Source organism: Protomyctophum parallelum, assembly GCF_964188405.1.
Source record: "Protomyctophum parallelum genome assembly, chromosome: 14".
NCBI lineage: Eukaryota > Metazoa > Chordata > Actinopteri > Myctophiformes > Myctophidae > Protomyctophum > Protomyctophum parallelum.
Window position 1 is genome coordinate 37472120 of NC_139709.1, and position 130228 is coordinate 37602347.

Sequence of the window (130228 nt, forward strand, 5' to 3'; positions counted from 1 at the left end):
GTTGGCCATGTTCCTTGTCCTTCTCCAAATATGGAGGGGTGGCAGCAACTTGAATCTGAGATGCTTCACAAAACGTGTGAATGAAATTCACACACAAAATTATACAAAAAAGAGAGAAACTTGAGGGATTTATACTTTCTTGGCCTACACTGAGAGCGTAGCCTACACAAGAAATCGGGCCCTGGTCTCATTTCAGAATATTTTTCATGATGGACAGAGGCCGTTGGATTCAACATCTGGGTTTTCCTCTCAAATATAGGAGCACTGATCAGAGTGCTATACGAGGCTATCAAATCCGGGTGTCAAACTATTAAGCCATGTTAATGTTTCCAAAAAGGAATCTTCGATGGGGTCCAGGTTTGTATTGGTGGTGATGAGGAGTATTTTGTTCACCACCCTCTGCACCAGGGTCTCGCTCCCAAATTCCCCCGGGAAGTGTTTGGTGACCAGCTCCGTGGCCACGTTGTACACGTTGCTGTTCAGCGACACATCCGTCTCATGCTGGAACCAGTACACATGGTCAATCACAGACCGCTCCGCCCACTCCAGGGTGATGGGGAACTTCTCGGGCGGGTTGTCGTACTCCTTCCCCTCCCAGTAGTATTTGAAACCGCACTTGCCCCCTTGCTTGCGTGTGTTGGTTTGATCCAAGTTGAAGTACGCCACCGAGCCGTTTGCATGGACTTTCCGGAGGAACGTACAACATTGGCACTTGACGCACTGGCGTAAGAACCGGGTGCTGTCGTCCAAGAGCAGGACATCTCTCTCCGGGTTATACTTACATACAAGTTCCTTTGTAACTACATATAGCATGCCTGGTTTCAGACAGCCAGATTGTGACTTGGCCATATTGTAGTACGTACCACCGGATGCAAGCTTCTCAGGTGAGACTGAGAATGTCTGTAACGCCAGGCATTTAATGCAGCGGTTGAGCCGGTGCTCTGAAACAATCCTCTGTACCTCCTCTATCACCTCCTCCGGTTTGACCTCGATCATACCAGTATATTTCTTCTGGTGGTGATATTCGGCCACCAGGGAAGGATGGATGCCGCCATGCTCATCCATGAACACCTCGTTCATGGCGTCGCCCAGGCGCATCAGGTAATTGTCCGGAAGGCTGCGGTCTCCACCGATTACACAGCTGCCGTCCTGCTCGAGCTGGATGTACTTCCCGATCAGCTCCTGGGGGACGCCCCAGGCTTTGGGCAGCAGGTCAGAAGGCAGTGTGGGCAGGACGGTGTTCTTGATACCCACCAGAGGGATGAAGTGGTTGCGACCCGAGCTGCTCCACGCAATGCTGATGGGCTTGTTGAATTTCCCGTCTTTCCCCTTGCAGCTGTCCTCGTCCAAAAGCCCCGGCAGGAATGTGGCAGAATAATCCCCAGAATTCTTCATCCCGCTGAGTGAGTCCAGCAGGATTATGGGCCGGTGGAGGACGTTGGCCAGGCCAAAGATGTGAATGTTTCTCAGTCCAAGAGGAATTCCGTCAGGGGGGGTGAAATTTGGGTCACACTCATTGATGATGTCTTCCCACTCGGCCACGTCGATGAAATCCTGGAACAGAGCCTTGTAGCGGTCCAGGTTCTGCTTGAAGTTGAGTTTGAGGTTCTCTCTGAGGGCGTGCCAGAACAGCTCTCTGCCCACCAGAGCCCGGGACACAGCGTGGACCAGACAGTGGCCGTCTCCGTCCACGTGGACCGGGATGAGACACTCCGTGTTGCGGTTGGCTTTCTTGATCTCCTCCAGGGTGTCATGGAGGTAGACGAGGGACCCAGAGCGGTCCTTGCCATAACCCACAGTGGACACATGGTCCGGTTCAATGAGAAAGGCCCTGTCTCCCAGCAGAGAACAGTCGAACATCTCACCTCGATTCATGTCCCTCAGCAGCTTTGCCTTGCCACCTTTGTCCATGCCGTAGCGGGTCAGGACCGGAGACAGGAGCTTACATTGGTAGTTGGAAAGACCCATCACCGTCACCAGCTCTTTCCTTTTCTTGGGGGGAGGCTGCAGGGGTAGGATGACTGCCGCCAGCCCCGCTCCCATTAAGTTGAATAAAGACATTCAAGCCAACCAGGACGTCCAATATGGCACAGAATAGATCATTTATCAGTTTATTTATTTCTATTCTTGAGGGGATATGTTATTATTGTATAATAATAATAACAAATTATTACATGGATATACTGGGAAAAAAAACTTCTTAAATCTAGTTAACTGGGAACTTAAGAGTCTGAAGTTACAAAGCAACCTTTGAAAATCTTCGTGTCCTTGCTGTTTTACATTAAACCCCCTCTCACTCCTCATGGCTTTTTAAACTGAAGCTGAGTCTCGAATCATGCATCATCAAAGGATGCCATCAGTATGATGTCATCAGTGTGATGTCAATCCTGACCAAACATGGAGTTCCTCCCATGACTCCATACCCCCTCAGATACTTGGATCAGAAATATATACTCTGTGGCTTTCGCACCACCAAATCCACCCTAGTGCATTCGAGAGAGGGAGAGGGAAGCCCATGCACTTACTCCTACGGGCCTAAAGTCAACCAAAATAGCTCCCACGCAGACCGAAAGTTGTGGCTTTTCTGGATTGAAACAGATTCATATTTAAAAATCACACCTGTGTGAAGCTATTGGGGCGCTCTAATCATCGTACATCATCATCAAGAATGGTGGTCCCTTATTGGGTTCCCACCGACATACATATGCCGATTTGCTCAGAAACATATGACGTGAATTCTTCATTCATTGTCAATGGCATTTAATGTTTGTGTTCAGACAACAAAAACATTAAACACTATAGCTGTTTATAGGAGGGGCTAGCACCCCTCAAAAATGGACAAAAGTGACATGGAGGAGGAAGGTAATGAAAATCACACTTGTGTGAAGAGGGGTGCTCTTATCATCAGCTGAGCACATTCCGTGCCGAACAGACAGACAGACAGACAGACAGACAGACAAAGCTGTGTATAGAGGCCCTGTTGCGAAGGCTTTTACTTAATGCTCCATATATGGGGATAACCTATAGTCCCATATACAGTATGGAGACAACGTTGATATCCAGCGCTGACATCAGATTAATGTAGAAACTCCAAAGATGGATATACACAGTGGTGATATCATCGTGACACTAGACTTCTACGCATCATAAGGCAGATCCCAGCCTCTAAACCTCAGATACCAAGCAACGCACGTGGTATCTCCAACGATCCCAAATCCTCAGAATCTACAGCACTTAAGCAAGATACAAGATCAAGAACATGTCAACACATACGAACCAAGGTGTCTGGCTTTACTACCCAGATACCCTGAATAGCTTCTATTACCTTTGGCACGAGTCGTCTAGATGAGACAGAATATCTGGCTAATGGCTAAGCAACTCGTAGAGGTTTCTACATCCCGTTTCTACAAGTTCATATCGAACGCCACTGTATACGCCATATATAGCCATCATCACAAATGTGATGAGGCTATGGCCGAATTTAGCCCAAGGAGTGTTTTTCATGCGAAACTAATGCTTGGAATGGATTCAGAATCATATAGGTCATGTGACCAAAAGGTTATTCGATTTCTTAGATTTCAGAAATTCATAAAAAATACATTTTGAAGAAAAATTCAAAATAAAGGGTGTGCATGATGTAGGAATTACTGACAAATAATTTAAACAATAATTTTGTTGAAGAGGTCATGTGACCAAAAAGTTATTACATTTCTTAGATTTCAGAAATTCATAAAAAATAAATTTTGAAGAAAAAATTCAAAATAAAGGGTGTGCATCATGTAGGCATGACTGACAGACAATATGAACAATGATTTTGTTGAAGAGGTCATGTGCAAAAAGTTATTCGATTTCTTAATTTCAGAAATTCATAAAAAATACATTTTGAAGAAAAAATCAAAATAAAGGGTGTGCATGATGTAGGAATTACTGACAAATAATTTAAACAATGATTTTGTTGAAGAGGTCATGTGACCAAAAAGTTATTCGATTTCTTAGATTTCAGAAATTCATAAAAAATACATTGATAGGAAGAAAATTCAAAATAAAGGGTGTGCATGATGTAGGCATGGCCAATGAACATTGTGATGTGTTTTGGTGTGTCCAGGTAGTTTTGTCTAGGAGATATTGAATTTTCTTTTAAATTGCAATCTGTAATTTATTGACGGTCCCTAACATTTTCGAATATCCAACTGGGTGGATATAAAACCTGAAACCAACTTCACCGCGGTAGACCACCGACATTTTACTTAGGCATATCTCGCTCATTTCTTATGCGATTTTTAATTTTTAAAAATCACCATAATCCTTGGGAACTCTACTTTCAATTGGTGTTGTCAGCCAAGACTGTATTGTCTAATTTGTCTTCCAATCTAACGATATAGTCACATTACGCACAGAGGCTGCATGCGTCTTCCTGTGCTGTCATTACGAGAGAGAGAGAGAGAGAGAGAGAGAGCGCATAGATAGGCTATATTAAAGGCCTGTAGATATAATTGCTTGCATGCGCTGAGAGAGAGAGAGATGCGCTCCAAATTTACCATACCGTACATACCATTCCGTGTACATCTGTACAACTTGTAGGCTACATCTGTTATTTTTGCGCATGTGAACCACGCTGCCATTACATTTGCGCTGCGCAATGCGCCTCGACATATGCGTCTACTATTAAAATCAGACTGTCAGCTGTCATATCAATAGTGATCCCCGTAAAAAATACATGCTTTTACAACTAATTATTAATGCAGCCTCACAACTGCCGACGGCTATTTTGGCTATCGTCCTGTAGCCTATTATTCCTCTATAAAGTCCGAATGCATTCGCACCAGTAACGAACCGCACCGTGGTTCGTTTGGAAGCGAACCGAGTCCGGCCTTTTTTAGAGGACCATGGTTCGTTTCTTTGATCCGCACCAGAGTTCGGATGCACGTTCACACCAACCGAACCAAAGGGGTAAAGGACCAACCAAACATGTCCGGTGTGAAAGTCCCTTTCTTTGTGTCGAATCTGTTGCACATGGTTTGTTGAGCTCCCTCTGGTGTTATGGGTGTGGTGTGGACTTTCGTTTTTCGTATTTAGACAGGTAGGCTACATGGGTGATATATATTGGTGCTGTATCGAATCTTGTGGCCATTCCAGTCTGTCAAAATGGGCAGGGGTGAGGTGGGTTCGAGAAGAGAGGCCAAGTAGTAACCATGACCAGCTTGTTTTAGAAAGTTTGGAGCCTTGTCTAAAGGGCCTTTGAGGTGTTGTGGTACCATGGTGCATGCAGTCATTTAAACCTTGTACTAGGGATCTCTCGGATCGGGCTACATCTGTGCAACATTTTGCGCTTTTAGACGAATTAGAGCGAAACTCAGTGAACTATGGTCTAGATTAGACTCTAGATTAGAATTTCGAATGCCTTGAAATATCATCCGGAGCAGCAGGTGTCGGTAGTGACTCGAGCCATAACGTTGGATGCCAACCATCCTGAATGAATATTGAATGCACGAAGAAGAAGCACAACCCAAACAACATCATCAGTTCAAACAGGGCGACAGCAACAGTTCTTAGCTAAACATGCTAAATTTAAGCAAAACAAATAAAAAAAATATATAAATATACTAAGCTAAATGTACCAATCGTAGTGTTCCATGTTTAATTTAATTGCGTCCAGAGCAACAGTAGTATATGTGCTGTTTGAAGCTATATAGCGGGCTAACGGTAAGTTGACAGAGTTGTCACTGTTAATGAATGGATGCTAACATGATGCTAACTTCACAGCAGAGCTAATGTCAAGTGAAATGAGCTTATACATTTAATTCGTGAATACATCTCATGAGTCATGAGGGTGAGGGTGGCCGGAAAAAAAACGAACAGATATTTTTAGACTTGCTCTTAAATTTAGTACAATACCAGGGAGTTTATAAGTGACCGTCAACCACAACTCCTTAAATAATGAAATCTAAGATTCTATTTTCAATATAAGTGATAGACAGATCTATAGCGGCCTAAGATTTAGACTCTCGTAGATGTATTTGTCTATTTAGAGTGACTCTTAGGCTAAGACAGATCACCTGTGAAGTGTAATAGTGTGCTATTAACCGTACAGATGATTTGGAATGTGTTTCTGTGTGCTCAGAGTGAGATGACAATAAAACATAAATACATTAGCCATAGAATGGCTGTGATATTACATAGGCCTACAGTTCATGTAATATAAACAATCCCATGCTCTCTTATTGAGCGGGCTCATCGCAGTGGTGGCATAAAAGGTGTATCTCTGTGTGTTTACACAATAATGCATTTGTGTGACTTGGGAGCAGTTGTCCGTATAGTTTCATATCCATTGGAAAGTTGTTTTGTAAAATGTCTCCACTTTTCCACTAGCTACTGATCAAAACTGCCCCCACCCTAGGGACTTTTAAATACATGCAAAGTTAAAGGGAATGTATTTTGTTAATTCTAAATCCCTACGTAAAGTGTCTGTCATTTGGATGACTTTACACGTATGGTCCCGTCCCATCTCTCCCACGCTAAATGGAATACAGACATACGTACATACGTTCGGGAACGGCCGTGCTGCGCTTTATTGATGGGGGTTAGATGTTTCAAAAGAAGCATATAGGAGCTATAGGAGACAACGGTTGTGTCACTTGTGTGTGTGGAGACCAGGGGAATCCAAGTGCTTAAAACAGAGCATTGTGATGGCTCTCGAGTCTCGACGGGTGTTGATCCGATGTGATTTCTGCCCAGTGCTCTGAATGTCAAAGTGAATAAATTCAATCAAGTGAAGGATCAACAGTGAAGAATTTCAATCAAGCGAAGGATTAATGTAAAATTGTGTCGCTATGAACGCTTGGCCGCCACAAGCCAGTTGTCCCTGTGGTAACTTTTGTGCTGTTGTGACTGACTGACAGTGTGACCGAGTTCTTGTTTTCCTAGTCTAGTCTTCTTATTGTCTTGTCTTATGTTTTTCTCTTTCTTCTCTTGTTCATCGGACTGTGCCCCGGGCCAGTGTAACAAGGAGGGGTGCACTACAAATCCCTAACCTAACCTAACATTGACTACATTGTATACACACACACACACACACACACACACACACACACACACACACACACACACACACACACACACACACACACACACACACACTTACCCACTTTCAATTTCAATCTTTTTCTTCTCTTCTGCCACAACTTTCACATGGATATGAAACTGTATGACGATAGATGACCCCAAATCACAGTAAATCATTCTTGGGTGAGTACACACACAGCAGCACTACAAGTTACAATGCCACGGCGATGACTCCCTAACTGGAGGGCACGAGTGTGTTAAAAAGATCATGTTGATCAGAAGTGTTTTGTGTTGGGGCACGGTGGCACAGTCGTTAGGGCTGTCGCCTCACAGCTAGAAAGTCCTGGGTTCGATTCCCACTGGGGACACTGTGGGCGCTGGGGGTGTGTTCTCTCCTCTGCATCATCAGTGCCCATACCCGTGGCGGGGTTGGCGAAAGAGCATTTCTGTGTGGAGTTTGCATGTTCTCCCCATGTCCTCTAGGGCAGGGTTTCTCAACCTGTGTGTCGCGACCCCTCGGGGGCTCGCCAAATTATTTTGGGGGGTCCCCAAATTTGACATAGTACACATAGTATATACTTTCTCTAATATTAAGGTTATTTTTGCAGTCAGTTTGTATTGGTGATTGGGAGGGGGGCGGGGGTCGTGAGACATGGCCAAAGCATTTCCGGGGGTCCCCGCCAAAAACGTTGAGACCCCCTGCTCTAGGGTAGGTACCCTCAAAAAAAACATGCAGTAATCCTGGTCTCTAAACTACCTCCCCCTGGCCAGCTGGGGTGCCTGATGGAGGGGAAAGGAACTGGTCGGTATAACGTGTTCCTTCCACGCGCTACATCCGGCCGGGGAAACTCCCCCCGTCAGGTGAAAAGAAGCAGCTTGGACTCCTCATGCATAGAAGGAAGCATGAGGTCAGTCCGCTGCCCCTCCAGGTTGGCAGAGGAAGTGTAGCGCCCAGGATTACATTAGATAATTGACACTGGGTGAAAAAATGGGTTGCAAAATCGTGGGATAAATTATAAAAGATTTGTGTTGTGTTCCAGATGGACGAGGATCTAGAGCATTTCATCAGAGATCAGAAGATGAAGTTGGCTCAGGAGAGAGTCAGCATGCAACAGCAAGACCCTCCGTACATGGAGATGAGGGTACTGACTTCACCTCCTTCTCAGTTCTCACCTTAAATAACTGACTCCCACTTTATTTATTATATTATATATTATATATTTATGTATTAGACCACTGTTTCCCAAACAGTGGGTCGGGACTCATTTGTGGGGTCCCCCCCCCCCATAAATAAAAACAAAATAAAAGAATTCACTGATTTCTTTTTCAGAAAATCCAAAAATGGAAGAAATTCCATAAATTATAAAATAAATGCTTGAGAAGTAGTGAAAATAGCCGATCTACAAGCTCACAAGGCGGTGCGAAGCGTAGCGTTGTGGATCAGCTATTTTCACTAGTTTGGGTCCCGGTCAAACAGCTAATTTCTGTTTTGATTCTTGAGCTAAAAAAAAATGGGAACCACTGCATTAGACCACAGATGCCCCGTTTGATACCTTTTTTGTTTGTTTTTCTCTATCTCAATACCATCCTAAAATGTTAATGTTCTCACTTTATTTTATTTAGACGGGACACCCCCCCCCCCTCACATTACATTAAAAAACAGAATAAATACAAAAACAGAGGTACAAAACGGGTACAAAAGGTGCAAAGTATATCTACTCTATTTATTCTAAGACTACTTGGCTCATATGTTAATAGCATGAAAATAGCAGCGTTTTGGAGGGCAATATATATTTGTAATGCATACTAAAGTGAGTTGTGTATAATGTGCAGTATAAGTATAGTTATACAAACTTGTTTTTGTGTGTGAGATAGAGAGGTCATGAACCCACCATGAAAGAGAACATTCCTCCTCCAGCACAGCAAAAAGGTAATAAACACGGTTTAATAGTGCATAGCAGTGGGCTTGGTTTCTTGGACTTACTGAAAAATCGGCCAAACATTTTTCCCATAGAGATTTACAAAAATATTGATATAAATTATTTTAAGCCTAGAATCAAGCCATCCAGGATCCTGGTAATTCATGACCATAACACCAGAAAAATGAAAACCGCTACACAAAGGGTATTTTTTAAATGTAGTGATTCACCAGGATGGCTTGATTCTAGGCTTAAAATAATTGATACTGATATTTTTGTAAATCTCTGGGAAAAATGAATGGTTGATTTTTCAGTGGGTCCAGAAAACCACGCCCACTGCTATGCTCTATATGTCAATGTTGTCAATATGCCAATATTTATATGAATGATGTCAGTTGTCACTATTGTGTTTGGCAAATTGTATTCATTTTAGCATTCTTTGTTTTATGTATTTGTAAAGTTTTAAATGTTGGCTCCATAGACATTGTGGCAGCATAGTAATAGTATAGTTAAAAAGGACATAATATTAATAAGAAAAAATAATCACTAATGTTCATTTCTGTCTACTCACCCTCTCTGTCTCAGAGAAGGGCTGTGAACAGTTCAGGAACCTGCCTATTAGTGACACCATCGGTAGGCAGGTTTGGTAACTTCAAACAAGATTTCAAAGTGTAATGTGACCCTGGTAGGATGTGTAAATTACGTCATACTTCGATGCTCTATACTGTAGCTTCTATTTCAGCATGCTAACTTTCCAGGAAGAAGAAATTTTGCTTGGAAATTGGAATCCCCATCGATTGATGTCACTGGCTGACTGGTAGGCATGTTTCTGAACTGTCCTCAGCCCACGATGAGACACTGGAGTGAGTAGACAGAAATGGTGCCTTCGTATAATGAACATTAGTGAGGAGGAGCAAGGTTGAAAATGAATGAGGCGCTCCTTAAGTATACGTACATCTATCTAACATCTAATTAGGCCTGTCACAAAAGCGTGTTGCGTGAACAGTCTAAAGAACTGTGTGTGTTGTCCAGATAACGGCAGCAACGTGAGTCTCCCTCTGGGAGTAGAGTATGACCAGAAGAAACAGAGATTGCAACATGAGCTCAGGATGGACTACAGACGGCACATGGCCCAGGTAATACATACATGTTTGTGAATCTGTTTCAGCATTGTTTAACCCAGCCGTTCTCAAACCTTCTCGCATGTCACATTGTGAGCTTGTAGAACAGCTATTTTTGGTGAATGTTTCCCCCACACAGAATAGGGATTCTATGGGTTGTATGACTAGGCTGCATTTATTATTTGTCACTTAACCATTATTTTATATTTTGGCTACCGGTATTACAAAATCATGCCGCGCTACGACCTTTTAGATCTGCTAATTTTTAGATATTTTAATTTGAACTCTTTTAATGTGTATTCTTTTAAAGCAAACAGTTTAACTCAAATATTTGCTTCCTGGGACAAAGTATTTTAAGATACAGAATCGGCCTCAGATCTTAAACCAAAACACTTGTTGAATTGCAGAGGATCAACATTGATCCTGCAGGGGGAGCCAGTCTCACACTGGGCCAGAGAGCAGAGGTCAAGGTAGGATAAATTAATAACTAAAGTACATTTACTTAAGTACTCTACTTAAGTATCATTTTGAGGTATTTGTACTTTACTTGAGTATTTCCAAATTCCAATACTTTTACTTCTACTCCACTACATCTCAGAGGGAAATATTACTACTTTTACTTTTACTCCACTACAATTATTTGTTCATTTGAAAACTTGTGAAACAGATCTTAGCTGTTCTTCATTAGGTAGGTAGGTAGGTACTTTAATCATTCCGGAGGTGAAATTAACGTGTTACAGCAACTCTCATGGAGACATGCGTATTGAACAAATTAATATACTGAACTCTTCAGACCCACAAGAGATCTTATTAGTAAACGATACGACATGATACGTTGCTGTGTAGATTGTTTTGGTCATAGCCCTAGTAGATGGTCACAGCCCTAGTCCACCCCAACCAGAAATGCCCAGCAGTAGCAGGCTAGCAGTACCCCAGGCCCAGACCATGTTTTATCGTGGCAAATTGGTTCAGATTCCATTACCTCGGGTCGTGAGTGCGTTTGTCATACCCGAGTGGATCTGTGAAGAGAAGACCCGTATTCGACGCTGCTAATTAGGAGAGAAACACATGAATGTTGTGTGACTTGTGTGATGATTTAGGCTGACCTAGGATCAGATTATAGCAGCGCAAAATAAAGTAAAAATGGTTGAGCTGTGCTTGCATACCAGGCTGACAGTTGGCTGAGTTCAGCGACTTGTAGTGTGACTGTGATCATGAGTATCTTCTTCATCCAGGTGAAAATGGAAAGTAATTTCCGGTTATTGTAGACTGCTGTGTAGCTGCTAGATTTCATTAACTTGTAACCTTGGCGAGTAATAGATCGAATACCAGTAATTTTGGGGGTGATATCGTCATATAACATCAACCAGCAATAGAATCGTGTAGAAAACATAATTGTATTTTATTTATTTATAAGGCCTTGTGTGGTAAGCTTCCTTTATACCTATCCTCGATTTTAGATCCAAAAGTCACTGGACATTCAATGATTCAACACGTTCACAGGCACAGAAATGCCATTCCACGTGTAACAGTGAACAGGGAAAGACTGCCTTCATTTACTATGCTAGTCCACACAAATGGAACAAACGTCAGGACTCTCTGAAACTGGTTCGATTGGTCTCCATAGAGACATTTAGGGTGCTTCTTGAGGACACACTGCATAGTGACTGCACCCGTTTCATGTAACACAACATTTATTTGCATCTGTGACGTTGCACTGTGGTTCAAATGTTTATTGTTTTTTCCATTATATGTATTGTGCTTTTATCTGATCAGGGCATCCTTGAAAAAGAGGGCTTTCTCTCAATCTCAACGGGCTTCCCTGAATAAATAAAGGGAAAAAGAAAGAAATAAAGAAACACAATAGAAACAAACACAATATAATTACGTGATAAACACTCCTCCAGGAGATGTCCCCTCGCCCCCCCTCCAGACGAGACGCCTCCACCCTGACGGAGAGACCAGAGGAAGATGAGGAGGAGGAGGAGCTGTGGAGAGACAGGAGAGCTCACAGACCTCAACGCTCCACAAGGTAGAGGATAAACATCCCTACGCTCCTATAGAGGATAGTTTATGGTTTGGGCAATTAATTGCATTTATTTTATAACTATAAATGCACCAAGTCTCTGTGTGTACGTCTGTAATCCACGTAATTCGAGAACCGTTCGCCCCACCGTCTTCAAATTCAACACACGTTCCACCCCACCACGGGGTGCAGTGCCCGGTATCGAATTGGTCGGAAACCCCGGTTGTCCAGAACCGCCCCAAAAGAACTCCATATATTGTATGGGCATAAAAGGGACACAGACATAATATCTTGATGGGGCATGCGTTTCCAACTTGCATCGTTCCAAGTAGGCCAGTGCCCAACGGGCATCGCTGTAGAGGCTCCAACGGGCACCGGGCACCGCTGTAGAGGCTCCAACGGGCACCGCTGTAGAGGCTCCAACGGGCACCGCTGTAGAGGCTCCAACGGGCACCGCTGTAGAGGCTCCAACGGGCACCGCTGTAGAGGCTCCACCGGGCACCGCTGTAGAGGCTCCAACGGGCACCGGGCACCGCTGTAGAGGCTCCAACGGGCACCGCTGTAGAGGCTCCAACGGGCACCGCTGTAGAGGCTCCAACGGGCACCGGGCACCGCTGTAGAGGCTCCAACGGGCACCGGGCACCGCTGTAGAGGCTCCAACGGGCACCGCTGTAGAGGCTCCAACGGGCACCGCTGTAGAGGCTCCAACGGGCACCGCTGTAGAGGCTCCAACGGGCACCGCTGTAGAGGCTCCAACGGGCACCGCTGTAGAGGCTCCAACGGGCACCGCTGTAGAGGCTCCAACGGGCACCGGGCACCGCTGTAGAGGCTCCAACGGGCACCGGGCACCGCTGTAGAGGCTCCAACGGGCACCGCTGTAGAGGCTCCAACGGGCACCGCTGTAGAGGCTCCAACGGGCACCGCTGTAGAGGCTCCAACGGGCATCGCTGTAGAGGCTCCAACGGGCACCGGGCACCGCTGTAGAGGCTCCAACGGGCACCGCTGTAGAGGCTCCAACGGGCACCGCTGTAGAGGCTCCAACGGGCACCGCTGTAGAGGCTCCACCGGGCACCGCTGTAGAGGCTCCAACGGGCACCGCTCTAGTAGACTAAATTGATTGGATTAACCCATTAACTCATATCCCGATAAGGATGTGTTTTAGGTGCTTTTCATGAAAGCCCAGAGCTCCAAGGATGTGTTTTATGTGTTTTAAATTTTCAATTAATTCAGAAAGAGTTTGCTCTATACTACTACCTGCGATCAGCATCTCTGTTGCTAGGAGATCAAACGGAAATGGTTGGTCCATCACTTATTGACTTCAATGGTAGCTGAAATCTTAAAACCCTTATATCTCGGATTATTTTCCCAGATTGCGTGTATGATCAAAACGTTGATGTTCACGGCTCATAAGAAAAGTGTCACTGGTCGCGATTACAAATCGCGGCCAGAGAATCCTTTAGCTATTCGCTAACTTCCGGTTGAAGACCAGGGCTATTTTTGCCCCTTGAATAAGGCACAGGTCTTGAAAGGACATTATGGCAGTTCACTTTGGCTATTCAAAAATGGCAGATCTTCAAGTTCATCGCATGGCACAAAGCAAGCTTGTGGTGAGCTTGTAGATCTGCTATTTTTGAAAAATCCTGAGTGTGTGTGTGTGTGTGCGTGTGCGCGTGAAGCGAATATATTTTTATTAAAATCTTTGCTTCTGGGGGTTGCCAGCCAAATATGGGGTGAAAAAGTATTAACAATGACATAGAAACATCCGTTTTTCAGAAAACTGTTAGGATATAGAAGAGTCGACCTCATGGGGTTATCCACTGCTTCTCTCATAAAACGCGTTCTATGGAAACAACTTCTAAATACACAACTATCTGCTTCATGGAGCTAGGCCAATTATTACATAATCGCCTAATCACAATCATTTTAGATAATCGCAATTATTTTTGCAAAATCGTTTCCATTTTTCAAAAATAACAGATCTACAAGCTTACAGACATGTAAGCAATGTAGATCAACAATTTCCTCTATTTTGTAATTTATTAAAAAAAAATGTTTCCTAAAGCCTAAAAGGCTTCATAATTTTTTGTTGACAATTAAACGTCAACTTAAATGTTTAATCGTGACAGACCTACCTGGACCTAGAACACAGATGGACTGCAACAACAACACACAATGAAAACCTATGATAAACACAACACACCTTCAATGATCACACAGCGTGTGCAGAGGAACATCTAATTGAGCAATATTACACAAGAGAGTGTGGGTTAACGTGATTATTGCCACGACAGGGATGCAGTCAGGAACGAGACGAAGTGGAGTTCCGCAAGCATCACTGAAGTGGCAATAATCACATTAAACCACACCCTCGAGTGTAATATTGCAATTATACAACAGTTACCCTTAAAACTAAGAAAATCGCTGAAAGAATATATTTTTTTAATGACAGATGTAGCCACTACGACCACAAATGTCCCAAGAAACTAGCTAGCCTAGCAACCGAGTTTGCTAGCGCTCTGGGAGAACAGAGCAGCTGAATTCTTTGTTTTGAAGGTGGTGAATGTTGCTGGTTTACCCCACGGCTAGAAGTCTGTTTCAACCAATCAGATTGCTTCCTCGAAACAACCAGTGGTATAATGAACTTTATCTCTTCTCTCTTCTCCCATCAGAGATCATCCTGAAGTGGGCGGGGCCAAAGCAGGAAGGAGATCCAGCGCGTTGACCAATAAGGACGAGGCAGAGTTCACCACTGGACTTTTGATTGGTTAGACATTAAATAAATCCTCAAATCCTATTATGCGTACTTATACTTGTACAATGATCAATATTATACAAACATACATAACCATGTAGAGGTGGTGTGCACACGTGTGTGTGTGTGTGTGTGTGTGCCCATGCGTGCCCTCTCCAACAGTGTTTGTGCAAAAGAGTGTGATCTTCCATATATGTGACCAGATTTGACTGAGAGCCTGCCATCGTGCAAACTTTTCCCCAGAGGAGATTTTTTTTATCCAAAATGAGTTAATAGCACAGGCAGACACTTCACATACTAGACAACTAGAGCATGTCTGAAATAAGTGTCAGAGCTGAAATCGACATGTAAATATGAAATAAAGGCTTAAACATGTAGCTAGGTGTAATGTTAGAGACCACAGAAGTGAACCTTTCAAGCCTGTTTTCTCAACTTGCTGTTTTCTGCAAGACATTACTCTATAAGCCATATATCCAAAACTGGTGGGCCAAACTGAACAACCAATATGTCAATTTGAAGCTATGATCACTGCATTTATGACGAAATAAAAACGAAATTGAAGTATGGTAATCGATTTACCATAATTGATTATCAAAATAAGTGTGTGTGTGTGTGTGTGTGTGTGTGTGTGTGTGTGTGTGTGCGCACACTATGCAGGCAGGAATGAGACAGACTCAGCGGTTCAAAGAAGGAAGGATCGATACAGAATGGAGCTACAGGAACAGATCGCTGAGCAACGCAGGAACAGAAAGAGGTGCACATTACGTAAATTTAAGCGACGTGTGTCGCATTGTCCAACAGATGCATCTCACATAACTCTGGGTCAATTACATGTTGATGGTATGTGTGTGTGTGTGTGTGTGTGTGTGTGTGTGTGACTGTGTGTAGGGAGAAGGATTTGGAGTTGAGAGTAGCAGCTACCGGAGCCACGGACCCTGAGAAATTGGTGAGACTATGACAACAGCCTTGTGTGTGTGTGTGTGTGTGTGTGTGTAAGGGCATATGTCGACCCCACCCGCTCACCTCCGCCCCTCCTGGTGCTGTGGCCATATTGGATCCTAAACACAATATAAGCAAAGGGAGAAGGGCGGGGCCGAGAAAGGCCCTTATTATTTGGGATCTTTAGTTACTACTAACTAACTAATCTACTTTGTAGATTTCTGTCAGGTGAAACCTGGCTAATGACAGCTCATGAAATGTAAGCGACCTAGTCATCAATGGAGCGAGCTAGTCATCAATGGGAGTCCCACCCCATGCTGCCTAAGCCAATGGGAGTCTGACCCCATACTCTGAAACGCAGCCTAAGCCAATGGGAGTCTGACCCCACTAGTCGCTACTACACCACCAGCCACCGGACGTATGCTACGTATATAGCGTAACGCAGTAGAACACACCACTGGCTGGAAGGAACCCCAACCCCTAAACCTAACCCCCCTAAATGTCTAATTTCCTCTCCAGCCGGACAGGATCAAACAGTTTGGTCTGAGCAGGTGGAGAATCCAGCGCTCTTTGGACCCTGCATCTCCACAACAGCGAGAACCCACCCCCCCTGACCAGCTCCGCCCACCTGGACAGCTCCGCCCACCTGAACAGCCACGCCCCGCCTTCCAGTCGCCATTGCTGGACTGTGTCTGCTGTGAACGCTGTCCTCACTCACACACACCCAGGTAACACACACACACACACACACACACACACACACACGTGCGCCCATGTGCGGCTGGATCTGGATTTTATATCATAGGGATGGGACGACATGACAATTTCACGTCACGATTATTGTGGCCAAAATAATTGCAATTGACGATGTTATCGTGATAATCAAAATATGCCCATTTTGACCTGAGATCAGATTCTAAAAATGTCTTCTACTTCTACGACAGTTTTCTGAAAAAGCTATTTTTCTATGTCAGTCTTTCTTCGATTTTTCTAAAATAGCAGACCTACAAGCTCGTAGCGCGCTACTCGGTGGCGCGCTATGAGCTTGTAGATCTGCTATTTTTCAATAGCTAAAGCATGACATAATTCCAACACCAAAAGGGGTTCCCACCCAAAATGGGTTAAAACTCCTGAAGTGCCACTTTTGTTAACCACTTGGCACTCTAGCCTTCATATTCTGGGGGGAATATTAGCCAAAAATAGCAGATTAGAGAAATAGCTCACAACTAAATTCTGTTCAGTGTCTGTACTCGTGATCTGTATCCTGAAGTATTTGTTGAGTTTTCCAAGTTTGTCCATCTACTAAGGTTTGTGTTCAAGAATTTATTGTTAAATGTGTGTTAAATGTGTGTGTGTGTGTGTGTGTGTGTGTGTGTGTGTGTGTGTGTGTGTGTGTGTGTGTGTGTGTGTGTGGCTGTGTGCGTGCATGCGTAGACTCCAGCCCTTGGTCCCCCATCCCCCCTCCAGTGTCCCAGACAGCTACAGGAGTGTGTATGAAGGTCCGTACCACCATCACCAACAGTATTACAACACCACCTACAGACCACCAGCCGACTACCACAGAATCCCACCGGACCACCACAGACCACCACCAGACCTCAGCCTTCTCTACTGTAAGAAGCATTTTAATGTTCTATATTGTAGTTGTTCTCAAATGTTTTAATTTGAGAGAATTCAAATGGAACTGACAGTATTCAAACCATATCCAAATGAATACTGTCAGTTATACTGTAGACCTGTAAAGGGTCCATTTTGGACCCCACTCAAGCAACCCTGAGGGTCCCTGTCCTGGAGTGGACCCCACTTTGAGGCCCTGACACAATTAGGGTCGGTTAAAATCCTTTTAACGATTCCAGTTCCTTAACGACTCCCTCTTAACGGTCTGATTCCTTAACGATTCCCTTCAGCGATTCTATGTAATTCCTATATAATATATACCTCACTGGTTTTTAAAGTGAGGTACAGGGACCCTCTGGGTTTCTTGAGGTAGTTCCAAATAGCCATTTAAGCCTGTAACTCTGAGAGCGTACACATGGAACCGTATGGGTTCTCTCTCTGATTGAATGAAATTGTTATCCTGACCTGAAAATGTATTTTCTGTTTACTAATGAGTTTTAGAGACTGTTACTGAACAAACACTCTATAGCAATTTAAAATTTAAAATATCCTTTCATTCTTTAAAATAAGAGTCCGGTTTGCAGCTTTAATATAAGTAGAATTGAATTGTGAATTGTGTGTGTACTTTTCATTATTACCTATGTATGTGTTGCTGTGTGTTGTAATGTAGATGGTCAGCTGCCCGTGTCATACCTGACGGTACCATCAGGGGGAGGTGTGTCCAGCCAGCTGGGTCACCACAGCCCTCTCAGCCATCATGAGCCCTCAGTACGGTAGGTATGAACCAGAAAAGAGCACTTATTATGCCAGGGTGGTCTGCCTAGCCAGGGCTGTGTACCGTAAGTTATTATCTCTGCCAGGGTGGGCTGCCTAGCCAGGGCTGTGTAAGTTGGACAATTACAATTTAGGAAGCTGGGAGTGGGATAGAATTTCTACACCATACGGGGGACCTTTAGCCTTTGTGACTCCCTTTATAGCATGAAAGCAGATTTGGAGGTGGAAAACCTGTAAGAGTAATAACAAAACGTGTGTTGGAGAGATATGGAGAGTTGCCTCATGATCCAAGGAATCACATGGAGTGGTTCCGGTAAGAGATACAAAGATTCTCCTTTGTCTCTCCTACCAGGACCACTGCTTCTCATCAACAAAAACAAAGAAATGTCCATGAATTCAAGTCTCCATTTAATGGGGTGAGTAGTCGATAAAAAATAAGTCATTTTGGGGTTGAACTAAAACGAAAGGAAGCAGCAAATAAAAAAAAATGAACACTCATCTTTACTTTCTCTAATAACAACCTAAAACATGAACCTTGCTTGAAAAAATAACTAAAGTTGTCCTTTAATTCAAATATCACTCCTTTTTTTGTTTTGTTGTGATAATCCTCCCTACTATATACAGTAGTGAGCTGACCATAAACAAACCTTAGGTTTCGTTTTTGGCTAGGTGGCCCAGCCTTCATCCAATCAGGATAGAGAGGGGCCTTCCACCAATCATGATCGAACGGAGTGATGTGTGTGCTGTTGGCCTGTCACTTGTCCCCCCACTGTAGTGCGTGCATGTGCACATCTTGTTACCGGGGCGGACTGGGGGGTTTTACAAATCACCCAAATCACTGAATGCTCCTTTAATATAATATAATGTTATATTTTGTGCATTTTTTTATAGTGTTGACAGTGTTACAGAACCAGTACTTCATGCATTTCCTTCAGAGAACAAATCGTCCATAACCTCTGCGATCTCTTATAAGGACGCTCTGAAACAACAGGTACAGTAGGATCACACACACACACACACACACACACACACACACACACACACACACACACACACACACGTGGCGTACTGTACTGGTCAGCTCCCAGTATAACAGCATTAGACTGTGGTTGTACTGGTCAGCTCCCAGTATAACAGCATTAGACTGTGCTTGTACTGGTCAGCTCCCAGTATAACAGCATTAGACTGTGCTTGTACTGGTCAGCTCCCAGTACAACAGCATTAGACTGTGCTTGTACTGGTCAGCTCCCAGTCCAACAGCATTAGACTGTGCTTGTACTGGTCAGCTCCCAGTACAACAGCATTAGACTGTGCTTGTACTGGTCAGCTCCCAGTACAACAGCATTAGACTGTGCTTGTACTGGTCAGCTCCCAGTACAACAGTAAATGCTTGAAGGTTTGGAGACTGAATGACTGCATCTTGGTATTTGTTGTATTGACAGGAAGCGTCCAACAGAGGCAGCAGTGAGCTTTGTACACAGGTAACATCAGTGTATGGATCCTGATACCCAATAAGAACCCAATAAGAACCCAATAATACAGTGAATAGAACCTTAGTTGGTAGGACCACAGTAGAGAGACCCCTGCTGGCAGTTTGTCACATCTTTTTTCTTTTTCCTTGTGTTACGTAGTGGTTTTAGTGAAGTTTGCATTCTTTTAAATCTACTTGTTCTCAAAGTGGGCTCCAGGCGGGGCCCTCAGGGTTCCTGGACGGCATTCCAAATGGACCCTTTACAGGTCTGTAACTTGTGTACAAATGGAACCAAATGGAGCCACAAGAGTCCATTTGGTTCCATTTGTACAATCTTTCTCTCTCTCTGTCTCTCTCTCTCTCTCAGGTTAAAGTTAAAGTCCTACTAGTTGTCATATAAAGTACATTGCTGTATGCGAGATTTGTTCTCCGCATTTGACCCATCTCTTGGAGCGGTGAACGGCAGCCGTGCCGTGCGCTCTGGAATCATTTTGTAGTTGATCTAACCCTTGATGCTGAGTGCCAAGCAGGGAGGCACTGGTGTTAAGAAGCTCAGCTTCTTAATAATAATGTGTCATACAGAACGTGCGTTGCTATTATTAATAATGATGTGGTTACTTACTCCAGATAGAGGAGCGTGCGGAGAGGAGGCGTAAGGAGAAGGAGCAGGCGGACCGCTACGACGCTCAGCTGGAGCTGGACATGAGGAGACATGAGCCGTGGGGACGAGGTGGAGGAGGGGCTCCACTACGAGACAGCACCGGAAACCTGATCAGTAAGGACACACTGTACTACTGTATATTAAACCTGATCAGTAAGGACACACTGTACTACTGTATATTAAACCTGATCAGTAAGGACACACTGTACTACTGTATATTAAACCTGATCAGTAAGGACACACTGTACTACTGTATATTAAACCTGATCAGTAAGGACACACTGACTGTACTACTGTATATTAAACCTGATCAGTAAGGACACACTGTACTACTGTATATTAAACCTGATCAGTAAGGACACACTGTACTACTGTATATTAAACCTGATCAGTAAGGACACACTGTACTACTGTATATTAAACCTGATCAGTAAGGACACACTGTACTACTGTATATTAAACCTGATCAGTAAGGACACACTGTACTACTGTATATTAAACCTGATCAGTAAGGACACACTGTACTACTGTATATTAAACCTGATCAGTAAGGACACACTGTACTACTGTATATTAAGTGTGTGTGTGTGTGTGTGTGTGTGTGTGTGTGTGTGTGTGTGTGTGTGTGTGTGTGTGTGTGTGTGTGTGTGTGTGTGTGTGTGTGTGTGTGTGTGTGTGTGTGTGTGTGTGTGTGTGTGATGTGCAGCTGATCTAAAAAAGATGCACAGGTTGAATGAGGAGGCCTACAGTAAACCAGAGCACTACAGTACCAGACCCAGCAGAACGGCAAGAGAAGAACCACGTATTGATCCCAATGACAGAGTGTCAGGTACTGTACCACACTACTATACTATATACACTATAGAGCAGGGGTCTTCAACCTCTTTCAGGGCAAGGACCCCATTAGCTGAGAGAGAGATATAGCAGGGACTGGGTAGCACGGGTCCACCCGGAACCGAATGCCCGAGAGCCGAACCGAGCCGTTTCAGGCCCAAAATATTGACTTGTCCCTCGGGGATGGCCGGATTAATTCCAAATTGCCACGGGTCTCGTTCGGGGCGTCTGAAATTCAGTTACCCGAAAGGACCCGTGAGGATCTGAGCTTTAAATATATATATATTACATCCTTCAACTTTAAAAATAGGTTTAAAAATACATATTGTCTGTTGAAGATGAGGGCTGGGTTAGTTAGTTCCCCTTCGGCACAAGATGAGATTTTTGCCTAATGCTCCCCATCACACAAAGATTTTGCGGACGCCCTGTAGTTACTCTGAGGAACACCTATTGAAGAACCCTGTTATAATGATACATATACACTCTGAGCCCATGTTATCTTACCGTTCATTTAGCTGTTAGCGCCACAGAAAGAATGACTCGTCTCTCCTAATCCAGGGCGCTCTCCGTGGTTCTGAACTGATCGATATACTGGCGCTTCATTTCTGCTCCTCATCCGTCTCTCCCGCAAAATATGAACGCTTTTTGGATATTATATCGTATAAATTAAAACGATAGCAATGTAAGCTAGCACTGTAAAGCACACTTATTTAGCGGATTGTTTCCGGGTCGTGGGTTTCAGAGTAAAAGCGGCCATATCTTTCCGGCACCCCAGAGCTCCTATTTTGAAGGACTTCCGGCACATAATGGTCTGTAGTTATTAGGCTATATATTTAGAACAGCGAGGACATAGGTACATACCAATAGTACCTCTATACTCCTCTATACTACCTCTATAGCAACGAGTATCACAATATAGAGCTATTTAACTTATTTTTCCCAATAATAATAATAATAATAATAATAAATCACGTATACAACCTTTAATTCCTCTTGTTTGCATTGCATCGGTGTGTACCGTATAGGTTTTTCTCATGTGTGTTAATCATTGTGTTTTGCGTGTACTTTTACTATTAGGTTTTACTCGTGTTTTATCGTATTGTGTGTATGTAGGTTTAACTCGTGTTTTATCGTATTGTGTGTATGTAGGTTTAACTCGTGTTTTATTGTATTGTGTGTATGTAGGTTTAACTCATGTTTTATTGTATTGTGTGTATGTAGGTTTAACTCGTGTTTTATTGTATTGTGTGTATGTAGGTTTAACTCGTGTTTTATTGTATTGTGTGTATGTAGGTTTAACTCGTGTTTTATCGTATTGTGTGTATGTAGGTTTAACTCGTGTTTTATCGTATTGTGTGTATGTAGGTTTAACTCGTGTTTTATTGTATTGTGTGTATGTAGGTTTAACTCGTGTTTTATTGTATTGTGTGTATGTAGGTTTAACTCGTGTTTTATTGTATTGTGTGTATGTAGGTTTAACTCGTGTTTTATTGTATTGTGTGTATGTAGGTTTAACTCGTGTTTTATTGTATTGTGTGTATGTAGGTTTAACTCGTGTTTTATTGTATTGTGTGTATGTAGGTTTAACTCGTGTTTTATTGTATTGTGTGTATGTAGGTTTAACTCGTGTTTTATTGTATTGTGTGTATGTAGGTTTAACTCGTGTTTTATTGTATTGTGTGTATGTAGGTTTAACTCGTGTTTTATTGTATTGTGTGTATGTAGGTTTAACTCGTGTTTTATCGTATTGTGTGTATGTAGGTTTAACTCGTGTTTTATCGTATTGTGTGTATGTAGGTTTAACTCGTGTTTTATCGTATTGTGTGTATGTAGGTTTAACTCGTGTTTTATTGTATTGTGTGTATGTAGGTTTAACTCGTGTTTTATTGTATTGTGTGTATGTAGGTTTAACTCGTGTTTTATTGTATTGTGTGTATGTAGGTTTAACTCGTGTTTTATTGTATTGTGTGTATGTAGGTTTAACTCGTGTTTTATTGTATTGTGTGTATGTAGGTTTAACTCGTGTTTTATTGTATTGTGTGTATGTAGGTTTAACTCGTGTTTTATTGTATTGTGTGTATGTAGGTTTAACTCGTGTTTTATTGTATTGTGTGTATGTAGGTTTAACTCGTGTTTTATTGTATTGTGTGTATGTAGGTTTAACTCGTGTTTTATTGTATTGTGTGTATGTAGGTTTAACTCGTGTTTTATTGTATTGTGTGTATGTAGGTTTAACTCGTGTTTTATTGTATTGTGTGTATGTAGGTTTAACTCGTGTTTTATTGTATTGTGTGTATGTAGGTTTAACTCGTGTTTTATTGTATTGTGTGTATGTAGGTTTAACTCGTGTTTTATCGTATTGTGTGTATGTAGGTTTAACTCGTGTTTTATCTTATTGTGTGTACTGTAGGTTTAACTCGTGTTTTATTGTATTGTGTGTATGTAGGTTTAACTCGTGTTTTATTGTATTGTGTGTATGTAGGTTTAACTCGTGTTTTATTGTATTGTGTGTATGTAGGTTTAACTCGTGTTTTATCGTATTGTGTGTATGTAGGTTTAACTCATGTTTTATTGTATTGTGTGTATGTAGGTTTAACTCGTGTTTTATTGTATTGTGTGTATGTAGGTTTAACTCGTGTTTTATTGTATTGTGTGTATGTAGGTTTTACTCGTGTTTTATCGTATTGTGTGTATGTAGGTTTAACTCGTGTTTTATTGTATTGTGTGTATGTAGGTTTAACTCGTGTTTTATTGTATTGTGTGTACTGTAGGTTTAACTCGTGTTTTATTGTATTGTGTGTATGTAGGTTTAACTCGTGTTTATTGTATTGTGTGTATGTAGGTTTAACTCGTGTTTTATCGTATTGTGTGTATGTAGGTTTAACTCGTGTTTTATCGTATTGTGTGTATGTAGGTTTAACTCGTGTTTTATCGTATTGTGTGTATGTAGGTTTAACTCGTGTTTTATTGTATTGTGTGTATGTAGGTTTAACTCGTGTTTTATTGTATTGTGTGTATGTAGGTTTAACTCGTGTTTTATTGTATTGTGTGTATGTAGGTTTAACTCATGTTTTATTGTATTGTGTGTATGTAGGTTTTGCCCATGTCCAGATGCCTCAGTATGGTCGTGGTAACGTGTTCCCCAGTGCGCCCACCGCGCAGCATGTACAAGAACAGGATAGCTACAAGACCTACCTCAAGCAGCAGGTACTGGCTCAAATTCCACCTCAAACTACAGTAGTGTTCATTTCATTGACTAAAACCACGGTGAAAAATGTTCGTCGACTACCTTTAAGGCAGCAAATGAAACCAGAACGAAAATGTAAGGGAGGGACTAGTGGAGTCTCCCCAGGAAACCCTGTTTGTATTTTGCTGTATGTATTAGGTCATGATGTGTTGGGGGTTGTTGTACAGATGGAGGAGAAGCGTCTGCAGGTGTCAGAGGAGCGAGAGCGAGCCCGGCTGGAGGAGGAGAAGGAGGAGCGGAGGTTGGAGGAGCAGAGGGCTCGCATCCAGGAGGAGTACCTGGAGGAGCAGGAGAAGAAGAGACGCAAGGAGATGGAGGTGTGTGTGTGTGTGTGTGTGTGTGTGTGTGTGTGGGTGTGTGCGACTGTGCGTGCGTGCGTGCGCACAGACATACTGTACATAATGTATGACTTGTGTTACAGGGACATGGTAGATTATGGTACATGTCCCAAGCAATGGTAGCAAACTATGTAAAACCTTAATATTTAGCATAGCTTTCAGCTGGCAAGTGCCCTCAGATTTATGTGGATCCTGTAACATTAAAAAAGATAGCGAGCAGATAAGCACACCTGTGCAAATCGGCCCCGTTAGACCGACACGACCCAGGTTTGTATTTCGTGTTACGTCAGTCCAGAGCCCATATAAGCTTATATTAAATCGTTAGACGCCAAGAGTCATCGATAGACAGCCATAGAGGCCGTGAAAGAAAGGCGATAATACAGAGCGACAACATTCTACAAGAGAGACAACATTCTACAGCGGTTACCACGCCCAACCTTTACCTCTGGGCCACTTTGTGGGTATTGTCGCTTAGAGAGGAATCATCTCTCTTTAAAAAGTAGACAAGAGGGAGATCAACAAGGAGAGTCGGCGTCATGTGTGACAGAAAGGCGGTCATCAAGAACGCCCACATGTCGGAGGACATGCAGCAGGACGCCGTGGAGTGTGCCACACAGGCGCTGGAGAAGTACAGCGTGGAGAAGGACATCGCCGAGCACATCAAGAAGGAGTTCGACAAGAAGTACAATCCCACCTGGCACTGCATCGTCGGGACCAACTTCGGCAGCTACGTGACACGTGAGATGATGATCTATTTTTACCTGGGCCAGGTCGCCATTCTGCTGTTCAAGATCGGATGAGAGGTTCTCAACCGGAGGTTCTCCGGTTTGATGTGTTTTAGGCCACAGACCCTCCATTTCATACAGCCTACGTCTCTGGGACCACAATATACACTGTACAATCCTCAGCGTTTAACCGAGACTGTGCAAATGGACCCATAGGGGTCCATCCATTTGTATACTGTCACTAGCCTCGGGGAACGCAGGCGTTTTGTTTTCAAAACAAAAAAGCCTGGGCGACGGAGCCAGGAATTGTGGTATAGGAGTGGGAGTGGAGTGGGAGTGAACCTTGTATTTTGCTAACCAATAACATTGCAGAGGGGCGTCGGTCCAATTATGGAGACGTCATTGTTCTCTGCTGTGTTCTACCGAGGAGGAGAGGGATCCACCGGAAATTTTGAATCTGCCCCCTCTAGACCAGAAGTCACACTGGTAGGCTACACTGTCACTATCAGAGTTACCAGACGGGTGCATTTGAACCTCTAGTGGTCCCAGGACCCGAATCAGTGGGCTAAGGCAGCGAGGTTCCCAAAAGGTGCACAGAATCCAAAGGTACACATGGAACAATTCCAGGTGTGACAATCGTAGTTTAACCCTGGGGCATAGTTGGGTACGCATGCCCCCTCATTCATGCTGTAATCCAGGACAGGTGCAGTACCCTATCACAGACCTTAGAGGCCAGTCTATGCCATCAGCACTATGGCCACATATTGATGACATCAGGGATCTCCATAAAGGGGACACATACAGACAGACGGAGAGATCCAGAGATCTCCATATATGGCCCTACAGTAAAAGGCACACAGACAGACAAACGGATACAGAGATTTGCGGATTTATAGTGTATTTCTAGACATGGGTTGATCCAGATATGCGGGGGCAAGACGCACAGAGATTCTGTATATTCAACCCTGTGTCTTGGGTAACTGAAGTGCCTCAGGGCTCAATACTAGTGTATTTCTGTTATTGTGAGGAAAGCTTTCACTGAGAATTGCCGATCGACAAGCTCACGTCGCAAGCTCACAACACATTGTAGGCTCACGTACTGTAGCAGCATGTTGGGAGCTTGTCAATCAGCTGTTTTCAGTGAAGGCTTTCCTCACAATTCCAATATTGTTATGACACCACGCCATCGGGACAAAGAGGTTCCTATTTGGGGGAAGAACTTTTTTGTTTAGTTTTTTGTTTTACATTTCAGCTTTATTTTGATTGGACATTGAGGGTAACATGCAGTGAAGTGCATCCACCATAATAGTAGTGACCATAGTTATGTGATATTATTCAATGTCCTTTTGTTTTTTGTTTTGTTCTTATGGCATGGCTCTGCAGGAGTGTCTGTCTGTCTGGAGATGAGATTCACATTTCTTGTGTACACTGTACTGCCAGTACACATAACAGTACCTCCACTCCGTTTGTTTAGAGCATTTATGACGTAAATCATTTGCCAGCCAAGTCTATGGACTTTAGTATTTGTTCAGTGCACTAAATGGATGGATAAAGGAAAAGAAACAGCACAACTGTAACCAATGTGAAAAAAAGCTTCACAAGAAACAGTAAATTGAAACAGGACTGGATAATTCAGAAGTGACAAAAAGGCACCCCTCACTTCACACACGTGTGATTTTTTTTCACATACTGTATATTTAAATTATTAAACTTTGTTTTATAATGGATAACTGATCAGGATGTTGCTCCGATTTGTACGTCATAGATGACTGACTACTGTATGATATTTATAGATATGTGCATTGTATATATAGGATAGGTGGATATATATGGGAGTAATACGTCATTGACTACACTGTACCTATATGTGAATGTAATATATTATCTAAGTGAGCAATGAGTATAATTGTATTATATAGGTGCATGTGCAAGTGAGTGCAGAGTATATTGATATTAGTTGAGAATGAGTAGGATTTCATCGTACTGCTTTTTGAACATGTAATATTTAATTTATCAAATTGTACTTTCTATTATTAACATTGCCTATTTTTTCAGTTTTTTGTTTTTGTTTTTTTGCACGTTGGAAAATAAAGCTAAACCTACATTTCTCTGACCTAATTCATTATAATTTGCTTGTTTAAAATAGTCTATCTACAAGCTCAATGTGTTGCATCCAGCAAACATTTTGAGCTTGTAGGCCTGCTATTTGAACCCATTTTGGGCCGGAACCCCTTTTGGTGTTAGCATTATGTTATGCTTTAGCTATTGAAAAATAGCAGATCTACAAGCTCATAGCGCGCCACTGAGTTAGCCTGGTTAATAAACCAGACTAATATCGCACGGATCCACGGGATATTAGTCTGGGGAGGCTCAGCTTGGATTTCATTTCCAGGGAAACATTTTCTCTTTGACGCAATTGGTCAGAGCTACTGTCAGTCAAAGGTCTCAAGCATTGAACGTCACTGTACCAAAGCCCGCCCATATTGCATACCGTGTCCCTATTGGGCGCACACGTTTTCGTGTGTAGAAAATGGGCGTACAATTGAGCCTCTCCAGACCGAAATCCGCCGGTAGGCAATTTATTTTTGCCAACGGCTGATTCGGTCTGGTTTATTAACCAGGCTACCACTGAGTGGCGCGCTACGAGCTTGTAGGTCTGCTATTTTTGAAAAATCAAAGAACGACTGACATAGAAACATAGCTTTTTCAGAAAACTGTCAGGATGTAGAAGACATTTTTAGAATCTGATCTCAGGTCAGAATGGGTTAAATCCACAATGGAGTGATGGAGTCACAATAACAATGTCTCCTCTTTTGTTCCTCCTTCAGCAAAAAGCCAAGAATGAGGAGCTGGTCCGGCTGGCGGAGGAGAGGAGGAGAGAGGATCAGAGGACGAGGAGGGAGGAGGAGGACAAGGAGAACACTGTTCTGAGGAGGCAGTATGAGAGAGAGAGACAGGCTCGATTAGAGGAGGTACGCACGGCGCACACAAACACACACACACACACACACACACACACACACACACACACAAACAGTGTGTAGATCTTTGCCCTTGTGTGATAAAGTATAAAATTACTAAGCAAAACATAAACAGCTCCAACTGTACGGAAGCATTTGAAAACAGTCTGGCAACGTGAGACTAGGGACCCCCAGAAGGAGACATTTAAGATTAAAACAGTCTGGCAACGTGAGACTAGGGACCCCCAGAAGGAGACATTTAAGATTAAAACAGTCTGGCAACGTGAGACTAGGGACCCCCAGAAGGAGACTTGGTTTTTTTTAAGAAAAGAAAGAAAAACATTTAACATATAAGATTAACCCATTTTGACCTGAGATCAGATTCTAAAAATGTCTACATCCCGACAGCTATATTTCTATGTCAATCGTTCTTCGATTTTTCAAGAATAGCAGACCTACAAGCTCGTAGCGCGCCACTCGGTGGCGCGCTATGAGCTTGTAGATCTGCTATTTTTCAACAGCTAAAGCATAACATAATGCTAACACCAAAAGGCGTTCCCGCCTAGAATGGGTTAAAAAATAAATCACACCCGTCTGAAGTGAGTGGTACTGTACTGGCCTTCCTCCCTGGCCTGTCTGTGTCTGTGTGTTAGGCTGTGCAGCAGTGACACTTGGTGGTGAACAAACGCTATAACACTTTTTTCGACACAGGGACAGACCCAGCCACACACATAGCTGTCTATAGGAGTGGTTGCACCACTCAAACATCGCTAACCAATAACAGCAGTAAACATATACATGGTTAAAATTATTGTGATTGTGTATTAACACGTGTGTGTGTGTGTGTGTGTGTGTGTGTGTGTGTCGTGCAGGTGCACAGGGAGCCTTCCCCTCCAATCCCCACCCTGCAGAGAAGGCACGGCGTCCGACACACGCCCAGACCACCTAGCACACACTCGCTCAGCGGACAACCCCCTAGTCCTAGCATACACTCACCCAGGCCTCCTAGCACACACCTACCCAGCACACACGCCTCTCCCAGGCCTCCACCCAGCAGCACACACAGCCAGCTGTCCTCTGCACCACTGTCTGTAAGTGAAGCACACATACACACACACACACACACACACACACACACACACACACGCACGCAAAATGCTTACATCTGTATTGTCAAACTGTTGATCAATGTAATTAGATTTACCGGTGCTATTATTGCCATATTAAACTCTTTAAACTGCAGTTTTACAACAGAGACATAATATGCATTGTATTTATGTTCTAAACTCTTCTGTTCTCGCATATCAAATGAACCACACTTAATGTTAACAGCTGATTGAAATTCAGCCAATCGCACGTGCAGTACAGTCTGTGAACACTGTGCAGGTTTTCTTTAGCGAAGTGAAATGCAAACTAACAAGAGAAGGTAGAGTGAGTTGAGTCTCAACCTGAAAGGTTTGAGAACCGCTGATCTAAACAATATAATTTATGACTATCTTTGTCGTTATACAGTTGTGGTGTGTGGACTTGATTTTAAAACATAATATTATGATTATCATTTTAGTTATCATCAGTTTTAGTGCTCGTTGTGAACTACTATGCTTAGATAGCAGGCTTCAGGCTGTGTTCTAGGTGGTTTGATCTTTGACACCTCTCTCAAGCCTGAGGTACACTTCGGCGTACCATAGTGTTACATGCCAATACGAGCCGATAACTCCACAATGCGCCGTTATGCTCCCATATTCAATTTTCTATTTCACTTGTTATCCTTCCTGTAAGAGGTATCCTGTCCTGAAAATGTATTTTCTGTTTATTTATCCATTAAAACCGGGAAAGAACGACACACCAAAAGTCTGACATGCGCAAATCACCAGTTGCTCCGACATGCGTTGCATCTCACATGCGGTTAGGGTTAGGTTAGTGTTTGTAGGGTGTCGGACTAATGACTGTCAGACTGTTAGTATGTCGGAACTTATGCTGTGTCATTGTAGATTTTAGCTATACAGTATAAAGCAACATAAGCTATTTTTGAACATTTCCACTAAACAAACTATATCACAATATAAAGCTGTTTAACTCTTATTGTATTGAAAATCACTTACTGCACCCTTAATGATCATCACCCAGGTGACATAAAGAGTGTGTACGTGATCATGTCATGTTTGTTTTTAAGGAGAGATGTCTGTCAGGACTGCAGTCACCCCCTGTCCCCGCTCGACGCAACCAGCTAAGAGCTGCAGGTATGCACGCACACACCCATTCTCTCACATAGAGAGAGATTCTGGAAAGATTGCTACTTTTACGCTATGCATAAATGTGTGCGTGTGTATTGTGTGTGTATGTGTGTGCTGTGTGTGTGTGCTGTGCCTGTGTGTGTGTATGTGTGTGCTGTGTGTGTGTATGTGTGTGGGGGTGCATAACGGGTGTCAGCGGTGTCGAGTCCGGGAGTGCTTGAGGGCGGAAGCACCCACTGACACAATGGGAGCATTCGGAAATAGCGCACTGAGCGCACTGTGCAATGCAAATTAACCCATTTTGGGGCGGGAACCCCTTTTGGTGTTTTAAACATTATGTTCTAATTTAGCTATTGAAAAATAGCAGATCTACAAGCTCATAGCGCGCCACTCGGTGGCCGTTATATAGAACTGCCGTTATATGAACTCTCTGCGCCTGACGGGTGTGTTAAGTGAACTCTCAGTGTTAAGGAGACAGCTCAACTGTGTGTGTGTGTGTGTGTGTGTGTGTGTGTGTGTGTGTGTGTGTGTGTTTGTGTTTGTGTTTGTGTTTGTTTGCACGTGCGCGGCTGCAGAGGATAACAGAGGTGTGTTCAGTGAACTCGCTGCGTTGAGGCGTCAGCTCTACAGTGAACAGAAGAGACTGGAGGAGTGGGAGGAGCATGACTCTCTGATTGACAGGTAAACTGACCAATGATCCGGTCGGGCACTGCGAAGGCCTTTCGTAGTCCTTTTGGACCACGGAGTGAACAACAGAAATGGGACTGAGCTGTTTTTGTCTTCACACTGTCAGTTAATTTGAAAGAGGATGACGTTCTCTTTCTGGTCAACTTCAGCTCAAATGAAGCCTCAAGCAGTGTTAATTTTTTCAGCAGATTTTGATTTAGTCTTTTGAATAACACACCATTTAGTCTTCGTCCTATTTAGTACAAATTCTTAGTTTAGTCTTAGTCAACTAAATATCTAATTTCTTGTCTTAATACAGTGTTAATTTTGACATAAAAGATTTTGTGTTAGTCTTATTGAACAAAATTAACACTGGCCTCAAAAGGCCATCACACGCAGAACGGGAACAAAATATGTACATTATTGCGACCGCAAATCACATTTACTATGGAATCGTGCATTTCCCGTCAGTGTGTTGTTTGGTTGGTTGGTCACCCCAGGCAAGCCCCCATATATGGTGCCCAGGTCTTGTGAAGTTGTGACATCACGTGACATAATCAGCGATGGAGATCCCTGATGTCATAGTAAATGCGACCTGCTGTCGCAGTTAAAGGGGAATACCACTCATTTTCAACATTTTACTATGTAATTAACCCTAACATTATGAAGTACATCTCAGTGACATCACAAAGACCCGTCCATTCAAACTCTAGACGGGCCCGGCCCTACCTGGGCCCTCATCAAACCCTGTATACTCAAGACATGCTCCTAATATGGCCAGTACAGAATTCATTCCATGTTGATCTGACCCCCCATGCCAAAGCGCCCGCTCGCCCAGCAGTCTGCTGCCAACGAGGCGGATGCGCGCGCAACCTCGCCCCTCAGGCGTCTTACTGGTATAATGTATAACTGTGTGTGTGTGTGTGTGTGTGTGTGTGTGTGTTTTTGTTTGTTTGTTTGTTTGTTTTCCAGGCGCAGAGATCCCCCCCTGGTGGATGTGTTTGCCCGGGCTCGTCTCAAACTGCAGGCTCCCGTCAGAAGACCTTCATCCAAACACACTGAGCCACCGAACCTGATGAATATTCACACATCACTGCAACTGAATGGTGCGTGCACACACACACACACACACACACACACACACACACACACACACACACACATACTGAACCTGATGAATATACACACATCACTGCAACTGAATGGTGCGTGCACACACACACACACACACACACACACACACATACTGAACCTGATGAATATACACACATCACTGCAACTGAATGGTGCGCGCACACACACACACATACTGAACCTGATGAATATACACACATCACTGCAACTGAATGGTGCGCGCACACACACACACATACTGAACCTGATGAATATTCACACATCACTGCAACTGAATGGTGCGTGCACACACACACACACACACACACACACATACTGAACCTGATGAATATACACACATCACTGCAACTGAATGGTGCGCGCACACACACACACACACATACTGAACCTGATGAATATACACACATCACTGCAACTGAATGGTACACACTACACACACTGAACCTGATGAAACCTGACCAAAGTATTTTTGGGGTTCGCCAGCCCAAAAGGTTGAGAACCTCTGATATGTAGTATATGTAGTATGATAACCCAGGTCCCATGGCACAGGGAAGGGTTTTTTCCTTGTAATATAAGAACGGTGTTCCCATTTAAAAATGAGGTGACTCTGTGTCGTTTATATTCTGTTTGATTCCATCAAGAAACTTGAATTAATTCTGCTGCAGTACCGGTAGAGTGAGCAGACAACATTGTGGTGTGTACTGTAGACAAAAGGGAGGAATGAGCGCATCTGTTTGGCTGGAGTAAAAATATCCAACAAGGTGCTTTTGTCTTCTGTACAACTGAGTGACAGAACTGATGCATTGCAAGATTAAAATGCACCTACGCACAACTGTCTTCATCAGACTAACAAGATTACCGTGTGTGTGTGTGTGTGTGTGTCAGACTGTGAACTTCCCAGCGGAGAGGAGGAAGTGAGTGTGACCAGGAGGAGGAGGCGGGGTGACTCTAGTCTAAGGACCGCCCACAGTGGTAAGAACATTCTCAGAAGTTGGTGGGAGTAAAGCTCTTCATAATGTCCAAAACTCTTTTTTTAAGGATTATTATGAATTATTATTATATATTATATATAATTATAATGAACAATGGGTTAATGTTCATTAATGAGTTATATTATTTAAATTATGTTTTTTAAATTGTTGTGTCAATATCTTTCAGACTATGTTGACCTGTCCCCTCTTCACTACCTGGTGAGTTCAACAGCACTTCCTCATTACATCACTTCCTGAACAACAACACTTCCTCATTACATCACTTCCTGCATATGTCACATTCTTGGTTGTTTCTATGCAAAGCCTGATCATCAGGGCTACTGATGCAGGAGGGCTTCAGTGCCTCGCTCAAGGATACTAACAAGGGCACTAATTGTATTAGTTAGTGGACAGTAACTAGCTATCTGAAGGGGGAATACCATTCATTTTCAACATTTAACTATGTAATTTCTATATCCTAAAGCTGTATTGTGGAAATTATAAAAAAAGGTCCCCCCCTTGGCCTTATGTGTTGCCTAGGAATTGGAGAATCAATTTTTGGGGTCAACGTTGGCCCAACCTCTAGGCCGCCTCATACATTAGAATCAAAGCAACTAAAATGAAGGAACGGAAGCCAAAGAGGGAAGTGTTCAACACATCGGAGGCAAATGGGAACCAGAAGTTTGATGTAATGCATTGGATTTGGAGTCGATGAGAGCCTGCTATTCCAGCTTGTGAACAAACACTATTTCTGAATGATTGCGTCCTTTGTCATATACCGGTAATCTGTTCAGGAAATAATACATATCACAGATTGTTTTCTAATCACTTTTGTTTCGATGTGCACACGCATCTAAACAGCGGCAGGTATCGTTTCTGTCCCACATGTTACAACATTTAGTTGTCAGGCTGGCAATGATGGACAGTCTCGCAAGTGGCAAAACAGCCCATACTTATACCCTAAACTGCAGCTTTGGTATTGAGGGGAAAGCTTTAGCTGAAAATAGCCGATAGACAAGCTTGCAGCGCAATGCTGTTGTGAGAATAACAGACCCCTGTGGGACTCCGGTTACCCATATGGGGTTTAAGTTGTTGCACAGTCAGACACATACATGCCCTTTAGATACCTCTATCAAATTATACAGCCTGCACATTGATCGATTGGTTGAATACTTTATTAGACAGAGGACCAGGCATTTGAGCTGAAAGCATAACGCAAATAAAAGTGCTGAGGACTTTCAATTGTGGTCCTATGTATTCAATTCATCAACATGGCATAAAAATATAGAACAACTTGATGACGTTCTGGTGCCATTCATTTAGAAACGTGTGTGCGTGTGTTTCAGAGGACTACAGACCTGTTGGAGTCAGAGAGTGCCTTTATAGGTGAGAATTTTGATTGATTCTTTGTGTTGCACTTGCACCTCATATCATTATTTATTTGGTCACAAGCTCTTAATACTTTTCATTGGCTCAACATTTATAAAACCTCCACAAACATGGCCATGGCTCCAATATTCTGTGAGCAAATGAGGAAGCGCTCGCATTACATGATAATCTGCCCGAATTATCGCTCCTGATCAAGATAGGACAGGGTACACATGTGTTAGCTCAGCTGGGCTTTACAGAACTACTCATACAGTGAGTGAAAATATTAAAAGCATTGTGTGTGCGTGCGCGTGTGTGTCTTAGAGCCACTAGGAACTGAACCCGCCCAGCTGTCAGCCAGAGAGCGAAGAAGGAACAGACAAACACAAAAGCAGCAGCCCATTGGACAAGCAGATATCTTCTCTGTCCAATCAGAGAGAAGAAACAGACAAACACAACAGCAGCCCATTGGTCAAGCAGATATCTTCTCAGTCCAATCGGAGAGGGAGGCCGGTGGAAAGGACAGAACCAGAAGGCTTCAGGCTCTGGGTCGTCATGGTAACTTGTGCTGTTAAAGTTACTATTATTAGGCAAAGAAGTTTGGGGATAAGGGGTAAGGCACTGACGAAAATAGGGCCCCAAGTGTCCGTATTTTACTTAAGTCATCTTCCAACTTTCAAAATAGAAAATGATAGTAATTTATATAAAATATCTCAATGCATTTAGGGCAGTGGTTCTCAAATGTAATGGCATTTCTATCTCTGGGACCCCAATTTATATGGTCAAATTAACTCTGAGAGTCTGTGTACAAAAAGTACCAAATGATTTACAGACCTACAGGTCCATTTAACCCACTTTGAGAACCACTGATTTAGGGGAAATACTGTTTGAGTAAATGTACTCTGTCACAGGTCCAGCTAGCCGTTCCGATGATGAGGATGAGGATGATGAAGGCGACTCTGCCTCTCTCCACATCTCCCCCCGGCGGGGCCATGCACCCAACCCTCACAGCTCCACAGAAACGCTCGTCACAGACACGTGGACGCGGATGGAGGGTCTCTTGCGGAGGGAGGAGGGGTCAAGAGCCAGGGACTCTGTCCCCCAAGACTGGGACAACTAGCCTCAACCAGTCACAGCCCTGCAGATACACGTGGTATTGTTTAGAGAGCAATGCTTTGTTTACAAACATTGAGGCTGCACACGCTTCTGTGATTACATCATGCAATCAATTCCCAACATATAACCAACCCTGTTTTTGTTTTTTTTCATTCATTTTGTCCTGCGTGTGTAGGCTGGTGAGTCACTCCCTAGCGAGACGCTGGGAGAGCCTGATTCATACTTGGGTTCATGCTTTGTGTCTAGAACAGCAGACGTAGAAGCTCACAACGAACTTCTGTGTCTGCTGTTTTCACTGTCACTGATTCCCAAACAAACCCATTTGTGGGTTGTGGACACATTTTTAGGGTCCCTTTATTTTGTGTTTCTAACATTTTGTTTTTAAATCATTCCCCCAAAAAGTTTGGAAACCACTGTAACTATTCAACACCATAGCGTGATGGAGCATAATTGAGACCTAATGGTCCGCGGGGTGATCACATCCACATAGGATCACATTCTATGCTGTATGAGTAAACATCTCATAGGATCACATCCTATGCTGTATGAGTAAACATCTCATAGGATCACATCCTATGCTGTATGAGTAAACATCTCATAGGATCACATCCTATGCTGTATGAGTAAACATCTCATAGGATCACATCCTATGCTGTATGAGTAAACATCTCAGCTGGGAGAACACTCAGCTGAAGCCCCCTCATCATGAGCAATACCGAGAATGGCTTTTTCATTTGCACTTGGGTCTAATGCTGCATTCACATGGGACAGCACGGCATCAATGTTAAAATATTTAATCTTTTTAGCGTTTCATGCCATCCAGCAGGTTTTACCATCTACTGCTTGCCTGATTCCATGTGGATGCAGCATAACTGCGTTCTCAAAACTAGTAAACGACAACGGGCTAAATTAATCAGATTAATAGTTTAGTCTATTAAAAAAACGATTTATTGGATAGTCCCACCTGAAAATGAATTAAAGAGATGAAGAGACAAGGAGACCCCTGTTACATAGAAACACAATGATTACTATCACAAAATATAGAGCTTTTTCTGTACACAAAGTTATGGATTGCAGCTTTAAAGTCCTTTGTTTAGATTGGTGACCCTTTTGATCTTTTCTATTTGTCTGATTTTCCTTTGGTCATGTTTTGTATGCTTTTGTAAGGTGATCTTGAATCACAAACCACATCAAAACCACAAATAAGATACTATTATTCAGTAGTATTATTAGTATTATTCGATCTGGAGTCAGTATCATGAACCAAAGAGTGGAAGTGTTTTAATTGTCATGATAATAAATTATATTTTTAACTTAAGGGAGAGTCTGTGTTGTGCAGTAGGCCTATCTGTTCAAACTAGCACTTCACAACACCCCCAAATGCTGTTATTTATTTTAGGCTTGATTGTCATAATGTTTTAAATAAAAGTCATACACTTACAGAGCCTTCACCTGTTTATTTTTAGTTCTGCTGCAGGACCACATTGGAAACAAGTGTTTCATTATACTTTTAATGTTTTACCCTGGGTTTAAGTTGTATCATGATTATACTTCAAATGGAATCAATAGTTCCCACATTCAGTTGTTTGAGCAGGGTCAGCCACACAATCCAAAACGAATGAAATAATGTGCAGACAGTGGTTGAGTGCTCAACCATTATTTCATTTATTTCTCATTTCATCACTTTTACTTGTTTATGCTGTAGGGCTATATACTGTCACGAGTTGTCTCCGCGATGAAATTGGTGACCTGAAAATGCATTTTATGTTTTGTATCTCACAAAAAAAGTAAGCATTAACCTGCCTTCCTCTTTGGCCCAAAAACACGGTTCAGCCGCGCATCCCACATTGGCTCTAATTCAGCCTATATGTGTTGAGGATTCGTCTCCCGATTCCGGCGACCTTTGCTGCACATCTCTCCCCATTTCTATCTCCCTGTTGATGTCTACCTACTGTACTATAGGCAGAAAAGGCCCAAAGCAGTAGCTGAGGAGTGAGGAGGTAGATTGGCCGCTTGGGAAACGGAAGGATCCTGGTTTGGTTCCCGGCTCTCGCCATAGTTACTGTTGAAGTGTCCTAGAGCAAGGCACTGAACCCTATAGCTGCTCCTGATGAGGTGCTTGCATGGTTTCCTCTGCTGGTGTGAATTTGTAATGCACATTGTAACTATAGAAGTACAGTAAATGCCCCTTTTATCAAAATGTAGAGCATTTACAAATGTATCTATGATGTTAGTGGCTATCAAAGTGTGGTACAGGGCCCCATAGAGGTCTTTCCAGGCTAGGGGCCTCCCAGACTAGGGCCCCATGCATGCAGCAATATGAGGAGCAATTTAATGTCAGTGTTATTCCACCACTTGAAGACTGCAGAATGAATATTCACAATTTCACATCATAGGGTTCACTCTCACCACTCGTATAATTTGTTGACTGGTGTGGCCAGGGGTATGTAATTGGCCCCTCCTTTTTCCCGCCCAAACTTAAATCCCTTGTAAACACTGTAACAACTAGATCAGTGACATGACTAAACCGTTGTTTTCCCTTCTTTTTTGTGTGAAATGTTCCTTTAATACGGCACAGTCAGATGTCAGAGCTGTCCAACAGGTTAGTGTGTGTGTGTGTGTGTGTGTGTGTGTGTGTGTGTGTGTGTGTGTGTGTGAATCTTGTAGCCTGAGGCTACTAACTTTCATTGTAGCCTGGAGGAGCAGTGATTATAGATCTACTATAAATAAAAAAATTACTATTACTAGTACATACTAATACTATAGAAGCCTACTGTAGCCTATTATTATTATTATACTATTACATAATTCTAGATAGCAATACACTGACTGAGCATTGTGGTGCCCACAATAATGTTTAGATCGACACATTAAAGTCATGGCTATATATTACTTACATTGTGGTCCTTTGAGTACTAAGTAGGTAGACAAGACAGACAGACGGACGGACAGAGCACATTTTAGTTCTATAGTTGTGTTGTCATCACTTCCTTCTTTAAGGATCAATTCCTGCTCTGCGTGGTTGTGGGTTGAACCAACCTGCAGCCTGGTCTGTCTGAATCTGTTCTCTAATGTTCTGCCTCTGTGTTCCGGGTTCTAAACATGCAAAGAACAACAACACACACCTAGAAGAAGACAACAAACAACAACACGCACCTTGATTCTATAACGGGAGGGACGCACTTTGATGTTTGTGCTGAAGGTAAGATTGCATTCACGCGTTCACGTCCATGCGATCATCGCCGCGGTGGAGTCAGTTGTGAAGAAACGGAGACAAAGTAACGATTTGACACCCAGGTGGGAACCGACCGGAGCTGCAGACAGAGTTTAAAAACTTGCACGAACCAGAATACCAGATGCATGAATGAATATTAAGTAGCATGTTTTTTGAAGGGGGAAAGATGATTCGACTAGGAATCCGCTTATTATACTGTATTTTATTTATATAAAAGTTTGTATGATTCTTGGAGACTTTCATCCAATAGAGAGTGAGACCCGAAACATTTTGCATATTTTACGTATTTTAAGTTCTGATAATTTATATAATACAGAGATCTGACCGCATGACAGGCAGCAGATAGGTCTACTTTGTTAAACTCAATCATATTTGTATGATTAGTTTTACTACATTTTCTCTTGGCTACTCCCACCACTGAATTTATTCGCCATCGCAAGGTGTCGCTGCGTGCCAAAAAAGAACAGATCTACAAGCTATCAACGCGCCGCAGGGTGACGCGTTGATAGCTTGTAGATCTGTTCTTTTTTTTGCACGCAGCGACACCGTTGTACTACGGAGTATACATAAAGAAGAGGCCCAACATTCAAAAGTAAATGTTACCCTACTTCCTCATCTGCCATCTTTAAAACATATGCCTCTTTAAAATCGTAGAGAAGTTAAAATTATGTAGGCTACGTATATGACACATAAATTATCTGTAGAGGTGTTTGTAGCCTGCTTCCTTCCCTTTCTACTCCACTGTTGCTTTTAACATTATTATTAGTATTCAATCTAGTATTTCTTTATAGAAGCACTGCCATTGACAAGTGCCAGTTGAACTTCATCTTCCCCTTTTTGGATTAAATTAATTCAGGTCTAGTGTTGCTTCTCAAAGTGGGGTGGTCCCCCCAGAAAGAGGTCCTTTCAAACCAGGTCCCCCCATGCAGAAAAATGAGGAACTGTTTAATTCACTGTTATTTCAACACTAGAAGACTATATTGGGGGCACAGTTGCAGTCAGTAGCGCTGTCGCCTCACAGCTATAATGTCCTGGGTTCAATTCCCGCTGGGGATGCTATGGGCGCTGGGTGTGCAGTTCTCTTCGTGTCATCAGTGCCCATACCCTAGGTGGGGTTGGAAAAAGGGCCTTTCTGTGTGGAATTTGCATGTTCTCCCTGTGTCCCCTGTGGTAGGTACCCTCATGGCTGGACATGTTTTTGCAGGTCCGGGTACTAACGTATAGAGCCATTCTGACTTTTATAGTGAATGAAGGACTATAACTTCAAACAGTGCTGCATGGATTTGATTAGGTCACACTGACAAGATTGAAGATTACTTGCATATCAACTTTCACAGGTCACGTTAGGTCATGTTAAAAATCGCTGTTTCACAGTTATAAACATGTCATTACCATTTGAGTAGGCTACATATAGTTGCTATATGTGTTTTTTTGGGGTTTTTTAGTACTTGGACTGGATTGAGAATTTGAGATGGTCCGGGGGCTGTAATTTGCCCATGTATGGTATAGACATGTAGAATTCTATAACAACAAAAGCAGTCTGTGTCATGTTGTTGTTCATGATTATCTTTTTTTATAGCAAATTGCAGGCAAAAATTATGGAATATAAATAACCCTCCTATGCCACATGACTTACAAGATAATTTGTAGTAGGCCTACCTAATTTGGTGAAAACAATTCTGTTTTGTGACATTTGCAGCAAGAGTGACATTTGCAGCATTTGTGAATTGAATTAATTGAATTTGTGAATCCCTTTTGTTTCTGGGTTGTTTAGAGTAGACAAAGACCCTCCTCAATGTGGGACCCACATTTAGGGTGTTTTGATTGATTGAAATATCTATTAACAGTTTGCAGAATTACAGTACATTTCAAGCACAACTCAATACAAAGACTGTGAACTGTAAGTGGAAGACCCAATAAAGCATTACACTTGTTTACAAGAGGGTCCACCTTGTTCAAATCATCAAAACATTTAGAGACGTACAAATACACTTCTATATAGCCAAAAACAAAAAGAGAACAGGAATTCATCATAAAGGAGGTAAAAAGGGAAAAGAACATATACTGTGAGAGGGGGAAAATGTCTTCATGACTGCAGGGCGTTCCACATTTTGGTGGCATAGGAGCGAAAATAATTTAGTCCCTTGTTTGTGCCGAATCTGGGTTGCACATGGTTTGTTGCACTCCCTCTGGTGTTGTGGGTGTGGACTTCGTTAACATTAAGGAAGTATTTAGTCAGGTACATGGGTATCTTGGTGGTGTATCGAATCTTGTGGACCAGACCCATTGCAAGATGCTGTACTCTGTCGTCGACCCTAAGCCATTCCAGCCTGTCAAAGTGGGCAGGGGTGAGGTGGGTTCGGGGGGTGAGGCCAAGTACGAGCCTGACCAGTTTGTTTTGGTAAGTCTGGAGCCTTTTTTAAGGGCCTTTGAGGTGCACGCATAGTCAAAGAAACCTTGTACGTGAGGACCAGTGAGGAGATCCTGTAAAGGAATCTTGTTCTTTGGTTTACTTTTTTTGATTATGTTGGTGGCCATTTTATCACCAGAAAGATTAGCCTCCAGGATGGAACCTAGGTAGGTAATTTCATCTTTTCGTGTGATAATATTGTCACCCACTCTAACCAAGAAGCCATCTGCCTGGCTGAGATTACTATTTGATCCAAAGAGAATGGATTCAGTTTTTTCCCAGGTGCAAAGATAGTTTGTTATCAGTGAGCCAGGTGCAGATTCTACAGAGTTGAGAGCTGAGGGTCTTTTCAACCTGCAGTTTGTTCCTGTCCGAGACTAGCAGTGCTGAGTCATCTGCAAACAGGAACAAGTTGCAGTCACAAGCTGATGTCATGTCCTTTACATATATTAGGAACAGTAAAGACCCTAGTATGTTTCCTTGTAGAATGCCACAGCTCACATCAGTGATAGCTCACTGATGTGCTATCAAAATCAATTACTTTTAGCTTGTTAACCAGTATGGAGTGGTTCACTGTGTCAAAAGCGGTGGTCCTGCTTGACCATGCCGCAGTATTTGAGGAGGCATGTGTCAGTGGAGTGGGATGTTCTGAAGCCAGATTGGAACTCGTACATTAATTTATTTGTGGCAAGATACTTTTCAACCTGTTCATAGACTATTTTTTCCAGGGAATATTGTCATGGCCAGTGGCCTTGTGGGGTTGGAGGGCACTCATTTCTTAAGTACCTCATCAGTTGTTACCATAACTAGTTTAAAATCGTCTTTACAAACATCTAGATTTCTGTAGAATGTTTGAATGTGCTCTACACCAAAGAGGCAAGAGCCCAGATTGGGAGGGCAGTTTGTAAAGAAGATGTTCAAGTAGTTGGCCACATCAAGCTTGTCAGTGATGAGAGTGTCGTTCGATTTGATGTTTATGTTTGAAAACCTGGTTTTCAGTTTTTGACCGCAGCCTATAGTTGGTTGTTGAGTAGCTTCCAGAGCTCCCGTGGATTGTTTTTGTTTTCCTCAGCTTTATCATTGATAAAATTTCTTTTAGCTGATTTGGTCATGGAAGTAACAATATTTCTTAGCTTATTTCGTTGGGTTTTTAGGTTGTCCAACTGAGCTTGGGTAGACTGGATGCTGCATTCATTCATGATTCTTGTATAATGTTTTGGTAAAACAGGCCCTCGGCCTTGAGCAAACTTTGGAAGTGGATGGAGCGTAGGGTGCCTGATAGCAATCAACCATAACTTGCAAAACTCTTTATTCTCGAACGGAAAATGATAAAGTTTTGTCTCCACAAAAACCATGATAATTAGAACGTGGACTACTGCACACATCCGTAGTAAAATAATAGAATCTACAAACTACTAAGGTTTTAGTAGGCTGCTTGCCGTGGGTGTGTCTGTATCTCGGGGAACAAACAGGCAAACCAAACCTTGCGATATTTCCGTGCGAGAGTTGGGAAAGCTAAATTGTACTTTTTATGTAAATCAATCGACTGCCACTTGGTAGGGTGGCATTCCCCTGGAGGCTTTTTAGGCATTCTCCTTCACATTTTTACTGATTACTGATCTTTTTTTTTATTCTGTTGTAATTGAAAATAATCAAACAAACAAACCAAGGTTGATGGTATTGCAGTTGAGTTCCCATCATAGCAGACAGTGATGCAACCAGCCCGGACGCTACAAATGAGTAGATTAAAAAAACCTGCAGATCTACAAGTCATCAGTCATGTGACGTGTACGTGCAGAGCTGTAAGAATCATTTCTGCTTTTCAGTCTGTTGCGTGTGGCTGTCTGCTTCAAACCACTTTCAATATGACAGCCATACTCTGCTCATGTCGGTAAACATACACAAATAGATGATTATTAATAGAATATGTTTATATCTACTAATGACTATGTATCATCGCTGTCCGGTCGGATGTGTGCATGTTTAAAGCGTGTTTAAAAGTTAAAAAGTGTTTCAAATGATTCAATGTATTTTATTTAGCCTCAATCTCTTGTTAATACTTTTCATTGGTTCAATATTTATAAAACCCCACAGAGACGGCTATTTTATATTATACTCATTATAGGCCAAAAATTTAAAACATTTTTAATTTAAAAAACAAACGATGACACTATCCTGCGGCAAAAATATAGGCAATTCATTTATGAAAAGATAATTTGAAATAAGGTTTCCAGCCCGACAGAAATGGCATTGTGCAAGATGTCAATGCAGTATAATATACTGTATACAGTATATTTAGTTTGTGTGTTTGTTTATTACCAGGAGTAGTCCCAAAACCTAACTTGCAAGAGACTGCTGACCAAGACGGTGGCACAAAATGTCTCATGTAAAACTAAACCAACAAAATCTTAAAACCCATATCAAAATATAACGGGATTAGTGGTGTTCAGTTACGTTTTATTCAGCCTGGTGGGAGTTGAGAATAATGTTGTTTACCGTCCCTGACAGTAGTAGCAGGTTGTTAAAATAAATGTGCTTTTCTTAATTCATCACATACTGAATGAACAGGAAGTTCGAACCTGGTTCACCGGAAATACACAACTAATATATGACTCAGAGGCTGTGTGTGTGTGTGTGTGTGTGTGTGTGTGTGTGTGTGTGTGTGTGTGTGTGTGTGTGTGTGTGTGTGTGTGTGTGTGTGTGTGTGTGTGTGTGTGTGTGTGTGTGTGTGTGTGTGGATTGATGATTGAATATATAGTATGTCCTCCAGCAGTATGAGTTTAATATGCCTTTTTTGAGACACAACAACAACAAGGTCCATTAAACATTCAACACAAAAAAAACTGGACAAAACAACAGTGCGACAAACAAGGTAAACAACAAATGCATATACTGTACTGAAAATATACAGTTTAAACACATTGTTCGTTTGTTTGTGTAGGACTACACAGGCAAATGGGACGTCAGCCAGGGAGTGGTATAATCATCCAGTTCAATGAGGCCGCCGTTGACTCCATGTGGTGATTTGATGGTTGTGCATTCATCCATGATGTGTTCAACACGGGGCGGGGGGGGCACGCGTTAGTCCGCCGTACCGTTGCTACGACACACGGTGACACGGATACGGAATGATTGCAAACACGTGGAGGATACCACTCACAAGAGGCATAGCAGACCTAACTGAATGAGTGAGCCGTTGCAACACTGTGTGTGTGTGTGTGTGTGTGTGTGTGTGTGTGTGTGTGTGTGCAATGTGCATGCAGAGGCCTGTTTCAACCAGCGAGTTCTAACAGGTCCTCAGTCACAGATCACACCGCTGAGATTTCATATCCTGGCCAATCAGTAGGCTGTGTACTTGTGTAGGCACGTGCATGTGTGTCTGTGTGTGCGTAGTCTGCGCTCTGTGCACGCACGTGTGTTTGTGTGTATTTATTGGTAAATAGTGTTTGTACGTGCAATGATAGTAGTTGCGTAAGGTGAGCCGAGCGTGAGTTTGCAAAAACACACCTTGATGCGGTCGATCCATCCATCCATCTATCCATCTATTTTAATTGCATTTGCCTTCTATTCTTAATCACATGATGTATGTTGTTAGGGTTAGCTTTATGTTAATTATTTGATAAACACCTTTTTTGTGGCTTTCGCCTTTATTTTATATTTTTTATGGAGGGACAGATAGTAGGCTGACAGGAAATGTGGAGAGAGATGGGGGGATGACATGCAGTAAAGGCTGTCGGGATCGGGAGTCGAACCCGCGGCACACTGCCAGACTGGATTACCAGCCAAGGTGCCTGGACCGCTGAGCCACGGCCCAGGCCACCTTGGGACAGTGTTGTTTTCTCTGGCTTCGTACACACATATCAGACGAACATGCTCTGTGCTGTCCGTGTTTCATGCCTGCCTCAATGCTTTTCCAATGGAGGTCACATGGTTTGACCAAACAGTTGTGTGTGATGGGGGAGGGGGGGGCAATCAAACACAAGTGTTTGGTCAAACCACGTGACTTCCATTGGAAAAGCATTGGGGCGGCCATAAAACACAGGCAGAGCACAGTACAGTTGTTCTTTATGTGTGTACGAAGCCTCTCTAGGACCGACAGACAGACAGACAGCATTTTATCTGCTTGTTGTTGTTTTTTCATCACTTCCAATTCCACTTGTTTATGAAATCTGTATCCCGACCTGAAAATGCATTGTTCATTCACTAAAGAACAAAGAACAATGATCCGAATATTTAACACTTATTGTGACCATAGGTCACAAATTACTATGAAAACCTGCAAAACCTGTCAGTCAGTCGATCCGTCTGTCACACCACCATACAGTATATGGGCTTCAGTCCATATACTCGTTATATGTCATGCCACCATATATGGTCGACACTCCATATATGGCCGTCTCCATATATAAAGATCACGACACTGACCTCATCAAACCCTGGATAGCCATACATGGAGAAGACAGTGGATCATCACCTAGATCTGCATAAATCTAGCCGTCCAACAACTCTACATCTGACCTCAAACCTCAAACCCTTAGATCTCTTTATATGGAGCTGACTTGTTCTGACATTCCATATGTTGATCCTTCCCCAGTCCCCACCCGTCCTTCCTCTTCGATGTCCCCCTTTTGATTGATACCTGTCCATTCAAACTCTAGACAGGCCTGCCCCAAAGTTATTAGTGCAGAAGCCGGCGAAAACTAGAGTTCTCAACAAGCCGAAAAATTAAGGCCCGGCCCTACCTGGGCCCTCATACACCCTGTACACTCAAGACACTGCCCTCGCTGTCACCCTTAGATCTCCATATATGGAGCTGCCCTTTTCTGACATTCCATATGTTGATCTGACCTCATCAAACCCTCTACACTCAAGAATATAGTAGTATAGAATGAATTCCATATGTTGATATGACCCCCCATGCCATGCTTTGGCAAGTGTCCTTTTCTTTTCTGTCAAACGAAAACACATAACGTGTGTGTGTGTGTGTGTGTGTGTGTGTGTGTGTGTGTGTGTGTGTGTGTGTGTGTGTGTGTGTGTGTGTGTGTGTGTGTTTGTTACAGTATGGGGAACCTGATCAAGGTGTTGACCAAGGACATTGACAACAACACTGCTGGAAAATTCTTCCTCGACTTTGAGAGTAAGACACACACACAACACACAGTGTACGGCGGGCTATGTTTTCATTACAAAATATCAAATTATTACTATTATATTGGTGTGGGGTCATAATGACAGAATGCATGGTTATACCCATGTGCACCCATGTATGTGCATAATACATATCTCTGCTGTCAGGAAGAAACCTAACTCCAAAATGGAGGAAATATAGAACCTTATATATTGTTTTTAAAACAAAGCAATACTGCTTAATCAAAGTTGGTATTGTGACTGTATATTGTCAATTACTTGCATGAGAGGTGGTGGAGTTAGCCGCTTTAGCAGACAGTTTGATGGTCCAATGGAGTTAAGAGGTTTAGCTCGAAGCACTTTTTACTACTTTTCATTGGTTCAATTTATTTTAACCAACACACAGACGTAAAGGGTTTTCAATAGCACTGATTTATGCAAAAAAATCTAAAACTTAAAAAATGGAGTTAGGTGGTTTCCTCCCGACAGCAACGATATGTGGTTCTCAAACTATGTGTGGAGACACATTTTGCCTCAAGGCCAGGTGTACATTAGGATTTTGTCACAACCACAATGATTATGATGCTTCACTGATTGGACGAATATAATTGGCAATCAGTGATTGGATTGGTTGTTTTTATTGAGCGCCGTTTTGGCAGATTTTTTCTTGACTCCTATTGTTTTGAAAATGTAACAGCCAGTCTACTCAAGAATTCGACTCTACAAATAGCCTAATTAGTGCGATACAAAGTCCAAAATGTGAATCAATTTCGCCCGAATTCTGCACGAACTACGTAGACAGGTTTTAAGTGGTTAATGTACACCTGAAAAGAACATAATGGATGTGATATGTTTTATAATTCTTCATCATAAATGCGTTCTCGTTCCCTCCTCAGATGCCCAGCCCACCGATGCAGAGCGGGAGGTGTGGGACATGGTGAGCAAGGTGCTAATGGAGGCCATGGTTATAATTGAAGAACTGCAGTCCTATACTGGTGCAGGAGATGAGATACGACAGGTAAGCAATACTGGTTCCAATGGTTATTCTGGTTATGAAGTGTGGGAGTGGTTATTTGGGATTTAATTTTTATTTTATCCCACAATTTTGAAACTCATTTTTTTTCACCCGGTGCCGATTGCCTAAACTCTAATTCTGGGTGCTACTCCTCCCTCTGCCAACCTGGGGAGAGCCCCCCAGCTAATGATTCTTAGTGTTTTAACTGTGTGTGTGACTGTGTGTGTGTGTGTGTGTGTGTGTGTGTGTGTGTGTATGTGTGTGTGTGTGTGTGTGTGTGTGTGTGTGTGTGTGTGTGTGTGTGTGTGTGTGTGTGTGTGTGTGTGTGTGTGTGTGTGTGTGTGTGTGTGTGTGTGTGTGTGTGTGTGTGTGTGTGTATGTGTGTGTGTGTGTGTGTGTGTGTGTGTGTATCAGGCTATTCAGAATCCCAGTCAGCAGGGTGTTCAGGACAGAGCATGGGCGGCTGTGGTTCCTCTGGTCGGGAAACTCAAAAGATTCTATGAGTTCAGTCAGAACCTCGGTAAGACAACACTGAAGCGCTTTAATAAGAGCAATAACACAACACAAATTATTATCAGCAATAATACCGTAAATCCTTAAATAGTGACCCGGGCCTGTATTTGTTTCAACTGTAGCGTGTGCCAGGCTTTCATTGGAAGGAGGCATATATAAGAAGGAGGCTTTTTACTCGAGTCGTGACCCATAACAATTGGTCTGTGACCCACAAATGGGTTCCGAGTCCCGACCCACTGTTTGGGAAACACTGGACTAGAGTTCATGACATTTATTCTGCTCTTATACTTTGTAGGCCATTCTGGATAAGAGTGTCTATGGTACATAATGGACTATATCATAATATAAATTCATGTCTAATATTGTTTCCAGAGTGTAGTCTTCGTGCTCTGCTGGCCGCTCTCACCAGTTCTCGCAGTTCTCCCACTCAGCATCTGGAGCAGGAACAAGCCCTGGCCAGGCAATTTGCTGAGATCCTCCATTTCACCCTGAGATTCGATGAGCTGAAGGTACCTCTTCTGACCTCCTCGCTCCTGCCCTCTCCTCTCCTCTCATCTCCACTCCTCTCGACTCCACTCCTCTCCTGTCCCCTCCCCTGCCCGCCTCTCCTCTGTTCGCGTCTCTGCTCCACTCTGCTACTTTCCCCTCCTCTCCTGTCCCTTAAAAACATTTGCAATTTTTGGGGACAGATATAACACAACATATAACAAGTTCAGTACAATACGAGTGATTACCACATTTCAACTTTTATTTGTATTTCCTGGAGTCTTTCACTTTCAAAATGTTAAGAAAAGCAAGAATAGCCTAGCGTATCACATTGCATCGCGATGCGAGGTGTTGTGAGCTTGCATGCGAGGTGTTGTGAGCTTGCAGATAACACTAACGTGTGAGAGACAAAGCAGGGGATTAATTTCTTTAAGAAAAAGCGTTGAAATATTGAGATTTGAGATGAAGTTTCTGCCCAACAGCAGTGATATGTAATACATGGTTATGTCATAAAAAATAATTGTATACTTTTGTGTGTGTGTGTGTGTGTGTGTGTGTGTGTGTGTGTGTGTGTGTGTGTGTGTGTGTGTGTGTGTGTGTGTGTGTGTGTGTGTGTGTGTGTGTATGCGTGTGTGTGTGCGTGCGTGCGTGTGTCAGATGACTAATCCAGCCATCCAAAACGACTTCAGTTACTACAGACGAACCATCAGCCGCATGAGGATCAATAATATCAATGTAAGAAATTCAACACACGCAATCACGCATGCACGTGTGCACACACACACACACACACACACACACACACACACACACACACACACACACACACGAGTCAAAATACGTTCAAGCAATGTATGTAGATGTTTTTAATTTAATTTGTAACGGATTCTAGAGCCCTCATTTATCAATGGAGTGCAATTACTATAATTCGAGCGTGGGTTTTGGCATATGCTCACATCAACGTCATGTCATTTAAATAACACAGTCTTAAATATTCTAGAGAACACCCCGATTTTACGACATAAACAACTGGAATACGACCAAACAAATATGTGGAAATCCAATAAGAAAGGAGTTTCCCCCCTGCTGCCTACCATGTCACACGCACAGTGCACCACACACTGGAAAGAAACAGTGCTAGTGCACGTTAAAGCAGTCATGTAGGCGATCTCCGTGAGTCGGACTGCTGTGACAGCCTGTGAGTGATGCCACGTTAATGAGAGATAGCCTGGCAAGGCAGTAACAGTCATAATCAACGATTATGGAGTGATTGATGAATGAATGCATAAACATATGGATGTGTGTGCTGGGTGGATGTCCATGAAAAGATTTAAACAGCGGCGCCAACAGTCCCGACTCCCAAAAATGATCCTGCATAAGCGCTCAGCCTATCTGATCCAGATCTGCAATTTATCTGAATGTTAAAACACTTATTTAAATGGGTGATATGATTAAGCCCCTAACGCCATACCATTGCAAATAGTAACTTGGAAATAAAATAGGCATGCATGTCCATTTATGCCAAAATCTAAATGTACGTCAAAGTTCAAAGTCACGCTGGAATGATAAATGCAGGAAATGACAGATTTTTTGATGTAAATGAGTTTTTAGACATGCATTGTGAACGAGAGTGATCAGCAAAATCAACACAGGCCAACTTTCCCTGTAATGGAAGTCCACACCAATGTTGTTTGGGTCTGTGTCATATTGAGCAAGAAATAACCTTTCTGTAGTGTAATGTCTCCCCCTGCTGGGTGAGAGTAGCCTCTACAGCCACACAGCAGTCTGTAATTAATCCATTAGAGAGGCCCATTTTAACTGGACTCCTGTCTGGTGGGAGAGGTCATTGAAATCTGGCAAATCAACAAAACCCACACCCACACACGTGTGCGTTATCAGTTTCTTGACAGCTATATTGTTGTTGTTTTTTCAGTCAGAGGCAAATTTTGATGTCAACAATGAGCTAGCCAATCGGATGTCTCTATTCTACGCCAGCGCCACGCCCATGTTGAAAACACTCAGCGATGCAACGACCAAGTTTGTCGCCGATGTAAGCTGTCTGTCTGTCTGTCTGTCTGTCTGTCTGTCTGTCTGTCTGTCTGTCTGTCTGTCTGTCTGTCTGTCTGTCTGGTCAGCTCCCAGTACAACAGCATTAGACTGTGGTTGTACTGGTCAGCTCTCCGTACAACAGCGTTAGACTGTGGTTGTACTGGTCAGATCTCCGTACAACAGCGTTATTGTACTGGTCAGCTCCCAGTACAACAGTGTTAGACTGGTTGTACTGGTCAGCTCCCAGTACAACAGTAACAGACTGGTTGTACTGGTCAGCTCCCAGTACAACAGTAACAGACTATGGTTGTACTGTATGGTGTGTTCCAGAATCCAGATGTTCCGGTAGAAAACACCACAGACTGTTTGAGCACCATGGCGTGTGTGTGTAAGGTGATGCTGGAGACACCGTGAGTTCAATACCTTCTTCTGTTTGTCTCACTTCCTTTATGCACGGACACACACACACGCACGCACTCTCAAGGTAGCACGCAACAGGAGACTGTGCATTTCAAATGCGTTCTCATATACAGTAACTGTACGTATACGGTAGTCTGTTTTATTAGGCGAGGGCCAGTGTCTGGGTAGATATATTGTATGTTAGCTAGTCCTACTTCACAGTGTGAAATGTTCCGCAAATTTGATTCACCCATGCATAACAAACAGCTATAATTTCTGTAATGGCGACCATGATTTTACTTGCATTGGGGGTAATGTACATACATGATTTTATTTTATCATGAAAAAAGACATGAAGAGCGTTCATCCTAAACATGCAGCTATTTATAACTACAATCAAATGGTGTTCAATAGAGAAATTGACTGAGAGAACTGGTAAAATACTGTACAAAATCACTATAGGGCTTATTTTGTTGCATTCCTATGACAGCAAAGAGGCATTGTTTGTGTTGTCACTGAAGTTTGAATCATTCCAATGTCAACGTTAACTCTAACACTAATTTAAAAGAAATAGCCGAATGAATGAACTGTTGTCTCTAAACACTCTCTCTCTCTCTCCAAACACATCGGGGAGACTCCTCTCTCCTTGACAATAAAAGCGGACACTCAATCAATGTAAATTTACCGGAATATCGCCTGGTCCATTCACACATTGAGCTGTTTGGGTTGAATCAGACATTATTACACAGACTACTCAAAAGGAGCTGGCAGTGTAATGTCTGTTGTATGTCAGGTCTTGGATTATGTGTTAAATGCGTTACAGTGCATGGGTGAAAGACATTTCACTCTCTCTCTCTTCAATTCAGTTGGCTTGATTTAATGCAATATTAAATATTATTACAAAATGCTGATTGCGTTGAATGATGATGATGATGTGTCGACAGGGAGTACAAGAGTCGTTTCACCAGTGAGGAGACGGTGTTGTTCTGTCTCAGGGTCATGGTTGGAGTCATCATTCTGTACGACTACGTCCATCCTGCTGGAGCCTTCGTCAGAACGTCCAATATAGATGTACGTATGTTACGCCATGACCTTTCACCTCCATCTGACCGTGAAACCCTAGCCTGACCCTTAACCCCCAGCCTTGACAAACAAACATTCTTGAGTGTACTGTTTGGCTGTAAAATTATATTGTGTGTTTGTTTTCATGCAAGCACCAAAAACACAAGCAACATTGATTGATTGAGGTGTCCAAACAATGGTCTGTTCTTCGTAGCAGCGGTCTGTATCAACCCTAAAAAAACTAACCCTAAAAGAGTTTGTAAATCCTTGAAACAACTAGGATACAGTAATCAATGGCCAAATACTCATAACCTGAACATGGATGTCATTGTCATAATTGTCTCCACCAGGCCGAAGGCATGTGGGGAGAGTATGTTTTGCACTCCGTCCGTCCGTGTGTCCGTGTGTCCGTGTGTCCGTGAACAGCTAATCTCGGCCACCGTTAACCCGGTCGATGCCATATTTTGCACACACACTCCCTGGATGCCAACCATGAACCTCTGCCCCAAACTTTCCAGAACGGCCTGTTATAGCGCCACCAGGAGGCCGCTTTGTGCAAAACAAGTTTTTCGATGCCATATTTTGCACACACACTCCCTGGATGCCAACCATGAACCTCTGCCCCAAACTTTCCAGAACGGCCTGTTATAGCGCCACCAGGAGGCCGCTTTGTGCAAAACAAGTTTTTGCACAGTACACCTACAGATTTTGTCCAAACATCACGCAAATTGGTACACAGTCTCTCTAGAGCCATTCAACGAAACGGGCCTTTCAGATTTATCAGACTCCATCCTGATTGGTTAAGATTGGCTTCCAAAGTTCACAGGAGTGCTCAGTTTCAAACAAAATGCTGCAAATCATGAACACATCGCGTGATTTCCGTGAAATTGTGCACCCACATTCCCACTAGGCCGAGGACGAAATGCCACATGAACAATTTCAACTCAGCCTCAAGGTGGCGCTATAACTGGCCGAAAAGTGTTTTTACCTCTAACTGCACGGATCTGTGGATAACCTGGTGGAGACCTGTGCCCGGAAGGGCACTTTTTCTAGTTATATTATGTTGTCTAGCCAGTCTGGGTGCTATGGAGAAATCAATGTTACATCCAGTGAAGATGTAACATTTTCACATAGTTATTTCATGCATGGATTTCATGCATGTATCAACATGGACTTGCAACATTACTATACAGACATATTTACACAATAACATAACAAATAAAAAAATACCCAGTAAAAAATAAAATGGAGTTTGAAGTGGAATGGATTTATATACGTATCTACAAAATGTTCACTGCTGTGATGTGTGTTTTGATGTGAGGTGCGATGTGTTTCTTTCAGATGAAAGGTTGCATCAAGGTCCTGAAGGAACAACCTCCAAACAGTGTGGAGATTCTGCTCAACGCTCTCAGGTTCAAACACAGATCTTTATGATTATTATAAACTGTTATAAAACTATTGGTGTGTGTAATGACTCAGTACACTGTATTATCGTCAAATCACAACAGAAAGGTCAGCAAACTTCATGTTTAAAATATGATGGTCAGTAAGATCAATTAACATAACACAGCAAAACACAATAATCAATCATATTTTCATATGAAACCATTTATTTGCCCTTCATGAAGATTCTTAAATGAGTATAAAACTGACATAAACATTAGGCATTTCTATGCACATCTCTGTTGTCTTTGTTATAGTGGAATACAGAGTCATTATTATTTCACTGTGAACAATATTCATGTGTCATCAAATCAAATGTAGATTGTGTTTTCTTCTCAGGTACACGACCAAACATCTAAACGACGAGTCTACCTCCAAACAAATCAAGAACCTGTTGCAATCCAATTAACCTGTATACTAGCATTACATATTTGTTTGACTGTACCTGTCTACTGGTACTACATGTGCGCACGTGTACGTCTGCGGGGAAGGGAGGGGCTTTAATATTTTGTTATGAATTTTGCAACAACAAAAGACAAACATGGATGTGATTTTTGTTTGTGATAACCAGTGTTGGGCAGCAACGTATTGCCAGTTTCTAGCATTACTAGTATCACATACTATTACTTTTCCCAGTAATGAGAAGTATAACCAGTTTCTATAACATACAGTATCAGCAATGTTTGTGTTTACACAAACACTCAAAATTGTCCATTTATTGTCAATGGAATTTAATGTTTGTTTTAGGACAACGTTTGTATTTGAACACACACTAAAAGCTGGACATACTGTAGGAGGGACTAGCGCCCCTCTAAAAAGAGCTTTAAGATTTTAACCAAAAACCTTTAAACCAAAACTATCATACTGTAGGCCTATACAGCACCTTTAACAAAACATACTGTAGTAGCTGATGTTAATCTTTCTGCACAATGTCATATACAGTATGTACACATGCTATTAATTGATATGAGTTGTATTAACACAAGTCTCAGGTCATATGATGCTACTGAATGAGTGGAGGTTGCTAGTTTGAAACTGTCAGCTTGTTTTCTTGTTTGATGTCAGACCACTGGAAATATTTAGTTGAACAACGGTACTTAACATGTCATAGTACATTTCTAAAATATACATTTTCTTTTACTATTTGATACATACATTTCAATGTGGTATATGAGCAACATGCATGTACATCCTCATTATAAGAAATGTGATATTTTGCTTTACTTTGAGATGTGTCATTGGCCAAATAAAGTTTTACGCATTTTTGTTAAATGATGTTTGATTTGTTGTAAAACATCACGAGAACTATATACAGTATAACTGTTAATACAGGGGTCCCTGGTCCTGGGTCCACTAGGCCTCTCGGGTAATCCTCCCAGGCTCCCCTGCCAGGGTGGGACAAGCCGCAGATCCCTTTTGTTAGAAATAGAAACACAGAAGAAAAACCTGCTGTTGTGTGTGTGTGATATTAATATGAAGTGCATTGAGGTTACACTTTGTGTATGACCTTTACACACACACACACACACACACACACGTGGGAGAGTTGTTTTAGTCAACAGAAATCATGATTATAAACATATTTTATTGTATTTATTGTGATTGTTTCTTAATATAAATTCTATACACTGCAGTATTTGGAATGACACTAAATGTATCACATTTTTGCATTGTGTAATTCCCAGTAGTGGAAGAAATACTCTTTTTAGTTAAGTAAAAGTATAGATACCACAACTCGCCTACTTGACTAAAATAAAAATCACACTGCCTAATGATGTCACTGCTTAAAGCAAAAGTCCATAGATTTGGCTGCGACATGACATCACGAGTGGGGGCCTGTTGATTTTTGGGGGCTTGCTGATTTTTGGGGGTGCATGAATAAGACGAGTCCATAGACTTGGCTGCCACATGACGTCATGTCTGAAAAACCAGATGTTGGAGGGGCCAGCGCGCAAAATAAAATAGTAATAACCAGTAAGACGCCTGAGGGCATGCCTTCTCGCCCTCGCTGCTCGAGCGCTGGCGCTTTGGCATGGGGGGTCAGATCAACATGGAATTAATTCTGTACTGGCCATATAAGGAGCATGCTTGTGTACAGGGTTTGATGAGGTCAGATCAACATATGGAATGTCTCAGGTCAGCTCCATACAGTATATGGAGATCTAAGGGTGGTAGTGGGGACATTCTCTTGAGTGTACACTGTACAGGGTTTGATGAGGGCCCAGGTAGGGAGGTAGGGCCGGACCTAGCCTGACCTAAGCAGAGACATTTCTGGCCTAGATGGGAGGGTCGCGCCTCAGAAAAGCGCGCACCCTGATTGGATCTCATCGATCTGTCCGTCACCCCCGGCCCCTCCTCTCCCCCCTAGTGCAGCGTTATGTCACATAATTTAGAGCGACGCCCACCCGGAAGGGTTGACTCCCACTTTTAGACTGGTTCAGCCCACGGCTTTTTCCAGGCTTTCATCTTTCGCGCAGACGAAATGAAAGCCTGGGTATCGAGGCTAGGCCGGACCTTACATTTCGGGCCTTTTGAGAACTGGCGAAAACTGGCGCCCGGCTTTGGGGCAGGCCCGTGACATCTAGAGTTTGAATGGACAGGTGGGCCATTTCACCCGCCGGCTGGCGGGTGAAATGCACTAATAACATCTCCATCCCTGATGATGTCACATGATGTCACGAGACCTGGGCACCATATGGTGCCCAACAAACACACTGACATGATTCCATAGTTAACAGCGACCTTCAGTCGCAATAATCTAAATATACTTACAGTACCAGAGTAAAAGTAACCTCCTTGGCTACTATGCAGAATGTACACAAACAATTTGATAAGGTTTAGCATGCCCCTTGTTTGTTACCTGTAAGCAGGGACGTACTGCAGGGCCTCTAATTCAGCCTGGTAATGGAGTTGAAGAGGTGAAGCCCTCCGACGGCGCGGACTCAAATACTAACCGATGAACAATGAGTCGGTGACAGTGATTTGGCCTCTAATTCAGCCTGGGAAAGGCGCGTGGCCGAATTTTATAGGCCTATATTAAAACCGGCCTGATATCATACCATTTGTCGACTGTCTCAAGTGACGTTTTTTAGTTTTTCAGTATAGGGTGAGAGGGAACGTGGGTTCTGTTTTTTTGTCTTTTTTTCCTTTCCTTTTTTTCCCTCATTGGATTTAGTTGTAAATCAAATATAGCTCATATTACATTTTGTAATATTTTGTTTTAATATCCTCAGTGATGTATCCCAAGGTCATCCCATTAGGCCCTAATGGGACTGATCGAGGGTATAGTACGTTTTTCCCTAATGATTAGGGAAAAACCAGGTCCACACAATCCGTTGGAAGTACTCCAGAACTACTCTGCCAGGGCTGGGATGTACGCTTCTGGGCTTCTGGCGCATGGAAGGACTAGGCTCTGTGGGTTGACTCCTTACTCTAAGGTTGACTCCTGTCCGGGCCCTAGCTCCTACGTCTCACCAGGTCCACTCCTGCTCTCACCAGGCCCAGGACCTGTGCATTGCACCAGAGTCCCAGAGTCCCAGCACCAGACACTTCATTCAGGAGTGGTGGGCAATGGTTCCGCAGACTCCAAGAAGGTGGTGCTGCGGGCTCCGCTTCGCTTGCTGCTTGAATGGCATATAATTGGACAAAAAAGAAATATGCAGAATGTCTCATAATTTCTCTAAAATGTTACACATAGTGTTTGTAGATATTTCCTTTTCTTTTTTTATATTCTAGAGATTAAGCATAAATAAATTGGTTTCATTTATGTTTTTAAATAATTGTAGTGCACAATGTAGCCTACTCAAGCAAAAGCCTACCTTACGTAAAAATTGTACAGCACTGAGTAATGTAAATGTATTTAGTATACACTGACTGCACAAGTCACAACTCACAAGTACTAGTAGGCTGCGGCAAGTTAGGGTTTCCGAGGCTTTAACGCAGAAGTGGTGGAGTGGACTGGACTCACAGGAGCTAGAGCTCGCCCGCTTCGCGCTACAGATGTAGAGCGTCACTTGACTGTCACTCGGCGTCACTCGGCATTTCTCGGCTTCCCTCTGATTCCGGACTGGAGAGGCCCTGGCATAGGGTGCCTGTTTTGCCCCTGTTCAGTTTATTATTTAAAGGAAGCTATTCCTCCTGAAACACTTTTATTATAAAACATTTTTCAACTTCACAATTATTTGTTTTTCCTGGTATTTTTTCACAGCTGCCCATGTTATAACCTCAATTAATTATAATAATAATACAAATAATACGTGTTTAAAACTTCAAGGGCATTAAAGTTCCCGCAGAGTGACAGACAGAGGAACAACATGGCGGCGGGGTTAGCATTAGCATTAGCATTAGCTTGCGGGTCGCTCGTTGTGTGAAACACAACAACATCCGCCAGGATGAACCTCTGCGCGTCCTATTTACGGTACGTTTAATTTAAATGCTTTTGCCTCGTTATGCGGCCCGTTTGAAGCTTATAATGAGTCCGCATGTGTGTTAACTAACGAGTCGTGTTGTTTTGTTGGTGGCCAGCTAGCAGCATCCTGCTAGCTGACATCACGTAAACAACAAAGTCCCAGCGCTCGTAATAATGAGCAAAACGTCATTAAATAATATCAGTCATATCATTTCTGCTTGCAACGGCTTTTCGGTTCATTGTGTGTGTTTTTAATGTTGGATTCAGTTTTTATTGAATGTGTGTTGGATTGTGTTGGCTAACGTTAGCATGCTAAGCATCTAGCTATCAGCATCTCTACGCAGATATCAACTGTTTATCATCAAACAGTAGATTGTTAATCTGGCATTGTGTTGACATGATTGACCGATTGTTAATCGGATATTCATCAATCTGTTAAGAGTGGCTGTGTTTATTACTCTAAAATCGTGGCGATGTGATTATCTGATAATCAATGAATGTGTTCATTAATTATTTGAATCTGATAAACAGTGGGTTTATTTAGTATTCTGTTAAACAGTGGGTTCTTAATCTGACTAGTAGTGGCCAATCATCACCATTAAATAACCCAGGTCGGTCCCTGTATTATTTCTACACTGTACATCAACGCCAAAAATAGCTGATCTACAAGCTCACAACGCATCACGTAGTACTAGTGATCAGATGTCTTGTGAGCTTTTAGATTTGCTATTTGGTGTGTGTGTGAGGGTGGAGGGGAAACTCCCCTCATCATCCCCTCCACCCACCCACACACACACACCTGGGAAGGGGTTGTGCTGTTCGTGGGTGGTGATCATGGGGGCATCTTTTCAATTTCCTAAACAGTGGATGTGTTAATCTGATGTTTTGTTGGTGGCCACTGGCAAGCTAGCAGCTATTATAGACTGCTTGCCAATTTTATTATTATTGTATAACATGTTCAACAACCCCCCCCCCCCCCCTCCACAAAAAAGGATCGTTGATCAAGAAGTAATGTTCTGTTTACCAAAATTACCAGTGTGTTATCGCTGTCTTTGAAAAAGTGCAAATAGTACAGCGATGCAGATAGCCTGCGTCCTGCATCATTAGACTCACTAAATTGAGAAGGGACACAATCTGTACTCAGTACTGTACTTTTAACTGTAATGTTGTTGAAGTAGTTGAAGTTGTTGAAGTAGACAACCCCCAACCCATTACATTGAAAACCTACTTACATCACTGTGTGTAGCTTTCCGCCTTACTGATGTCTTCTCTGTGCAAGCTGTCCACTCCACAGTACAGAATAAATTATCTTTCGCCACAACTGATTTGAGTGATTTCAGACTGATTTCAGTAATTTGGAGTCCATAGAAGGCAGCACTTCTTGTCTTCTATGAAAGCATGTTGCACGGCGACAAATAGATGATCTAAAAAAGCTGTCAATGCGTGTCATGTTTAGGTTATAACTTTATTATTATTTTAAACATCTGAGCTAGACTGCCAGTGTCTTTGGCATTAGTTCAACATACAGTTAGCCGTGATGCCATAGGCAGTGATACCCCCCATGCCCCACCACAGATGCTGGTGTTTGAACTGCATTATTAAACTGGATCGTCTTTTTTTCCCTTTATTAATAGTACACTGTATACAGAGAGACAGGAAACAGAGAGACATGCAGCAACTTAAGTCTACCAGTCTCGGGAATTTAACCTGGGACTCTCTGTCTGGCATCAGAGCCTATGTGGTACGCACATTAACCACTCTGTCTTCGGCACCCCAAATCTGGATCATCCTTTTCCTCTGGAACCAGGAGAACACAATGTCCCTAATTTCCAAAAAACTATTATAAATGTTGACTTGTCATGCAGCCCAATACTTGTCCTCTTTGTGTCAGTTTGAGTTTGCTCAGGCACAAACTCAGAGAAGTGTACTGTGTTAGTGGATGTTGTATTTATTGATTTCCCTTGGCTTGATAGTCTGAACTGGCATTTTAGACTGGATGATTTTCTGAAGTGTTCGTGAGCCCATGATATTACTAGTATGCATAATGGACAGAATTGTGTGGGGTTTTAACCACTAAAGCCCTAGTATATACGTCATTGTGTAGAATACTGAAAATAGCCGATCTGCAAGCTCGACAGCTCGCGTAATGCGATGTGAGCTTGTAGATCGGCTATGTTTGCTATCTTTTAACATTTCTGAAAAGCTTTGCCCATAATGAACCAGATTTTGAAAGTATTGGTTTTCACCATTCTTGCCCCTTACAATTATGTGCAGAGATTTCACACAGTGAATCTCTCCCCATCCTTGCTTGTGAATGACTGATCCTTTCTAAAACACCCCTTTTACCCTGAATCATGATACTAACTTGTTTAAATAGTTTACCTGTGAAATTTTACAAATACATTTTACAAATTCATAATAAGCACATATTTACAAAAGCTAGGTTACACAGTGAGTGCCAAGTCTTTTGAAGGGGAGGGGGGTTATGTTCCAAATTCAGGAGCTTGTTGATGGTTAGTGTTTTTGATAGTTACTGGGTTGTTGTTGGTTACTTTACTGGGTTAGAGCTGGTGTCATTACATGATGCTCAGTGGCCTTGAGGTTAGAGTGTTTGTCTAAGAGGTTGGTTGAGTCATATAGAGCCAGACCGATATTTCTGTTATGTGTGTATGTGTAATGATTTTTAACCAATTTCAACCTGGTGTCCGTATTTTGACCATGTCATTTTAGGTGAACATGGCCGATCTGCAAACTCACAAGCATTCTGTAGGCCTGTCACAATTATTACATAACTAATCACAATTATTTGAGATAATCGCTATTATTTTTGCATAATCGTCAATTGTTTCCATGAAAAATGTCTACGTTAAGTATTCAAACATCTTTGTTATTAAATGCGTCAGTGATTTCTTTGTATATGTAAGTTATTTGTCATATCTGCCCTGTGCAATTTGTGATTACAAAGCCTAAAAGGGAAACAGAAATACAAATTCAATGTAAAGTTCCAATGTTCAATGCAAAAAACGCAATTAAATTGTTAATCGCAATTATATTTGTGTGACAATTAATCGTCAACTTCAATTTGTAATCGTGACAGCCGTGGCGTTCTGGAATTTTAACCACATGCCAAAAACATGGATGCCAGGTTGAAAGCGGTTAAAAGTACGCATCGGCTGCATAATTGCAGTCAGATACTGATGTCATCAAAATAATGTTATATCGACCTAACTGTTAAATCGGTCTGGTTTTAGTTACGTCACTAGTAGAAATATTAGTGAATCACACTTGTTGACAGTGAGAGCTGTGTGTATGTGTGTGTGTGTGTGTCAGCTACTGAACTTCTGATGGATTCTTTATAAAGAGAATACAGCTGATGAAATTATTTCCACTTTTACACAGATTGATGAACCTGCAGTAGTTTTCTCTGTTTGTGTGTACTAATCTGTCTCTCTCTATCTCTTATGTTTACATGTGAGCAGGCAGGCAGAGGCCCTGAAGGCAGACATGACGGGTATGTGTACGATAATATCCTTTTTTTGTTTACTGATTTCATAAGCATTTTGTTCCCTCTGTGAACCCAGTACAAATATGAACATTTCAACCCTGATGCCATGTTTATTCTAGTGGTATAGCTGTTTGTGTCCAACTCTGTATGAGTATTCTATTGGTACAGTGAGCGGTACCCAGCTCTTTATTCTGTGGTGGTCTTTCTTTGTTGAAACTCCTGCTCAGCATTCGCATGTAGAAAATCAAGGTCAGCGTCATTGTTGATTGATTCCACATTGTCATTGAGCCCCAAACTTCCACACTACGGCCCAGACGGAATGAGTCTGCAGTCCTGACTCCTGACTGGGGTGGTTTGGGTGTGAGGGCAGTCCACAGCAGCACAGCTGGGAGCCAGAAGAGAGGAGAGTCTAGGTCAGGTGTGCACAAAATGTAGATCGCGATCTATCAGTAGATCACAAAGGCTGTGCAGGTAGATCACATGACCTCTAAAAAATATTTAATTTAAATGTAAAAAATATATGTTGATATCTGCCACTTGAATTAAGGTGACTTGATTGATTGACATCAAATAAAGGGCCTGTCAGCTCAAACCCACAATGCAAGAGTGTTGCTGTCTGTAGTATAGCATTACAAATTAAATACAAAAAAATCCTACCTATTCCATTTCTCCCCCTCCAATTTCCCATTCAAAGTGCATTTGTCTAATATGCAACGCCAGCTCCGCTATTCCAAAGCCCACTCAGGTACATACAAAATACAAACTATTTTCAGCAATGGCATAATATTGTTTTGAAAGTGTCTCTACAGTCAAAAAAGAGTGGTCACCCCTGGTCTAGGTCAAGGTTGTCAAACGCATATTAGGGAGCCGGCCGCACTGGGTAAAACACGACTTCATGCACATGCTTGCATATACTGTACGTAGATTACGCACATGCATTCTCCACCCATACCTGCTCTCTTGTCTTTAAGTCTTTCTTATAGCTATGTTTCGCTTAACAAATTTTGTTTTAATGAGATTACGTGGCAAGCATTTTGGCCTTCTTGCTCTCTTCTTCACTCTTTCTCTCTTGTCTGTCAGGGGTTTGTTTTCCATGAGAAAGTGGGTGAGATGTGAGTGGCAGCAACAGATTTAAAACAACAAGTACAGTGCATCTTTTGATTCAGTGTTTTGTGAAATAACAGCGTAGGCCATCATTGTAAATCCCCATTCCCCATCAATGATGTCACTGACTGATAGGCAGGTCTAGGAACTGTCCACAGCCCTCCTCTGAGACACGGTGGCCCTTTTTCAAATGAAAGAACTTTGGTTCTAGAACTGTTCTGTTCTAGATTCTTGGAACCTTGTTGCTTTCACAGAACGGGCTACAAACCAGGTTGCTTTTCCACCAGTTTTAAGCAGAACGATTAAGCCAGCCTGTGGAGCAATAGTCTGTAGTTGCCCCTGGTTCGATTCCAGCCCTTGCCAGCAATGTGTCAAACATGACCGGCTTTCACAGGGGAAATTGATTTGTCTATGGCAGTTACAGTTAAATTTTTTTTTATTTTATTCTTCCCTTGCTTTTGCCATTGTTTATATGCCATCGGCATCTTCCAATGAACCTGTAGAATAGGTGTACAGCGTACTGAGCGTAGTGTTGTAGGGCTGAGGCACTGCTGTGGGTTTCACCCCGCCTACTATTTACTAGGGTTGTCACAATTATTTAAGGTAAATCATCTATTTCCGCAATCACAAAGACTAAATGTAAACAGAATTATGATTTCTATTCATGATGTTCCAATTTCCAATGCCAAAAACACAATTAAATCAATTATTTGTGTGACAATTAATCATCAACTTAAATTTGTAATCGTGACAGTCTTACTACTTACTTACTCAAGTCAAATAGCACTTGAGCAAGGCACATTGAGGCTGCTCAGTGGCCAACTATAGCAGACTGTAGTACTGGGAAGCTCCTAACTATATGACTATGATAATGAAACTATAGCAGACTGTAGTACTGGGAAGCTCCTAACTATATGACTATGATAATGAAACGGCATCAATACACACGGCAGTTGAATGTAGTGCATATCTGTGTGTTAGATTCTAAATTAGGGGCAGCAGAGGTGTGGACATCTCGACAGGCTCTGCAGGATCTCTACCAGAAGATGCTGGTCACTGATCTGGAGTACGCCCTGGACAAGAAAGTAGAACAAGACCTGTAAGTATCATGCAACTTATTATCAATGTTGGAACTAACACGTTACAAAGAAACAAAGTGGTGCATTACTATAATGCAACTACTTTTTGCGATAACTAGTTGCTCTTTCCAAATCGGTATTGATAACGCTGTTACAGTTACTGACATTTGATATTTGATGTTACTTGTTAATTCATGTGAAAATATAGCCAACAACACCGGAGGATTAGAGGTTTATTACGATCCAACTTCTACTCTCACACTAGATCTCTCCCTCTGAGGGGATGTTCACATTCCTACCTTTTTGTATCCTATCAAAAGAAGTTTCAGACCCCCAGAAACGCGCCCAGGGGGCCGGCCCAGAGTTACCGTGTGGCGGTCCCTCTACTGTACTCTACTGGCACACCCGAAAACATCATATATATACAGTTAATACGTGCGTGTGTGTTTGTGTGTGTGTGTTAGGTTGCGCACAGGTGGTGAAAAACAACCATGCTGTTTTCGTGCTCATACCCACCCACACACATACTGTAGCTCCGTAAGGGAGTGGTTGCACCACTCAAAAAGCTCAAGCAATGTGCTATATGCACATCTAAAATGTAAAACGGTTATGTTTGGATTTCTTTAATCCCAAAGGTGGAACCACGCCTTCAAGAACCAGATCACAACTCTACAGAGTCAAGCGAAGAACCGAGCCAACCCCAACCGCAGTGAGGTCCAAGCTAACCTGTCACTGTTCCTGGAGGCTGCCAGTGGATTCTACACACAGGTAGGCCTGTCACAATTATTACATAATCGCCTAATCGTAATTATTTGAGATCGATTTGAATCGTCAACCGTTTCCATGTTAAAAATGAAAATAAAAATCTAATATTTTTGAAAAATAAAAACGAATAAATGGGTCAGTGATTTCTTATATTAAAGTTATTTGTCATATCTGGCCTGTGCAATTTGTGATTACGAAGTCTAAAAGGCAAACAGAAATACAAAATCGTAACGTTTCATTGTTCAATAAAAAAACAACCTAATAATAATATGTATTGTCCCGAAGGATATCCATCTTCACGGTCTGTTCAACACCTCACAACAAAACAGCACATAACACAGAAAAACATATATCACCAAGACAATACAAAACATGAGGTCCCCACTGTATACAGAACCATCCTATTGGCGGGGCATTTTGTTTAATGCCCATGCCCAATGATTACAATGATATGTAATGTGATGTTGTGTGTTATAGTTATTGCAGGAGCTATGCATGGTGTTCAACGTGGATCTACCGTGTCGAGTCAAGTCCTCTCAACTGGGGATCATCAGTAACAAACAGAACAGCGGCTCTGCCATCGTTACCCCTCAACCCAGCTCCTGCTCCTACATCTGCCAGCACTGTCTGGTGCATCTAGGAGACATAGGTAACATCACCTATATAAGAGACATAAGTAATGTCTACCTTTCAATTTCAAGTACGCCAGGTTTGATATGCATTAGGCTACAGGCCACATTTGATGCATATGTTTTATCTCTGGGACCCAAATCTACACTGTGAAATCCTAATTAATTTGAACTCTTAATTAATTTAACTCTTGAGTGTATAAATCGATTTGGGTTGCGGTTATTTATTTTTGATTGCACTATATCTCTTAAACATAACACTGCTTTCACATTCATGTTGTGCTATTGTACATTACTGCTAATATATAGAATAAAATAATTCACCTACTGTAAATTATTTGCATATCAGAATGAGTACTAAAACGTAACACTAAATAAAAACAGCAGTTTACATCAATACATATCAATCGGACAATCATGCAATTTCATCACGGTTGAATTTGGATTCATTGTGCAGCCCAATCTACAAGCTCTCATTGGTTTGAGCTTGTAGATCAGCTATTTATATTTTCTGGTGAAGATGATTTGTGTCGAGGGGAAAAAAAGGAGCTCACTTAGTACAGAGCCCTAGGGGACCATGGCCAAATATGTACTGTATATACTGTAGTATTCTGTTGAGTCTCATTTCAAATATATACAAAAGTGGGAAGCCATTTAACGCTGAATTCCACAACTTTTCTTTTGTGAATTAAACTAATTTGCTAATTTCCATATAATAAACCAAACTGCAGTATTTTTTGTCAATACAAGAATGTCTCTTCTATAATAGAGTTCTATTGACACATTTTCATCTTGTGGTCTGGTAGGACACCTACTGGCTAACAAGTAGTACTACTAGCTACTGCACAAAGCGCTCTCATGAAGTGTTCTGTCTCAGCAGAGCAGTATACATTTAGGTGCTCGTGTGGAGGACCTGAAAGTTACGGAATGTATCTTTAAAAACGGATTGCGACTTTAAAATAAATGCTTCCAGCCTTTTATATTATGTATGTTGGTTCAAAGCCACTTTCTCACTACTGTATGTCAGTGGACCAAAATTAAATTATTTATTATGAATTTATAAATGTCCTACCAAGATTGGCTAGATAAATGATTGTAATGTTTTTTGTTGACTAGATACATGATTGTAGTATTGTTTTTGTCATTGCAGCTCTGTATCTTATAGATACATAATTGTAATGTTTTTGTGTCTTTGCAGCTCGTTATCGTAACCAGACCAGCCAGGCAGAGTCCTACTACAGACATGCTGCTCAATTAGTTCCATCAAATGGTCAGTCTGTCATCATCCATACTGTAGATCCATACTCATCAATCTCTCAGCAGGATCAATGTTTCTACATGCCTCATCAATCATCTTCATATTGTCTATCCGATCACTAATATCGAAGTTATTCATGTTGGTAGCTGGACAGTGATGGATATAATACTGGATACACTATAGTCATTTATGAGAAGCTCTTATACAGAGTGACTTACAAGATATGAGAAAATGTGAGGAACTCTAGTCAAAAACAGGGTAAATGGAGTGCAAAATAAAGTGCAAATAAAAACGAAGTGCTACTAAGAATCAAGCCTTGTGTTGTATGTTATCATTAATATCTATGTATTTTTTATTTATTGTGTGTGTGTGTGTGTGTGTGTGTGTGTGTGTGTGTGTGTGTGTGTGTGTGTTTTAACAGGACAACCATACAACCAGCTGGCCATCCTGGCGTCATCTAAAGGAGATCACCTGACCACTATCTTCTATTACTGTCGCAGCATCGCTGTCAAATTCCCCTTCCCTGCTGCATCCACCAACCTGCAGAAAGCTCTATCTAAAGCTCTGGAGAGGTACACGCATGCACAATATCCGCTGGGAGATCCATGGGCATGACTATTGACTACTCCCATTGGCTCAAGAACCATTAGGAGACGGCTCACTCAACTAAGGAGTAGTCTCTTAGAATGGCAGATAATTGAAGCTACACAGTGAAAGGAATATCCGCAGTCTTCCTCAGCATTTCACTCAAGAAAGTTTGAAACGCTGATGAAGGCTGATGTGCCGAAACGCGTCTGTTTCTCTAGGTAGACTGACTTTGTTTTTGCTCAAAATAAAACAAGTTAATTTTATTGTGTGTGTGTGTGTGTGTGTGTGTGTGTGTGTGTGTGTGCGCGCGCAGTCGTGATGAAGTGAAGACTAAGTGGAGTGTTTCAGATTTCATCAAGGCTTTCATTAAGTTCCACGGACACGTTTACCTGAGCAAGAGTCTGGACAAGCTGGGCTTCCTGAGAGAGAAACTGGAGGAACAGTTTCAGGTAAAAAATAAATGTTTATCTCCTACCAGGACCTCTAGCACTGCTGGTCTTATCTCATACCAGGACCTCTAGTACTGCTGGTTTTACATACTACCATTGAGAAATGTTTTAGATTGTGTCAAAGGTCATGTCTCACCTAGAAACAGTGGTAGGTTGGTGGTGCTGCGTTCAGCATTGTGTTGCGCTTTGGGTTTCAGAGGCTTGTGGTGCGTTCGGCGTTCAGCTCGCAGCAGCTGGTTCACATCACCGTCATCAACCTGTTTGAGCTGCATCACCTCAGAGACCTGAACACTGACGTAGAGCACAACAACTACACTGTAGACCAGCAGACCTGCTGGAGCCAGCTACTGGGACTGTTCAGTAAGAGACACACACACACACACACACACACACACATCAGCCCCTATAAGCAGGGGCAGCCTTAGGGATCTGGAGGCCTGTTTCAAGACCAAATATGAGGCACCCATATATACACTTACAGAGAGGCACGTTGCCCGCGTACAACTATTATATATAAATGATCAATCATTCAAACATAGGGTTTATTCAAAAGCTTCTCTCAATGACTTCAATGCGTTCCACATGCAGACTGGATGTAGCCTTTGGATTGATTATATACTATACAGTGTTATACCTTTCAATCCGGGAGCTACCTCAGTGTCTCATTAGTTGTTGCTGTACATGTAGTGCAGATTAAGACATGAAACCAACGTTTCGGCCGTTCATCAGGGCTTAACGGAACAAAACATTGGTTTCACTATCAGCGCGTGTGGCCACTTTCTTGTTTTTTCAAGATTCCCTCTTCAGTTTATTCTCCTGTGGACCGGCACCGCTACAAGGACTTTGGTGTGCGTAGGCATCCTCGTGCACTGCATAGTGCTATACATGTAGCAACATATATCTTTTTTTTTCTTCAGAAAATGTATGTGATATTAGGCTTTAGAAGGCCTCAGGTCTAAATGGGCTAATACAAGTAGGCCTACAAGAGAATGACAGCTTGGCATGCACGACAGTAACTTGTAACTTTTATTTTTGTAGAAGAGGCAAACAATGATTGATTGAACACGTATTTGTATGTATTTTATTTGGGTGTGTTCTGAATTAAGTGTTGATTATCGTGTATTAATCTAATTATAGTAAACTAATACTATTGTACTAAAAAAAAGATAAAGATCAAGGGAAAAGATACCTTTTTACAAACAATATAGCCTATTAGTTTTCCTCCTCTACAAAGCATCAAAGTTACTGTCGCTTGTGCCAAGCTGTCATTCTCTTGTATTATATATCGTACTTGTATTATTTATATATTTCCCACCACGGAGTAACCTTGCATCTAATAAAAAAACGCTTAGTGTGTGCTCACACGCACGCTCGTGTGCGCGCACGTTTATTTATAATTACTCATTGCGTCTGTCTGTTGTTTGACTGTCCTGCTGTCTCTACAGTGTCTTTCATGGGTGTGATGTGCAGTCGTGTCCTGCTCAACAAGCAGAGAGCAGAGGAGGTGACGGTAGAATGTCCCCTTCCTGCCATCAAGGTGTCTCTGGACTGGATCAGACTCAGACCCAGCGTCTTTCATGAGAGCGTGGTGGACAAACGCCAGTAGTGAGTGTCCCTCTCTGTCCCCTACTTCAATGGTTTTCAACCTTTTCAGGCCGTGAACCCCCAAAATAATCTCATTTGCATTGGGCGATCCCCCACCCTGATGAGCACTTAGAATTGTAGAGCTGAGGCATTTCATTTTGTTTGACATGGTTCGACAGATAAGTAGATCTGCTATTTTCACAATGTTTGCCTCTTTCTTATATTATTTGACAAATTGGCTGTTTGATCGGTTTTTATAGGATATTTTGTTGATGTTTTTAATTAAAAAAGGTCTTAAATGTCCTTAAATTGTCACTTCACCGTCATCTGGGGACCCCCCCCCAAAAAAAATCAAGTGGGGGTTCTGACCCACATGACCCCGATGTTAAAGAACAATGGCTCTTTGTTCGAGGTTTGGGTTGTGTAGGTACCTTGTAATGATGTAACTTCAAATAGGCTATTAGTCTTATTGTTCTATTGGTTAGAACATTGATATTCCCAAATATTCTCCTTATTGACTTACATTGCACAGCTCTCAAAGTTACTCTTTTAGCACAAAGAAAGCAGATTCTGCAAATGTATAACATTACAAAACTAAATGGTAAAATCAACGAAGTTGACATAAAAAACATAAATCAAATAACAATGCAGTGCTGAAATGTTTCACTGTGCAATATAGTTTTTGAATATCAATGTTCTGAGCAACTACTGAAGATATGAGAAGGTAACTTCACAATCACAACCCAAACCTCTACCAAAATTCAATTTGGATTGAAACTGTTTCATCCAGATTAGCCTGGTAATAAAGCTGTACTCCATAACCTTTTGGTGTGGATACCATTTTGACCAGTCTGTTATATCACTAACTAACCACTAGTAGTGATTGTAGTTGGTCTACCTACCTGCTCCACTATTGAGACATTTATATCTTGTGGTCTGGTAGGACACCTACTGGTTGACAAGAGGTATTAACATCAAATTATCCCATCCTAACAGACTTTATTATGTCTTAGCTCAAAGGCAGACATGTTGGTGCTCATAACAGTTATAGATTGCACTCTCCCTGGTATAAACACTGAACAACTTCCATTGTACGACCGTGGCCCATATCACCTCCTGATAACATTGACACGATCTAAGTTGAAATATTGTTAATATGCATTTTGCTGTCGGACTGTTGAGCTGTGTTTTATTACAATGACTGTTCTGATGCGTGGTGTGTGTGTCTGTGCTTCTCTCCAGCATCTGGCCCTGGTTGGTGTCTGTACTCAACAGTTTCCAGCCGAAACACAATGATGGAAGCTCTTCAGGTAAACGACCTGCCAGTTCTTCTGAGGACTTCTCATGCTTTCCCCCTCAACAACACCACGTTGTATGTGTACGCACAGGACTCAGCTGTGATAATGACCATGTGAAAAGAATCTGATGAAAGGTTTTGATCAGATTTGGATCAAACTTAGATTAGTTGGAAAGCCTTAACCTTTGAATTCCTGTTGAAAATCCCATCTAAAGGTTAAGGACAAAGGTCACAGCACAACATCAACGTTGAGCCTTATGCGTATAGTGTATATACTATATACCATGTGTCACTGGAGAAGGAGTCTCCTGTAAGCCCTATTTTATACTTTGTTGTACATAATGTTATTGTCACTGTTGAAACACCTGTGGTCTGTTTCTTCCTCAGTGACCCCACTGCCTGAGGAGTTTGAACTACAGGGCTTCCTGGCTCTCAGACCAGCTCTACGGTACACACACACACACACACACACACACACACACACACACACACACACACACACACACACACACACAGATGTGTAACTTGTGTTGTGTTGTGTAAGCACACACAGATGTGTAACTTGTGTTGTGTTGTGTAAGCTTTTGGATATCATGTCTAGACTCGGCGCTTATTTCTTGCACTGAACGTTATATTGATGCCTGCAATGTTTGACCCTATCAACCGTTGCTGTGCTCAAGCGTTATACAACGTGTACAAACAAAGACCTCTCATAGTTATAGTGACGATTTAAAGTCAGGTGGTCAAGGACTGGGTTGTGTCACACAGCCACGAGGATCAAACGTAACATTGATGAGCAGAGCTCTTCTTCAAGAGTTGAACTATATTCAGCTTGAAGGGCCCATGGTGCTCTGCAAAAAAGAAAGAACCGAGTGCTCCGATGTGATGTGAGAGTGAGGTCTAGCCAACACCAACTCTGGACTCCTGGATGGCTGCCCTCCACACTCTCCTATCTAACATCAGGATCTTGAGCTCTACAGTGTTGTTAGCTAAGCTGTCGTGCCGTAGTGCATCTACGTAGGTGTTGTGCTTCTTGCCCCTCCTGGGTTGGCTGCCACAGTGTCTGTTTGCTTGCCACTAGTTCCGGGTGCCTGATGCAGTGCCAGCCAGCCTCATCCGTCTCTCTCTGACTTTGTCTGTGATCTGTGGTAGGTCCCCGTCGAGGTCCACATTTCTGATGTGGTCTGTCCGTCTAGTGCCATTTGTGGCATTCTTGTGTAGACTCCATCCAGGGCTCTTTCCTGTTGTGCTGTGAGTGTCCATGTCTCTGCCCCATACAGCAGTACCAACTCCACTGTAGCTACGAACAGCCGCCTCGTTTTCTACCACTCAGGACATCATGTTGTTGTGTTACATAGTATTGTGTTACTGTATAGGACTATGGACTTTACTAAAGGACATCATGTTGTGTTACATTGTGTTACATAGTATTGTTGTGTTACTGTATAGGACTCTGGACTTCACTAAAGGACACCAGGACATCATGGTGGACAGAGAGAAGGTTCCAGTTCATACCAGACACCAGAGACTCATCAGTCTGGGAAGATGGGTGGCAGACACCCAGCCGGGGTGAGTACTGATCAATACTAATCAATAACAAACTTCTATGTGAAAGCATAGCTTAACACTCCGATTGGGGGGTTATTTAATCCATTAAATCATAGCGCCCAGCGATTTATAGCAGCGGAGCACTTTTACAGACGGACAGGATGTTATCCCGGATGTGGATGTAGCAGCTAAATGTAGCCAAAACACTCTAGAGCCAATCGACAACAACGGGAGGTATGGTTAAATTTAACGCGACTAGCGACAGGACCACGGTGGGCCGTCTAACACATGGTCTTTTCTTAGAATTGGACGGGATGATTTAGATCAAGAGTTATTAACGTGGCCCAGGCCGTAGCGTAACGGTCTGGGCACCGGACTGGTAATCCAGTCGCAGTGTGCCGCGGGTTCGACTCCCGGACCCGACACGGCCTTTACTGCATGTCATCCCCCCATCTCTCTCCCGTTTCCTGTCAGCCTACTGTCTGTCCCTTCAAAAATCAATAAAAGGCATAAGCCGCAAAAAAATATCTTAAAAAAAAAAAAAAAGAGTTATTAACGTTTTAAGATTTTTGGTCTCGTCGGCTAAACGGGGGGGAACATTTTCGATGACATCCCACAGTTATGCAACATTGAGTATTGCGCAACAGGCGCTCCTAGGCTGTGGAATGATGCGATCGGTTGTGATATCAATAATCTTCGTCATTTGGATAAAACCTCGTCCTGGGCGCTGGGTGTTACTAATTTAAAGGACAGTGAACTTCGTCCTGGGCGATTGGGGTGTTAACTTAGAGCTCCTAGCTATGACCTGAACTCCTTGACAGCTATTCTCACATTAACATTCAATTTAGTCAAGTACAGCCCAAATTCACTCCCTCTGACTCACTCTCTCTCTCTCTCTCTCTCTCTCTCAGATTAATCCAGTGTAAGTCCAGTGAGGATGGCGTCCTCCTCTTCCTCAGCGACATTCCAGAACAGGCCATCGAGGAGCCTCAGGAGAAGGACTCTCCTGTCCTCCAGGAGTCCAGCAATGGCGAGCAGACGGGACACAATAACACCCAACACCTTGACAACAACACCAGCAGCGCTCTCAAGTCAGTCCTGTCTGCTGGAAAGACCCAGAACACTGGCATAGAGACCGGAGAGAGACCCGTTGTCACATTTAAAGGTACTGGCAGTGGTAACTGTGTAGTTTGGGCCATTAATCAATCAAATAAACATATTTCAAATTAATCTTTGACAATAATTGTCAACGGCGAAGAAGAACATTAAAAGAGAACGCAATGAAACGAAATAAAGGAAACGCATGACTTGATGTTTGATGAATTGAAGTTTAATGTTGAAAACGTGTGTATGTTACAGAGAACATCAAACCTCGTGAGCAGCAGCAACAGCAGAGTCGAGGCAACAACAACGTTCAGCTGAACGAGCGTGAACGCAGCAGCAGAGAGTACGAGAGGAAAGGAAACAACACAGCTGCAGGGAAAGGAGACATGAAGAGGGAAGGAAAGAGGAAGAGTGAAGTGAAGAAGACAGGACACGACAAAACCACTGAGGCGGGAAAACAGGTAAACAATGCAGTCGATCAAACTTATTTTTTTCTTTGTCAATCAATCTACATGGCTATTTGATGTGCACTGATGTACAGTATACATAGTTTTGGTAGTTAATATATTAACCATTGATACATTGATCATAGTCTAAGGACAAATCAAGATGAGCTAAATGATTATATAGAATAAACAATCAGCATATAAAAATAGAGAGACTATAATTATTTGTATAAGTATCTTTAATTAAAAAATCAGTCCCTCAGAAGTGATATAGAATATATTAAAGTCTAACTCATGTTGATTAGGTGATGTGATGTAAAACGGTGCCAACACAAACATTAAACACCATTAACAATAAAGAGACAATATGACGTAATGAGGCACATTATGATGTATATTTTCCCTCCATTGTCAATGGCGTTTATAAAACAAACATTGAACTAAAGACAAATATTAAACCTGTGTATAGGAAGGGCTGGCGCCCCTCAAAAACATGAAGTGAAAAATATACTACTTAATCCCTCTATGCTCTGCAGAAATACAATGTAATGTATTTGTTTTTGTAATTACTTTTTGACTTATTTTTAATTGGCGCTATTCTGCCACACTGTAGTCTACTACTCTGCAGTATAGTCTGATCAATGTATTGTGTGTGCCTGTGCACGTGTGCGCATGCATGCTCAGGTGAAAGCACAGGTGGAGATGAGGAAGACTCCAGTGTCGGAGGCGAGGAAGACTCCAGTCAGTCAGAGTCAGACGACCTGCACCTCCCAGTTCATCCCCATACACCATACTGGAGCTTTTCCACCTTTACCCAGCAGACCTGGTACAGATGGTTCTCTTCTCTTTAGGTTTCCCTCCTCCAGCCAAGGAAGGTAAATTAAGGAAGGGACGTGCTGGACGCCGGGCATGCGTCATATCACAATGAAAACATATCACAATGTGTGATATGTTTTCTTTAATTTTCCTTATTAGTATTTTACCGGATGTCCGTGACTGCAATAAATTCCATCGAACTCCCAGTTTGCCACCGCAGTGCGACGTATCTCCCTGCTGGAAAGAGAAAATTACGTTGGCGTCCCTTTCTTAATTTTCCTTCCTTGCCTATATAGCAGTGGTTTTCAACCAGTGGTCGTTGAGGGGGGTCCAGGTGGTCCCCAGCTGGTCGTTGAAGGGTGTCCAGGTTGTCCCCAGTGGTCGTTGAGGGGTGTCCAGGTGGTCCCCAGTGGTCGTTGAGGGGGGTCCAGGTGGTCCCCAGCTAAATGATGGAGAGTTTGTAACCTAGTCTACACAACTAGAGAAAGTAGAAGAATTGTTATTTTGATCAACATTTGCCTGTTATCTCTCCTATGGTACCAGTGCCACATCAATAAACTATAGATTTGTGGACAAAATCGTATCCAACGATATCAAGATATTCTTTAGTTTGGGTCTGTGAGGCTAAATCTCATCAAAGGGTGGTCCGTGACTCAAATGCCTCAAAAAAAAAAATATATATATATATATATATGTGGCTCCAAAACTGTGGAATGCACTTCCCATTGCAGTCAGAACTGCAGCATCACTCCCAATCTTCCGCCGTAGTCTGAAAACCCACCTTTTCAGACTCCATCATGGCCCATAGCACTTACCCTACCCCCTTAGATGGCACTTCCGTAGACTTCCGTAGCATTTGATACAGACTTATAGCATGTTATGTAGACAGCACTATAATTGCATTGTATATAGTCATAGCACGCCATAGTACATATGTATAGCATAGTAGTATATATGTATAGTTTCATTATATAGATATTCCACTGTTACTTTCTTAGCTTACGCATGTTTCATGATAAATGCTTTTATGTGATGTATTCCCATGCTTTTGTTCTTGCTTAATGTAAGTCGCTCTGGATTAAGAGCGTCTGCTAAATGCCTAAATTGTAATTGTAAATTGTTGGACGGTTTGGGACATTTTAAAACCCCGGTTTACTATTGCCAAAATACCGGTTTTACCGTCTAATTAATTTTAACGTGGCCATGCGTTCGCATTATTTCATTTTGTTAATCAGAGAGTGCTATTACAGTCTATCGCCACACGATGGCCCTTTTCGCTATTGTGATGTCTCGTCAGTCATGTTCGCCTGTCTTGTCCCTCTCTGCCTACCGTAGTGTATACTGTAGCAGTGTAGCCCCCAGGAACAGGCATACAGCGTTGCCTGCTCCGAGTTGATCTCCGTGATTATTTTACCCATTACATTAGTATCTTATGATGTGACAGAAACGAGTCATGAACGCATCCATAAACAATGCGCGACGACGTGCTGTAAGCTTGTAGATCGGCTATTTTCTGCACACGCTCCGCAGTACGGCGACGTATAATTAATTCTAGATTGGAAGTGGAGATGCAGCCGTTGTCTCGCATCAGATTATTTCAGCATGATCAACTGAGTTTAGTTCATGCCTCACAGAGAGTGGGCCAGTTGCTGTTGCTGATAGGAATATTTTTGCAATGCTGAGCTGCAACGAATCTGTTCTGTGACTGTCTGTCCCAGCATAGCTCTGTGTCTGTGCCCAGGCCCGGAGCCACGGGGGGGCAAAGGGGGTGTTTGCCCCCCTAAATCAACCTCTATGCCCCCTTAGATCAAATAGTTACAGACAAAACAATGGTACATTTCCAGGCATTGAAAGGAAGGAAGCCAACGAAATCGTGCGCCTCCGCCCTCTATAGATATGCAAATGTGGCGCATTGTCTTCATGTCCAATACCTGCCCCCGATTGCCCCCTCTGTCATTTCATCCTGGCGCCGGGCCTGTCTGTGCCATAGCAACAAGTGATTTTGTGACTTGACGTAAACCATACAGCGCACGCACACACACATAGTTTATTATTTAGCGCTTGTGTGTCACTTGACTTCAGCGTTGCCTGTCATGGTGCACGCACGTTAGGGGGAGGCGGGCGGGGGAGAGCACGGCAAGTCTTGTAACTGGCACAAGAATTTAGTCAGACACAGACGGACGGATGGATCATGCGATGCTGCCATTCTCCACTGCTTCCGTAAACAATAATCACGGCCACCCAACGCTCATGTCAGGTTAAACGGTTTGCCGGTTTTGACGGATGAAACCTTAATGAAATCATTAAACCGTATTAAACCACGAAACCGAAATATCGCACAACCTTAATATATAATGGGCCTTGACATGAAACGGGTTGAAAACCACTGCTCTATACACATGTACTTCCTCCTCCAATGCAGTATACCTCATTGTGATTGGTTCTCGCCTCTCTAGGGTTCCCTCCTCCAGCGTATGTACTTCCTCCTCCCGTGGCGTTTCCCGGCCTGCAGGTAAACCCGGCGTTCACCTTCTCCCCTGGGGGCGTGGCCGGCTCCTTCCTGCAGCCTGGCCCCTCCCACAACCAGCCCAGCGGCGCCAAACAGTCCCACATCCCCTACAGCCAGCAGAGACCCTCAGGGCCACCGGGCCCTGGACAGGGAGGCCCCGGGGCCTCACAGGGGCCCAACGGCCAGAGTCCCCTCAACCAGCAGCAGCAAGGGGGGCCCCAGCAGCAGCCACAGCTCCCCCAGAGCCAGGCTCCGCCCTCGGTGCCATCCCAGCAGGCTTTGCAGCTACAGGTGCAAGGGGCGTCGCCCACTAAGCCCATGCAGCAGCAGGGGCCAATGAGGAAGAGTCCTCCGCATCACCCCGCCTTACAACAGGTTGGTTTCACTCTTTGGATTCAATATCAGGCCCTAACCCTGTGGACTGCAAGGATAATGCAAGTTTGGCCCCCAAATAATTGGCAAAAACAATAAGATTTTAATGAGAATATAACACTAGTGATACAATAAATAAGAAAAGGTATACTACTTTGGTTCTATTGATCCAAGCCAGATCACTATCTGATCAATTGATAATTAAATTAAACATGCTCTGAGACCACCACTTTCTTAACTCATATGGCTTGATTGATTGATTGAATACTTTAAAAGGATCCCTGGCTAATAAGACAAATATGCCTTACAACATTATAATTGCCCTCTATAACTAAAATAAAAACACCATAAATGTTTTATTTCTTTCATAAATGGAGAATCTTGACTTTCACTCAATAGGAACTGCTCCTGTCGTAAGTTGATGTCATATGTCCATGTGTGGTCCAGCCCTATGGATGAATATATGGAATGCACGGGCTAATAAAAAGTATTTAAAATATTGCTTTGTTGTTTTTTATTAGCATATGCATTCCATACATTCCATAGGGCTTGCTAGACCATATGGACATATGACATCATCAACTTGCGACAGGAGCAGTTCCTATCGAGTGAAAGATTCTTTATTTATAAAATAAATACAATATTTAAGGTGTTTTTATTTTTGTTGTAGAGGGCAAGTATAATGTTAAGGCATATTTGTCTTATTAGCCAGGGATCCTTTTAACAATTTGCAAAAAGTACAGAGCTGCACCCTGAGGGGACAATAAAGACTGTTATCATTTATAATGATGACGATAATAACAAACGTGTGGTCCTGGTTTTCACCACCAGTACATGCAGGTGCAGGACCAGTCGGGTCAGATGTGGAACCAGAACCAGGCCGCTCTGCAGCAGAAGCTGCAGCTGTCCGTCAAGCAGCCCCAGAACCCCGCCTACTACATGGCCCCGCCCCCCCAGGATGCCCATAAGCTGTACGAGCAGCACGCCGCCCAGTCCAACCAGAACAGCATGTAAGCCTGTCATAAGTATTAACACCACCACAGCCTAGTCGCAATTGTTTTGCATAATTGTTGCAAAATTAAGCAATATAACATGAAAGGGTGTGCTTTAGCGTGATTATAGATGGTATGCGCAATTGCACATGCATAAAGTGAGTTGCAAATTGAGTGGAAATGTGAGTTTAACGTTGTTTAATGCAATCACATAGGACTTTTCTGTTTGGATGTATGGGCTGTCATCCAAAACACAAAACACACATCAACTAAATGTCTTTGTAACTAAGATATTTGGTAGAAGTTCAATATTTTTGAATGCCAGATTTAGCCAATACGACCATAAATGTCCCATGCAAACTGCTAGCCTAGCTACTCGGGCGGCGGTGGCTCAGGGTTAGAGTGGCTGGATGGTAACCGCAAGGTTGCCAGTTCGAACCCGGGCTCCCCCAGAGTTAGTGTCGAAGTGTCCTTGAGCAAGAAACTGAACCCCTAATTGCTCCTGATGTGCTGGTTGGTGCCTTGCATGGTTTTCGCCGCCATCGGTGTATGAATGTGTGTGTGAATGGGTGAATTTATGCACAATTGATGCACAATCTATGTAAAGCGCCTTGGATAAAGGCGCTATATAAATGCACCATTTACCATTTACTCGGCCTGCTCTGTTCTCTGCAAGTCTCCGTCTCATTCGTTTTGATTAGGTGTGCAGTCACGCTCGTTTGAAGCACGGTAAGGTAGATGGATATTTCAACCAATCGTATTGCTTCCTCAAAATTACCCGTTGTATAATCGCAATTATTTGTGTGGCAATTAATTAATCATCAAGTGAAATGTCCCATGCTGCTGACAGGTCCTCCAACCTGGACAAGAAGATGAAGTATCCAGATGTCAACATGCAGGACTTCTACTGGGAAGCCTCCTACCGTATGAACAAGAGACCACCAGTGCCCCCTCCTGGAAGCTTCTGCAACGAACAGGACCCTGCCGCACCCAGAGGACCACCCACTGAGGTGAGGGGGTTTGGGGGGGTAGAATGGGTGGGGTTACTTAGTAGGTGCTGTAGTTCGGAATGTTGTGTAGGGTCTCTCAACCTTTTGCAATTTCAAGGACAGTTTGATATGCATGAGACCAGAACTGGTTCCCAATCACTGGGTCCCTTTATTTTCCGTTTCCCACATTTTTTTTCATGAATTCAAAGCAAAGCAGTAATTCCATGAAGAAATCAAAGAAGAATCAAATAAATTCTATACATTAGATTAGAGAACAAATTTTTTAAGTTTAAGAAGTAGTTAAAATAGCCGATCTGAGCTTGTAGACCTGCTGTTTGCAGTAGCTTGGGCCCCAGGCAAACGTCTTTTGGGTCTCGAGCTAAAATGTCTGGGAACCACTGCAATAGACCACGGACCCCCATTTGATACCATTTGTTTTTATTTGTTTTATCTTTGGGACCCTTAAGTTGTAGACTGCTAAGGTTCCTGTTGGTTCCATTTGTACACTCAGAGTTATATACCCGTAAGTTTTGTGGGAAATAAAGTTACTTTCTGAACTTCAGGAAGTTGACAAGCTACGACATCCCCATCATCTGTGGGATTTTGCTTTCAATGTCTTTGCAGAATAACACTTGTATATCAATACTTCTGTATCAATATTTTGCATGGATCGCAAATGGTTGATGGATGAGGCAATTATATAACACGTATGAGACACAGCATGGCGGATCTAGAATAGTAGATTGTGACAGCAAACTAGAGATGCTCCGATAATCGGCCAGTGATCGGTGATCGGCCATATCGGCCGATATTCACTCTGATCGGTAATCGGCATTTACCCTATCTGGAGAAACTGGTCTTTTACACTATTTAAGTGGTATAAATGTCAATCAGATATAGAGTATAATATCATTTTGCATTTTTGTGACGGGCCTAAACATTCTCCCCCTCCTCCGCACACACAGTCACACAGGAACAGTTTTGACGTTGGTTTTGACATATAATAATTTTGGAAATATTAAAATTTGCAACATTTCACAAGATCAGTATCGGTATCGGACCTATCGGTCGATCATGAGAAAAACAATCGGGGGGGCACGGTGGCACAGTTGGTAGTGCTGTCGCCTCACAGCTAGAAGGTCCTGTGTTCGATTCCCGCTCGGGGTGCTGTGGGTGCTGGTGGCGTGTTTCCTCCTCCGCGTCATCAGTGCCCATACCCGAAGGCGGGGTTGGCGAAAGGGCCTTTCTGTGTGGAGTTTGCATGTTCTCCCCGTGTCCCCTAGGGTAGGTACCCTCACAATAACATGCAGTAATCCTGGTCTCTAAACTGCCTCCCCCTGGCCAGCCGGGACGCCTGATGGAGGACGCGCTACGTCCAACCAGGGAAACTCCCCCCTGTCAGGTGTAAAGGAGCAACTTGGACACTCAAGCATGAAGGAAGCATGAGTTAAGTCCGTTGCTCTCCCTAGGTTGGCGGAGGGTGTGTAGAGCCCAGGATCACATCACAGGATGATTGACACAGGGGTGAAAAATGGGTTACAAAATCGTGGGACAAAAAATATAAATTAAAAAAAAACAATCGGTATCGGTCCCAAAATACCTGATCAGAGCATCCCTGCAGCAAACCACTCCAGAATACATGTTTCCTACCGGCCAGAGTAACGGTAGCTCAGTGTCTGGCTAGCGTAGTCTGTAGTAGGTCAGGCCTGTCACAATAATTACATAATCGCCTAATCGCAATCATTTAAGATAATCGCAATGATTTTTGCGTGATCGTCAATCGTTTCCATGTTGAAAAATGTCCATTGATTTTCAAACATTTTTCAAAAATAGCAGAAATACGAAGTGACGTGTTGTAGACGTTGTAGATCAACTATTTTGCTATTTTGTTTAAGTTGTTTGGGAGGAAAAAAATATGAAATGTGCTAGCAGTGATTTATTTCTATATTTATTCATATCTGCCTTGTGCAAGTTGTGATCACGAAGCCTAAAAGGCAAACAGAAATACAAATTGTAACGTTCCAATGTTCAATGCAAAAAACGCAATTCAATCGTTAATCGCAATTATTTGTGTGACAATTAATCGTTAACTTAAATTTGTAATCATGGCATCAATCATTTACTCAAAGACTACATTTACATGTACTGCGTTCCTGTTCTGTAACAGTTTCACGACGGCAAATGCTGTTCTGGCGGGTGTTGATTTGGGACCCTGAGTGAGTTACACTATTGTCCAATTTAAATGTATAATCTCACGTTTTTCGTCAAATGCTCAACTCGATACCACTGGGTGACTTGACTTCCACCATATGTAATGAATTGCAGTTTGAAAACTGCTTGGGTCCCCGCAGGGTACAGTCACACCCTGACCATAATAGTTTAGGATCGGACTTTCTTCAGTGATACTTGTTTTTGTCGATTCAAAAAGTTTCATTTTGAGTTTCCCCTTTGTGTGTGTGTGTGCATTATTTCTGAATTGTGACGTTTGCAAAATAATTAGTTATGTAACGTAAAAGAAGATCATCCATTGTTTCCTGCTGTATTGTATTATCTAAAGAGAGTACATTTCTGACAGCCTGTCAGCCATTTCTCACGATGACAGCTCTCATGCAACTCATGCAGCCCAGACAGAAATGCTGCTGCACAGTGTTCACTTAAAAAAAACAACAATGCAGACTTTGGGAAAGTGTTCATATAGGGCTCTCGAATGGGACAGCCCTCAAGCCTTCACAGACTTGATGTGAACGTGCATCTTAATTCAGTAATTCAGGTAAACGTACATTAGAACTGGACCATATGCCAAATTCCAGTAACCCAAATCTCGCTCACTCAAACTCGGTCACTCCAGCTTGACCCGGAAATAGTTTTATCCCTATTGGTAATTAGCTTTTTGGAGAAGCCGAGTGGGCTCTTTGAGTGCGCTTGGGGCGGCTTGCACCAAGTGTACAGTACACAAAGTGGCAGAGTTTCATATCTTCTTGCGGAAGACTTCCGCATCACGTGTACATGTACGAGCAAAAAGAGGGACGTGGTCATGATTCCATTCATACATTTTGCACCTCCTGGTGCTTCATTCACTATTTCAGGAATAAATGGCTTTGCACAATGTCAACTACAGTATAAAGATAACGATGTGGCCATCCACATTGATGAATTGTCTATTCTGTTATCCTGTACTATTCCATACCTGCATATTATTCTATGCATGCACATTTTCATCTGTTGGTTATGTTCCACCGTGGCACTGGTTCCAGTGATCCAGCTGTGTGACAAGTCATAAGTGATCACAGAATTTGCTGTCGCTGTGAAATGACGCTGGGTGAGCGTAGTGCATTCAGTCGACCATTCCATCCTTGAATCCTCTCCTCCTCGCTGTGGGCTGGGCTAAGGTGTGGTTGGAGGACACGAGGGGAGTGAGCGAGTGTTAAAGTTGGGGTAGTGGCATTCGGCTTCCGTCTTGTTTCTGATCTGTCCTCCCGCTTGACCTCGTCTTTCCATCTTGTGTTTTCTCTTCCTGTTTTTTGTTGTTGTTCTTCTTCATGCCTGTGTGTTTCTCTTCCTCTGTTTTTCTTCTTCTTCATGTGTCTCTCAGGACAACAAGAGCTCTCCTCTGCTCCCTCCTGACCTGTTCAAAACTCTAGCAGACTTTGAGGACGAGGAGCAGCTTCTCTTTAAGCCTCCTGACTCCTTCTATCAGGCTCTGGCTCCTGGACACAACATATTTGTATGTAGCCAGTATGACCTTTCACCCCATGAACACCCCCCCAACTAGGGCTGTCACGATTACAAATTTAAGTTGACGATTAATGGTCACACAAATAATTGTGATTAACGATTAACTGTTTTTGGCATTGAGCATATTCATACAGAATACATTTCTGTTTGCCTGGTTATCAAAAACATGCACAGGGCAGATATGAAAAATAACTGAGAAATACAAAGACATTTCTGACACAAAAATCTGAAATAGCCGCTCTTTTACTGTATGACAATGGTTCATGACGATTATGACAAAATAATTGTGATTAGATGATTATGTAATAATTCCAACAGGCCACGACTTAAAGGTATATTCAGTGATTTCACTAAAAAAAACCTTAGGTTTCGTTTTTGGCTGTGGGACCCAGCCTTTCGTCCAATCAGGATAGAGTCAAAAACGAAACCTAAGGTTTTTTGACCCCCAGGGGTTAACTGGGGACAGGGAGGAACTCCTTATATGGCCAGCACTCCCTATAGTAGGGAGGATTATCACAACAAAACAAAAAAATAAGTGATATTTGAATTAAGTGAAATCACTGAATATACCTTTAAATAATTGTGATTAGACAATTAGACAACGATGTAATAGTGACAGGCCTACTTCCAGATGTGTATCGGATGCTTGGCATTTGCTTAATTTATACTCCCATCGTGCAACAGTGTTGCTTGCATAAGGAACCGATGTACAAGCTATCAACATGTTGCATTGTGACATGGTAATAGCGTTGTAGTTCTGTTCTTCGTCTCACTATGGAGTGAAGCTGCAGGACCTTTCTCTTCTTTACCCCTTGGCTTCAGTGGATAATATCCCGAATCGTAAGTTTAATGTTTTACCGGGTGCTTGTTATGTGTCACTGACATGTATCAGTTAAATGCTACGTTTCTAGTTCTTCCCACCGTGTGTGGATTGACCTACATATGGAGAGACAAGCATTCATACAGAGACAACGAGAGGTAGAGTGATGAAGCTATTGAAAGACGTGTTTCATCCAGACTGTCCTGACACACTGCGAGCGACAGCGAGTGGTCCAGCAACGCCGTCCAGCCCGGTTATATTTGCTCGCAGTGTCTCTATTTTTGCAAGCTGTCATGTTTAGCTTTGTGACTGTTCCTGAAATACAGCGATTTTGATTGTCAGTAGGTTTATTAAAAGTGGCATAGTGTGTGTGTGTGTGTGTGTGTGTGTGTGTGTGTGTGTGTGAGAGAATAGAAGCATAGGTGTTGTATGCATTATTAAACAGAACATTAATAAAGAAGTTTGTTTTAAAGAAGACTGCTGTTGGCAGGGTCCTGAATCCAAGTGTCCGATATATTATACATGGTAGTAACTTCTGTAATGAAAACATTGAACAGTGTTTATTTACTAGACTAGTGAATGACAGCTTAAAGACGGCTTGTTCTTGATATCAGTATTTTATTATAGCCCATTTAGAAAAACCTGTCACACACCTAAGAGCAGGTGCGTAGGAAAGTGCTGTCAACGAGCTAATCAATTACCATATTGATTATGTGTTGTGGGTGGTTTTATTAGGAGGGAAACCTTCTGTACATCAGCTTGTCATCCACATCTTTATCCATTTTTAATAAATTATATGGAATAGTTTCCCTCACATAAGCATGTCTTCTCCAGATGGGATTAAATAACATCTGTTGCATCAAAATCAATCTTATTGTTTGAAATGACTTTCAATCGTCTCTGTTTGTGTCTATCTTGTCCATCTATCAGTCTCATAATGTCTCTGTTCATGTCTCGTCTCTACAGCTGTCCAATCAGAGCAGGATGGAGGGTGTTCCTGAGGGCATCGGCCAATCATCTCTGCTGCCCCTATCTGGCTTCCCTATACAGGTTGGTACCATAGATATTAAAAAATATAGATGCCTCATTGGTCGCTGCACTTTCGTTGGAAAGACCCGTCTCCAACTGGAAGAGGAAGTCAAGCGGAATCTCGGAAGGCAAGTGCTGTTGATTGGCCTACCGAACGTCCCCTTCCGTTCTTCCGTTTTGCTTCCACCAGAGCCATAGACTCCTATATTGAACCAGAACAGAAGACTATCGTACCAAATGTAGTGCCTTTGTTAATAGTACTGTTCACTGACTAATTGTTGCATGTATGTGCATGTGCGTGCTTGTGCGCAGGAGAACTACCAGAACAACAGCATCTTCAGCCAGGCCTACGGCAAGAACCTGCCCCCCCCCTCCAAACCCGACGCTCCCATGATGCACCAGGAGCCCTCACTCTACTCGCTGTTTGAAGGAACGCCCTGGTCTCCTTCACTTCCTGCTTCCTCTGGTAATTTACATCACGTCCTGTTTGGGTGAATTAAATTACATTCACGGGACCTGTTACATAGCGATTATTCACAGATTAATCACACTGATTCTCTGTTACAGAGTGAACAGCCTTTCAAAATAAGTCGGTTCTCCATAGAGCTGAACGCTTGGCGTAGATATCTATCTATATCTATCTATACTGTCCATTTTGGAGCAGCATGGGGCAAATGAACAGCTTAGGCAGCCATTATGTACTAAAATGGAGCACCGACAACCACATTTTCGTTTCATTTAGTTCCGTCCCGTCCGTTCTCTATACCTACAAACATACGTATCTTTCAGAAATTGTATAATCAACCTCAGGTATAAATGGGTTAAGCCCCGTTCAGACCTAAAGAAGCTAGAAAAAAAAGCAATGCAGAAATCATTTCGACGCAGCTTTTTTTTGGAGAAAGTGGGCGTGTACAAGGTACCTGTCAGTCAAGCTGCCTGGACTCGCCGACGAGACGAGAAAGAAAACAGGCAGTTTGAGCAGACGCGCATTTTAAAGTCTAAAATGTAAAATAGCGACTGTAGAGGAGAAATAATTATATATTTAGTTACATCATAACCTATTTATGGATGAATAAATAATATAATCTTCGTAAACATGCTTGTAAATAACCGAGCGAGACCACGGACCGGATCTCGATCCTCCCTCTTTTACCCCAGCTGAAGTGCTCGTCTTGGGGTTGGGGAAACCCCACACTCGGCTCTCCTCTTCCCCGGGCCACGAGCGAAACCCTCTGGTCTATTTTTTAAATAGCGGCTCTTTATGTAATGTTGATTTAGCAAGAGCATACCGTATTTATGGAAAGAAATACAATTGTATATATCCAGCACGTCGTAAAAGCAATTAAAACAGCTTATGTTTACGTGTGGTTTCCGGACATTCAGTCCCAAGTCTCCCCGGGGAAGGGAGACCCTCGGCTTCCCTCATGTCATGGGCTCCTCCATGGTGCTCCACCACTCTCCCTCGTCGTTTAGCGCATGTTTGCTTTTTATTTAGCAGATGATGTGAAACTTGGGCCACTATAGTAGACTAGTAGGCATACTTTTATTACTTCATAAATAATCAATATCACACACACACGGATTGTAGGCTATCTACTGTCTTTCAACTTTTGCTATGAGGTTCATCGATAGGTCTACATGAACACAATAAACCAATTGAAATTATTCCCTCAAAAAATATTATCTATGCAATTGGTTTATCGATTCAGAACGCAGCAAACCAATCACAAAACACTGGCAACATATTGCATAAATAGAGGGGGTACATACAACTGATATAAAGGCTATTCATTATTTTTTAAAGGTATGGTAGGTGCCCAAGTTTCAACATACATGCAGCTATCAGCTACCGACACACACACGATGGATGTGCACACGACCACAGAGCGGGCTGCTCCTCCCCTCTTCCCGGGGAAAGTTTGGGGGAAAAGGGAACGGGTCCGACACGAAGAAACAACCGGTTTGAACTATATTGTTTTTTAGTTGTTTGCCTATCTATCTATATCTGCTAATTTATCAACCGTGTGTGTGTGTGTTTAGTCCACGGTCAGTGTCAGCGACGGGGTTCAGTTGACTGCAGGGGCACTTCTCCCCAGCCACCAGTGTCCACTGGGAGTGAACTGGCTCGCAAGTGACGGAACACAACCTGTTTTCACCGCTTCGACAACTTGTTTCTCATATAAACTTTTATTTCTTTCCATAAATATGCTATGGTCTTGCCAAATATTCATTCATATTTCATATACAGCCCATATTTAAAAATGGCAAACTGGTTTTGTCAAATGAGCTCAACTCCGCCTCCTCAAACCACGCTGTGCTCTGATTGGCTAGAAGCAGCTTCTAGAAGCTGAAGCCAGAATCTAGCTTTTAAAAGCTGCTTCAAAGTTAAGCTTTGAGGAGAAAAAAAGGACGCAAAAGAAAAAAAGCTGTTCATTCCAAGCTTCAAAACGCAAAAGCTGCTCTGCATAGAGATAACATGGGACCACGAAAGCTAGCTTCTTTGGTGTGAATGGGGCATCAGAATTCTGTGTCCAAGTGTATGTGTATGGGGCTGTAATGTATATTATTGTCTAATGTTTGGTTCTGTCTGTCTGTCTCTCAGACCACTCCACCCCAGCCAGCCAATCACCTCACTCCTCCAACCCCAGCAGCCTGCCCTCGTCCCCGCCCACTCACAGCCACGCCTCCCTGCCCTTCTCCAACTTTGGTCCCATCGGCACGCCGGACAGCAGAGAGCGCCGCCTGCTGGACCGATGGAAGAATGACAAAACGGGTGAGGCACTTTAGAACCTTATTGAAAAGCACATTAATCAGGGGTTAAATCCAAGCCTCTGCTTTTGATATCTCCCCCTCTGATCATTGCTTATCATTGACTTAAACAGTGATTCTGAACTTGTGGCTCGGGGCCCACTGGCGGGCCTTGAGGATACTGTAGTGGGCCTAAGTGGGCGCCCAACTATTGGAAAAACACTGCAATTTTAGTGACAATATAAAAAAATATATATGTTAAGAAATATCATGGTATTTTTTCTTTAGTGTTTTGAAAAATGAGTTTTCATTGTCATACCAGTAAATGGGAACTAGTGTTCGTTCCATTGATCCAAGCCGGAACACAAATAAACATATTGTGGAAATGCACACGGCTCACCCCTCTGACCACTTGACAAGCAAACGCTTTCGAGATGTGAACCCAGATCCAGATATTTTTGTATTTGGCTTTTTGCCTATATTGACAGTTATTACTGAAGACTGACAGGAAAGTGGGAGGGAGAGAAGGGTAGAGACATGCAGCAAAGGTCGTCATGAACGGTACTCGAACTCGTCAGGCCAGAGCCTATATGTGGCATGCGCCTAGCCTGGTTAATAAACCAGACCGAATCAGCCGTTGGCAAAAAAAGATTTGCCTGCCGGCGGATTACAGTCTGGAGAGGCTCAATTGTACGCCCATTTTGGGGCGGCCAATCGGGACACGGTATGCAATATGGGTGGGCTTTGGTACAGTGACTTTCAATGCTTGAGACCTTTGACTGACAGTAGCTCTGACCAATTGCGTCAAAGAGAAAATGTTTCAACCCGCCCCCCTGGAAATGAAATCCAAGCTGAGCCTCCCCAGACTAATAACCCGCGGTCCGTGCGATATTAGTCTGGTTTATTAACCAGGCTAGCATGCGCCTGGACCACTTAACCAGCGGGTGCCACTGCACGGAATTTCTTGACAGAAAGTAGCTGATAACATGTCTATGGTGGATTTTTATGAAGCAAAAACTGTATGGAAAGAAAGAGGATAGTTCAAGCTTTCCGTACAGCTGCAATGTTGATGAGTTTAATGCCATTTAATACAATCAGATCTGTCTTTTCCTGGGTGTATAAAATAGGCTAGGCCACTTTAACCCTGGGGCATAGTTTGATTGCGGGCATATACCAGTGAGACGCCTTAATATAAGAGACGGGCGACCGAAGGGCTGACACTCTACCAGAATAATGTCACTTCACTATGTCAGCACTGTCATAGAACTTTCATTTTAAATTGTCTCATATAAGCATTAATATTTGGGGGATATGGATTTCTACATCTGCCCCACACGGGCAGATGCAAAAGGTGCTAAGCTACACAGTCATAGACACTGTATTTGTGGTCGTTAAGCAGCAGGAGGACGTTTGTTAGCAGCTCAAGCACTGAAACCAAAACAAACAAACCAACACAGATAAAAATTAATTACTCACCTACTGCTGCAGCTTCCATGTGTAAGTAATTCCAGTGTTGTTCAAGTGACGCATGGTTTTATTGTAAATATGGTCACGTGGTTTAGACTAGCACTTTGACAGCAGGAGCGTAACTTTCCCTTTCAGTTTCAAAAGTGACCAAGGCAATCTTTATAATCTTAATACTTTAATACTTAATATTGATGTAACTAAGAGATTCGACGAGTTAGCTATATTTTATATACAGCGTTTTAGAAGGAATAAGCAAAATCGTGATGCGACATTTCCTGCTGTAATGCACTGCAGCAGTGTGTGTGTGTGTGTGTGTTAAAACCAGGGGGGCAGTCAGCCAGATATTTCGTGAAGCCTCATTTGAAATCGGTAGTTCATAATAATGGCCTGTTGTGGCGCTGGACTGGACCCAAAAAGCCCCATAGCTCCATAGAGGCCCATGTATTTTGGCCCAACTTCACCTAGACTGTATTACCTTAATAAACATGGTCATGAATACTTTCTTCTTCCAGTCACTAGTTTAAAGTCTCATTTCTAATGTCATAATATTCTTTTTGGAAAATTATGGTCCCATTAATTAAAAAAATTACCATAAAGAAAAAAAAACATTGCGTATGTTCTGAGGGGCGTGGCTACCGTTACAGTCTATGATCGGGATTCCCCTCCCACTCGAGTCAAAATAAAAACCAACGGAGAAGAATGGGGGAAGTCCCGCCTCGTTGTCTGGGCAGCCAATGGCCAGCTGGTCCAAAACGGAGCCAGCCAATGGCCAGCTGGTACCAAACGGATCTAGAAAGATGGCGACTTACAGTGCAGGAATAACAGGCTTCATTTTACGTCCATGTTAGACCCGGCGAACGCTTTGTCCATATTTTTTACAGTCTATGGTTAAAACACGTGTGTGTGTGTGTGTGTGTGTGTGTGTTAAAACATGTGTGTGTGTGTGTGTGTGTGTGTGTGTGTGTGTGTGTGTGTGTGAAGAGCGTGATGTGTTGAGCTTGATGCGGTTTTGCGTAACGCATTACAGTGTTACTGCTCGTTTTCATAGTAAATGCAACCTTTGGTCCCAAAAACACATGTATTTCCTTTTGGGAAATATAGACTGACTGACTGTGTGTGCTAGGAGCAGTGAGTGGTTTTGGGTTGGACTACCTGCCTGCGTCCTCTGCGACCTCTGAACCCAGCTGGCATCAGACTGGCCCCGCCTCCACCTCCTGGACCAATCAGGACATACCGATGGACGACTCATCCTCTACTGTCCTGTTGGATAGCCTGAAGGTAAGCTACACAACACAACACACAATGATGCAATATTACACAATTGGGTGTGTGTAGCCGTGATTATTGGCATGACAGTGATGCGGTCAGATACAACGTAGCCTGCCTGAGCCAGTGTGATTTCTGCTCTAGACTAGAAGGGTGGGTGGCCCCTCTAGTCTAAACAGCCCGTGGCCCAATTATTCATACTATTTTGTCGGTCCAGTCCATCTGGTCCAGTTCCATGAGGAGATAGTTGTGTATTTATTGCATGTTATCCTTCCAGTCCATCTGGTCCAGTTCCATGATGAGATAGTTGTGTATTTATTGCATGTTATCCTTCCAGTCCATCTGGTCCAGTTCCATGATGAGATAGTTGTGTATTTATTGCATGTTATCCTTCCAGTCCATCTGTTCCAGTTCCATGATGAGATAGTTGTGTATTTATTGCATGTTATCCTTCCAGTCCATCTGGTCCAGTTCCATGATGAGATAGTTGTGTATTTATTGCATGTTATCCTTCCAGTCCATCTGGTCCAGTTCCATGATGAGATAGTTGTGTATTTATTGCATGTTATCCTTCCAGTCCATCTGGTCCAGTTCCATGATGAGATAGTTGTGTATTTATTGCATGTTATCCTTCCAGTCCATCTGGTCCAGTTCCATGATGCAGCCCGGTCCGTCTGCGCTGGAGCAGCTGCTGATGCAACAGAAGCAGAAGCAGCAACGAGGTCACGGCAACATGAACCCCCCCCACTGAGGAGGGGGAGGGATGTCCATCGTCATGACAACCACAACCTTACCCCCCCACAGGTGACGGGCGGGAAGACAAACCAAACGTTTGACGACAGACCGGCTCCAACACGCGAGACAGCCGGGAAATCGAATCGCTGCGCGAACGAACGAAACGTGCCCACGCACGTACGTACGGTGGGGTTCCGGTGAAGGCGAAGCGACCTTCTCCTTCCACCGTCTTCTCCAGACTCCTCTTCCTCCATGGCGACTAGGAGATGCCGCTGACGCTCTGCCAGCTCCACCCACTGGGTGTCATTAGACAGGCCCACTGGCTTCTAAGGCCACGCCTCTTTACACACAGATACTCTAGACACCCTTCTAAGTCCTCTCTCTCTCTCTCTCTCTCTCTCTCTCTCTCTCTACCCCTCTCTCTCTCTCTCTCCCATATTGGAGGAACTTTTGGGGAACTGAGTCGTGACAAACTGCTCGTCGTGTTTTGAAGTGTTGCGGCGCTTTCGTTGGACCGTGAGGTCGTCACGAACGACGTCCACACGAACACACACTGATCTTAGCCAATGTTTGTTTTTATCTGGAAATGTGTAGGACCACTCTGATTGGCTGATTGAAGGAGAAAGGACGTAAGTTAAGGAGTTTATTTTTTTTTATTTTTAACGTGTGCCTATCCATTAGCCGTGCACGGGACGCGAGAGAAGAGCTGCTGTTACCTCCTGCCGATCAGAGGGAAATCAACTTCCTATCTGTCCGATCGGACGTATATGACGACTTCCTATTGGTCAAAAACGGAAAGATGACGACTTCCTATTGGTCCGATCAGAGGGACATAACTTCCAATTGGTCGATCAGAGAGGAATCCTAACTTCCTATTGGTCGATCAGAGGGGCGCATCCCAGCAGCAACCTGGAGGAAGACCGGTTTGAACTGGTCGAGGGGCGGGGGTTAGAAAACATAGAGGGGTAGTATTATCATTAATATTAATAATAAAAAACAAATACTGTATTTTGTGATTTGTTGGTAGCAGTTTTAGCTTGATAAAAGTAGGGCTTCTACTCTCATCCTTGACTTTGAGTAAAGGAGAAAAAAAAAGCGTGAACGTATCCCTGCTAGCTTAACCTGCAGTTACTGTTTGGTTCTGTTTAAAATGTCCTGCCTTTTTAAATAGTTTTAAACAGCCTCTCTCTCTCTCTCTCTCTCTCTCTCTCTCTCTCTCTCTCTCTCTCTCTCTCTCTCTCTCTCTCTCTCTCTCTCTCTCTCTCTCTCTCTCTCTCTCTCTCTCTCTGCTTGCTCAGTGTTTTATTAACAGTACTGTTACAGTACTCTCATGGTTGTCGTACAGTAGGAACCAGTACAACAGTAATCATAGTTAGACTGGTCCAGGAACTGCTGGTTCAGTGATATAAAACAGTTAGACGGACAGTCAGACGGAAGGACAGACAGTTGGACGAACGAACAGGAAGACAGACGGACAGTTGGACGGACGAACAGAAAGACGGATAGTGATCGTTTGCGTTGGCCTGGACTGAGCTGAACTGGTTTGGAATCGGTTCAGAGAATGTTTATTGATAACCACTAAAACTACAATTCCCTCAAACCCACACATTTGTACTCCTGTAAAACTACAGTTCGCGCAAACACACATGTTAGTCCTCCCGTAAGCCGTTATTTTATTAATATTATTCTGTATAGACCCTCAATTAGCTCACTGTTTACTACTAACCTGCTAAACGAGAGGGGGGGGGGGGGGGGGGGGGGGGGTGGTAACCATGGTAACCAGTCTGCAAAGTGCTGGCCTTAATACCCAGCAACCAAGACTCATGGGTTTTGTAGTTTCATAAGCATAGACCCCGCATCAGCGACTCAATGGGTATTGTAGTCTGATAAGCATACAACCCAACCACAAAGACTCATGGGTAATGTAGTCTGTTAAGCCCAGCAACAGAGACTCAGTGTGATAAGCAGGGTACTCCATAGGAAGGATATTGTCCGTGTAAAGCTACGTAGCAGAGAGCCGTTTAAACTCATGGTTCTTGAGGGGGGTCCAAAACGAGGATGTTTTTATTTTCCCGTAGGAGACCATTTTATTAAAAGCCAACTTCAACAATGACATGTCTGTATTTTCCGTGTGATTCTGTGCTTTTTCTCGTTGCATTTAGAACTGTCTTCTTTGAAAAATAAAAAAGAATTGTACATCGTCATGCTGAATGTCGGGACAGGTGGACCGTTACTGTGAACTGAGTTCCTGTATCTGCTCACACTGGAAATAAAGATGGGATGTACACTGTGTGTGTGTGTGTGTGTGTGTGTGTGTGTGTGTGTGTGTGTAATATGTGTGTGAGTGAGTAAAATACAGTATCTGGGATGTACAGTATGCTGTGTTTCCTGTTTCCCAACATTTCATGAATGAAATCTAATTAAAATAGCAGATCTACAAGCTCACATTGTATGCAAAGTTTGCAAACATAAATTCTTTTTTGGGTCTTGAGCTAAAAACGTTGGGACCACTGCTCTACCACCAGAGGATGTTATGATTATGAAGCAGTGTTACTGTATGGTACTTGGTGGTAACTGGTGTTCTGGGGCGGTTTCAATTTCAACATTGGTAACCTTTCGCCAGACATGAGTGGCTGCCAAGTTGACCCGACTTGAGTTTAGAAAATAGAAGTGCCCCCTCCCCCCAATAAACAGGAACTCAGTGTATTTTCTGAGATTGTTTCCATTGAAGCGAATGGATGGATGTGGAGAAAACCCCTTTGAGTTCCTACAAGTAATATTACTGGGACCCTAGAACAGCAGTATACTGGATATAGAGCTGGATACATTACAGTAGGAAGTACCCTGTATGTACCCTGGCCTGTAAGTGACAATAATTACAAACTTCAAGCAGGGTGGGTGATGCAGAGTAGGATAACTATGATTTGTTCTCGCAGGACACCGGTGGATGTAGCTTCATTACAACAGTGTGTGCAGACTAGACTAGAGTTTACAGACTGGAAGGTGCATTTATTATGGGCACCACTAGAGGTCACCATTGTATTGTAAATGATTCCTCGTCCATACAACAGTTGTGGATTACATTTGTTACCACCCTGAATACAATGCTTTAAAATGAGGTGAGAATTCATTAAATATCCTGGATGAATTGGGTGCTAAATAGCCATTACATGTGCAGGACTGATATTATTATTGTTTAAATATTTTAGTCATGTAATGTGTCTTTTCACAGGTTGGATACAAATCAGGGTTAAGTTTTGAGTATGTGGATCATGGAACACTTTTAATCATCAATCAGTGCATGTCATGAGGATGATGTGCACAGTTGCACACATACTGTTTCTCAAAGTCGGGTACAGGGAAGTGGTCAAAGTGGACCCTTAAGGACCGTGAAGTTACCCGTAAATCTGAAAGTGTGCAAAACCCGTAAGGGTTCCATTTGTACACTGTTAAAAATACTCTGAGGATTTTACAGTGAAGATTCTGGTTCCATTTAGACTTACAGTGATTCTCAAACTGTTTGATTTCAACTAAGGACCCCAGTTTCCATGCATTAGGCCAGCAACTGCTTCTCAACCTTTTCAGGCAGTGACCCTCCAAAATCATATTTGAACTGGGGACCTCCCACCCTGATAAGCACTTGGAATTGTAGTTCTTGAGGCATTACATTTTGTTTGACTCAGTTCCACAGAGTCAAACGCTTTCATTTTGTTTGCCTATTTCTTATAATATTGACATTGACATATTCTTATATCTGCATGGACAATGTTTGACCAGTTTTTATAGGAGGCTACTGTAGTCTGTTGATTACTTACCAAATGGAACCGTAGAGGGTCCATTTGGTTCCATTTGTACATGCTAGCTATACAGACACATGGTGGTCTCCGGACCAGAAATGGTGATATACAGTAGAACTCAAATTCGACATCGACAAATCCATGGTGTGCCCTGGGTGCAGCCATAGTTGAGGTGTCACATTCAGTGCAGTTTGACACCTCAGCATTGATTGCCTACACCTGCCCTACAGGGCCACCACTCCACGGATTTGTCATGGCTTGCAAATGTAGTCCTACACCTGCCATGTTGAGGACCAACACAGGTTCAATTTGTCTGAACAGTCTGATTGGCGTATAACTATTAGGTTGCTACACCTGTGTGGTCCTCAACTTGGCAGGTTTAGGCATAGACATATAAAGATCCCTCTTCCGGCTCTGGGGCGTCTATGGAAGGCAACATGGAGGCAAGCTTTCCCGAGATTCCTTGCGAAGCAAAGCGGAAGCTTTCCAAGCTTCCGGGTACGTTACGAAGGGGACGTTCGGTAGGCCAATCAGAGGCGCGACTACCTCTTTCCCAGCGGCACTTGCTTTAGTTTCCGTCCCAGCCTTACTCATCTGTGAAGAGCAATGTAAACGGAAGTCCTGTGATTGGCCAGTAGTCACTTGAGTGGCGGGGTCTTTCCCAAAGTGGAGAAACCCCGCCATTCCGATCAATGGAAGTCAATGGTCGGAATGGCGATGCGTCGGAATGCCGCTCTGTTCCCATTCCGGTTATAACTTTGGAATGCAATCGTGGCCAATTAGAATGGATGGATACTGATTGGTACATTTTTATCACATGACTCCAGAGAGTGTGTACAAATTTAAAGAAAATATAATCCGGGCCCTTTGCCTTTCTGGCCTGGTGTAGATAATGATCAAACAGTGCACAGGGGGGGGGCATATGGGTCCTGTTTTGAGCTGTATGTTGACCACGTCAAGGAACACTTGGTACAGTACTTTAACCTCAAGGCTAAATTAGAATAACATTTGTATTTTTGTTTTCCTTTGTTAGGTAAGAGTAGGACTTTTGTTTCGTATTTAGGAATTTATGGTCCCACCCTGAGGTATGTTTTTATCTTGAGTATAAAATAAACTATTTTGAAACCTGTGTGGCATCATGGTTGTTTGGGGCCCGGCACGTCTGGTGACCATTAGGCCGGGTTGTAACTAGGGATGCACCGATCCGATACTCGTATGGGAGATCGGCGCCGATCCAGGCTAAAATTCTAGATCGGGTATCGGATCGGTGGCCGATCCATTATCCGATCCGATCCGATAATTATGTGTAATTACAGTATGAAAACAACTCTACCTCCTCTGTGACACAGCAGTGTAGTATTGACAGTATAACATGTGGAATGCAGCCAGGCTAGCCTGCGCACACATTAACCTGGTCTAATTGTTGCACAGTTATTTAATAAATAATTCAGTGCATTTATATCTGTGTTTGTTACATTTTGTTTTACAAAGTTGGGAAAGTAATGTTTAAGTCAAGCCTTGATGTTGCCTTACACAAAATAATGATTCCAGACTCCACACAGTGAGGCATACAGCTTAATAGGTTATTACGTTTCTTTGTGGGGGGTATCGGATCGGTACTCTGTATCGGCAGATACTGGACCCCCATGTATCGAAATCGGTATCGAATGCCAAAAAGCCGGATCGGTGCATCCCTAGTTGTAACATGCAAGCACAGCGCATTCGTTCCAATCTACCGTTCCCTCTATAAATCCATGTAAATTTGTCAGCTAAATGTCTATTGTAGAATGTTGACAGTGATCCAGCCAGAGTTCACAGGTATTAAACAACGTCAAACTCACCAACATTGCAGCTGTACAAAAAGCTTGGATTATCCTCTTTCAATCTGTTTGGAAGTGCTCGTTGTATGTCACTCAATATGGCCCATGCGTACCACCTGTTTTGAATTTGCACTGTATAATGCAGGAGCAGCAGGAGGTATTGCTATTACTAATCTCTTCTGAAGCCACCTTATTGCCCCCTTAAGCCCAAACCACACCAAAGGGTTGAGACAGGACGAGACCGTTTTTAAGGTCAACCACAAAAATGCAACTCATTGAGTTGCAATGAGTTGCATTGGTGACGTGGATGACATTAAAACGGGAGTAGGCTACTGGTGTGGTTTGGGCTTAACACTCATCTCTTCAGAGTCCCTCTCATGTCCTAGCACTCACCTCTTTACGCATGCTCCACCTCACCCCTTATCTCCTTTTAGTTTTAATATCTTACTGTACCACCATGTTGTTTATATTTCTGACTAATAAAGTATTTCATCAATCTCTTCTTGTATCACTTTTATTCAAAATATGTTAGTTGCTGCACATCCAAAATAAATATAAAGAGTGCACCCATTCCCAATAGCCTACTTAAAATACTTTCACGTCAATTTGAAAACTGTCGTTTGCTCTTAAGACATTTTGTTTGTGTTTTAACAACACATTGAGTGTTGCATTGACATGCTCTCATTATTATTCTATCATCGTAATCTTAACTCAAATGCTTTCAAACTTATGTAAGTTTCACACAGATAAGTAAATGTGATTAGTGTTTAACAGAGTGAACTTGAAGAGGTTTGTGATTTAACTTAATCAACAAGCTCCTCCTTCAAATGGATCCAGTCAGTGAGCTATACACTCAAGTAGAACAGTGACACTAAGTAGTTCACACTTCACAGTCACCTACAGTACCAGTACAACTAGGATCTACAGTACCAGTACAACACCTACATTACCAGTACAACTAGGATGTTTCTGCTCATTTCAATAATGATGACTGCTATGTGCTTTGGTATGAAACTACTGATTTATTCTACTGAATATCAATAGATCTCAACAGACAGAACAATATAAAAGACAAATCTACAACAAAAAAAGTATATTGATTCATTTGTTGTCATTCTACAGAATGCGGTGCACAGAAAGACAATGTGCTTCAACCTGGAGGAGATGTGACAGCTGCTGAAGGAGAGGCTGTGACACTCGGCTGTGAATATAACACCAGCTACTCTAGAATTGCATATCTATTTTGGTACAAGCAGGAGGCAAAAGGCAGCCCTGAATTCGTATTAATTCGCTTTTCTTTTTATAATGAATCTGGAAAAATAGCAGACCAGTTCAAGGAAAGATTCAACTCCAATCTGGATTCCACCAAAAGATCGGTTCCTCTGAGGATTCAGAAATTGCAGCTGTCTGACTCTGCTGTGTACTACTGTGCTCTGAGGCCAACACAGTGACAGGAACCACACACACTGTACAAAAACATAAGCTGACATACCAGTGCACTGCTGGAAGGGTTTTCTTAAAACCATCACTGAATTAAACTTCACCAAATCACCAAAGATGCTAATTATAGTACAATGATGCACTTTACGATCATCATGTCATTATAAACTGAATGTAGAGATGAAGAGAACTGGTTTCAGTCGCTCAGGAGCCGCTTGAGAAAACTAAAATCAATTGTATTTTGAGGTCAGCCATTCTTTTAGGTTATAGATTGTTAGAATGGGTAGCATCAATATCTTTTGGTAATGCACAGTGTGGTGGGCTGGTGGCAGCATAGTAGAATGTTTGAGAAGGTTGAGCTCCCTCTGGTTTTATGCCCACGGGCATCACTCAATCTAGAGAAGTAGTTTCACAGGCAGTGGGCACACCATGCAGTATCCCGGGTCAACACCTTAGCCAATCCACACCAGAAAGAGTCATGGCGGTGAGGTCTTTAGTAGCCTTATTAGTGCACTCTTTTTGATAAAAGAGGAAACCCTGCACAAAAATGATTTTTTATTTTAACCATCGGAAAGTTTGTTATCCAAACCAATGGGTATAACCTCTTCTCTACTTGGCATTGCATTGTCACCAACTCCAATCGTAAAGTCTGTAGACTTCCTAAGGTTGTTTTTGGACCCCAAAAATGAATAAAAAATGTCCCAGGTGAGGTGTATGATTGTTTGTCATCAGAGAGACAAACATGATGGTTAATTCAAGATAATATATTATGAGCTATTCTCATCCCCTATTCTCATCCTGATGTAATTAATGTTCCTTTTTATTCATAAAGTCTCTGTAATTACTGTCCAGGTCCAGGTGAACATGAACATTTTAACCTCCATAATAATATCATAATGATATAGATTAGTTATTTTTGATAGTTCTTTCAATTTATTTGTTTTGTTGTTCAATATGTTCATAGTGCATGCAATTTTGACAGCAACATAAGAGGAGGAGTTCAACACAATATGAAAGGAGGATGTGTCACCATCTGCATATACTGAGAGCCTATGATCATATTGGGCTAACAGCACCATGTTCCTCGTGCTGATGTTGTTCCTTTCTGCTCTATCGGGTGAGTCTGTTGTACTAAAATCAAAGAACATCACGTACGGAACACTTTTTATTTTTTTTATTTTTTACAAATAATGTGTCTTTTTAAAATCTTTTCCAGGTGTCAATTCAAAGTGGACACTGGACGTGATCCAACCCACAACAACCTCAGTTCAAAGTGTGGATGGATCCCAAGTTATCCTTTCTTGTACATATTCCAGCTCTGCGTACACCCTCCAGTGGTACCGTCAGTACCCCAGGTCAACACCTCGATTCCTCCTACTTTCTGCCCCCAACACTGAGCATTTAGTCATGAGAGCACAGCCTGAAGATCTTAGATTGAACATTAGCTTCAATAAAGAGAAAACACGTGTGGATCTGGAGATCTCCTCTGCTGCACTGACAGACTCTGGTCTGTACTACTGTGCACTGCAGCCCACAGTGACAGGAAACACACACACCCTGTACAAAAACCTTTCTAAGCTGACATACCAGGGCACTGCTAGTGCTGGAAGCCATTTCTTAAAACATCGAGGGCAAAAATAGAAATAGTATGTTAAAGCACTATGCTTGATCCTTGTGTCATTTAAAAATACTGGGATGAAGAGAACAACTCTCAGACTGAATTTGATCATCACTTATAGTTTTTCTGTTGATTTAAACCTTGTTGTAGAGATGGAACATTGGCTGTGGATGATTCTCATGGCTTTTCTTTATGGAAACAAACTTGAGGATCTGGAGATCTTGCACTTAGTGCACTGACAGACTCTGCTCTGTACTACTGTGCTGTGAGTTCCACAGACCACAGTGACAGGACACACTATCTTGCACGCGCACACACGCACGCACGCTCGCACGCACGCTCGCACACACGCATGCACGCACGCACGCACGCACGCACGCACGCACGCACGCACGCACGCACGCACGCACGCACGCACACACACACACACACACACACACACACACACACACAGAAAGCACCAGTGGTGTTTGAAGAGGAGGAACCAACAGCAGAAACATACTGTAAGAGGTTGAATAGAGTGTAGTGTAAAGCACTGTACATGAAGTAGAGGAAGCTTGAACGTCTTTAGTTGACACTTTGTCCTTGTTTCATCCAACATGCTTTCATTCTATTTACTGTTTCTCATGTTTATCTCTACGGGTAAGTAGTAACATTAATATTTATAGATACGAATCAAACATGATTCAACTGATTTCATTATAGTTGTTTAAGCTAACTGACTATCATTATCATGAATAAGTCAATTCCATTTACAGATGTTCATTGTCAAGATCTAATCCGAGTCAAGACCGAAGAGTTCAGTTTAGAAGACAGCACCGTCACAATGTCCTACAATATATCCAGGTCTGGTACTGTTTATGGTGCAGATTACTTCTACTGGTATCGCCAATATAATGGAAAATCACCAGAATTCCTTGTGGTCATAGCAGGATCAGAGACTAACACAACATCACAGATTCAACCGAGGTTCTCTACTAAACTGTCTGAAGCTAAAACACATGTGTATCTGGAGATCTCCTCTGCTGAACTGGCAGACTCTGCTCTGTACTACTGTGCTGTCAGGCCCACAGTGACAGGAAACACTCACACACTGTACAAAAACCTACGCACTCTACATTACTCACACAATGTAGTCTGTCATGAATTGTTTCACTGTATAATGTCCATGACAATGTTTCTCTTCTAGTTCAATAACTATCAAGGAGGTGAGGTGATCACTATCAAAACATTCTAATGGCTCTTTTGTATTAACATTCTATATAAAATAGCTGTTATGAAGGACTTCTTTATTTACTTTCATTTGTTTGTTTATTTGGGAGGGACAGTGCATATGAATGAACAGATGAAGACAACACATACAATGCTGTGTAAATACACCGGATTTAGCAAGAATGCTAGTTTCCATCCGTAGTCCCCATACAGAAAACTAGTACTGTAAGGCTGAGGGAACTTGGATACGCTCCCTAAACACAAACATTGAATTCCATTGACAATGAATGGCCATGCTGTTTTGAGTGTTTTTGCAAACACGAACGTTGAATTCCATTGACAATGAATGCCCAGTTTTGAGTGTTTGTGTAAACACAAATATTAAACACAAACATTGAAGACAAATGTGACGATGCAAATTGTGATTGGCCGGAATGAGATGATGTATGATAATAAGAGCGCCCCTCACTTCACAGTTCACACAGTTGTGGTGTTTAGCCAAGACACAGACGTAAGGGTGCATAGCACTGATGAGGAAAAAAAGATAGCTAAACAGGCTGATAGTTTGTGGACAGCAGATAGTTTGAAGATCCAATGGAGTTAAGAGGAAAATATGCAATCATACATACACCCATGCATATAATTGGTTCATTCACAACTGTTTTTATACTAACTTGTGCTTTCGTTTGAAATGTACCCATTCTACATAGGCCTACTGTGAAATAAAAAAAATCAAACTTCTCTGTATACAAGCAGAGGTGCATCAACAGTGCCATCCATTGGAAAAAGTACTGTAGGCCTATTACCACACAGGTATCAGTTGAAAGGGAGACATCGAAGAGGATATGGACGGGTGGGGATCAACATATGGAATGTCAGATATAGATTTGCTGGCCGGCTCCATATGCAGATCTAGGTGATGATCCAGTCTTCTCCATGTATGGCTATCCAGGGTTTGATGAGGTCAGTGTCGTGACAGACTGACGGCCATATATGGAGCATGTCACAAGGCGTGACGGACAGACACGGACTGACTGACTGACAGGTTTTGCAGGTTTTCATAGTGTAAGTGTCCATGACACTTGGTATTTTAACTTCAACTACTAATCTAGTTTGAAGTGAATTTGTTTACATTTGGTTTACTTTACTTTGAAACTTCCTGTCACTGCATGGCTCACTGCACAGACAGTACTTAGATGTGACCTGCTAACTACACACACACACACACACACACACACACACACACACACACACACACTCAGCATGTTTGAAGCAGCAGAGCCACATGGTATATTTGTTTGTTTGCAACGGTTTACCCATGCAGTTGATTTGATATTGTTGAAACGTTTTGTAGCTTCTTTATACAATATGTGAAGCCGTTTATATTGTTGTTCACAGTGCCTGCTTTGCTGTGCCTGATATGCCTACTGCCAATTACCGGTTATCCCAGGATTGTTTGGTAGAAGTTTAAGGTGGCTTTCTATCCAGCCCTTAAGTCCCTCGATTAGCGCCTTAGCGGAGTGAGGTACATGTTTGTTTGTTTTGGAGTTTCATTAGTGTGGTTGCCCGAATGGGCAACCAGACTCTTGTAACTGTGACACTTTATTGTGGGCTCGCCTCAGCGAGCACACAATTGTTACTGCCAGTTTATATTTATAAGTTCCGCCACTTTTTTTGGCACCTAACTACTTCCACATACTTTATGCTAGAAATTTAGTTCAAACTTCAAACTGTTCAGCTCTTTGCAGTGATGTGTGCTTGTATTTTTATTCTTACAAAGTTTTATACTTTTTATACTTTTTAACTTTTTAACTTTTTTTTACATTCTTTATAGTGAGAGTCGATGGAAGAAAGGTCCTATTTTTCACAGTTAACTTTTTTGAGCTCTTATTACTCCGTCATACTTTCACTTTGAAACTTCATTCAAACTTTATAATGTTCATCTATCTTTGAACTTTAATTGGTGAAAAAGTTGTTTTGAAAAAGTTTATACTTTTTAAAATATTTAACTTTATTTATAGTTTTTTCCTCCCATTGACAATGTATGGGATTTATCTCTAAATCAACCTCACTTTTGCAGCCTCATTACTCTGGCATACTTTGTCGTAGAAACGTGATTTAAACTTTAGAAAGCTCACACGACTCTGGACTTTTTCGTGGTTCAAACCGTATTCGAATACGTTAAACGTTTTTTCCGAAATCGCAGTTCAATCGCAGGCCGTTTCGCCTAATTAGTGCCAACTTAGAGTGCGGGCTTTTTTCACTAGAGTGCGTAGAACAGAAAATCTTTCCTTGAAAATTTACCAAACAAATTGCCGTCCCGGCCAAGATATTCACTTTACACGCATGTCCTTTGGTCATTTTGTAGCCACACATGTCCTCTTTCACACAATGTGACCACCAAAACACAGAGACATACAGAATGTGAACTACGGCCTTTTAAGTGACACAAATACAGTCAATCTGCTCATTGACATCCATTGTAGAAATCTTACGAGGAAATTATTGCGATGACAATTCTTAACTCGCTCTTATAACCACATTTTCGATCGTACCAACACCACAATCGCACATGGTGTACCTCAATATCTCAGGCCACTCACAGCGAAAGAATTATTTGCATTCGACTTTTACTTTTTGCGATAGAGCAATTTGTTCGGGCATAGTTTCCCCCCATTCAAGACCATTCAAGATCAAGACCTTCAAGTTGCGCGCCACTTGTTTGTCTTTTACACTTCCACAGCTGAGACATATAAGAGCTTAATTACAGGGCTGAAATTAAAGTTACAAGATCTCAATGAGTTGCTCTGCGATACCTTGTGGGCTTGTAGGTCTGCTATTTGTGCAATTGGATGGCCTTTACACAGCTCTCGCAAGAGCACGCACGCACGCATGCACGCACGCACACACACACCCTGTCTTCCTATTGGCTGGCCTTTACACAGCTCTCGCAAGTGCACGCACGCACGCACGCACGCACGCACGCACGCACGCACACACACACACACACACACACACACACACACACACACACACACACACACACACACACACACACACACGTTTATAAAAAAATATTTTCAAAAAAAATTAAAAAAAATAAAAAAATTAAAAAAAACTTAAAAAAAAATAAAAAAATTAAAAAAAAATTAAAAAAATTAAAAAAAATTAAAAAAAATTAAAAAAAATTAAAAAAAATTAAAAAATTAAAAAAATTAAAAAAATGAAAACTTAAAAATTAGCATGTTAGCATTAGCATGTTAGCATGTTAGCATGTTAGCATTAGCATGATAGCATTAGCATGTTAGCATGATAGCATTAGCATGTTAGCATGTTAGCATTAGCATGTTGACATTAGCATGTTAGCATGTTAGCATGTTAGCATGATAGCATTAGCATGTTAGCATGTTAGCATTAGCATGTTAGCATTAGCATGTTAGCATTAGCATGTTAGCATTAGCATGTTAACATTAGCATGTTAGCATGTTAGCATGATAGCATTAGCATGTTAGCATGTTAGCATTAGCATGTTAGCATGTTAGCATGTTAGCATTAGCATGTTAGCATGTTAGCATGATAGCATTAGCATGTTATCATTAGCATGTTAGCATGTTAGCATTAGCATGTTAGCATTAGCATGTTAGCATGTTAGCATTAGCATGTTAGCATGATAGCATTAGCATGTTAGCATTAGCATGTTAGCATGTTAGCATTAGCATGTTAGCATGTTAGCATTAGCATGTTAGCATGTTAGCATGTTAGCATTAGCATGTTAGCATGTTAGCATTAACATGTTAGCATGTTAGCATTAGCATGTTAGCATGATAGCATTAGCATGTTAGCATTAGCATGTTAGCATGTTAGCATTAGCATGTTAGCATTAGCATGTTAGCATTAGCATGATAGCATTAGCATGTTAACATTAGCATGTTAGCATGATAGCATTAGCATGTTAGCATGTTAGCATTAGCATGTTAGCATGTTAGCATTAGCATGATTAAAAAATTAAAAAATTAAAAAAAATGAAAAACATTAAAAAATTAAAACTTTAACTTTTTTTTAAACTTAAAAGGAAAAAAATAATAATAAAGAACTTAATATTTTTTATCTTAATATTTTTTTTAAGAAATATCTTAGACCATTATCAATAATCATTGTGTTTATGCTTTTAAAGATAGGCCTATATGCTATTTGAACCTTCTTTTTACATGTAAAAGTATGCTATTTCTGTTAAGCTCATGAATGCTTTTATATGTATACTCCATTGGATTGACTATTTTTTTTCTTTTTTACCTTTTCTTGATTCATCAAGAATACATTGTAAAGCATTATTCATACATTACAAATCATTAGTAGACAGTAATACTTTACTTACTTTATTCTGCCCCTTTTTGGGCATCATACTACTTCCACATACTTTATTTCCGCTTTATGCAGTTATTTATGCTTAAACTATAGTTTTTACACATTTTCATACTTTTTTTAACTTTTACTTCAGCTTTAATGCATTTTCTACTTTTCTTTACAATATGCTACAGTCCCGAAATTTTGATTATAGATTTAGAACACCAATGGTAACACCATTACTCCGGTCCCCGAGTTTCAAACTTGACACGGCAATAACTTTACACAAAGCATTTTACGCGAGCCCACGCAGTTTCTACAGGAACTGCTTTCTAGTTATTATTATTATTATTTTTTTTTCACTGGAGTAGTCTTTATTTTGACGCTTTATACCTCCCACACTGTACGCTGTACGCACTTGAGCCATATGTCAAATTGACCGGAAAAATCGGGAATCGTGTGCTTGTATTTTGTTAAGAGAAATGTTGTATAGTTTAATTGATATGAATTTATTAGTGAATTAAATGTCCCCATTGACATGAATGGGAAAAGGCAAAAATTCACATAAAAGTATTTGTTCGTCAGAGACTGTAATCACTATAGTTACAAAACTTTTAGGGATAATTCAACATTATCCCTAAAATTATTTAACCCTAAAATTTTATCGGTCGGCCTCATGGTGGCGCTATAACAGCCCACTTTACCTTTTGGCTTATAACTCTTGAACCGTAGGTCGTAAAATCAAAATCATTTTTTCCCTGGATTCCTTGGGTCATGACGCATCTCCCCATATAGGCCACGCCCATTTCCGCCATGATAGATTTTCCGCCATTTTGAATTTTGTCCAAAACACACTTTTTGCTTTTCCTCCTACAGATTTCGTCCAAATCTCACATAAATCGGCACACGTGATCTCTGGACCCATCCGATTAAAACTGAGCCGCAGAATTTTGAAAGTGCGTATCGTTCGGCCGTAATCGTCTTCCGAAGTTAGTAGGAGGGGCCTATATCACAAAAAAATGCCATAAATCACGAACGGAATGTCCAATCCATCCCAAATTTCAATCACATGTCCGGGGTGGTTCAATCAACCAAGTTCTAAAAGCAATTCCATTTTCATCCATAGGGGGCGCCGCAAATGCGAGAAATGTAACCGTTTGTCGCAAAAACATGAATTTCGGGGGTTAAATCCCCTCCGAATTACTTACGCATGATCTAAGGCGTGACTTGAAATTGTAATTGGCTGGCAATACTAGTGGGAGGGGCATATGTAAGCCACTGCGGCAACCACACTCTGCAATTTTTTTAAATTGCGAATTTTCTAGTTTGATTTACTTTGGGATCGAATTAATTTTAACTTGTTTTGGTATTTCATTTGGTTATGGCGTATTTTTGCTTTGGTATTTTATTGGTCTTATAATTGACATGAATTGAGTTTTATATCACTGCAGTATATTTTATTGTTGTACAAACTAAAGTGATGAATTTACTGCACAGCTTTTATTAGTGAAACTATAAAATGATTCGATTATATTAACGGTATTTTATCTTGTTTTATAGGGCACGTTCGTAAAGACCGCACCGGAGCGCACTGGCCTATTAGTTTGCATTGCACAGTGGGCTCAGTGCGCTATTTCCGAACGCCCATTTAATCTGTGACAGTGTTACCTACAGTCGCAATTACTAAAGTCTGAAATCAATACCAAGTGATGCAAACAACAAACACTTCTGTGTTTCATACATAGGTGGCAGTATTGTGCAGGTGAAACTGAATGTACAGTAGCTACTGTACATTCAGTTTAGCAGGTGTACGTCATTCATCACTGATCACTAACATAAAGGAGCCAACATTAGATACCTGCAAACATTTCATTTCAAGGTAGGAACATCATAATCAATAATCTTTTGAACATGTAGCCATGTTGAATGTTAATGTTATCTTATTATTGTCGCTCCTATATCTAGGAAGTGAAAGAGCTGCATGCCTAATGACATGGAAACGGTGTTTGTCAACCTGTTTCTGACTTGAGTCTTTGTTTTGTTGAACTGTGATGAAGCAGATGACTGGAACACTGAACTGATCTGTTGTTTATGTCTTCATAAGGTCTAGGACGTAGTTCTACTTTTAAATTCCAATGACCCCTATAACTCTATCAGTATTCAAATGGACCCATACGGGTCCGTTTGGTTACATTTGAATACTCTCAGAGACCTGTGTAAGGGTCCATTTGGAAGCCCTAGACTAGAGGAACCTGGCTAGGGTCCCTGGACTCCTGGACTCCTATAATTTCACTTGTTAGAAACAAGTTAAATTATGAAATTAGGCCCTTACAATTAATACAAAGCATTGAAAAGCAATATTGAACAGCAGTGGACAGTCATGAAATGTGTTCGAACAAACATGATTGACAGAAAAGTGTTTAGCTGTTTTCAATTACATAATTTATTCCAATATGTTCATTAATTGTGTAGTTATGGGCTATTAATATACTGTTAGGTTATGTCATGAATGAGTTATTGGAGTCTGTTGATGTAGTTATGAGTTTTTGAAGTAGGGTTTATGTCATGTGGATTAACATTGTGTGAACTCTGATGACAAGCTGGTGTTTGGTGCAGGAACCAGGTTACACGTCTACCCTAGTAAGTTATAATTATACACTACAACACAATGTGAGTTTACAGATTACTGCATGTTTACATTGTAACACAATACACTCCTCAATGTTAATTTGTCATTTTGTAACAGAGTTTACAGTAGGCCTACAAATGGACCCTTACAAATGAACACGGAGGATGTCAAACAAATCAATTACAATAGAATTATGAAAAATTCAACATTGTAAACAAAAAACGGAACACGAACAAACAGCTGATTAAAGCATTGTAAAATGTTAAATTTAAATATTAAATATTAAATGAAATGAAAGAGTTGCATTGTGTTGTTGTGTGCATCTTGGAACCCAGAAGATCATATTTGGAGAGGGAACAAAGCTACTTGTGGAATCAAGTAAGATTTTTGTTAGAAATTGAGGTTTAGATTCTAAATATTTTTCAGAATTTATATTTATTTATATTTTGAACATATGTCGAGTTAAATTATGAAATCAGGTCGTTAAAATGATTACAATAGCACAATTGTACAGCAGTGACACATTGCTAATACTAGAATAGAAACAAAACATTTAAATCTACTCATGTAATTTATTACCTGCTATTATGTTGGGTTCTATTTATTTTTTAATAATTTGTACCTGTGTGCGTGGTTGAAATGAAAGACACTTTTCACTTTTGCGACACTCAAATTGGAAACATTCCGTAGTTTTTGTAGTGTGTGTTCGCACAGTGTGACTGGCGGTATTGGATCCAGAAAGATGTTCTTTGGCAGAGGTACACGCTTACATGTAGAAGCCAGTAAGTACATGATATCATGTCCGATTCTGTCACATGTGTTGAATGTAGACAAACAAACCCATTTGTCGTTCAAATAGTCTGTTAGATTGTCTGTGCTATATCGACTATATTCACAAAAACATTTTAACTAATATACAAGGAACTGTTTTGGACATAGGCTACAAGGGTTCTACATCACAGCACTGATATATTAATATTTTTTGACATAATAAAGTTAATCTTTGCAGAAGGAACAAAACTAAACATTTTAGACAGTAAGTATCCATTGACTTGTCATCATAATATCAAAAGATATTTCGTTGCATAATATATAATGTTGTTGCTAAATGTATAATTTCTCATTCATAAACAAAAGCAAAGTAGTGCAATACTAAAGACCATACAGGTCTCACCCATTTACATCATTTACAGCAAGATGACAAAGCACAACCATACTGTAAGAAAACCTCCAGCATTATAAATAATAATAATAAATAATAAAACAATTCAAATCTTATCTATGAATGCCATTCATAAAAAAAACATGACTATCAACCGTAATACAATTTGACAGAAACATACAGAATGCAATCAGCTGTCGTGTTAAAACCATGTTGTGATCAGTTTTTGTGAGGACAGTTCCCACTGTGTGACTTCTAACAAGATTATATTTGGTCGAGGAATTAAACTGATCATTGAGACCAGTAAGTTCATTTGTTTTATTTTTATTTTTTCTCTTATGAACATGTTTAACCACTTGAACCTTAGCTTTCCTATTATGGGGGAGAATATTTGGCAAAAGATAGCCGCTCTACAAGCTCACAATACGTCAAATTGTGAGCTTATATCAGATATTTTAGTTGGGAGCATATTCTGCCTTTTGTGACACATTGTGAGCTTGTAGATTTTCTGCGAAGAGATAGAGGGAAATACAATTTCCCTCTATATATTTGGTGCACAAGGAGTGCACCAAATATAGAGCCCTAGGGATGCTGGTCAACCGGTTCATTCACTGAACCAAAATGCAACTTTAATAATTGTTATTTGTTATTTTATTCCGGAACAATTGTAAAGATCAATCGCTGTGGGAGTCAAGGGTTTCTTAGCCAAATGTTCTGCAAGAATGTAAATCACAAAAGTTCAACACTTGAACTAAACTCTGATTAAACTAAATTTGTTTTAAGCATAGAGGACTTGGCAACTGAATTCCTAAACTGTTTTGTTAGTTGTAATTAATGAATGAGTAAACTGTTCCTGTAGTTATTGACATGAACACATCCACTGTGTGACTGCTTTCAATAGAATTCTTTTTGGAGAAGGGACCAAACTGATTATTAATACCCGTAAGTAGAAACATTCAACTTATTGAAGACATTTATTGTAATATTGACCCAAAAAAGATAGAATAAAAAATATAATACTGTGTTGTGGGTTTTTTTATGTTTCAATGAAGGACAAAAACACATGGTGAGGCATACCGTATAATTAAGATCATGTAGCTTTATCTGGGTACACAACTACATACAGGAAATTCACATTCATATTGACAAAAAAACAAGCTAAATTACAAAATACAACCTTAATGATGATAAAACATAAGCTTACAAAAATAACTAATAACATCGTCACAAAGTTCAGTTAGTTGATGTTGAACTTTTTATGATCATCTGTTTTAATTCAGTTTATACATTATTTACATGTTCTATGTTTTTGGATGTGGTTGTTGGGATTAGAGTTAAGAATTTACAATCAATATACTTAGTTGACCGTGGTCCCCCAGGAGCCTGTACTTGGTCCTCTGCTTTTCCCCCCCTTACATTGCAACAATGTATTCCCCAAAATATCCAATCTACAAGCTTGTAGGAGGTTAATCAGTCAGGAGGTTAATGTAAACAAGGTTCTGGATGTGTGACTCACTCTGGAGTCAAAATCATCTTTGGGACCGGCATAATGCTCACAGTTACATCAAGTAAGATTTATTTCAGGAATAATTCATTTCCAGTACTATTCTGTTAATTTTGTCCATCAATTATCTTTATAGTAGTCTATTATAAACACATACTGTACATTATAGAACATAATGTGAATTACTGACAGTAATGGCTATACAAATTGCCATGCTGATACGATTGTTACAATTGCTACTCTCACTGGTTGGTTGATTGATTTATTGATTGATTGATTGATTGATTGACTGATTGATCGATCTGGATAAAAGGTGATGTTTTTTTTCTGCAGTATGAATTGAAATGGTTGGAACTCAATGTGGTGTATTAGTATCCATTGAACAGATATACTGATCTCAGCTTTCAGTGTGTGATTTGGTTTATTTTGTATACTCTTAGTTACAGGGGTCCATAATGCATACTGTACACTGGGGGGTTGTTACTTTTAATTAAAATAAAAAAAATAGCAGAATTAGCAGATCTACAAGCTCAGCAAGCTGAGCATAGTTGTAGTTGTAGCTCAAGTAAGTAGTTGTCAAGCTATAGTAAGTAAGGCATTCATTTACCAAAATATGGAGAGGTTTCTGCCTGACAGCAACGATATTCAAAGAAACCAAATTAAATAATTTATGTTTAAATGTTAGCAATATCATAATTTATTCATGCAGCATTTATTCAAAAGAAGCTTTGGAGCAATGTGGATGTTTTTGTGAAGGTAGTTAGTGCTGTGTGTATGGATACGGATACAAACTCATCTTTGGAACAGGAATAACACTCAATATTCAACCCAGTGAGTTGATTTTATAAGACAATAGTGTGGTTGTTGTATATTTTATCCCAGCAATAGTGTGGTTGTTGTATATTTTATCCCAGCTTTATTATTTTTCTAATCTTGAAAATTGGGAAAATGTTTGAATAATTTTCTCTTCTGCATGTGGGGGTCCCTGGAACAAAATATTTCAGATGGGGCGGTCCGAAAATGAAAATGTTTGAGAACCACTGATTTAGGTTATCGTAAATTATATTATAACAAGTAAAATAGTAGTAATGTTATAGTTGTTGTTGGTGTAGTACTACAATACTATAACATATTAAATATTAATATTGGTTGTAGTTTTTGATCTGGGCATATGCATTGTGTGAAGTATTCAACATGGAATTGATCTTTGGTAGAGGAATCAAACTTTTCATAAAATCCAGTAAGAATCATTTTATTAATTTATGTTAATGAATTTGTGCTATATAAGAGAAAGAAAATACTATTCCTGAAATGCATTAACTACAGTACTTATACCCTATATAATTAACTTGTCATAGCAACAATAGCCGATCTGTAAGCTCACAATGCATCTCTACATGCTGTGCTGTGAGCATAATGCATAGAGCAACCAAATCTTTTTTCCAAATTTGAAAAACAATCATATATAATCTTATATTAGGATACAGTATAAATATGTTATTGCATATTATGCAATAACATACCTGCAGTGGTTTTGACACAGTACTGAAACAGTACGCACATGTTAATTAATGATGAGATGACGATAATGTTTTTTTTTCTCCGTATTTACTTATAGCCTATATGTAAAAAAAATACAGTGGTTCACCAATCACCAGATTTCTTTGCTTTTGTTGCATTCCTGCAGGGCCAATCATTTGATGACCGGCTGAGTCTCTGGTAAGAGACTCAAAGCGTCTCCTACAGTACTGAGTCTCCTACTGACCCATGACCCGGGCATCAAATTATTGGCTCAGGAATGCCACACAAACGGAAAGAAATCTCCATGAATTCAATGCTTGAATGCTAGAAACTCATGTTTTTCGAATCAAAACTCCTGTCAACAGAGAATTCATGATACACGAAGGAGACATTAGCGAGAACATATCAACCATAACGACCACAGCAGCAGTCAGAAAATAATTCATGTATTTTGTCTCCTCATAGCTTCATTGTTGAACAGTAAACACAATCTTTCAACTTGTATTGTGATGATTTATGAGTATTTATCTTGTGTTATTTCAGAGGATGTGGAAGATCCGGAATTCTACGAGCTGAAAAGCAACGACGATGAGACTGCAGCGTGCCTGGCCACTGGCTTCACCCAGCACAACGCCACCGACGAAATTGACGGGTTCAAGCAGACAGTTGAGGCCGTCAGAGAATCTGGTGATCCTGAATACAGCCGAGTGATTCTGGGAAGATGCCCAGTGACAGGTGATAATCTATTATGCAAATAAAGATAACTATACACTTATTTTATTCCAGTAGAAACCTTTTCAAGTCAAGGGCCCCCACATGTATTATGTATTTGCCACGTATAGACCCCATCTGAAAATGTTTTGTGCCAGGGACTCCCAGAAAAGAAAAGAAATCCAATATATATTCTTTCTTTTTTGAAAATGTTCGAATATTTTCAAAAATAGCAGATGCACAAACTCTGGACATACCCCACTTTGAGAACTAATGTTTTGGATGCCTTAATATTTGAGTATTTGGAGTATCTATAGGCCTACTATCTTGGAATCAAATACTAGGGTTAAGTACTTTGGGCTATATCTTGCACCACCCTTAACCCTTACCCCTAAACTTATTTGCCATTTTTTACAAATTTAAAAAACCTTTTAAAATAGTTCAAATAGATACAAGCTACGATCCCTATATTGTCCACCACTGATTATTTCATTAGATTACATTCAGTCCATATGTCCATATTGTCAACAGTTACATTTCCAAGCAACAATTTCTAATGATTTATTTCTCACGTTCTGATTTAGTACCTGTGCGGAAGAAATGTGGTGACGACGAAGGAGGTATGTAATGTAATGTATGTAATGTATCTCCCTCTAGCTCTTTAATAAACAGAAAATACATTTACAGGTCAGGCAACATGTCTGTGCAATGTCGATTGGACAGAAATTCTCTGTTCCAATTCCAATTTTGTCTACTAATTCATCACTTCCATTTTCACTTACTGTATTAATCCTGGATGAATTATCTTTCCTGATTGGGGGAAATGTGTAACCTACCTGAAATGTGTACACATAATCTACACAGACATACCTGTATATGTATTTCACTAGTTGGAGAAAACACACCATTGGGGAGGTTTAAGAATTTATGACAGTAAGGAAATGGAGGGATGAATGAAGGAGTTCTGGTGTGCAGGTTCCAGAGGGGGTCGCCAACCCTGGAGTCTTTGGGGAGGAGGTCGTATGGCGCTCGTCGTATGGCGTTCGTCGTAAGGCGTTCGTCTTACGGTGCGCATGGACGTTAACCTGCAGGAACCTGAGGAGGAGAGAGAGTTTTGTTTTAATCGTTTGTTCCACTTTGGCGAAGTGAATGCAGTATTCCTAATGCCGATAAGCTCCTTTGAGGGGAGCTGGGGAAGGAGCTACTATGGAGGTGAAGGGGGTGGGGGTGGGATGCGAGAAGCCTGTAGGAAGGCGGCTAGTGTGCCACGCAGGGAGGCAGCGAAACATGAAGGATTTTGGGTGGTACTGGGCAGGTATAAATGGGGACAGGTAGATTGGCGTGGAGGGTGGAGAGTGGCGTGAAGGGCAGGGTCAATGTGTGTTTCTCTGCCTCCTGAACATCTGTTGTTCCAACTCCATTTAATATCATACGCATAATTTGCTGTTTTCAGACGCGAAGATAAGATTCCTGTCTGTGACTGTGCTGTGGCTGAGACTGCTCTTCATCAAGACCATCATCTTCAATGGACTCATGACTCTGAGAGTGTGGATGAGCTAGAGTGAGTGCACGCACGCAGGCAGGCAGGCAGACAGACAGACAGACCAGTGTATTAACAGTATGAATGTGTTGTATTTTTCAGGTGAACAGCAGCTCCACAAATTCATCTTCGGCTCTTCATAGTGCAAGCATGAAACCAGATCTATCGGCGAGATGATCCAATCCATCCAAGTAACCCACAATATAAAACAGCCATCAGGTTTTTTTGGTTAACCAACTTTTCAGGTCGAGACCAAAAACTAGTGAAAATAGCCGATCTACAAGCGCAAGTTGCAAGCTTGTAGATCGGCCATTTTCACTACTTCTTCATTTTATTATTCATGGCATTTATTTGATTTGTTTGTTTTAAAATGTATACAAGTATTAATATTATTATTTTAATTTTTTAATTTAAAATCAAATAATGGGTTGATCCGTGACCCATACAAATTGGTCCGTGAAACAGTGTATTAGAACATTATTTTACTAAACTTAATTGTAGGCCAGCATTTTACCAGCATTTTTTTATCCACCCAACTGCTCACTTTTGCCCCTACGCAAGGTACAAGTACACGTAACGCTTGACATCACATGTTTACACTTCTGCGTTTAGCAGAGATATATATATAAGGTATTTTTGTCCACATCACAACAATATTTATGGGATTGAGGTGAATATGTTAATAATGGAATAATGATTGATGTATAATCATGGATGTATTTACAGTAGATCTTTACAGACAGCAGATGATGAGTTCTTGTTGTTCCTCCGATGTTTCCAATGGTCTTACATGCAGTGTGTTTTCAGTGTTATTCCTATGGTAACAAACAATTGTCTTTGTGAATTTAAGAGTTAATTTTGAGAGTTACTGTACAGACCTGTACGGGTACATTTTGGTTCCATTTGTACACTCAGAGTTACAGACTTGTAAGGGTCCATTTGGTTCCCGTTGTACACTCTCAGAGTTACAGACCGGTAAGATTCCATTGGGACCCCTGGTGGTCCCCGAACCCAACCTAAGAACACCAAACATCACTGAACTTGTAACATGCATTGTTTTAAATGGAGTCTTTGTTTCCTTTTCAAAGCAGCATTGCATGTTTGTAAAGCTTATGCTATACTGTATGTGGAGTGCAGCCTTCAAATAAACAGCAAACTATAATGAAAACTAAGTGTTGTTCTTGTGTTGTCTTGGTGATATTCAATATTTTTTTATTTATAGTATGGTATGATGCGCAAAAAAGCTAAAACATTTGCAGATCTAATTGGTTCTATAGAGTTTACTATGAGAAAATGATGGGGTTCAAATTTTCCAGACCCCCCACCCGCTTTCTGGGGGTCATCAATTTTGGGACCTTCCAGAACAGTACGTCAGCCTATTAATGTCAGGACCAGGAGGCCTCGGAGGAACCACTCCTATTTAGAGATCAGAAACAGGATCGGAGTTGTGAGATCTGTGGTGCGGAACAGCCTCCTGTGGGACGAGTCACGACCTCTACATAGAGCCAGACGTCTACCACCACAGGCACTGGAACCACTTCCAGACGCAGCTGCCCCGGTGTCACCAGGCCAGACTGGACACAGTTCCTCCTCCTGCAGATGTCTCCGGGCCACAGACCCGAAGCTGCGGGGCAAAATGAGAAGAAGAGGAGCTGCTGTGTGTTGGCGTGATCTTACCAGTGGTGGGTGGAAAAGTACTCGCATGTTTGTTTTACTCAGTAAAAGTATCAATACTGCAATATAGAAATTCTTTCTTACAAGTAAAAGTCCGGAATTCAAAATGTACTAGTTAAAGTACAAAAGCATTGTATCAAAAAATGTACTTAACCTATACTCTATAGTATAGACCAGGGGTGCCCAAAAGGTAGATCGTGATCTACCAACGATCACCAAGGCAGTTCAGGTAGACCACATGACATAAGAAAATATAATTTAAATATAAAAAAGTGAAACAATTTTTGCATTGCCTCCAGTGTTTCCAGAAGCATGAGGAATACCTTGTATCACTTTTATAACCATAATGTATCATGTCTAATCATGTGTTTGAATTGTACTGAGAAATAAATGGGGCTGTTGTGCAGCAGTGACAATGGAGCAAGGGGAAATAAACACGGGAAAAGGGAAGTTCAGAGGACCAGATTCAGAAAATGGGAACTGGCCGATGTGTGAGTGAGACCGATTGAGATGGATGAAAAGTGATCTAATGCTTATATGAATGATGGAATTAATTGTTTATCATACTAGAAATGTGGCATTAATCATAAACAAAAGCGGATTACCAGCTATTTTGAGTTAGACAGTAAAAAACAACAGTAAAAGGTACTCAAGAGGAGAATACTGCAATGCAGAAATACTCCACAAGTAAAAGTCTGGAATTCAAAATATTGGTATTAAAATATATTTAACGTACAAAGGTTTGCGAGTTTTCAAATTCTGCTGAGGACCTCAACGATGCCTGGGGGTCCAGTTTGAGGGGCAGTGGTCTTACAGCACTGGGTCAGGACAGTGGGGCAGACACATCTTTATGGGTCCCTTCAGTTTTGGTTTCCTACAGTTTGTTTTTAATTCATTTCAAAACATTTTCAAAAAGCGTACTCAAAATAAGCAATTTCTTTCCAAAATTAGAAAATAAGTAGGGAAAATAGCCGATCTATAAGCTGGCTATACAAGGCCACAACACTTCGAAGCGATGTGCTGTGAGCTTGTAGATCTGCTATTTTCACTGGTTTGGGAGCCACTGCATGGTTTTTACAGTATACGAGTATGTGTGTCAGGTTTGTATTGAACAGCAGTGATGTGTGAATGGAACAAAGTCTAAACCACACAGATGAACATCTGACTGACATGAATCCACTGACATGTCATGGACACACACCTGTTACACACCTCATCTGAGTGCTATATGGGTCGATGGTGTTGGGGGGTATCTATGTATATATACTTATTATACTGTATGAGCTAAATATTTTATGAGGATTGTTATTTTGTCAAAACAAAGAAAAAATACATAATGTATTATCATTCTAAACCAGTACCGAAGACGAACATATATTCGGGATTATGTCAAGAAGACACGATTGAAAAATAGTCAGGATTTAACAGCATCATTTATACCTCTTGCAATCTTTCATCGGCTTTATTGTCATAAATGTCACAGCATGGCTCATTGTCATGAAGAGATACATAATTTACAAGTGTAGTACCTGCTGTGTGTGTGTTAGCATGTAGGTCACGTGGAACAGGGTTGAATGATGATTTCCTTAGGATGTGGTTTCTGGTTGAAAGAACTCGACGACAAGGCTGCCTGCGTCACAGACGAAGACCGCTGATGTTTCCATGTCGAACCTTTCCATCTCGAACAGGATGTGTGTGTGTGTGTGTGTGTGTGTGTGTGTGTGTGTGTGTGTGTGTGAGCAGGTGCAGAATAGAAGTTCTCTGTGCGGAAGTGTGAGAAACTAGACCAAAAACATGGAGCACTGTATTTTATACACACAATATATATTGTGATCTTTATTTAAGACATAGTTATAAACAATACAATTAGTATATTGTCAATGTCAGACAATAACCTTGTAGGCCTGTGTCCAAAACCATTTGGTTTGTATTATTCTTTTAAAAACATAAATGCTGTAGATCTGTGTGAGCTTGTAGGATGGCTACTGTATTTTCACTATACTTATGTGCGACACTCTTGTATGATGTAGTAGCCTAGTAGGGTGTTAAAGGGTTAGTTCAGATTTGGACTTAAAGCATAGGTCAGCGGCAGCTGTGGCTCAGGGGTAGAGTAGCTGGATGGTAACCGCAGGTTGCCAGTTTTAACCCAGGCTCCCCAAAGTTAGTGTCGAAGTGTCCTTGAGCAAGACTCTGTTGCTCCTGATGTGCTGGTTGGTGCCTTGCATGGTTTCTTCCGCCATCGGTGTATGAATGTGTGTGTGAATGGATGAATGTAATGCACAATCTACAGTATGTAAAGCGCCTTGGATAAAGGCGCTATATAAATGCACCATTTACCATTTCAGGTCAGGAAATACTTGCCATTAATATAGTGGTTGCAAAGGCATGATTGCCTGAGTCCCGTGGTGGGAGTTCTGGTCTTATTTTGTTTTGGTGGGGGTCTAGAGAGGTCACACGTATGATCATTAAAAATAAATGAATCCACAAAACTATAGCATAATTTGTATTGTTGACCATATAGAGCAACTTTGGTTCAACTTTGAGCTATAGACCATGGTTTCGGACGGCATGCGGTTTTTCATCGTTTTTGAGAAATCACGAAAATCACTTCGAGACCATGAGCTATAGCCAATGGTCTAGGGAGTGATTTTCATCTTTTTTTCAAGGATTTTTGAGCATTTGAAAAAATACTCAGAGACCATGGACTATAGCCCATGGTCTCGGAGTGATTTCCGTCTTTTTTTCAAATCCTCGTTTTTCATTATTTATAGCCCTGCATGGTCTCGGATGGCATACTTTAGCAAACCGTTTTTCTACATTTTTGAGGAATTGGAATAAAAGACGAAAATCAAGACAATCACTTTCACCTAGGAACTCCATTCACAAAATCACTCCGAGATCATGGGCTATAGACCATGGTCTCGGACGGCATAATATAGCATGCCGTTTTTCATCGTTTTTGAGAATTTGAAAAAAAGACGAAAATCAAGACAATCACTTTCACCTAGAAACGCCATTCACACTTTTTATAATTCAGCTTACTGAGGGCACACATGCTGGAACTTTTTACTTTGAAATGTTTTGTAGTTTCTGAGTTATTTAACTTAAACGCCCAATGCATTCTCTATGGCAATAGCACAAACTTTGGCATGCTACTTGTAACCAAGGTTTATAATTGTATGTCTGTATTTGTACCTGTTTGTATGGTCACGGTACCATCTGCATCAGTATGCATGCATTTGTATGGTCACTGTACCATCTGCATCAGTTCACAGCTCATCACACCGATCACTCACTCACTCACTCACTCACTCACTCACTCACTCACTCACTCACTCACTCACTCACTCAGTCACACCAGTTTCAATCAGCAATCATCACCACACCCTAGTATAAAGGCAAGCACAGCACTTTTGTCTCAGTCAGGGAGGTGCACATCACTGGCTGTGGCAGGTCTGTATCCCTTCTTCTACAACCATTTTACCATTTTTACTCTTCATTACAATACAATATATTAACACTGATGATTGGTTTTAGACCTACAAATACACACTGATGAACCGTACTGATGAGCTGGATTAGCTGTAGAACTTGAACTGAATTGGTGAGTTTATTGTTTGAACTGTTTTGTTTGGTTTTGGTTATTTTCATTTGAAGTTTGAAACTTAAAAGATTATTTGATTTGACATTTGTAAATGCTTGTTTGATTTGTATGCTGTTGTAGATCAGCTACTTTGATTATTATTTTGATAAGATATTTAATTTGGCCTTTTTGGCCAGGTTTTTCCCTTTAGTTCATGAAACCCCATGAATGATGATGATGAACACGATGGCGAGTTAAGTCCCAGAACGACAACCTGTTTTCTGTCCTACCTGGACGGTAGGATCTCTGATTCACTCAAACACACACTCCCCCCCCCCCCATAACTACTCCATACACTCTCAGAAACTGCCTCACATTACCCCTATAATGTATAATGTAATGTTGTTGTTTTAAAGACTGCACCCTAAATAATTGTGTGAAACAAACATTAAAAGAAATATACAAATAGGAATAGAGCGTATACTATAGCTACAAGTCTGAAGTGTGTGTGTGTGTGTGTGTGTGTGTGTGTGTGTGTGTGTGTGTGGCTAGAATGTTGTCGAAAACCATGAACTATAGTATGTTGTTTTTTCATGATTTTAATCATTTCTTTTAATTGTCAAAGTTTCAAAATTGAGAAATTTATAATGGGGGTCAATAGCAGATTTTGGCATGTAGAAACTCCATTCACACTTTTTATAACACACATTATGGAACTTTTTACTTTGTAATGTTTTGTAGTTTGAGTTATTTACCTTAAACGCCCAATGCATTCTCAATGGCAATAGCACAAACCTTGGCATTCTACTAGTCCTACACATACTTACGCCTAGAAACCCCATTCAAACTTCAAAATGTTCATCTTACAGTGGACATGTTTGCCTGAAATAATCCTTGAAATGTAGTTTTAGAAATCTAGTGCTTTCAAATTTGAGAAATGTATAACTGGGGTCAATGGCAGATTTTGGCATGCCAAAAAGTCACTTAAACCTAGAAACTCCATTCACACTTTTTAAAATGCAGCTAACTGTGGAGACACATGCTGGAACCTATTACTTACTAGTTATTTATACCTTAAACGCCCAATGCATTCTCAATGGCAATAGCACAAACTTTGGCATGCTACTAGTCCTACATACTTACATCTATATTTCAAATGTTCATCTATGGTTTGCCTGAAAATTAATCTTTGAAATGTTTCATAGTTTCAGAAATGTAGTGCTTTCAAATTTGGGAAATGTATAATGGGGTCAATGGGGACACGGCCCCTCCCAGAACCCACAGCTCACCAATCAATGGCTTGTTTTTCAGTACCCGTTTGAACCGTCAAGGTATCCTGTGGTGTCCCGTATGGCTAGCCCACTGCGCCATTGGTACCGGCCAATTAAAACTCCTTTAAAAAAAAAAAAAAATTGTTGTCTACACCAGGCCGAAAGCATGGGGAGAGAGTATGTTTTGCACTCTGTGTGTGTGTGTGTGTGTGTGTGTCCCTGTGAGCACATCTAGCCTTCAGCAGGCGTGAACTTGAAGCTCAACTTTTCTTCTTCGTGGGTTTTTTAGACAGCTGGTGGATGGAAAATAAGCTCCACCTCCGCGCCCGACGGACGCTACGGACAGTCTCAAATGGACGCGACGGACAGACTCAAATGGAAGCCGCGCACAAGCGTGAAAATGAAGCGTGTCACCCGGCAGTGATAGGCACTAGCCAATGGAACAGATGCAGCCTGCAGCCCATCCACTGGGAGGAGTTATACTTGTAGTTGTCTTCTTTCACGCTGTCAAACGCCCCCTGGGAGGGAATTGTGAAGCCATGTCAAGGGATACAGGAAGACATCTGGGCAGTGGGCAGCTCGAACTGCTCGAAGTAACATTATGTCCAAATTGTTAACAAAACATTGAAAAATCGTCTGAAGAAATAAAGTAAAGCATTGGTTCTCATGTTTGCTTCAGATCACCCCTGTAATCTTTTCATCCATGGCACCCCTGGCTGAATTACATTGTCATTTACTGTAACCCTGATCCATGACATCGAAAATAACTTTTTTTTATACTTTATAAAATAGCCCGTTCTCTTCACCATGTGCTGCCCTTCTCATCATCATTATCCATCTCCGTGGTGGTCTAGTGGTTAAGGTGCTGCGCTCTCACCGCGGCGGCCCGGGTTCGATTCCCGGTCAGGGAACACTGTTTTATGATGAATTCCTGTTCTGTTCTTTAACTATATAGAAGTGTCTATTTGTACGTCTTTAATGTTTTGATGAATTGAACAATGTGGACCCTGTTGTAAACAAGTGTAATGCTTAATTGGTTCGTCCACTCACAGTTAACAGTCTTTGTATTGAGTTTGTGCTTGAGATGTATTGTAATTCTGCAAACTGTTAATAAATATTTAAATCAATCAATCAAAAATCTCCTTCTCCTTCTCACCGCCGGGTGACACACGCTTGTCGGCAGCTTACATCTGACGCCGCGCGGAGGAGAGCGTCAGATGTAAGTTGTCCGTCCGCAAGTCGTCGGCGAAAACAAAACTAGTTTTAAAACTCCTCGGCCGGGAGGCGTACCCGGGTCCCCCGTTCCAAAGGCACGTACGTTAACCAGTCGTCTAAACAGCCATGACAGCGAAGTAGCAACAGAGCAACTTATAGCCTACATTAGAATGCGCCTTTGTCTGTGTCAACATCTTGTCACTCAAACGTCCCTCTCACGCCCACTTCGCTAACGAAGAAATAGAGGACTACAGGCGTTTAAATAGGCTTCCGTGTGCGTCTCCTCTAGGAACCGCCCAAAGCCCCGGAAGGATTTAAAGTGAGACCTGACGCGACGGACTTCTGAAGCTTTCACGCCCGCCAGTGTATTCACAGCCTGTGTGTGTGTGTGTCCGAATTACCACAGGGGTTCTCAACGTTTTTGGCTGGGGACCCCTGACCCCCGCCCCGCCCCCCCTCCCCACCACCAATACAAACTGACTGCAAAAATAACCTTAATAATAGTGACATTTTATTTCCAGTTGCAAAAAAAAATAATGTTTTCTTTATTTTTTATAATAATTTGGGGGCCCCCCAAAATAATTTGGCGACCTGTGGGTCGCGAGGGGTCACAACCCACAGGTTGAGAACCCCTGCGTTACCAGCTAATCTCCGGCACCGTTGGCCTGATCCATGCCAAACTTTGCACACACACTCCATGGATGCCAACGATGAACCTCTGCCCCAAATATTCCACAACGGCCTGTTTAAGCGCCACCATGAGGCAGATTTTGGCAAAACACAATTCTTCGTACACATTTTATCCATACATCACACAATTCGGTATATACACTATCTCCATGTGATCAACACGGATCTGCACCATTTCCCATCTTCCATCCTGATTGGCTAAGATTGGCTTCCAATGATGACTCACTAGCCTTGCGTTGCGATACTAATATACCACGGCGAGAATGTTTTTAAACAAATTAAATAAATGAAAAAGAACAAATCCAGATGTGAAGCATCTTTCTTGGCCTACTGCGGTTGTAAGGTTTCTCGCTGATCGGTCCAGTGGTGGTTGGGACATTTATTTTAAGTTTACATACTATAGTATGCCATTTTTTACATGGAAAAATGTTGAGAACCACTGCCAAACATAGGTTTTTCATGATTTAGAGGCATTTGTAGAATCGTCCTCGGGTCTACTCTAAATGGGTTAAACTGTTAAATACTAAATAAAGTACAACATAGGAGTACAATAGCATTGTGAATAAAAAGGTAGCCACCGTGTGGTTGCAGTGTAATGCTAAAGGTTTAATCACAGGGCTGTCTGCTTCATGTATTATGATTAAAGGTGCATTCTGGTATTGTGAATTAATGGATGAGTGCTATCCTTACTTTCATGAAAGCACCAACTTCAGTGTTTACTGACTGACCTATAATAGCACAGTGAGTCTCAGACTGGGGTCCGGGGACCCCCAGATTTTGGGTTGTGTTTTTTAATAGGCCTATAGCATCAACATCAGCTATATCGTCATGAAAAGAGAAGGGAACCCGCACACTCATATGCTCCAAAAGATAACCAAGGCTCTTCATCTGGTCAAACTGAGTTTGACCAGATGAAGAGCCTTGGCTCGAAACGTCGTCAATAAAAGTTATCTTTTGGAGCATATGAGTGTGCGGGTTCCCTTCTCTTTTCATATGTTATTTTTTGAACCCAGCACCTCCATGAAGTGATGTGCGTATTTTTCTATAGTTTCTATATCGTCATATATACAATACAAAAATGGTCTTGTCTGAAGTGGGATTCGAACCCACGCCTCCAGGGGAGACTGCGACCTGAACGCAGCGCCTTAGACCGCTCGGCCATCCAGACGTGCTATTTCTAGTATAAACGCTATATACATCGGCTATTTGAAACTAGCCGATCTGACAGCAAATGGTTGATCAGCTATTTTCAACAAATCAGACCTTTAAACTCAGTCAAAGACAGCGAAGCATTAAACGTTTCCTTTGGAAAGTGTCAGAAAGTGATCTATAACGTGCAAAAGAAATAAAAGCAAATCCGCCAATTTATACACACTATGGTATGTTACACTAGCTCTGGTCCATAGAGCTATGGAATCCGAACTATGTTTATGTTTGAGTCTTTAGTGGCGTTTCTGTGGTGAAGAAAGGATATTTTACCTGTCTGTGCTGCTGCTGCTCGGGTCTTAATTGAATGTATGTGGAGTAAAGGTAAACACCGGCGGCATAAATATAATCCAGGTAATGTCGTCCAAAAATGCGAGATATAGTCAGCTAGTCATTGGCATATGGTTTGATTGTTCGCTGTGATAAAGGAACTACAAGGTGATGAAGAACAACAGCAGAGGAAAAACACAAAAGTCAGTTGGCAGTGAAAATCAGAACAGCGCCACAGCGCGTTGAGAAATGTCATTACCTCGTAGTGGTTCATCAGCACTATAGGGCCGTTGAGCTAAAGAATCCGCCAGAATGTTCCATTGTAGGCCTACACCCTAGTTAAATTAATTCCTTTATTTTACAATATAAATTGGGGGTACCAGTTTAGCCATAAGAGTCTGGAACAATGTGTATTTGAGACTCTGTGAAAAGCAGTTGGTTTTCAATGTAAAGGGGTTCATTCTCTCCGACGGCGAAGGCCGTCGGACCTATGCTTTGCTGCTGCGCTGTGGACTCTGAATAAACAACATCTTGGAACATCATCTCGTCTGTTTGCCGTGCACATTTCTCTCCTGTATGGTATTTTAATATACGACAAGACAAAAACACAAAAACTAAGGCACTGGTGTCGGACTTCTGGTTTACCGGAACGGGGTTCAACTCCCTGCAGTGCCCTGCTCAATGTGTTGTATTTACATGGTTCATTGGTCCCTGGTCTCAGGTCATTGAGCGGCGCGCTATAGTGCGCGATTCTTCATCATTGTTGAGGAATTTAAAAAAAAGGTGAAAATCAAGGAGAAGCAAAAGGCTATAGTCCATCGTCACGGACCGCATACTGGTCAAGGTCATTTATACTGGTGAAGTTCATTTTTTTTCAAATCCTCAAAAATGATGAAAAATGGTGTGCTATAGTATGCCGTACGGTATGGGCTATAGCCCATGTTCAAAAATGATGAAAAACGAGGTAAAAAATAATAATCAAAAATTAAAAAAACGATGGGCTATAACCCATGTTTTTTATTTTTTTCATTTTATTCAAATTCTCAAAAATGATGCAAAACGGCGCGCTATAGTATGCCGTACGGTATGGGCTATAGCCCATGTTCAAAAATAATGAAAAACAAGGTTACTTTTTTTTTTAACGATGGGCTATAAGCCATGTTTTTATTTTTTTTCATTTTTTTAAAATCCTCAAAAATGATGAAAAACGGTGTGCTATAGTATGCCGTACGGTATGGGCTATAGCCCATGTTCAAAAATGATGAAAAACGAGGTTAATTTTTTTTTCAAAAATTCAAAAAACGATGGGCTATAACCCATGTTTTTTTATTTTTTTCATTTTTTTCAAATTCTCAAAAATGATGAAAAAACGGCGTGCTATAGTATGCCGTACGGTATGGGCTATAGCCCATGTTCAAAAATGATGAAAAACGAGGTTATTTTTTTTTTCAAAAATTCAAAAAGCGATGGGCTATAACCCATGTTTTTTTTTCTTACGGTGGACATGTTTGCCTGAAAAGGAATCTTTGAAATGTTTCATAGTTTTAGAAATATAATGCTTTCAAATTTACAATGTGGCTCAATGGCAAAAATGATGAAAAACGGCGTGCTATAGTATGCCGTACGATATGGTCCAAAATGATGAAAAACGAGGATATTTTTTTTTCTCCAAAAATTCAAAAAACGATGGGCTATAACCCATCGTTTTTCTCTTTTTTTCATTTTTTTTTAAATCCTCAAAAATGATGAAAAACGGCGTGCTATAGTATGCCGTACGATATGGGCTATAGCCCATGGTCCAAAATTATGAAAAACGAGGAAAAAACAAATTCAAAAATTCAAAAAACGATGGGCTATAACCCAACGGTCTTTTTTTCATTTTTTCCAAATCCTCAAAAATGATGAAAAACGGCGTGCTATAGTATGCCATACGATATGGGCTATAGCCCATGTTCAAAAATGATGAAAAACGAGGTTGAATTTTTTTTTCAAAAATTCAAAAAGCGATGGGCTATAACCCATGTTTTTTTTTTTTTCTTACGGTGGACATGTTTGCCTGAAAAGGAATCTTTGAAATGTTTCATAGTTTTAGAAATATAGTGCTTTCAAATTTACAATGTGGCTCAATGGCAAAAATGATGAAAAACGGCGTGCTATAGTATGCCGTACGATATGGTCCAAAATGATGAAAAACGAGGATATTTTTTTTTTCAAAAATTAAAAAAACGATGGGCTATAACCCATTGTTTTTCTCATTTTTTCATTTTTTTCAAATCCTCAAAAATGATGAAAAACGGCGTGCTATAGTATGCCGTACGATATGGGCTATAGCCCATGGTCCAAAATTATGAAAAACGAGGATAAAACAAATTCAAAAATTCAAAAAACGATGGGCTATAACCCAACGTTTTTTTTTAATTTTTTAATTTTTTTCAAATCCTCAAAAATTATGAAAAACGGCGTGCTATAGTATGCCGTACGATATGGGCTATAGCCCATGGTCCAAAATGATGAAAAACGAGGATAATTTTCTTTTTTCAAAAATTAAAAAAACGATGGGCTCTAACCCATCGTTTTTGGTATCTTTTAATTTTTTTCACATCCTCAAAAATGATGAAAAACGGCGTGCTTTAGTATGCCGTACGATATGGGCTATAGCCCATATCCTCGCGGTGTATAGCGGTGTATGAGAATGGGTGTTGCGGAGGATGAGAGATTCCTCTCATCCTCCGCAACACCCATTCTCATACACCCCAATGCATTCTCTATGGCAATAGCACAAACTTTGGCATGCTACTAGTCCTACATACCTACACCTAGCAACCCCATTCTAGCCTACTTAGGTTCATCTTACGGTGGACATGTTTGCCTGAAAAGGAATCTTTGAAATGTTTCATAGTTTTAGAAATGTAGTGCTTTCAAATTTACAATGTGGCTCAATGGCAAAAATTATGAAAAACGGCGTGCTATAGTATGCCGTACGATATGGTCCAAAATGATGAAAAACGAGGATAAAAAAATGCAAAAATTCAAAAAACGATGGGCTCTAACCCATCGTTTTTTGTATCTTTAATTTTTTTTCAAATCCTCAAAATGAAAAACGAGGTTAATTCTTTTTTCCAAAATTTCAAAAAACTTTGGGCTATAACCCATGTTTTTTTTTCTCATTTTTTTCAAATCCTCAAAAATGATGAAAAACGGAGTGATATAGTATGCCGTACGGTATGGGCTATAGCCCATGTTCAGAAATTATGAAAAATGAGGTTAATTTCTTTTTTCAAATTTTCAAAAAACGATGGGCTATAACCCATGTTTTTTTGTTTTTTTTCATTTTTTTCAAATCCTCAAAAATGATGAAAAACTGTGTGCCATAGTATGCCGTACGGTATGGGCTATATCCCATGTTCAAAAATGATGAAAAACTAGGTAATTCTTTTTTTCAAAATTTCAAAAAACGATGGGCTATAACCCATGTTTTTTTTTTTTCATTTTTTTCAAATCCTCAAAAATTATGAAAAACGGCATGCTATAGTATGCCGTACGATGTGGGCTATAGCCCATATCCTTGCGGTGTATAGCGGTGTATGAGAATGGGTGTTGCGGAGGATGAGAGCATTCCTCTCATCCTCCGCAACACAATGCATTCTCTATGGCAATAGCACAAACTTTGGCATGCTACTAGTCCTACATACTTACACCTAGCAACCCCATTCTAGCCTACTTAGGTTCATCTTATGGTGGACATGTTTGCCTGAAAAGGAATCTTTGAAATGTTTCATAGTTTTAGAAATATAGTGCTTTCAAATTTGAGACATTTAACATGGGGCTCAATGGCAGCTCTATAGGCACGTCAAAAGTCACTTTCACCTAGAAACTCCATTCACACTTTTTATTATTCAGCTTACTGTGGAGACACATGCTGGAACTTTTTTTTATTTTTATGTTTTGTAGTTTATGAGTTATTTAACTTAAACGCCCAATGCATTCTCTATGGCAATAGCACAAACTTTGGCATGATACTAGTCCTACATACTTACACCTAGCAACCCCATTCTAGCCTACTTAGGTTCATCTTATGGTGGACATGTTTGCCTGAAAAGGAATCTTTGAAATGTTTCATAGTTTTAGAAATATAGTGCTTTCAAATTTGAGACATTTAACATGGGGCTCAATGGCAGCTCTATAGGCACGTCAAAAGTCACTTTCACCTAGAAACTCCATTCACACTTTTTATTATTCAGCTTACTGTGGAGACACATGCTGGAACTTTTTTTTATTTTTATGTTTTGTAGTTTATGAGTTATTTAACTTAAACGCCCAATGCATTCTCTATGGCAATAGCACAAACTTTGGCATGATACTAGTCCTACATACTTACACCTAGCAACCCCATTCTAGCCTACTTAGGTTCATCTTATGGTGGACATGTTTGCCTGAAAAGGAATCTTTGAAATGTTTCATAGTTTTAGAAATATAGTGCTTTCAAACTTGAGACATTTAACATGGGGCTCAATGGCAGCTCTATAGGCACGTCAAAAGTCACTTTCACCTAGAAACTCCATTCACACTTTTTATTATTCAGCTTACTGTGGAGACACATGCTGGAACTTTTTTTTATTTTTATGTTTTGTAGTTTATGAGTTATTTAACTTAAACGCCCAATGCATTCTCTATGGCAATAGCACAAACTTTGGCATGATACTAGTCCTACATACTTACACCTAGCAACCCCATTCTAGCCTACTTAGGTTCATCTTATGGTGGACATGTTTGCCTGAAAAGGAATCTTTGAAATGTTTCATAGTTTTAGAAATATAGTGCTTTCAAATTTAAGACATTTAACATGGGGCTCAATGGCAGCTCTATAGGCACGTCAAAAGTCACTTTCACCTAGAAACTCCATTCACACTTTTTATTATTCAGCTTACTGTGGAGACACATGCTGGAACTTTTTTTTATTTTTATGTTTTGTAGTTTATGAGTTATTTAACTTAAACGCCCAATGCATTCTCTATGGCAATAGCACAAACTTTGGCATGATACTAGTCCTACATACTTACACCTAGCAACCCCATTCTAGCCTACTTAGGTTCATCTTATGGTGGACATGTTTGCCTGAAAAGGAATCTTTGAAATGTTTGATAGTTTTAGAAATATAGTGCTTTCAAATTTGAGACATTTAACATGGGGCTCAATGGCAGCTCTATAGGCACGTCAAAAGTCACTTTCACCTAGAAACTCCATTCACACTTTTTATTATTCAGCTTACTGTGGAGACACATGCTGGAACTTTTTTTTATTTTTATGTTTTGTAGTTTATGAGTTATTTAACTTAAACGCCCAATGCATTCTCTATGGCAATAGCACAAACTTTGGCATGATACTAGTCCTACATACTTACACCTAGCAACCCCATTCTAGCCTACTTAGGTTCATCTTATGGTGGACATGTTTGCCTGAAAAGGAATCTTTGAAATGTTTCATAGTTTTAGAAATATAGTGCTTTCAAACTTGAGACATTTAACATGGGGCTCAATGGCAGCTCTATAGGCACGTCAAAAGTCACTTTCACCTAGAAACTCCATTCACACTTTTTATTATTCAGCTTACTGTGGAGACACATGCTGGAACTTTTTTTTATTTTTATGTTTTGTAGTTTATGAGTTATTTAACTTAAACGCCCAATGCATTCTCTATGGCAATAGCACAAACTTTGGCATGATACTAGTCCTACATACTTACACCTAGCAACCCCATTCTAGCCTACTTAGGTTCATCTTATGGTGGACATGTTTGCCTGAAAAGGAATCTTTGAAATGTTTCATAGTTTTAGAAATATAGTGCTTTCAAATTTGAGACATTTAACATGGGGCTCACATCCTCAAAAATGATGAAAAACGGCGTGCTTTAGTATGCCGTACGATATGGGCTATAGCCCATATCCTCGCGGTGTATAGCGGTGTATGAGAATGGGTGTTGCGGAGGATGAGAGATTCCTCTCATCCTCCGCAACACCCATTCTCATACACCCCAATGCATTCTCTATGGCAATAGCACAAACTTTGGCATGCTACTAGTCCTACATACCTACACCTAGCAACCCCA

The 130228-nt window shown here is 41.5% G+C and overlaps 6 protein-coding genes across 14 annotated transcripts; 5 read left to right on the forward strand and 1 right to left on the reverse strand.

Annotated features, from left to right (window-relative positions):
* Nucleotides 1-276: 276 nt before the first annotated feature.
* LOC310871290 (deubiquitinating protein VCPIP1-like) lies at nt 277-2043 on the reverse strand (the record flags this gene model as incomplete). Its single annotated transcript, XM_083782775.1, has 1 exon — nt 277-2043. One exon carries the CDS (start codon nt 2041-2043, stop codon nt 277-279), a length of 1767 nt encoding a protein of 588 aa, XP_083638901.1.
* A 3518-nt stretch (nt 2044-5561) lies between these two features.
* LOC310870127 (centrosome and spindle pole-associated protein 1-like) lies at nt 5562-36368 on the forward strand. Of its 7 annotated transcripts, XM_083781193.1 has the most exons (28): nt 5668-5703; nt 7215-7245; nt 8103-8204; nt 8938-8992; nt 10014-10117; nt 10510-10572; nt 12010-12134; nt 14798-14892; nt 15538-15634; nt 15769-15826; nt 16339-16547; nt 17254-17432; nt 18107-18209; nt 19102-19201; nt 20309-20456; nt 21049-21171; nt 24271-24383; nt 24591-24740; nt 28315-28458; nt 29319-29537; nt 30620-30686; nt 31256-31361; nt 32319-32452; nt 33366-33452; nt 33639-33670; nt 34798-34837; nt 35144-35377; nt 35731-36367. In XM_083781193.1, the coding sequence occupies exons 3-28, from the start codon at nt 8103-8105 to the stop codon at nt 35937-35939; spliced, it is 3096 nt and encodes a 1031-aa protein (XP_083637319.1). In that variant the 5' UTR covers nt 5668-5703; nt 7215-7245; the 3' UTR covers nt 35940-36367. The 7 variants fall into 7 exon arrangements, with proteins under 7 accessions (XP_083637318.1, XP_083637317.1, XP_083637320.1 ...); XM_083781192.1 differs by lacking the exon at nt 7215-7245 and having other exon boundaries at nt 5562-5703; nt 32319-32456; nt 33382-33452; nt 35731-36368; XM_083781191.1 differs by lacking the exon at nt 7215-7245 and having other exon boundaries at nt 5562-5703.
* On the forward strand, nt 25298-25561 carry LOC310870130 (dynein light chain 1, cytoplasmic-like; the record flags this gene model as incomplete). Its single annotated transcript, XM_083781200.1, has 1 exon — nt 25298-25561. The coding sequence occupies one exon, from the start codon at nt 25298-25300 to the stop codon at nt 25559-25561; it is 264 nt and encodes an 87-aa protein (XP_083637326.1).
* A 2580-nt stretch (nt 36369-38948) lies between the features above and the next one.
* On the forward strand, nt 38949-54946 carry LOC310870129 (CYFIP-related Rac1 interactor B-like). The gene is made up of 11 exons (XM_083781199.1): nt 38949-39137; nt 46641-46717; nt 47604-47725; nt 48137-48242; nt 48608-48744; nt 49379-49456; nt 50655-50771; nt 51101-51180; nt 52114-52240; nt 53573-53643; nt 54014-54946. The coding sequence occupies exons 2-11, from the start codon at nt 46642-46644 to the stop codon at nt 54081-54083; spliced, it is 984 nt and encodes a 327-aa protein (XP_083637325.1). The 5' UTR covers nt 38949-39137; nt 46641; the 3' UTR covers nt 54084-54946.
* A 3026-nt stretch (nt 54947-57972) lies between these two features.
* On the forward strand, nt 57973-93208 carry smg7 (SMG7 nonsense mediated mRNA decay factor). Of its 3 annotated transcripts, none has more exons than XM_083782329.1 (25): nt 57973-58091; nt 61562-61593; nt 63673-63790; nt 64406-64538; nt 65013-65184; nt 66363-66434; nt 66844-66994; nt 67324-67459; nt 67657-67819; nt 68905-69064; nt 70286-70353; nt 70728-70788; nt 71790-71909; nt 72800-73053; nt 73248-73453; nt 74123-74264; nt 76711-77138; nt 77967-78145; nt 78978-79137; nt 82709-82840; nt 84638-84721; nt 85013-85166; nt 87303-87473; nt 90039-90193; nt 90819-93208. In XM_083782329.1, exons 1-25 carry the CDS (start codon nt 58066-58068, stop codon nt 90930-90932), a joined length of 3591 nt encoding a protein of 1196 aa, XP_083638455.1. In that variant the 5' UTR covers nt 57973-58065; the 3' UTR covers nt 90933-93208. The 3 variants fall into 3 exon arrangements, with proteins under 3 accessions (XP_083638455.1, XP_083638456.1, XP_083638457.1); XM_083782330.1 differs by having other exon boundaries at nt 90045-90193; XM_083782331.1 differs by lacking the exon at nt 82709-82840.
* Nucleotides 93209-108499: 15291 nt separating this feature from the next.
* On the forward strand, nt 108500-114425 carry LOC310871462 (uncharacterized protein). Its single transcript, XM_083782995.1, has 5 exons — nt 108500-108558; nt 112507-112698; nt 113259-113294; nt 114128-114235; nt 114317-114425. The coding sequence occupies exons 1-4, from the start codon at nt 108519-108521 to the stop codon at nt 114232-114234; spliced, it is 375 nt and encodes a 124-aa protein (XP_083639121.1). The 5' UTR covers nt 108500-108518; the 3' UTR covers nt 114235; nt 114317-114425.
* Nucleotides 114426-130228: the final 15803 nt, after the last annotated feature.

Bases quoted from the DNA above. Each gene is read 5' to 3' on its own strand.
- LOC310870129 (XM_083781199.1), top strand. From the start codon at position 46,642: ATGGGGAACCTGATCAAGGTGTTGACCAAGGACATTGACAACAACACT. The intron at 46,718-47,603 runs GTAAGACACACA...TTCCCTCCTCAG, and splicing joins ATTCTTCCTCGACTTTGAGA to ATGCCCAGCCCACCGATGCA. The intron at 47,726-48,136 runs GTAAGCAATACT...TGTGTGTATCAG, and splicing joins CAGGAGATGAGATACGACAG to GCTATTCAGAATCCCAGTCA.
- smg7 (XM_083782329.1), top strand. From the start codon at position 58,066: ATGAACCTCTGCGCGTCCTATTTACG. The intron at 64,539-65,012 runs GTAGGCCTGTCA...TGTGTGTTATAG, and splicing joins CCAGTGGATTCTACACACAG to TTATTGCAGGAGCTATGCAT. The intron at 84,722-85,012 runs GTTGGTACCATA...GCTTGTGCGCAG, and splicing joins TATCTGGCTTCCCTATACAG to GAGAACTACCAGAACAACAG.
- LOC310870127 (XM_083781191.1), top strand. From the start codon at position 5,671: ATGTGCTGTTTGAAGCTATATAGCGGGCTAACG. The intron at 16,548-17,253 runs GTAACACACACA...GTGCATGCGTAG, and splicing joins CCTCACTCACACACACCCAG to ACTCCAGCCCTTGGTCCCCC. The intron at 20,457-21,048 runs GTAAGGACACAC...TGTGATGTGCAG, and splicing joins CAGCACCGGAAACCTGATCA to CTGATCTAAAAAAGATGCAC.
- LOC310871462 (XM_083782995.1), top strand. From the start codon at position 108,519: ATGTTCTTTGGCAGAGGTACACGCTTACATGTAGAAGCCA. The intron at 108,559-112,506 runs GTAAGTACATGA...GTGTTATTTCAG, and splicing joins ACGCTTACATGTAGAAGCCA to AGGATGTGGAAGATCCGGAA. The intron at 113,295-114,127 runs GTATGTAATGTA...TGCTGTTTTCAG, and splicing joins ATGTGGTGACGACGAAGGAG to ACGCGAAGATAAGATTCCTG.